Here is a 144,179-nt window from a genome sequence, read left to right as displayed (position 1 = left end):
ACGGACAAACTGTGACTAGCACAGAAGCCCAGCAACACAACACCACTCAGGTTTGTATTGGGGAGGCCGTTCCTCCCAATCACGCCCCTCCAGGTTTCACTGTCACTGCCCCACGTGAGCGTTGAAGTCCCCAAACAGAATTATGAAGTCCCCAGTACGAGCACCTTTCAGCACCCACCTCAAGAGACTCAAAAAAGGGCAGGTACTCTGCACTGTTGTTCAGCCATAAGCATTACTATTGCAACAACATATCATCAGTAGAATTAAACTAACCTGTCTCATGATGGTCTAATTCCAGCTCACGTTCCCTATTATGGCCATAGGAAACTACTAATACCCTTATGAATAGTCAAAATGATTACTGTGAAAAAGATGTACTGAATGAAATCATCAGCTTTTATCTAATCCACCTCTTCTTTACATTTTTATTTCATAACTCACAATCCGGAAATCCGATTTCCCGCTGCCAAATTCCAATTTGCCATTTACAAAACTACAATCTAGAACTTCCAATTACTGCTTCAGAATTGCATATTTTCATTTCATAACTTACAATCTGGAAATTCAAAATACAGCTACCAAATTCCAAATTATCGTTTAATAAATCACAATCTGGAACTTACAATGACTGCTGCAAGATTCCACACTTTTGTTTTAATAACCCAAACTGAAAATTCTAATTATAGCTACCAGACTCCACACTTTCATTTAATAATTTACAATCTAGATCTTACAATGACTGCTACCAGATTCCATATTTTCATTTCAGAACTTACAGTCTGGAAATCACAATTACTGCTACCAAATTCCACATTTTTATTTCATAACTCACAATCTGAAAAAAGCTGGTAATGGATCTTTGTACCTGAGTGAGCATTAATCTATAGCATAACTGTTGCTGCTGTATATAAAGCTGGTAAACAATGCTTGTACCTTAGTGAGCATTAATATATAGATTGCTGCTGCTGTGCATGAGGCTGGTATTGGGTGTTTATATCAGAGTGACCATGGGTCCATAGAGTGATCGGTCCTGCTGTGTACAAGGCTGGTAATAGATGTTTGAATTTCAGTGACCATGGGTGTAAAGGCTGATTGTTCCTGCTGTGTACAAGGCTGGTAATGGATGTTTCTACTTGAGTGCCCAATACTCCAAAGACTGATTGTGGCTGCTGTATATAAGGCTGGTAATGAACTTCTGTATCTGAGTGACCATTATGGCATAGATTGATACTGATGTGTACAGAATTGATAATAGATCCTTGCATTTGACTGATTATTAGTGTACAAAAAGATTATTGCTGTTGTGTACAGGGATGGTAATGAATATTTGTAGTTTATTGAACATTAATCCATAGGTTGATTGTTTCTAGTGAGTTCAAAGCTCGTAATATATGTTTGTGCTTGACTCACTATTAATCCATAGGCTGCTTGTTGCTGCTGTGAAGAAGGCTGGTAATGGATGTATTTATTTGATTATCATCCTGTATGTTAATTGTTGCTGCTGTATACAAAACTGATAATGTACATTTTTACTTGATTAAATACTACATAGTTTGTTGCTACTGAGTACAAGGCTGGTAATGGGTGTTTGTGCATGACTCAACATTAGTCCATAGGCTGCATGTTGCTGCTGTGTACAAGACTGTTATTGGATGTTTTTTTTTGAGTATTACTACATAGATTAATTGTTGCTGCTGTCTACAAGGCTGGTAATTGATGATTGTACTTGACTCACTGTTAGTCCATAGGCTGCTTGTTGCTGCTGACTACAAGGCGGGTAATAGATGTTTTTGTTTGACTCACCATTAATCCATAGGCTGCTTGTTTTAAATGTGTACAAGACTGGTAATGGATGTTTGTAGCTGACTGACTATTACTTGATTACAGCTGCTGTGTATATGAGAGGTAATGAGTGCTTATATCTGAGTGATAATTAATCCATAGAATGTTCGGTACTGCCGTGTACAAGATAGGTAATGAATATTTATGTTTGACTGACTATTACTCCATACATTGATTTTTGCTGTTGTATGAGGTTAAAATTGGATATTTTTATTTGACTGGTACTACATAGTTTCATAGTTGCTGCTGAATACAAGGCTGGTAATGGATGTTTGTACCTGAGTGACCGTGGATCCATAGGTTGCTTGTTGCTGCTTAGTACAAGGCTTGTAATGGATGTTTGTGCTTGACTCAACATTAGTCCATAAGTTGATTATTGCTGCTGAATACAAAGCTGGTAAAAGATGTTTATATCACAAAGAACATGAGCTTGTAGACTAACTGCTGCTGATTTATATAAGACTGGTAATAGATGCTTTTAATTGATTAATACTCCATTGGTTTTGTTGCTGCTGACTATAAAAGTGACAATGGATGTATGTACTTGACTTATTACTTCAACCATTGATTATAGCTTTGGGGTACAAGGCTGGAATTGCATGTTAGTATCTGAGTAACCATTAGTCTAAAGACTGATTGTTGCCGCTGAGTACAACACTGGTAATGGATATTCGTACCTGAGTGACCATGGTTTCATAAACTGCTTATTACTGCTGTGTACAAGGCTGGCATTGGACGTTTTAGCTTGACTGGTTATTATACAATATGTTATTTGTTGATGCTGTCTACAAGGCTGATATCGGATGTTTGTATGTTAGTCACCATAGGCAAAAAGGCTGATTGTTGCTGCTGTCTACAAGGGTGGTAATGAATGTTTGAATCTGAGTGATTATTATATCATAGGTTCAATGTTGCTGATGTGTATAAAAATGATAATGGACATTTGTATATCAGCCAACATGGGTCCATAGGCTCATAGGCTGCTTGTTGCTGCTGTGTACAAGGCTGGTAATGCATGTGTGTGCTTGACTCACCATTAGTCCAAAAACTGATTGCTGCTGCTCTGTACAAGGCTGGAAATGGGTGCTTGACTGAGTGCCAGTCCACAGTTTGATTGTTGCTCTTCTGTACAAGTCTGGTAATGTTTATGCTTGACTGACTGTTACTCCGTAGGTTGGTTGTTGCTGCTGAATACAACGCTGGTAATAGATGTTTCTGCTTGACTCACCATTAGTCAAGAGACATTTCTGGTAGGTTGACTGTTGCTGGTGTGTACAAGGCTGGTAGAAGTTTTTATTTGACTGAGTATAACTCCTTGGGTTGAATGTTGCTGCTGAGTACAAAGCTGGTAATTGATGTTTGTACCTGAGTAACCATAGATGCATAAGCTTCTTGTTGCTGCTGTATTCAAGGCTGGTAATGTATTTTTATGCTTAAATGACTGTTATATCATAGGTTGATTGCTGATGCTGTGTACAAGGCTGGTAATGGATGTTTTGACCTTAGTGACCATTACTCAGCAGGCTGCTTGTTGCTATTAAATACAAGGCTGTAATGGATGTTAGTACCTCAGCCATCAATTATAGCTACTCTAGATGGCATAGCCCTGGCCTCCAGCACTACTGTAAAAAACAGAGTTATTTTTGACCAGGACATGTCCTTTAACTCACACATAAAACAAATTTCTAGAACTGCATTCTTTCACCTGCGCAACATTTCCAAAATTAGGAACATTCTGTCTCAAAATGATGCAGAAAAACTAGTCCATGCGTTTGTTTCCTCAAGGCTAGATTACTATAACTCATTACTATCTGGATGTCCTAATATCTTAATAAAAAGCCTCCAATTAACCCAGAATGCCACAGCCAGAGTCCTGACAGGAACTAGCAAGAGAGATCATATTTCCTCCTATATTGGCTTCTCTTCATTGGCTCCCTGTAAAATATAGAATAGAATTTAAAATTCTTCTTCTCACATACAAATCCCTTCATAATCAAGCTCCTTCATACCTTAAAGACCTCATAGTAACATATTATCCCAATAGACCACTTTGCTCTCAGAGTGCAGGTCTACTTGTGGTTCCCAGAGTTCTCAAAAGCAGAATGGGAGGCAGAGCCTTTAGCTATCAAGCTCCTCTCCTGTGGAACCAGCTCTCAGCCTGGGTTCAGGAGGCAGACACTCTCTGTACTTTTAAGGCTAGACTTAAAACCTTCCTCTTTGACAAAGCATATAGTTAGGGCTGGCTTCAGGCAACCCTGAACCATCCCTTAGTTAGTTATGCTGCTATAGGCCTAGACTGCCCGAGGACCATCGGTGCACTGAGCTCCCCTACCCTACCCTACCCCCCCCTTCTCTCCCACCTCATGTATATTCCACCATTGAATGTTACTAACCTTGTGCTCTCTCTCTCCCCTAGTTTGTGCTCTCTCCCTCCCTCTCTCTCTCTCTCTCTCTGTACCTTCTGCAGGTGTCCCTGGTCCTGGAGCTGTTTATCGCTGATGTGCAGTTACTGGCCCCACCAACTTGCAGTGTCTATTTGTTGTTTATTGTTGCTGTTCTTTTCTCTCTGCTCTATCCACTCACCCCAACCGGTCGAGGCAGATGGCCGCCCAAACTGAGCCCGGTTCTGCTGGAGGTTTTTTTCTTCCGTTAAAGGGAGTTTTTTCCTCTCCACTGTCGCCAAGTGCTTGCTCATAAGGGAATTGTTGGGTTTTTAGTTTTAGTTTTTGTAAAGTGCCTTGAGATGATTTGTATTGTGATTTGGCGCTATACAAATAAAATTGAATTGAAATAAAAATTGAATTGAATCATGGGTCCATAGGCTGATTGTTAATGCTGTATACAAGGCTGGTAATAGATGTTTATATTTAAGTGTCCATGGTTCCATTAGCTGATTGTTGCTGCTGTGTACAAGGCTGGTAATGGATGTTTGTACTTGAGTGAACATTAATGCATACTGATTCTTGCTGCTGAGTACAATGCTGATAATGGATGTTTGTACCTGAGTAACTATAACTTCATAGGCTGCTTGTTGCTGCTGAGTAGAAGGGCTGGTAATTGATGTCAGTACCTCAGTCACCATTAGTCCAAACACTGACTGTTGCCTCATGAATACAAGGCTGGTGAGGAACAGGCTGGTAATAAACAGTTGTATAGTATGACAGCTGTCTGTAAGAAGATAGAACTTCAAGCACTTTTTGACATGTGGATGAGTGACATTTGGTCAATAGGCTGATTATTGCTGCTACATAAAAACCTGGTAATTGATGTTTGTAACTGAGTGACCATTAGTACAAATACTGACTTGGTATTGAATACAAGGCTGGTAAAGAACATTTGCACCTGACTGATAATTACTTGATAAGTCAATTGTTGCTGCTGTGTATGAGGCTGGAAATAAATTTTTCTACTTGACTGTAAATTACTACATTACTTGTTTCTGAATGCTGCCTGCTGGGTAAGCCTGCCTGTGGAGGCCTGCTGCCAGTTGAGCATTGGGCAGTAGACTGGTTGGTTCTGCTGTCCAAAAGGCTATTAATAGATGCTGGTACATGAATGACCATGGTGCTCTAGGATGAAGATTGCTACTGTGCAAGGTTGGCTGTGGATGCTTGGGGCTGGGAGGGCGCAGAGCAGTGGACTGCTGACTGCTGGGTAAGCCTGCCTGTGGAGGCCTGCTGCCGGTTGAGCATTGGGCAGTAGACTGGTTGGTGCTGCTGTCTACAAGACTGATAATGAATGCTTGTACATGAGTGGCCATGGTATTCTGATTATGGATGCTTGTACCTAAGTGACCATAGTGCTATTGTGGTAGAAATTTCTTTAAGTTTGAGAGTTGCTAATTCTCAGAAAACAACCACAAGTGTGATGAATCATCTCAGGGTTAATCACGGGCCCGGAGAGGACGTCCTTGCAGAAGTCCTCTGCCGTTTGGGTTAAAAGACCAGTTTATATACATTTTGGTAAGAAAGGGGTGGACTAATCTTGAACAGACTCCACATGTTTGTTCAGGTACTATCTTCAGTCTTCTTACCATCAAAGAAACAAATTGTTGGCAGTTATTTACAACCTTCTACCCTAAAACACTAAAACAATAAAACAGACAGGACCACATACCATGAAAGGGTCAAGCAAACATTCAACCCCCACATTGGTTTAAGTCAGTGACCATTTGCTCTGTCGTAAAATCCCACATTCCCCCCTTTTGACACAAAGTGTCAACACATTCAAGACAAGACATTAACAAAATGTTACATCATTAGTCAGGGTTTTTCTATATCTAGATCACTGTCAGTGTATGGGTTTCCCGGGGCCCAATCATTTAACTGTATTTCAGCAGTATTTGTCGATTCAGTTGGTAAGCTAACATAAAGTGAAGTGTATTCTCCTCCAAGTACTCCTCCTAACCATTTATACATCAGGGCCCGCATGCAAGTGAGTGCACATGTACAAAAACACAGGAGCATACTAAACATAATAACTACAGGGATTAAAATTTGCACAATTCCAGCACCCCAAGGACCAAACTTATCTGATAACCAATTTCTAAAACTGAAACCCGAAGATTCGGATGGCCCAAAAGCATCCCGAATCCGTTGTAATGTTGCTATAACATTTGTCATATTATCAGAATTGTCAGGAATGAGAGTAATGCAAGCATCTCCTGTCAAATTTAAAGTTAAACACAGGCCTCCAGTTTTGGCTAAAAGATAGTCTAGAGCCATTTCATGTTTTAATAATGTTAGTCTATGAGATTTGTCATTTGCTTGAAGTAAATAAAACCCTTTTATAGTCTCATTGGCAAATGCAGACATTGAATAGGTAATATTGTCAATGTGATCGGCTAAGAATGTTAGAATACGGTCCGTAAAGGTTGTTTTTATGCCACTGAATGTAGGAATACCAACTATTAACATGAACAGCGGGTTGAGATAACACTTCCTCTGCGTCAAACCCCCAAGGTTTCCACTCGGACTGTTCGAACAACTGTCTTTTGCGTCTTATTAAGAGTTCTTTGTTTTCCTGTAAGATGTCATCTTCTGGGAGTCTGGATGACATGTCTTTGGTTCTTCCTTTCGTGGTTTCGTCTGTTCTGAATGCAGTCTGAATTATGGCTGCAGTGGTGATCACTCCAGTGATGACAACTGCTAACAGCACCCACAGTCCGTGCATCTTCTCAGCTCCTCGTCGTCGTCTCATCGGTGGCACCCTGTGGGAAGGGTTTACAGTGGGATGCATGAATCCACGTATCCTTCTCTGCAATCCGGACAGCCGTTGGGGTCGTCAGTAGCACCTGGTATGGTCCTGTCCAACGGGGCTGGTTCCAATGCTTCCTCCTAAGGTCTTTAACCACTATCCAGTCTCCTGGCTGGATGGCATGGGGTTGTCCTACCACAGGCTCAGGAAGGGCAGCTTTTACCTTAGGGAAAATGAGCTTGAGAGTCTGGTTAAGTGCACAACAGTATTGTAACATCTCATCATCCATTCCTGTTAAAGTTAACTTATTCTGGGGAAAAGGCGTATTTGTCATTCGCATGGGTCGTCCAGTGAGTATCTCATAAGGAGAGAGCCCAGTTGTTTTATGTGGGCGGCCTCTCATAAACATTAGCGCTAAAGGTAAGACCTTTACCCATGACAATTGTGTTTCAGCCATTAATTTTGTAAGTTTGGTTTTCAGTGTCTGATTAGCTCTCTCAACTGCACCACCACTAGATGGATGGTATGCACAGTGTGTCTTCAAATTAATCTGAAGACTTACTGACAGACTCTGTATCACATTATTTACAAAATGTGACCCATTATCACTACTTAGTTTGGAAGGGAGTCCCCATCGTGGAATGATTTCTTTCAGTAATGCCTTTGCCACTGAAACAGCAGTAGCATTTCTGCATGGAAAACACTCAATCCATTTTGAAAACATATCCAATATTACTAAGCAATATTTGTAGCCATTGCATGGAGTGAGTTCAATAAAATCCATCATTAAGTGTTCAAATGGGCCTTCTGGTTTTGGATGCGCAGACATAGTTACTTCTAAACTTTTACCTATATTGTTAGTAGCACAAATCACACATTTTTTACAAAAATTTTCAGCAAACACTGAAAATCCTGGTGCATACCAAAATCTATTTACAATATCCACCATCCCCCCTTTTGACGCATGGTCAGGCCCATGAGTCAATTTTGCCAATAAGGGAAATATGGATCTAGGGAGCACCGGGAGCCCAGTAGGGCTAACCCAGATACCCGAGGGAAGTTGTGTGCACCCTTTTCTTTTCCAGACAGTTTGCTCACCCACATCAGCTCCTGTCTGTAATAAGGAGACATCATCAAGGGAAAAAACATTTTCCTGAATAGACAGGGGCATCTGTAGAATTGGGGAGACAGGTGAATTTGCTGCTGCCTTAGCTGCTCCATCCGCAGTTGCATTCCCCTGCGAGATGTGATCAGTAGCACCAGTGTGGGCCTGGCATTTACACACTGCTACTGAAGTAGGGAGCAATAAAGCATTCAGAAGATTAATAATGAGAATTCTGTGAGCAATAGGTTTACCCGTTGAGGTGAGGAAACCTCTGTTCTTCCACAAAGCATGGAAGTTGTGACAAACATTAAATGCATATTGAGAGTCAGTGTAGACTGTGATGCGTTTTCCGGTACCCAAAATGAAAGCTCTGGTTAGGGCAAACAACTCTGCAGCCTGAGCTGATAAGTGAGAGGGCAATCTAGCACTTTCAATTATATCATATTCAGTACAGACTGCATAAGCCACACATGGTGCCCCATTTGATGGGTTCCTCATTGAAGACCCATCAACAAAGAATACAGCTTCAGCATTAACCAAAGGTGTGTCAAATAAATCATCACGTGGATTAGCTGTAGCTTCTACAAGCTCTAAGCATGAATGAGGCTCTCCGTCTTCAGCTGTAGGGAGCAAGGTTGAAGGGTTAAGAACAGTGCAGCGTTTGAGAGTAACATGTGACATTGTTAATAAAATATTCTGCCAGTGCATCTGTCTAGCTGGTGTAAGATGAGCTGTTTTTGCTTGCAGAATGAGAGAGTGGACTGCATGGGGGACATGTACTGTAAGAGGACTCATGGCAACAATATCAGTTGTAGCTAAGACAGCTTCAGTAGTAGCTGCTACTGCTCTCAAACATGGTACCATACCTCTCTCTGTTATAGAAAGATATTTTGAATAATAACCTATGGGTCGTTGTTTGTCACCATGTTGCTGGGTGAGGACAGCAGACATGAAGCCATTTCGTTCAGATACAAATAAATTAAATGGTTTAGTGTGGTCTGGAAGTCCTAGACAGGGTGTGCTTGACAAGGCCTGTTTTAGTTCTGTGAAAGCAGTCTCTGCAGTCAAAGTCCAAGTCAAATCGTCAGTCATGGCCAAATGTTTTCCCCCATGTGTGATGTCATTAAGGGGTTGGGAGATCTCCGCATAGTTACGAATCCATGGACGGCAATAGCCTGCTAATCCTAAAAATGACATCATTTGTTTTTTATTTCGCGGTTTTGGTACATCCAGAATTGCTTGGATGCGTTCAGGACCCAATTTGCGACCCTCCGGAGTTAAAATATGGCCAAGATAGCGCACAGATTGTGAGACAAGTTGTAATTTGTCTTTTGAAACCTTGTGGCCGTTTTCTGCCAGAAAACTTAGTAGAGACACTGTGTCTGTTTGGCATGCTAGCTTTGTTGGGGAACATATTAACAAATCATCAACATACTGAACTAGTGTGCTACCACATGGACTCTCCCTATGTGAGAGGTTTTCAGCCACTGCCACTGTGAACAGAGTAGGACTTGAAGAAAACCCTTGGGGCATGCGAGTCCATGTGTAACGTTTACCATTGAAAGTGAATGCAAACCAGAACTGTGAGTCAGGATGAACAGGAATGCTAAAATATGCATTTGCTAAATCAATAACAGAATACCAACGAGTATCCCCCGGAATTTGAGACACTAGTGTTATTACGTTTGGAACTGTAGGAGCCACTTGGTGAACAGCTGCATTCACGGCTCTGAGGTCCTGAACCGGCCTCCAACTACCATTTGGTTTCTTTACAGGCAAGATTGGGGTGTTGCAGGGTGACTGAGGACATTCCACAATAGCACCTTTATCTATCAGTGACTGAATGACAGGAGCAATGCCTTCAACAGCTTCAGGACTCAGTGTATACTGTTTTTTACAAGGCCTAAAATTAGACTTTGGCTGTACAACAACAGGAGTTGCACCTTTTATTTCCCCAAAATCAAACTTACTTGTAGCCCACAATTTGCTAGGTACTGTTGAAAGTAATGCTTCCTCATCAGCCGTCAGAGGCATAAGGAGTAACGGTTCTTTATGCTGTGAATACAACCTATGAATAGATCGTATAACTGGTACTAGGATATGTAAGGAGCAGGATGTAATGTTCAATGATTTGCAATGTAATCTACCATCACACTCTGGCTGCCAGTCTGTAGCCTCTAGTGCTGTTTTAACCCACGAACTTATATCTTCCCAGGACTGATATGGTTGCTTTGTCAATGCAATGTGTGGGACAAAACCCCTTTCTGTAAACACAGCTAATTGTGACTTAGAGAGGCTTACTACAGCTGCTGCACAGTTGTGTCCAATTAATACTGAGGTTATTTCCAGTGTGTCTTTGTCAGTTGTAGTCCAAGCTTCTTCATATGTGATATCTCTGTTTTCTGCCGAAACATGAGAAATACATTGTAGGATTGCAGGTGCCTGTGTTATCTGTGGCACCATTGAATATAATTCATCTATGTCAGGGAACTGTATGAGATCCCATGAGTAATAACAGGCAGGTTGTGACAAAGAGAAGGGATAGAGACCGGCTGTTGCACAAGTTATGTTAATGCCTGTGGGCTCACATTTAACATCAACCCTTAGTGCACACATGAGGTCTCTGCCCATTAAATTTACAGGACATACATCTGAAAAAAGGAACACATGGTCACCTCTGTAATCACCAAAACATACTGTAAGTGGCTCTGATAGTGGTTCAAGACCAGGAATGCCTGATGCTCCTATTGTCTTAAGGTATTGTGTTGTTTTCTGTGCATTTGGGAGCAATTTAGATTGAATGACAGAAATCTCTGCTCATGAATCTACTAAGAATGTTACATTCACTCCTTGTATCTTAAGAGTTAATCTAGGTGGTGTTTTTGAGTCTGATGTTAGTTGTATGTATTGATGGTATGTAACAACTGGTCTATTAGTGTGTGGTTGTAGAACTGTATGTGTGTCTCCGTGTAGTGCGATGTCCTGACCTGCCTCCCCTGCCTCCTATGCTTGAGGAGCCTGGAACCCTGGTGAATGCACAGCAAGTCCCTGGGGCGGAGCATGTGGCCAGGGTTTCTCTTGCACTTGTGTGTCCTGTGAAGTCCTCCTCCTGTCTGTAGGACAGTTACGGGATATGTGTCCATATCCGTCACAAGTGTAACACCGTACTTCTGTGTTAGGCTGTCCTCTCTGACGCTGATCCTGCAGAAATTTTCGGCCTTTTGGAGTGTAGTGTCGTGGCCTCAGGCCCCTTCTGAGGGTTTGCGTTCCCTGTTGGTAATACATCAACTGAGCAGTTTGGAGAGTCTTTACCTGGTTCATGTGAGCCTCCACTCGGTTCCTTTCTGCGTGTAAGACATGTGTCCATACATTTGGCAAAGTCTCTGTTTCCCAGCCTACACATGATGTCATCACGCAGCTCCTTAAGCCAGGATAAAGACCATTTACTAATGCAGTTTTCAACAGGTGGGTGTATGCCGCATTACCTGGGTCGATTCCTGAATGCGCAGCGAATACCGTTTCCATGCGGGTGCGATAATCAGCTGCTGACTCCCCCTCTTTTGTCTGGTATTGTGAATCTCAGGCCAGCAGACTCTCAAAGGAAACGCAGTTCGTACAGCATCATACAGGGTGTCCATCATGGTGGTGAACTGTTGGGACCCCACTGTTGCCGTGGTTGACCATGTTGTGGGTCTGATGTTTGCCCACCGGAGTTTGAAAAACCTGCGACACACAGCTTCTACTTCCTGTAACGTAGGGTTATACATAGTGAGTAATTGCTGCATTGCTGTTACCCATTTCTCACCGCCAGTTTTTTGGGGGTCCGGTAGTTCATCCGCAACCTCCTTCAGTTCATCTGGCTGCCATGGTCTGTAGACGAGCACTTCTGGATTCCAGTTGGCCTGTGCCTGTGCGTCTTGTGGCATAGGCTGAGGGTTAGGGAACGTCATCATGGGCATCTGGTGTATTTCCCCTTTGTTGGTCTGGCTCCTCAGCCAGTAGTCAAACGTAGCTGCTAGGGGAGACTTTGTTCTGCTCAAAGGATCAGGTGAAATTTGAGTTTTTTTCTCAGTCTGGGTTTTCGCTGGTTGAGGGGTTATGTAAAGAGAAGACAGGTCAGGATAGAGTTGCTCAGATTCACTTTCTTGTCCTTCGTCTGAACTTCCCTGTGACTGGGCACTTGCTGCTGCAGCCACCTGGGCTCTGATAGGCTGTGCTGCTGCTGGACCCCCCACGGGCATAGCGACAGCATATGGAGGAGGCAGGTTACCCTTTCTTACTCTACGTTTCTGTTTTCCCTTTTTAACTTCCTCACCATCAGACTTTGCTAAGTTTACCATCAACCCTGCAGTGGATTTCTTTTCTTTCACCTCTGCCTCCCTTTCCCATTTCTGGAAAGAGTGCCAATTTATTTTCTTCCCTTTTCTTTTCTTTGTCACTTCCGCTTCTCTTTCTTCCAACAATATTCTACACCGCTTCAAACAGTCTGTGCTAAGTGTGCCTTGCAATGGAAACACCCCTTCAGTAATGGCGTGCCATAGTGGAATCTCCTCAACTGCACATTTACCCCATTTCTCTGTCATTATTTTAGCAGGGCCTGTCAGAGGGTCAGGTAGGATTTCTAATTTCCCCGGATTATTCCCCATGTTCCTAGACTCACTGGGACTGGTGCTTACACTTTCATTGGGCTTATAACACACACACAATAAATTCTCATTCACTCTGATCTTCCCATCTCATCGTATGGTCGGATCTTATCAGACAAACACTAACTTTGGGTAACTTTCTTCAGCCAGGTAGTTTGTATGACACTTTCATTCCGAGCAACGTACCCTTGCTGTACACACATTGTGCATACAAGACACTGAAGGAGTCACCACAAAGCTTATAAAATTATCACCACATTCACACGCCCAATTTATTTTATGGGATGATTTCTAAGAATAATAGACAATAATACCCTCACTCCTCAGAAACAATAATAGCTTACTCCTCATTACTTACTTCTCAGTAACAACATTAACAATAACAGCTTACTTTTCATAAACAACAATATCGTTTTCCATTAACAATCATAGCTTACTTCGTCAGTACTGTCTTAATTTTTTCATGTTTGCCACGTACGGGTCGTTTTCCTTAATAAACCATATGGCTTCCCGAAGGAAGACTTACGTTTGTAATCCTCAGCCAGTGGGGTTTTCTCGTTGTTTCTTGTTTTTTTATTCTTTTTTGTTTTTTGTTTTTTAGGATTATTTTTTCATCATCTGGCGTCTGTCCCGCAGACACACTGGTCTCATTACCAGGAGGGATTACAACGATCACGTGATTACCAAACACACACCTAGGGTTTTTCTTTAACGCAGACCAAAAACATACCAAAAAACATACAGAAGAAATGATTCATAACACTGTACTCACTCAGTAAATGAATGGAGCATCCACTGTCCGCCACCCGTTCTGACCTCAGGCGGGATCCAGGTCCTCCGTTTGTCGGAGCGGAATTTTCCCTGTGTTTAACTTTTACCACCGGTGGTTTCCTTCGGTCTAGAACAGGCAACAGTCAGTGGCATGTCCATCCCATCCTCGTCGCCAAATTGTGGTAGAAATTTCTTTAAGTTTGAGAGTTGCTAATTCTCAGAAAACAACCACAAGTGTGATGAATCATCTCAGGGTTAATCACGGGCCCGGAGAGGACGTCCTTGCAGAAGTCCTCTGCCGTTTGGGTTAAAAGACCAGTTTATATACATTTTGGTAAGAAAGGGGTGGACTAATCTTGAACAGACTCCACATGTTTGTTCAGGTACTATCTTCAGTCTTCTTACCATCAAAGAAACAAATTGTTGGCAGTTATTTACAACCTTCTACCCTAAAACACTAAAACAATAAAACAGACAGAACCACATACCATGAAAGGGTCAAGCAAACATTCAACCCCCACATTGGTTTAAGTCAGTGACCATTTGCTCTGTCGTAAAATCCCACATTATAGGATGAATATTGCTACTGTGTAAAGCTGGCTGTTGATCCTTGTGGCTACGTGAGCATGCTTTTCTGTAAAGCTGGCTGTGGATGCTTGGGGCTGGGAGAGCGCAGAGCAGTGGACTGCTGACTGCTGGGTAAGCCTGCCTGTGGAGGCCTGCTGCCGGTTGAGCACTGGGCTGTAGACTGGTTGGTTCTGCTGTCCAAAAGGCTATAAATAGATGATTGTACATGAATGACAATGGTGCTCTAGTATGAAGATTGCTGCTGAGAAAGGTTGGCTGTGGATGCTTGGGGCTGGGTGAGCACGGAGCAATGGACTGCTGACTGCTGGGTAAGCCTGCCTGTGGAGGCCTGCTGCTGGTTGAGCATTGGGTAGTAGACTGGTTGGTGCTGCTGTCTAAAAGGCTGATAATGAATGCTAGTACCTGAATGGCTATTGTGCTCTTGTAATGGATGCTTGTACCTGAGTCACCATTGTGCTCTGAGATGAAGACTGCTACTGTAGAAAGCTGGCTGTGGATGCTTGGGGCTGGGAGAGCGCAGAGCAGTGGACTGCTGGCTGCTGGGTAAGCCTGCCTGTGGAGGCCTGCTGCCGGTTGAACACTGGGCTGCAGACTGTGTGGTGTTGCTGTCTACAAGGCTGAGAATGAATGCTGGTACCTGAGTGGCCATGGTGCTCTAGTAATGGATGCTTGTACCTGACTGGCCGTAGTGCTCTACAATGATTATTACTACTGTGTAAAGCTGGTTGTTGATACTTGTGGCTACGTGAGCATGCTTTTCTGTAAAGCTGGCTGTGGATGCTTGGGGCTGGGAGAGCGCAGAGCAGTGGACTGCTGACTGCTGGGTAAGTCTGCCTGTGGAGGCCTGCTGCCGGTTGAGCATTGGGTAGTAGACTGGTTGGTTCTGCTGTCTACAAGGCTGGTAATGAATGCTTGTACCTGAGTGACCATGGTGTTCTAGGATGAAGATTGCTGCTGTGCAAGGCTGGCTGTGGATGCTTGTGGCTGGGTGAGCACGGAGCAATGGACTGCTGGCGGCTGGGTAAGCCTGCCTGTGGAAGCCTGCTGCCAGTTGAGCATTGGGCTGTAGACTGTTTGGTGCTGCTGTCTACAATGCTGGCAATTAATGCTTGTACCTGAGTGACAACGGTGCTCTAGGATGAAGATCGCTGCTGTGCAAGGTTAGCTGTGGATGCTTGTGGCTGGGTGAGCACGGAGCAATGGACTGCTGGCTGCTGGGTAAGCCTGCCTGTGGAGGCCTGCTGCCGGTTGAGCATTGGGCTGTAGACTGGTTGGCGCTGCTGTCAACAAGGCTGGTAATGAATGCTTGTACCTGAGTGACCATGGTGCTCCAGGATGAAAATTGCTGCTGTGTAAACCTGGCTGTGGATGCTTGGGGCTGGGAGCACGCAGAGCAGTGGACTGCTGCCTGCTGGGTAGCCTGCCTGTGGAGGCCTGCTGCCGGTTGATCATTCGGCTGTAGACTGGTTGGTGCTGCTGTCAACAAGGCTGGTAATGAATGCTTTTACCTGAGTGACCATGGTGCTGTAGGATGAAGATTGCTGCTGTGCAAGGTTGGCTGTAAATGCTTGTGGCTGGGTGAGCACGGAGCAAAGGATTGCTGGCTGCTGGGTAAGCCTGCCTGTGGAGGCCTGATGCCGGTTGAACACTGGGCTGCAGTCTGTTTGGTGCTGCTGTCTACAAGGCTGATAATGAATGCTTGAACCTGAGTGGCCTTGGTGCTCTGGTTATGAATGCTTGTACCTGAGTCGCCATAGTGCTCTAGAATGAATATTGCTACTGTGTAAAGCTGGCTTTTGATTCTTGTGGCTAGGTGAGCATGCTGCTGTGTAAAGCTGGCTGTGGATGCTTGTGGCTAGGTGAGCGTGGATCAGTGGACTGCTGGCTTCTGGGTAAGCCTGCCTGTAGAGGACTTCTGCTGGGTGAGCATGGAGCTCCAGGATGGTTGTGGCTGGAGGTATGGCTGGTTGTTGATGCTGTTTAAGTCTGGCTGTGGGCGCTTGTGCCTGGGTGAGCATGGAGCTCCAGGCTGGTTGTGGCTGCTGTGTAAACTTGACTATGGATTCTTGTGGATGGGTGAGCACAGGGCTGTAGGCTGGTTGTTGCTCTTGTGTAAGCCTGGCTGTGGAGATTTGTGCCTGGGTGAGCATGGAGCACCAGGCTGGTTGTGTCTGTTCTGTACTTTCAAGGCTAGACTTAAAACCTTCTTCTTTAACAAATCATATAGCTATGGCTGGCTTCAGGTAATCCTGAACCATCCCCAGTTATGCTGCTATAGGCCTAGACTGCCCGAGGACCATTAGTCCACCAAGCTCCTTTCCCCTCCTTTTTGTTTCTGAAAAGTGCTTTGAGATTATTTGTATTGTGATTTGGTGCTATACTAATAAAAGCTGGCTGTGGACGCTTGTGTCTGGGTGAGCATGATTGTGGAGACCTGCTGCTGGGTGAACCTGGATCTCTGGGCTGCTGGCTGCTGCGTGAGCCTGGTTGTAGAGGCATGCTCCTGGGTGAACCTGGAGCTCTAGGCTGCTGGGTGAACCTGGTTATGGAAGCCTGCTGCTGGGTGAGCATACAGTGGAGTTAATCAAAATTCACAGAAATCAAAATACTTGCACAATATCTATTAATCCTAATTTTTCATTTGAGGTCACCACACTTAAATGCCAAAGAATGAAATACCAACAGAAATATCACAAAACCAAACTACAGTGGATGTTCTTTCATCCACTTATGTCAAGCAAGTACCTCTAGATCTGTGCTGGACACACATTTTTAAAACAAAAAGCAACTTTAGCAATTCTGTTTATGTTACTCAATGTATTTAAAAAATGCAAATATAATGCAACATGGTGTTTCTTATACAACTCCATTTAAAGAAGATGCACAATTGGATAATTTCCATGTTCCACCACAGTGCATCTAGCTTGGACAACTCATGACGAAGGTCCTACATTCCTGTTTTTGAAAGAGAAGTGGAAATAATTTAAAAAAAACATCACATGGAGAGAAAAAAAACGAGACCAAAAAAACATTAGAATAGTAGTTTTAGATACTTATGCAATACATTTACATCAACCTAGGTCCCATCTATTTGACATTGACATACCTCTGCATCCATTCTGGTCTTGCTCTCGGTCATTTACCACACCTCTACATGTTAATGGCATTCCTCCTTAAATAGCCAGGGGAAAAAAGCATCAAGCAAGAAATACAAATACACTGCTTTAAAAAAGAAAAGCAGTAGAGTTCAAAATAACCTACAGAAATCAAACAAAAAAGCAGATCAGTTAATACACTGAAGTTATACTTTCTATACATTTGCAGTGGAGTTAAAAAGTCATAAAACTCAAAATCCTTGCACTACATCTATTAATCCTAATTTTTCATTTGAGGTCACCACACTAAAATGCCAAGGAATAAAATACACAGAAAGACCACAAAACCAAACTACAGTGGATGTTCTTTCATCCACTTATGTCAATCAGAAATACCTTTGGCTCCCGTGGATCATGTCCTTCGCCAGTACCTTTCTATCTGAGAGACACTTTGCTTAAACTGCACAAGAGATACATTTCCATTAAAATAAAAAAATGAACAGTAAATCAGAATTTTTAATTTCATGGGTCAGTTTATTTAGGTGTGCTGAAACAAAATTTAGGTGTGTTTGAGCACACCCCCTGGCAATATTTGCACAGGTTTTCTGTTTAAATTTGCACTCTTATATACTGTATATTGTATATAATTTATGTATTCTATCTTTTTAAATAACTTCTTATACTGTTTTCTTTTTCTTGTGAAATTTGTGTTTATGTCAAGTGCCTGTAAATTAGTGCTGCAACAGTGGAATTTCCCAGTTTGGGATGAATAAAGTATTTCTATCTACATCTAAAAAGGGTCTAAAATCACCCCTGCTAAGAAACTGTAGTCACTGTGATAATTCAATCCTATATAGCTTTATACCATTCGAATCGTGAGACTTTAAGGTTATATTTGGTATAAGTTTTGTCAGATGTTATTCAAATTATCCAGACAATCTTTGGTGATTTATCTGGAAATACAATTATTGAGTTGAAGCATAATGTTTCATCTCATTTTTTTCTAAAGTTAGTTAGCCTCCACTTGTCATTTTACAATGTGATTGTCAAGGGGCAGCATCCCACAGGTCCCACAACAACACTGGGCTGCCCACACATGAGCCTGTCTGTTAATCAGCTTAATATGCTCAGCAATAGGCTGATCCATGTTAAAAATGGCTATCAGCCAACTGATTAATCAGTCGACATCTGCTTGTGAACATGCTCAAATACATAAAAGTTCATAAAGCTACTGAATGTTATTAGTTTGAGTAAAACAGTAATTCAGTTTGTCTTGTCAGTGTACATCGTATGTACGACTACTTTTTAAAGTACCTGTTCAAGTCACTCAAGGTAAAACATCCTGTGCTCCCCAATAATACCTCCATTTTATTTATACTGCACTTTACATTGATACCAAAATCTCAAAGAGCTACAACTTGATTAAAACCACACATACAGCAAAACAATACAACATTCAAACTAAAATGCTTTTTGAAATAAAAACGTTTTAAGATGCTTTTTGAAAGACTCCATGGTCTGACACATTTCCATCCTTCTGCTTCACTGCTAGTACCCATTCCATTTTCATCATACAACACGTGGTTTGGGACAAAAACTTCAACATAACTGAAGAATATTTATTGGGGGGAAAATATTCTATAGTTTTCCACTTTCTGGTTTGTGCTATAAGCAACATGATGTTGCTGATGTCCAGGCTGCACCTGGTGCTACTACACAGGCTAAAAGCTATTATATTTAAAAAAACAAACAGCTTTTCTACCAGCACTACTCAGCTCGACCAGACTGTTTATATTTGGTTTTCCATTATGGGACAGTACCTGGGAGCAGGTACGTCACCAGACTGCGGGTCACCGATTGGACAGGGAGTGACGTCACTGGACGAGTCCTGAGTCAAACCCGCCATTTTAAAAACTAGCGTTTGTTTTCCATTTAGCGTCGTTAGCAAATTGCTAACGCTACTCCAAAAACACCGCCGCCCTAAAGGAAGCATCGCCCCGCCCCGCTATGACGGTCCAGTACTCAATTGTGATGGAAAATGGTCTAACATGAGTCGAGCTGACAAGGGCTAAAACTGTGTAATAGAAAAGCGGCATTAAATAAATAATAGGACACTAATAATGTGCCAAATGAATTTGGTGACAACACAGGATAAAAGGTGACTCAATAAAGGCTGAACTATAAAAATTCACAAAAGTTAGAAAGCCAAACGAACATTATTACTATTGAATCACAATTAATTTAACAATTATAGCTCCTTGTCTTACCTTACAACAGCTGGAAACAGGCGCCGTCAGTGCTTTGACATGTTGCTTCGGACTTATAGACGCTAACACGGCCACATTAGCCTGTCCCGCTTCAGACACGATACTAATGCTTGTAAAAATGTCCAACAACACGGAAACTTCAACAAACACGACACTAACCTTCTTACAAATGTCCAAACACAGCATCTTCTCGGCAAACAGCAAACTTCTCTTCCGAACGTCAGCGTCTCTGCCCCAGCGTCTCCGTCACTCAAAGTGTCACAGCACTGCGCTGTGATTGGCTGGAACCTGAGGGGGTGGGGCCTCCATCGTTGCTGGGTGTAGTTCACCGTCAGACTCCACGCCTTTCAACAATGTTTTTTTTTTTTTTATTTTCTGAAATAACAAACAACAAAAATATATACGTTGGCTTTCAGGGAAAAATAAAGTTTATCTCATATTTTACTAAAAATTACTGTTCATGCTCATTTGGCCTGTCTACATAGAGCTTCATGTCCTGACTATAGGGAGCTAGCATATGCACATTTATCTGTATATTTTTACAAGATAAATACTCATACATGCTTTGACTCATGCAAGAGTTTACAAAAACAAAACAGTCGACTTTAATTTATGAAAAACCATAGATAAATACATACTCATTTTTACTGGTACAGTTTTTTTGATAACTGCCTTTTTCAGGTGAGTTTGTTCATAATAACAAGGAATATTAAGTTATCCTTTAATGAAGAAACCCCTTCATTTATGTTTGGCTACAAATTGATGTTTGGAAGTAGCTGGTAGTGTCAGGCAGCTCTGTCGTAATGCTAGCAGCTAGCTAACAGTCTGTGTGCAAGTCAGTCCCTGGAACATGACTGCAATAACTGGAAAGGTCAGGGACGTCCGGCCAAAGTCATCACCTCGTGACTACTGTCACTCACTGTTGACTGTCAATAGACACTCACCGCTCCCAATCTATTGCAATTAGTAATGCAAACAAAACATTTCTGAACAAGTTTTTGCTAAAGACTGAGGCTCTAAAAATAAAAATTCTTTGCACCCAGAACAAGGTTGCACATGGTTGCAATGGTGCAACTTTTTTTTTCATTGCGGTGCATAGCACAAAATTAAAGTGCACCAAAAACATTAATACATTATATATGGTATTTCTCATGCACATTGATAGTTCCATAAATTGAAAAAAGCAATAAAATGTGCAGGCCATGGACATTAATCATCTCTGACTCAGTTGCGGCTCCTGACAAATCTCTCAGGTTGCCATGATGGCTAGGGTAACCCATTAAATGAACAGCTAGCAAACTACACCTTGTCACACTGCACTGAACAATTAGTTTTTTCTGATCCCTGCATATATGAATACAACCAGAGTAACCGCTAGATGGAATCAACCCAAAATTTTCTCCATCAGCTACATAGTCTACAGTATTTTGTGGACAGCTACATCCTGAAGTTCATTGTCGATGTATTGAATAATAATTTGGCTCTACAATGAATGAACATACCAATGATCATCAGCAGTGGGTTGCTATTTATTAGTTCACCCTCAGAGACATTTTTGGCTCTAAAAGCAACACACACCTGTCGTTGTCCATGTGGTGTCCGTGCCGGTGCCTCCATCAGGATGAAACAGAATGCAGGGGTAGCAAAACAAAGCGTTAGCTACTTCACAGCCCGTTAGCCATGTTTTCCGCTCATACCAGCTCCGCGAAAAACCCGATTATACAGTTCCCCCCTTTATAGATACTTGTTTTGTGTTTAAATTTGGTCGGGATTGTCCCGATTCTTTAGTTACCAATTTATCCCGATTACTACAACGACTGAATGGTATTTCTTTAAACGATTTGATCGTGTTGCTCTGTAATAAGGTAATGTCAGCTATGTTGACCGTGAATCCCGCTAGCTTGCTGCTCCCGCGAATTGTAACACCGGGTTACGTATGACGAAAGCACGTTAGTGCAAGCCCTTCCGGAATCCATACAGAATACATTGCAGCGTCTAAAGTTTGAAAAACAAATTTATATGACAGTCTATGAGAACTATCTGGGCGATTTTCACCAAGACTGAATGTCAATATTCATAATTTATACCTGTATCAATAGCACTGGGAAGCAATTGAAAAAAACCTCACATGACCTGGAGGCTATTGATCGAAAATCAAAGCCTCAATATTAAATATTAAAAAAAAATCATAAAAACTAAAAAAAGTGACATATTTTAACTACTAGAGCTGTGCCTGGTGGGGACAGACGAGACCTATAAGCTGGGCATAGTTTGGAGTCATCAGGTCACATGACCTGGTGACTATTGATCGAAAAATCAATTTATGTCATAAAACAAACCAAAAAAACAAAACAAATTGACTTCTGTGAGATACTAGTAAAAATGCAAGTCTGAAACATTCATTTGTAAATGGAACAACCTCGCAATCTTTTTTAAGCTCTTCTTTTTGATCTGATTCATTTCATCTCATACTTTTTTTTAATTCATTTTTATTTCAGTATATATTGTTTTATTGCTTGGTTTTCAATTCACACAATGCCTCCTACCAAAAATTCATAAAGAACCACATACCTGAACAATCCCTGGCGCAGTTCCACCTGGCAGACCTATAGTTTCTGACTGTAGTAGCTTCACTTACAATGCCTCCCAGTACATAGACATCTTCTTAGGCCCCCTCTCTTGCAGGCATCCCAGTTACCTGAAGGACATCTATCATTTCCTCAACACCATCCGTCCTATGGAATTACCTCTCAACACATTTCTCTTTACAATAGATATTGACAGTTTATACACCAACATTGAAATCGGACTCCAGACAGTCAGGAATATATTTAATAATAATCCAGATAACCATAGACCGGACACTTAAATCCTACAGTTACTGGAAATTTGCTTGAAACATAACCTGCATATCAGCGAGTGCCAGAGAGACGCTGAAGAAATGTCCGCTGAAGCCCCTCTTCTACCTTCGCTTCCTGGATGACATCATTGGTGTTTGGGGACATGGCGAAAACAGCTTCAACCAATTCATCACAATCCTTAAGAGTCATCATAAACAAATTCAAATTAAACACAAACTAGACCCACATGAAGTCACTTTTCTCAACACCAGTGTTTTTCGACCGCCCACAGGACAAGGAGCATAAAAAATTACTTACCACGGTCTAGTTCAAACAAACAGACATAAATGCTTTGCTCCACAAAACTATCTACCATCCCAAACATACATTCCGTGGTATAGTCAAATATCAAATCATTAGGTTTCACAGAATATCCTCCCATACAAATAAACTTACACAACTCCATCTCCACTCTCTTCCGTAGCCAGAGGGGCTGCTCCAGACGATTTCTCCGGCACATAAAGCGGACCACTCTGGCATCTCTCTCTCCCCCACCAACAACTCACCTGATGGACACTCCAACCGCGCCACCGAGCAGCAGCTGCAGGAAGTAAACAGCACCGTTGATCCCAACCAATGAATCCCCTTGGTGACAACCTTTTCTAAAACTTACCTTCCCCTACAAGTTGCCTTTAAAAACAACTTTCAGACAATACTGTCACATCACATCCCATTCAGACACTATAAGGTCATTTCCGCTTTGAGGAGGACCAAAAACATCAAAGATATGCTGGTCAGAGTCACATTTAACAGACAGGTTCAGTGCACACAACAGGACAGCCACTGGGCATTTAAACGCATGCACTTTATCTCCAATCCACATGGGGGAGCCAGTGCTCCAATTGCAGACATTCACTCTTCAAAGTAAGAACGCGGTCAATGGCATCATCTGCCAATCCTGTCTCTTAATTTAAGTGGACAAGATGGGATATACTTGATTGACAAGGCTTAAAAAGCATTTACATAATATTAGGGAGGGCACACTGACCACACACTTGGTCTAACATTTTCAAATTCATTCAACACAACACTTGATCATCACAGGCTTACAAACCTGTGCCACATGGACAGTGGACCAGCAGAGTAGACAGGAAAGATGGTGGATTACACTTTTTTCATCAGATTCACTTCATCTCATGGATTTGATTTACTTCATCTCATATACTCCATCTGCCTGGCTTCAGAGCTCCCTGTCTGCTGAATTTCAAACTTCCTTCTGACCAATCACAGCCATTATGCAAATGAATGTCATTCTAATGAGAGTCATTGCGACTTTCATTCTCTATACCTAACCCTAGCCCTAACATTAACGCTCACATGATCGGGAAGCTATTGAGAAAGAGCTCACATGACCTGGAGGCTACTGAGCCAAAACGAAAGCAGCAATATTAAACAAAAATATTCATAAAAAAATCAAATAAGTGACATATTTAAAATATTCGAGGTGTGTCTGGTGGGGACAGATGAGGCCTATAAGATGGGCATAGTTTGGAGTCATCAGGTCACATGACCTGGAAGCTACTGAGCAAAAGCTCACATGACCTGGAGGCTATTGAGCCAAAATCAAAGCATCAATATTAAACAAAAATAACTATTTAAAAGTCAAAGATGCCACATATTTCAAATATTCAAGGTGTGTCTGGTGGAGACAGACGAGGCCTATAAGATGGGCATAGTTTGGAGTCATCAGGTCACATGACCGGGAAGCTATGGAGCAAAAGCTCGCATGACCTGGAGGCTATTGAGCCAAAATCAAAGCCTGAATATAAAACAAAACAATTCATAAAAAATCAAATAAGTGACATATTTAAAATATTCAAGGTGTGTCTGGTGGAGACAGATCAGGTCTATAAGATAGGCATTGTTTGGAGTCATCAGGTCACATGACCGGGAAGCTTTTGAGCAAAAGCTCACATGACCTGGAGGCTATTGAGCCAAAATCAAAGCCTGAATATAAAACAAAAAAATTCATAAAAAATCAAATAAGTGACATATTTAAAATATTCAAGGTGTGTCTGGTGGGGACAGACGGGGCCTATAAGATGGGCATAGTTTGGAGTCATCAGGTCACATAACCTGGAAGCTATTGACCTAAAGCTCACATGACCTGGAGGCTATTGAGCCAAAATCAAATCCTCAATATTAAACAAAAATAAATATTTAAAAGTCAAATATGCCACATATTTCAAATATTCAAGGTGTGTCTGGTGGAGACAGATGAGGCCTATAAGATAGGCATAGTTTGGAGTCATCAGGTCACATGACCGGGAAGCTATTGAGCAAAAGCTCACATGACCTGGAGGCTATTGAGCAAAAATCATAGCATCGATATTAAACATAAAAAAATTCATAAAAAATCAAATAAGTGACATATTTAAAATATTCAAGGTGTGTCTGGTGGAGACAGATGAGGCCTATAAGATAGGCATAGTTTGGAGTCATCAGGTCACATGACCGGGAAGCTATGGAGCAAAAGCTCGCATGACCTGGAGGCTATTGAGCCAAAATCAAAGCCTGAATATAAAACAAAACAATTCATAAAAAATCAAATAAGTGACATATTTAAAATATTCAAGGTGTGTCTGGTGGAGACAGATCAGGTCTATAAGATAGGCATTGTTTGGAGTCATCAGGTCACATGACCGGGAAGCTTTTGAGCAAAAGCTCACATGACCTGGAGGCTATTGAGCCAAAATCAAAGCCTCAATATTAAACAAAAAAATTCATAAAAAAATCAAATAAGTGACATATTTAAAATATTCAAGGTGTGTCTGGTGGGGACAGACGAGGCCTATAAGATGGGCATAGTTTGGAGTCATCAGGTCACATGACCGGGAAGCTATTGAGCAAAAGCTCACATGACCTGGAGGCTATTGAGCAAAAATCATAGCATCGATATTAAACATAAAAAAAATTCATAAAAAATCAAATAAGTGACATATTTAAAATATTCAAGGTGTGTCTGGTGGAGACAGACTAGGCCTATAAGATGGGCATAGTTTGGAGTCATCAGGTCACATGACCGGGAAGCTATGGAGCAAAAGCTCGCATGACCTGGAGGCTATTGAGCCAAAATCAAAGCCTGAATATAAAACAAAACAATTCATAAAAAATCAAATAAGTGACATATTTAAAATATTCAAGGTGTGTCTGGTGGAGACAGATCAGGTCTATAAGATAGGCATTGTTTGGAGTCATCAGGTCACATGACCGGGAAGCTTTTGAGCAAAAGCTCACATGACCTGGAGGCTATTGAGCCAAAATCAAAGCCTAAATATAAAACAAAAAAATTCATAAAAAATCAAATAAGTGACATATTTAAAATATTCGAGGTGTGTCTGGTGGGGACAGACGAGGCCTATAAGATGGGCATAGTTTGGAGTCATCAGGTCACATAACCACCTAAAGCTCACATGACCTGGAGGCTATTGAGCCAAAATCAAATCCTCAATATTAAACAAAAATAAATATTTAAAAGTCAAAGATGTCACATATTTCAAATATTCAAGGTGTGTCTGGTGGAGACAGATGAGGCCTATAAGATAGGCATAGTTTGGAGTCAGCAGGTCACATGACCGGGAAGCTATTGAGCAAAAGCTCACATGACCTGGAGGCTTTTGAGCCAAAATCAAAGCCTCAATATTAAACAAAAAAATTCATAAAAAATCAACTAAGTGACATATGTAAAATATTCAAGGTGTGTCTGGTGGACACAGACGAGGCCTATAAGATGGGCATAGTTTGGAGTCATCAGGTCACATGACCAGGAGGCTTTTGAGCAAAAGCTCGCATGACCTGGAGGCTTTTGAGCCAAAATCAAAGCATCAACGTTAAACAAAAAAATTCATAAAAAATCAAATGACATATTTAAAATATTCAAGGTGTGTCTGGTGGAGACAGACGAGGCCTATAAGATGGGCATAGTTTGGAGTCATCAGGTCACATGACCGGGAAGCTATTGAGCAAAAGCTCACATGACCTGAAGGCTTTTGAGCCAAAATCAAAGCCTCAATATTAACAAAAATAAATATATAAAAATCAAATAAGTGACATATGTAAAATATTTGAGGTGTGTCTGGTGGACACAGAGGAGGCCTATAAGATGGGCATAGTTTGGAGTCATCAGGTCACATGACCGGGAAGCTATTGAGCAAAAGCTCACATGACCTGGAGGCTATTGATGCAAAATCAAAGCATCAATATTAAACATAAAAAAATTCATAAAAAATCAGATAAGTGACATATTTAAAATATTAGAGGTGTGTCTGGTGGGGACAGACGAGGCCTATAAGATGGGCATAGTTTGGAGTCATCAGGTCACATGACCAGGAAGCTTTGAGCAAAAGCTCGCATGACCAGGAAGCTATTGAGCAAAAGCTCACATGACCTGGAGGCTATTGAGCCAAAATCAAAGCCTGAATATTAAAACAAAAAAATTCATAAAAAATCAAATAAGTGACATATTTAAAATATTTGAGGTGTGTCTGGTGGGGACAGACGAGGCCTATAAGATGGGCATAGTTTGGAGTCATCACGTCACATAACCTGGAAGCTATTGACCTAAAGCTCACATGACCTGGAGGCTTTTGAGCAAAAGCTCACATTACCTGGAGGCTTTTGAGCCAAAATCAAAGCATCAACGTTAAACAAAAAAATTCATAAAAAATCAAATGACATATTTAAAATATTCAAGGTGTGTCTGGTGGAGACAGACGAGGCCTATAAGATGGGCATAGTTTGGAGTCATCAGGTCACATGACCGGGAAGCTATTGAGCAAAAGCTCACATGACCTGAAGGCTTTTGAGCCAAAATCAAAGCCTCAATATTAACAAAAATAAATATATAAAAATCAAATAAGTGACATATGTAAAATATTTGAGGTGTGTCTGGTGGAGACAGAGGAGGCCTATAAGATGGCCATAGTTTGGAGACATCAGGTCACATGACCAGCAAGCTATTGAGCAAAAGCTCACATGACCTGGAGGCTATTGAGCCAAAATCAAAGCATCAATATTAAAGAAAAAAAATTCATAAAAAATCAAATAAGTGACATACGTAAAATATTCAAGGTGTGTCTGGTGGAGACAGACAAGGCCTATAAGATGGGCATAGTTTGGAGTCATCAGGTCACATGACCAGGAAGCTATTGAGCAAAAGCTCACATGACCTGGAGGCTATTGAGCGAAAATCAAAGCCTGAATATAAAACAAAAAAATTCATAAAAAAATCAAATAAGTGACATATTTAAAATATTCAAGGTGTGTCTTGTGGAGACAGATGAGGTCTATAAGATAGGCATTGTTTGGAGTCATCAGGTCACATGACCTGGAAGCTTTGAGCAAAAGCTAGTGATGGGCAAATGATACCGAGGCTTCGGAGCTTGTGTCACTCTTCCTGAAGCAGAGTGATTCGAAACACTGTGTCGGAGCTTGTACCAAAACACCAGTGTCACGTGACGAAGCTTCGAACGTCATCACTGTTTAGCTTCGCGCTTCATTGCTTCAAAATGTTTTAAAGCTTTTCATTGGCTCATAGTCTTTCAGTGTGTGTCATTGGCTCATGGCGTTTCAATGCATTCTGAGGCAATGACAGCTTGACAGGTTTGACAGATTTGAGTGGTTTGGTGCCATACCAGCGATATAAGATGCATCATTCTGCTTCAGGATTTGGAGAGTGAGAGTCAGAGTATTTTGGCAAGTTTCACGGCGAGTCCCACCAATAAGCGACATTCTAAAGTTTGGGATCATTTTGATCTCAAGAGGTCTGAACTTTTATTGCGGTCATGGGATTGAAACAGTGCCAGTGCTTCATTCTTGCTCTTTAGAGGTTGCTATTGCTTCAGTTGTCCACCAGATGTCACCGTCACTGAAGTCTCGAAGCTTTTAATCTTTTTTGGCACAATTGTCAGGAAAGCCTCAGTGCTTCATGAGGCTTCACTTGCCCATCACTAGCAAAAGCTCACATGACCTGGAGTCTATTGAGCCAAAATCAAAGCCTCAATATTAACAAAAACAAATATTTAAAAATCAAAGAAGTGACATATATAAAATATGAGAGGTGTGTCTGGTGGGGACAGACGAGGCCTAGAAAATGGGCATAGTTTGGAGTCATCAGGTCACATGACCTGGAAGCTATTGAGCAAAAGCTCACATGACCTGGAGGCTATTGAGCCAAAATCAAAGCCTCAATATTAAATATACAAACCTGTGCCACATGGACAGTGGGCCAGCGGAGGAGACAGGAAAGAAGGTGGATCAGGAGACTCAAAACCAGGTTTCCTACAGGACTCAATCGGACCGATTGATGGAGGATCTCTTGCATCCCAAGATCCATGGGCTTAAATAACAACCAAAAATTAATACATAGAGAAGATATGTGGAATAAAATAACCCTTTTCTCCTCATCCCTTCTTTCTCCTTCCTCTTTTAGTGTTCTTTATTTTATTCTCTTTTTATCTGGTTTTAGACCACTTACCACATGGAAAAGCAGAACCCGGTCACCGGAAGCCACAAGCACTTCTTCTTGGATTGACCTTAGGGATAATGGTTTTATATTATTATGTAGCACTTTAACTTTTAATAAATAAATAAATATTCATTCTTATTTATTTTATATTGTATATTTATTTTATACTTGTGAATTGCATGGCTTGCTTTTTTAAAATGTTCTTCCTTACCTTCAGTGGCTTTCTTTTATATGTTGCATTGTTTTTATGCATGCCCCAAGCACTTACTAACCCCCCTTCCCCTTCAATATGTTGACAGGTGCCACAAGTGTGATGGAAAGATGTAAGGAATACTTTGAAGAGTTGATGAATGAGGAAAATGTTAGAGAACAAAGAGTAGAAGAGGTGACTGTCCCCTCTTTCCAGATGACACACCAAGTAACCTCCTGTGGCGACCCCGGAAGGGAGCAGCCGAAAGGAGAACAAGAAATATTTAAACTACTAAAGGTGTGCCTGGTGGGGACAGACGAGACCTATAAGCTGGGCATAGTTTGGAGTCATCAGGTCACATGACCTGGGTTCTATTGAGCGAAAATCAAAGCCTCAATCTTCTTTTCCTTTGGGCTGCTCCCTTCAGGGGTCGCCACAGTGAATCATCTGCCTCCATTTAACCCTATCCTCTGTATCCTTCTCACCCACATCAACTATCCTCGTCCTCCTTCACTACATCCAAGAACCTCCTCTTTGGTCTTCCTCTAGGCCTCCTTCCTGGCAGCTCTAACCTCAGCATCCTTTTACCAATGTATTCACTGTCCCTCCTCTTAACATGTCCAAAACATCTCAATCTGGCTTTCGCTCCAAAACATCCACATCTGTGGTTCTCTTTCTTGGCATGAAACCATACTGCAGCTCACAAATGCTCACTTCTGACCTCAGCCTAGTCTCCACTACTCTTTCCCATAACTTCATTGTGTGACTCATCAGCTTTATTCCTCTGTAGTTTCCACAACTCCGCACGTCTCCCTTGTTCTTAAAGATGGGCACCAGTACACTTCTCCTCCATTCCTCAGGCATCCTCTCACTCCAGTCAAAGTTGTCAGCCCAGTCAAAAACTCTACTGCCACCTCTCCTAAACACTTCCACACCTCCACAGGTATGTCAGGATCAACTGCCTTGCCACTCTTCATCCTCTTCAACGCCTTCCTCACTTCTTCCTTACTGATCTTTGCTACTTCCTGCTCCACAAGTCACCTCTTCTACTCTGTGCTCGCTAACATTTTCCTCATTCATCAACTCTTCAAAGTATTCCTTCCATCTTTCCATCACACTTGTGGCACCTGTCAACACATTTCCATCCCCGTCCTTAATCACAAGAACCTGCTGCACATCATTCCCATCTGTCTCTCTGCCTCGCCAACCTGTGCAAATCCACCTTTCCCTCCTTAGAGTCCAACCTATCATACGAATCCTCATACGCCCTTTGCCACCTACCTTCACCTTACGCTGCATCTCCTTGTACTCCTGTGTTCTCTTCTGTCCTGTGTGCCATTACTTCTTAGCAAACCTTTTCCTCTTAACACACTCCTGAACTTCCTCATTCTACCACCAAAGTCTCCTTATCACCACACCATCAAATGCCAAGAAATAAAATCACAAAAACACAGAAAAAAAAAAAAAAAAACTACAGTGAATGTTGTTCTTCCTCAGAACCCTGACAATACATTAATATTACTTCTTGTCCAAACCCCAACACGAACAACTGCAGGGCAGGTGGACACGTCGTCCAGGCCTCAACACGAACACAGACGCAGAGCAAGGTGGCATGCCGGCCACCCCAATGGCAAATTCAGGACAACTGGATATGGGATCCAGCTCATTATAAATTCTAAAAGTGTGGACATGGGATCCACACGTGTCACATGCACTTCATACTATCTGCCATTAAAAACACTGAGCGGCCAACCCCAACATGTGAAAACTGAATGTGCACCAACACACATGTATGGATGAAGATCATGACATTCACACTATCAAGTCTAGCTGAAGCATCCTGAAGGCAATGCCAAAGTAATGGTCTAACTGGGGAGATCAGATTGGGATGCATTACAGCAGTTTACCATTAAAAAGAAAAAAAACATGAATAAGCTTTTGCAAATATTAAGACAATTTCAATGGCCCGCTAGATGTCAGGATGATGACTGTTTCTACATTGCTATGGCCATTGAAAATCATATACTCATCCATTAACACGTTTGACATGTCTTAAGTTTTGTTGGTTTTATCTTAGCCTGTGTGTGTTTTCCACGCCTTTGCACTAGAACAGAGACACCCTTAACACATTAATTTGCCTTACTGTTGATGTGGTGGAAAGAACCATGAGCTTTGGCCATGCCTTCGCATACAAGGCAGACACACACTTTAAAAACAAAAAGCAACATTAGCAATTCTGATAAAATTACTTAATTTACTAAAAATAAATAAATATGGTGCAGTGTGGTGTTTCCCATACAATTCCATTTGAAGAAGATGCACAATTGGATCATATCCATGTCCCACAGTGCATCTAGTGTGGACACCCCCATGAGGCAGGTCCTGTTTTCCTGTCTTTGAAAGCAACATGGAAACACCCCCTGCAAAAAAAAATTAAAATTAAAAAAAATATATATATATATTCTTACCAAACGTTCGCATCCATAATGAACCTGAAATACCTCTGCATCCATGCTGGACTTGCCCTGGACCCACAACCATTTGAAATACCTTTGGTCCTGTGCTGGACTCGGTCTCGGGTCACATCCTTTGTCTGTTCCATCTTTTCCTGTCTTTGAAAGTGAGGTGGACACAAATCCTGCACTGAAGAACAGAAAAACATGGTGAGAATCCCAAAGAAAAGAGGAAAAAAAAAACAAACAAAAAAACACACAAACTACTAGATTTACATATTCTTGCCAAACCTTTGCATCCATAACGGATTTGCCAGCAGCCCACGTGAATCTGAAATACCTTTGAATCCATGCTCTACTCACCCTTGATCCACAACTAATTGACATACCTCTGCTTTGTTGGTTCACTCAAGCTAGGTCCATATCCATTTGACATACCTCTGCATCCGTACTGGACTCGCCCTCAACCCACAACCATTTGAAATACCTTTGGACCTTTGCTGGACTTGCTCTGGGGTCACATCCTTTGTCAGTTCCATTCTGAACTAGACATAATTAAATTGCACGAGACCGAGCATAGTGACAGTTTCCAATACAATATAAAATTCAACAGTAAATCAGAAATTTTAAATTGATGGGATGCTATGAAAAACATACCTTATATTAGAAGAGGGCTAAAAATATTTACAACTTAGCAAAGACATTTTGAACACAAACCTTGCAATTGTGAAGACCTGAAATTCCTGACTTCTGGGGTTGTGCCCTTATTTTGAAGGACCAGCAGGATCCAACTCCTTCTCACTATGAGTGCCTTGAATCAATTCACTGATTGTTTTCACCTGGTGTCTGTTTTTGTCCCCAGATAAATAGAGCACTCCTGCCACAAGTAAATCGCCAGGTTGTCTGTTGTCCACCCTGAGATCAGCTGATTGGTGCACGGGTCTACGCTTGTTCATTGCCAGCCTCTTTATTTGGAATCCCTTTAAACGAAGGACATCAGGGAAGACCTCGCAGCTAAGTCTTTTTCTGTTTTCCTGTTTTTTGACCTGGACTAGTATTTTGCGCAAGTGGATTTTGCCAAAGAGAAACACAGTGGTGGAGTTCCTTTGTATTTTTTTCCGACCAGGCTCGGTTCCAGCCTTGTTTTTGGTTAAGAACTTTTTGAGATCCCTATCACAGGAATTTTGATTTCCAAGTGCCAGTTTTTGATCTACGAGCTGCCTGATCTTTTGATTCTTTTTCTCTTCTGTTAAAACTGACTGTGAAACAAACCAGATCCTTCGACCTAGGAAAGTCAGCTACCATCAGATGTTGTTCTGTGGGCCAAACCCAGTTCTCCCAGGCCCATCAGCCGATACCGGCGCGTCCATACCGTGTTTTGGCCCGGCTGAAACCACTAACTACAATAAGACTAACCCAGCACATCATCACCATCTACTGGTCACTCCCATTCACTGTTGTTTGTACCAATAAATGACCTCTTTCTTCTAACTCAGTACTTCGTGTGGGTGACACTGTGCTCCTGATTACCTCCCTGGTTCATGACAGCAATAGGTTACACAGTAAATCAAAAACTTAAAAGTGATGGAACACAATATGAAAATCTCCCTGACATTACAAGAACAGAAAAAAGGATCACAAAAAACAAAATACACAAAAACACTACTGGATTTACATATTCTCACCAAACTTGTGCATCCATAACAGATTTGCCAGCAGCCCACTTGAATCTGAAATACCTTTGGATCTGTGCTCAACTCACCCTCAGCCCATATCCATTTGACTTACCTCTGCATCCATTCTGGTCTTGCCCTCTGCCATTTACCACACCTCTACATGTTAATAGGATTCTCCTATAAATTACCAGGAAAAAAGAAGCATCAAGGACAAAATACAAACTGTGCTTTGAAATAGAAAAAAGCAATACACAACACAGAGCTCAAACTAATCTACAGAAATCACAAACATACAAATGAATACACTGAATTATATACTGATACTTTCTATACATTTAATCAAAATCCATAGAACTCAATCTCCTCACACTACATCTATTAATCCTAACTTTTCATGAGGTCACCAAGAAATGAAAAAAAATCAGCACAAAACCAAACTGCAATGAATGTTCTTTCATCCACTTATGTCAAGAAGTACCATTGGATCCGGATTAAAGCATGCTGTTTTCTTCCATTATATTTCTTTTCACTCTTCTAAAGTTAGTCTCCACTTGTCATTTTACAATGTGATTGTCAAGGGGCAGCATCCCACAGGTCCCACAACACTGGGCTGCCCACACAAGCCTGACTGTTAATCAGCTTAATATGCTCGGCCATAAACTGATCCAAATTATGTTAAAAATGGCTATCAGCCAACTGATTAATCAGTTCAAACGTTCAAAGTTCATCAAGTCACTCAAGGTAAAACATCCTGTGCTCCCCAACAATGCCTCCATTTAAATGATGCTGCTTAAACTCAACTATAGTAATACATTTTATTTATACTGCACTTTACATTGATACCAAAATCTCAAAGAGCTACAACCAAACATGCAGTATAACAATACAGCATTCAAACTAAAATGCTTTCTGAAATAAAAAATGTTCTAAGATGCTTCTTAAAAGACTCCACAGTCTGACACATTTCTATCCTTTTTACAACTAGAACATATCCCACTTTCATCATACAACACCTGGTTGAATCTGTGCCTGGTCCAGACAGGCTCCCCTCTGTCCTATTTGAAAATCTTCAAATAGTTCATTCCTGTGTAAGTGGTCTGATAGCTGCTTAGCAACAACTTTTTCCAGGATTTTAGAAATAAATGGCAGGTTGGATATTGGTCTATAATTAGCCAAGACTCCTGGATCAAGACTAGGCTTTTTGAGTAAAGGTTTGATTACTGCAGTCTTAAAGGCCTGTGGTACGTAGCCTGATACTAGAGATAAATTTACCAAGTCTAATAAAGATGAGTTCATTAATGGCGGGTGTCTTTAAGCAGTCTAGTCGGGATGGGGTCTAAGAGACACGTTGATGATTTAGATGAAGCAACTACTGATGTAAATTCAGAGAGATCTATGGGAGAGAAGCAGTCTAAACATAACTGAGGTCCTACAGATGATTCAAGAGCTACTGTAGTAGAAGATTCATTTATTGCAGGTATAGAAAGCATCTGCTGAATTTTATCTCTAATAGTTGTGATTTTATTTGTAAAGAAACTCAAATTCATCACTGCTGAGAGCTAAGGGAACACTGGGCTCAACAGAGCTGTGACTTTTTGTCAGCCTGGCTACAGTGCTGAAAGGAAACCTGGGATTGTTCTTATTTTCCTCTATTAGTGATGAATAGTATGCAGTTCTGGCTTTACGGAGAGCTTTTTTATATGTTAAAAGACTGTTTTTCCAGGCTAGAAAAATTTCCTCTAAGTTTGTGGAACGCCACTTCCTTTCCAGTCTTTGTGATGCCTGCTTTAAGGTACGAATATGTAAATTATACCATGGGGCTAGTCTTCTCTGATTCACTAACTTCTTTTTCAGAGAGGCTACAGAATCAAGCGTTTCACGCAGTGAGGTTACAGCGCTGTCAACAACATGATCAATTTGGTAGGGAGTGGGATTGAAGCAGCTGCCCTCCACTATGTTTATACTTGGCATAGATGTAAATAAAGATGGAATCATTTTCTTAAATTTATTAACAGCGTTGTCGGATAAACATCTGCTGTAGTGGAATTTTCTTCCAATCACTGCATGATCCATCATTTTAAATTCAAAAGTTATTAAAGAATGATCTGACAAAACAGGATTTTGGGGGAAAATTATTCAATTTCGATGCCAGAGGTCAGAACAAGATCAAGGGTGTGATTGAAACAGTGGGTGGGTTTATTAACATTTTGAATGAAACCAATTGAATCTAATATAGAATTAAATGCAATGCTGAGGCTGTTATTTTCAACATCTACATGAATGTTAAAATCTCCCACTATAATGACTTTATCTGAACTAAGCACTAAATCAGACAGGAAGTCAGGGAATTCAGTTAAAAACTCTGAGTAAAGGACAGGTGGACGGTCCACAATGACAAGTAGAACTGGTTTTTGTGTTTTCCAGTTTGGATGCGAGAGACTAAGAGTGAGGCTCTCAAAAGAGGTAAAATTGTTCTGAGAATTGAAGTTTAGTAATAAGTTTGAGTGGAAGATTGCAGCTACTCCTCCACCTCGACCTGTGCTTCGAGAAACATGATAATTGATTCATTCAGACTGACATATTCATCCTGCTGTAACCAGGTTTCAGTAAGATAAAGTAGGTCAGTTTGGTGATCAGTTATCAAATCATTTACTAACAGAGATTTAGATGAAAGAGACCTGATATTATTAATCCACATTTGACAGTTCTGTTTTTCTGTTCAATAAGAGGAGTGGTCTTAATTTTTATTAAGTTTTTATGAATAACTCCTCTCCTGTTAACTTCTGATTTATTTGATTTATATGTTCGAGGGGCAGACACAGTCTCTATGTGGTTTGAGGGGGGCGGCGGCTCTAAGGAAACTGCAGAGGCGTTTTAGACTGAGTCTCTGCATCCCGGTCCCCACCCTGGATTGTCAGGCTTTAGGTCGGCTAATAAACTCGGCCAAATTTCTAGAGATGAGAGCTGCACCATTCAAAGTGGGATGGATGCCGTCTCTCGCTACCAGACCGGGTTTTCCCCAGAAAGTGGCCCAATTGTCTATGAAGCCCACATCGTTTGCTGGACACCACCTAGACAGCTAGCGATGGAACGACGACATGCGGTTAAACATGTCATCGCTGGTCAGATTGGGGAGGGGTCCAGAGAAAACTACGGAGTCCGACATTAATTTAGCAAAGTTACACACGGACTCAACATTAATTTTAGTGACCTTCGATTGGCGTAATCGGGTGTCATTGCTGCCGACGTGAATAACAATTTTTCCATATTTACGATTAGCCTTAGCCAGCAGCTTCAGATTTGACTCGATGTCGCCCGCTCTGGCCCCAGGAAACATTTGACTATGGTCGCTGGTGTCTATAGCGTCACGTTTCTGACTATGGAATCGCCAATTATCAGAGTCGGTTTCTCAGCGGGTGTGTCGCTGAGCGGGGAAAATCTATTAGAAACGTGAACAGGCAGGTGATGAGCCGTGGGCTTCTGCTTAGGGGTACGTTTCCATCGGACTGTCACCCAGGCTAATTCTCCGGAGCTGCTCTTGGACCTCACTCCACCTGAGTTCCGTGGCTCCACACCAGCTAACGGGGCTAGGCTAGCTGGCTTTTGTTCGAAGGTGCGGAGCCGCGCTTCCAAATCAGTGATCCTCGCCTCCAAGGCTAACAGAACCTTACACTTATTACAGGTATCATTATCGCTAAAGGAGGCAGAGGAATAACTAAACATGTGGCACCGAGCAGGAAAGAGAGAGAGAGGGAGAGGCCATGTTAGCTAAGCTAACTAGCTAGCTAAGCTAACCGGTAGGCTAACGAGCGCTATGTCAGGAAATAGCAATAAATACCGGTCAAAATAGAAAGGTACTTGACTAGTACCGGAATGTAGCAGTTAATGAATTGTTTAGAGTTTAGTTGGTTTTTAGGTGTGTTAAACTATAGCTAGTCTGTTGCTAGTCTGTAGACGAACTATACAACACACACACACACTCAGCAGCTCGACTTAGATTCTCACCAGCCAAATGTCCAAACACAGCAGCTTCTCAGCACAAACTTCTCCTCTTCTTCCGTCAGCGACTCTGATGCAGCCGCCCCTTCAAAATAAATGAATAGAAGATTTAATTCATTAATTAAAATGTGTTATTCACTGCCAGACTCCACACCTTTCAACATGTTTTTTTTATTTACTTTCTGAAATAACACTGATATATAAAAACATATACCTTAGTTTCCTTTCAGGGAAGAATAAAGTTTATCTCATCATCTCATATATTTTACTGAAAATTACTGTTGATGCTCATTTGGCCTGTCTACATAGAGCTCCATGTCCTGATTACAGCGAGCAAGAATACACACAATAATCCGTATATTTTTGCAAAATAAATATACATGCTTTGACTCATACAAGAGTTTACAAAAACAAAGGTTATATATCATAGGTCACTAACAGGCGGACCGCGGTCCGGGTGCGATCCCAGAAGCTGCCCCATACGGACCCGGACGTACAGCCAAAACAGAATATTGTGATTTAAAACCTAACGGGGCGCTTCTATTTCCACCGGCGGAACTTTTTTAGACTTTACGGTAGTGGAAACGCACAAACCAATTGCATGCGAGTTGAGCCATCCCACGTGATACCACTCAGCCAATCAAGTCTGTGCATCCCAGGCGGTAAACATTACGACTCTACAGTGTAAACAGCGCTAGAGGCAAGTTACACATGAAAAGACAGTACAAAGAAAAAGAAAGAGAGCGATACATGTAGAAAACAAAGGGAGAGAAACTGTAAAGTGAGACGGAGAGAGAGAACTTAGTTAATGAGTGAACATTATACATATCTACTGCCATACAGATATGTTCAGTTGTATGTTACATGACAATAAATATTGTCAGAAAGTTTTTGAATTGTACTGAATTTATTTGATTTGACAGTCAGGTATTGATTACATGCAGATGTTGATAAAACTACTAGGCTACTTAAATATATATCACACTAACTAGTTAGACATTATGATCTTCCGGACCTTTGCTTCAAGAAATTTTCTCTAACTGGACCTCTTTAAATTTTAGTTGAATACCCCTGTTATATATGGTCCAACTTTAATATATGAAAAACCACAGACCAATACATACTCATATTTACTGGTACACACACATTTTTTGACAACTTCCCAGTGAATCAGACCATAGGGAAATTTGTTCCAGACAAGTTAATCTGTAATAAGCAATATTAAGTTATCCTTTATTGAAGAAACCCCTTCATTTAAGTTTATCTACAAACTTATGCTAAATGCTAGCAGCTAGCTAACAGTCAGTGTGCAAGTCAGTCCCTGGAACATGACCGCATTAAAAACTGGAAAGGTCAGAGACCTCCAGCCAAAGTCATCAGCTCATCACCAGTCACTCGGTGCCGACTGCCTGCAGACACTCAGACCCTCCCACTCTATTGCAATCAGAATTCAATTTCAATTCAATTTAATTTGTTTGCATAGCACCAAATCACAATACAATCATCTCAAGGTACTTTACAAAAACAAAAACCCAACAAATGATGAGCAGCACTTGCCAACAGTGAAGGCGAAAAAACACCTTTTAACAAAAGAAACCTCCAGCAGAACCCGGGCTCAGTTTGGGCGACCACAGCTCCATGACCAGGGACACCTGCAGGAGGTACAGAGGCAGAGAGAGGAAAGAAAGACAGAGAGAGAGAGAGAGAGGACAAAGCTAGTGAAATTCAGTGGTGGCATATACATGTGAGGTAGGAGAGGAGGAGATGGGAGGAGCTCAGTGCATGATGGGAAGTTGTCAGGCAGTCTAGGCCTATAGCAGCATAACTACTATGGGATGGTTCAGGGTCACCTGAGCCCGTCCTAACTATAAACTTTGTCAAAAAGGAAGGTGTTAAGTCTAATCTTAAAAGTACAGACAGGTACAGAGTGTCTGCCTCCTGAACCCAAACTGGGAGCTGGTTCTACAGGAGAGGAGCTTGATAGCTAAAGGCTCTGCCTCCCATTCTGCTTTTGGAAACTCTGGGAACCACAAGTAGACCTGCACTCTGACAGCAAAGTGCTCTATAGGGATAATATGGTACTATATATGGTACGATCCTAGATGTAAGAGTCTGGGACTCAGGATCGTCTCCGCAGATAGTCTGTGTTGAGGTAGTTTTAGTCCATCAGGGATGGGACAAACTGAAAGTAGGGGACCCACAAATATGGGTCAGCGTGGTCCGATAGTCAATATCATAAGGGGCAAATATGGTGACAAAGCGGTGGCATGCCTTTTTATTTTTATTCTTGCTTATGTATTTTTAACCTGTCTTTTATTCCTGTAAAGCACTTTGAATTACTCTGTGTATGAATTGTGCTATATAAATAAACTTGCCTTGCCTTACTATATGGTATGGTATATGGTACTACTTTGAGGTATGAAGGAGCTGGATCATGAAGGGATTTGTATGTGAGGAGAAGAATTTTAAATTCTATTCTGAATTTTACAGGAAAGCCCCACTGTAACACCAATGAAGAGAAGCTCATGTTATCTGCATGACAATAGTAATTAATAGAGTGCTTCCTAATAACATTGGCTAAGGGAATCATGTATAAGGTGAAGAGAATCGGTCCTAGTTCAGAACCTTGTGGAAATCTTTGTGTGTGGAAGGTTCATCATGATCATGAACAAATTTGAATCTGTCTGATAAAGATTGGAACCATTTTAATGCTGTTCCTTTGATTCCAATCACCCTACGACAGTAACAGGCCCACACCAACCCTGTAAGACACTTTGTGGACCATGGATGGCAGGCCAACATATTACAAACACTTTTCATGGACAGTTCAAAGACACAATGGAAGGAATGTGGATCCATAAATTGGACACTGTATCACCATTATGACAAACATGTTCAACTGTAAAATATTTATGGGTTGAGTCTCTATATTAAAATGTATACTGATTTTCATGTAAATGAACACTAACTGCATGGTTACACACATTTATTGGTGGTTAAAGGTTGCAAGTAAAATTGACAAGGCTGCTGATAAAGTTGCTGATGAGGTTGACTGTCACTAAGTGGCAATGGTGACGATGCTGCTTTAATTTAAACAAAGCACATATTTACATAGGTCTCCACTGTACTTTCCACAGACATAAATTATGTTAAGGTATATCAAACAGAAAATTTCACTAAAACATAACCAGCCTCTGAGGCTAGCTTATTACAGACTAGAACAAAGGAACTCACATTTTACACAGGCAATCGTCAGTGGGTTGTGCTGCAGCTCTGGAGAATAAAAAGGGTTCACACCTGAACCTGATCAGGTAGTTACAACCTCTCAGACAACTTCACTCCTCCTCCTCATGTAGGTTTATCTCCAAGCTTGTTATCAAAACAGTTTTCAGAATTGACTCTGTCACTAATCACTGCACCTGTAGTTCACTGAGTGTACAGGTGCAACAAACAAATTTTAAAGCAAGACTATACTGCCTGGACACAAGTACCACTTTCAGGATTCTGACACATTACATGGGCTGGTTTCACATCTTGTTTTTCTATAGAGCTATTGAAATGTTTACTTGTGACAAAAAAAAAATAGAAACTAAATAGTGCTGAAGCTGCTGGAAACAAGTGTATGAAATTCAGCAAATGTGTATTTTACTTCTCTGAAATCTGAGCTTTGTTTAAAAAACATTGAATGGTAACATTTCTTTTCAGTCCAGTGTTAAGTCCTTTTCAGTGTAGTACTATCATGTAGTTACTTTTGCTATAGTTATTGCTGATTTTCAAAAATCTGTCTTCGATTATTATGACAAGATGGACGTGGTGAAGCTGAATCACAAAACAATGATGTCCACTCTCACTGTTATACTGTGCTACAGTGCCATGTAAGAGTAAAATTCTAAATTTTGCTAAACAATCATACCATTGATCAAAATTTGTACACAAACATTACTTTTCCTTTAACAGATTTCTTATGGTTTTTAGTGGGGAAAAAAAAATCTAACCATTTGTTTTATCAAAAAGAGCTTTTTGTCAGGAATGCAAGTTTAAAGGTGTAAAGTCCTTCATAAAGGAGGTGGGAGTCACAGTGATCCCAAGGTAAACAGTAACTATATATAAGACTTGTCTTGGACCTTGTGTTTGAAAAAGTGTTCAATTGTGGCAGCTGAATTAGTCAAGGAAGTCAGATTCCTTTTAGTAGATTCAGCATTTCTTCCTCAGACCCCTTTGATCAAGACAAGGTTCTGCTTCAGCTCAGTCTTCTGGGAACTGGTTTCCATGTTTTGGCCATTAACGGCACGTGGCCGTCGCAGATTCAGAAAGCTGAAACGTGCTTCCAGGCTGAAGCTCTTCTTGGTACTGAGATTCCTGTGGTTGCTGTTGGTGGGAACATTGTCCAAATCCCTCTCTGCACCTTCTGCCTGGTCACCTGCAGCACAACACACAGTAAATAAACATGCAAGGCCTTTTATGGCTTAGTTAGGTTCACATTGATATATAATGTATTAATGTTGAAAAAGTGTGGTTAGCTAATAGAAATAAACAGTTTATATTAATAGTTTGATGTACACACAAAAATGTTCATTTTAAAAAGTAAATATAGGGTTATTTATTTTTTTTATTACTGGCATGAAACATGTGGCTGAGTATTGGTTCTACTTTCTTTTGATTTTATTCGTGTCAGGGTTAGGTTTGACTGCTACCAGGCCACAAGTTTATAGCAGTTATGAGCTTTTCATTGTATGTGCCAAACAGTTTGTACCAGTTTCACATCGAGTTGTGTTATAGGACCACACATTGTGGATAACGTTGTATAACGAAGTCTCTGTTGAAGCAGATGTGCTGCTTTTGCAGATGAGGCTCTCAGGTTGGTGCGACTGAGAAGTAAGCTCCTATGATGGAGCATGTGTAGTTGAGGTTGGTAGCAGGAGATTTTGTCTTACACTGAATAGACCATAGACCAGCACCATGCATGTCACTTCCACAGTTTTTATTTCCTCTAAGAGAGGTATTTCTCTTATTTTGTCCTCCCATGTAGCTCTGTGAGGCTAAATGACAGAAACAATTCTGTGTATAGCACAGTGCAGCTGAATCAACAGCTCCCTGCAACACTAACTACAAACCAAACATGGGTTTCGCTGCACTAGTGCACACAACAAGCTGCTGACAACTTTATACTTTTTGCTGAGCCAGATGTTATTCCTTTAATTACTTGTATGGTTTGACAGTCTAAAATACAAATACATTTGGTTTACAAGAGCAAATTCTCACAGTGAAGTTAAAGCTATAGTTTTTTATCATTTGTGCTTAAAAGTTCTCAAAAAAGACTAATTGCTTATTAAAATTGTTAAATATGGAAACTGGAAATAAAATTTTCCTAGCCCATTTATATACCGCATACAATGAAATGTACCAAAATATTATCAATATGAACAGTATAGCCTACATTTTTTTGTGACTTGCCAGCAGTGCTAATTTTTGTCTAATTGAAACAACCTGAGCCCAAATAACCACCACAGAATAAAGGGATTAACTAATTAAAGACATATCCACATTGTTACACAAATCTTTACCTGCCCATAGCAAAAACAGTGACAGTGGAGCTGACTAAAACTAAATGGAAGTGAACAGCATGCTGCACCATCTACTATCACAAAACCCCCAATTTCAACCTATGATGTGTACAGTAACATTTGACATAAAAAATTGACTATAACTAATGTTAAAACTACAGCAGGAAAGACTAGTATAAATACGCTGTGGGAAATTTGACAAGGGGTATTTAAGGCTCTGCCACAGTTGATCTTTTCTTCTAAATTTTGGCCTCTATGCTTAAACACACAAAAAGGCAATAACCAGTTTTCCATGACCTACCCCTCTCCAGGTCACAGTCAGGTGATGAAGCACCGCTGCATTCGCTCCGGGGCCCGAGCACTGGAGAGATGAGGCCAAAGTCTGACAGTGAGACAGCGCTGGGAAGATCCAAACTACAAGGTCGGGACAGAGGAACTGGGGAGGACGAATTGGAGGAGGACGGAGTGGGTGATGGAGAGGCAGAAGACAATGAGCTGGCAGAGGGACAGTGCAACAGAAGCTCCCGAGGGCTGCAGGGAGATGAACCCAGGCTGCAGATGGAGCGAGTCTCAGAGTCTTCATCACACATTGTGTTTCCACCATCCTCATTATTGAAAAACACAGATGCCACTGCAGAGGAAGGAGAAGAGAATGGAGTGAGAGGAGAGAAAGAAGGTGGACATGGAGAGAGGAAGGATGAGAAAAATGGCTGATAAAGTGGAAAGGTTAAAGAAGTCAAAAAAAGAAAAGTGTGCAGGGAGTAGTACGATAAAATGTCAAATGTGAAAGAAGGTGGATATGGAGAGATTTGTAAAAGATAGAAAATGTAAAGAGGAAGGAAGAGATGGCAAGAAACGTAAATGATAAGGGTAAGGTAAAGGAGGAAAGAATAAAGTAAAGAATTCGAGAGTGCAATGGAAAAAGTGTAATGTGAGACAAATAGCAAGAGGATGGAGGGGAACTACAGATAAAGACGACAAGGCAGATGTGGGGTGGAGAATAGTCTGATAAGTAAATACAATATTAGTTAGCAAAAGGAGGGACAGAGGAAAGGACAGAAATGGGTCAGAGAAAGACATATGGGGAGTAAAAAACAGGATAAAATGATGAGAAAAAAGCAAAACAGAACAAATTGTGAGAATCTAGATATAAATATAGAAATGAAAAGTTTGTCATTTTTGACATCCAACAGCTGCAGCTTTTCTCAACAATTCAATTCAATTTTATTTGTATAGCGCCAAATCACAGTACAAATCATCTCAAGGCACTTTACAAAAACTAAAAACCCAACAATTCCCTTATGAGCAGCACTTGGCGACAGTGGAGAGGAAAAACTGCCTTTAACGGAAGAAAAAACCTCCAGCAGAACCGGGCTCAGTTTGGGCGGCCATCTACCTCGACCTCAACACAGACCAAAATACACAAACGCTCAGTTTCCTTCCTTTAAATATCAAATTGTCTGTTCATGTCTGACGCTCCACTGTACTGCCTGTCCTCAAATCACTATCACTTAAAAAAGGTGCATCCTAAACATTGGTCCCTAAAACAATGTTACATGACTCCAAGTCAAAGCTCTTTCATGACTTCAATAAACATTAAGTGCAAAGATACAAACCAGAACACATTGTGGGTAAATATTTTCTGGATTCAGCAACTATGTCTGTATGTTTTATTCTCAGCTACAGTGGCAAAGTGATGGATGGTTGCAGTTATAACATGGAAAAATGTTCATGGTACTGTCTACAGACAACCTTAAGTAACTCAGACACTGTCTATGGAAAGATGCATTATTACTGAATTTCAAACAATTTCCACTTTGTAATATTGAACTACACACTTTTTGTTTAAGCAATATTTTCTACATTTTCTAACTGGTGTCTCTCTCTCCTATAAACAGAAACTTGTAATAATACAAATACAGTATTGTTCAAAATAATAGCAGTACAATGTGATTAACCAGAATAATCCAGGTTTTTAGTATATTTTTTATTGCTACATGGCAAACAAGTTACCAGTAGGTGCAGTAGATTCTCAGAAAACAAACAAGACCCAGTATTCATGATATGCACGCTCTTAAAGCTGTGCAATTGGGCAATTAGTTGAAAGGGGTGTGTTCAAAAAAATAGTAGTGTGGCATTCAATCAGTGAGGTAATCAATTTGGTGAAAAAACAGGTGTGAATCAGGTGGCCCCTATTTAAGGATGAAGCCAGCACTTGTTGAACATGCATTTGAAAGCCTGAGACTCCCGGGGGCAGGAGGGTTAGGGTTAGGGTTACAAGTAACTTGTAACCTGAAAATTGTAGGTTCGTGTCACAGGTCCGGCAGGAATTGTCGGTGGCACAGAGTGAATAGCCAGTGCCCTGTCCACCCGCAATACCACGACTGAGGTGAGACCCTTGAGCAGGGCACCGGACCCCCCACTGCACCGGGTGTGTTTGCATGTGAGATCACTGCTGTGTGTGTGCACTTGGGTGGGTTAAATGCAGAGCACAAATTCCAAGTATGGGTCACCATACTTGGCCATGTAAAGTCACTTTCACTTTCAAATGGGTCGTTCAAGACATTGTTCAGAAGAACAGCGTACTTTGATTAAAAAGTTGATTGGAGAGGGGAAAACCTATAAAGACGTGCAAAAAATTATAGGCTGTTCAGCTAAATTGACCTCCAATGCCTTAAAATGGAGGGCAAAACCAGAGAGAAGAAAGAAGAAAACGGAAGAACCTACTGGTAACTTGTTTGCCATGTAGCAATAAAAAATATACTAAAAACCTGGATTATTCTGGTTAGTCACATTGTACTGCTATTATTTGAACAATACTGTACCTTTGATTTTCACACATTTAAAAGGGTGTATGCAGATTAACTTGGGATAGGGTTAGTTTTAGGCTTATGGCAAGCGTCAACCATTAATTTATCTTATAAGGACCATCTTTATGGCATATTTGAAGTAAATGGTTCCACATTTTTAAAATAATGTCCTATTTAACTTTTATGTTTCCCAGATATTTACAACTTTGGCCCTTAGCAGACTTTCTCAGAATCACAACTAGGAATTCAGAAAAAGAGACAGGCGCTCACTGCATATTTTCAAATATAGTAACATAAATGTCAGTCCAGACGAGCCTGTCTCCACTACGCAAATGACAAGTAGCGACAAAGCACTCATCCTTTTATTATGACAAAACAAATACCATTAAAATATCTAGGCTTGTGTAAAGAATAAGTTTAATCAATCAGTTTTCCCAAACAAATGGAACATCAACTATATATGTTTTCTTTTCTTACTGAACCATGACTCCATAAAGTCATTCATTGATTATTATTAACACTGACATTTTGAATATCACCAGGTGAGCAGCAGGTTGACAGCAGAGGAAGGTTTGATCCTTACTAACTGGCCTTTCATCTCATCCTGACAATCTGAGTCACCCTGCAGACTGTAAAGGTAGATGGCCAGAAATATTTCAACATTTTCCTTGAGTTTATGTATCAAGCGTTTCACCAAAAAAGGTGACAGCACTATACTCACTGGAGGTTCTGTCCGACTCCATCTTCAAGCTTGAGATATTGTCACCTGATATGCTGTCTCCCTCAGCGCCCACGCCATGACCTCGGGGACCCATGGCCGAGTTCCGTCGTCTCTCGTGGATCTCGTCAGAAATCATCTCCAGGTTCCTGAGGGCTGACTTGTACTCGCCTTTGGCCAGTGACAGCTTGGCATGCCGTTCATCCACAATCTTCTTCAGGTTCTATGGAGAGACAGTAACATGAAAGAGGATTGTGATCAGACGAGGTATCAGACTGTGATCTTACGACCTGCCACAACACACGCTGACTGCGAACAATCTTGACTGAGCTAATGCTTCAGTCATTTAGATGACAGTACATACAATATGATTTTTTTTTTTTTTTAACAAAAACATTTTTAATGATGCATTTTCAGATTACACCTACAATTATGAGGAATACATGTCATCCATGGCGTCTACCAAACCACAACAGCTGGTCTTTTAAGTATCCATGTTTTAACTGTAAGATGTGTTGAACGAAAACATCAGATTTTAAAATAGTCAAGTCAGAACACTGTAAGACTGTCATATACAGTAAGGCTATCTTAACTCACCACAAGGCACATTTTACAAGCAGGACATGACTATTCAGTGACGCAAACTGGTTTAAAACATACTTCATTGCCACAGTTAGTGAAGGGAAGGCAGATTAGATGATGCTCTAAGAGAACCAAGTAAACAATAACAATGGAGAACAGCATGCCCATAAAAACATTTAGAGGTGAACAGTGAGAATGAAGATGGAGGAAACTTACCTCGAGCTGCAGATAGTACTTTGCCTTCATCTCAAAGTAGGGCCTGCAGGAGCGGAGAGGAAGAGTTTAGAGCAGATGGGAAAAACAGTAACCCAAAAAACAGCTGTATGCATCATCACCATGGCAACCAGGAGGACAGGTGAGATAATGAGGTTGATATTGGATAAAGCAAGATCCAGAAGCACATTAAGGATGCACTGAACCAATCACCACTAAATACAAGAGTTAGACCATTAACTTTTTCATCCACTGCTTAAGTGTGATAAGAAATTACTGTTTCAGTCACTATTCCTCCAGGAAAAAGCTACGTGTTGGTTCAATTTCTGCTCAGTCATTTGTAACACACGGTGTATGGCCATCACCAGTCAAAAGTTTGGACACACTTTACCATTGAGTTGAATGAGAAAGTGTGTCCAAACCTTTGACTGGTACGGTACGGTACGGTACGGTACGGTACGGTACGGTACGGTACGGTACGGTACACACGCACGCACAGCAACAATAAACAACAAATAGACACTGCAGATTGGTGGGGCCAGTAACTGCACATCAGCAATATACAGCTCCAGGACCAGGGACACCTGCAGAAGGTACAGAGAGAGAGGGGACAAACTATGGGAGAGAGAGAGAGAGAGCACAAAGTTTTTGCTTTTATGAATATATTTATTTTAAATATATAGAAAATCACAGCATTTCATTGAGTATCCTAAACTCAGTGTCCCTTTTTTGGAAATGGTGCTGCATAAGAATGAAATTAAGAACAGCAAGTCAACATTTACACATCAAATTAGCAAAATATCCTGACTTTCTTTTGAAAATGCATCTTTGGTTTTGTAATATGATGCTTTCAGTAGTACCATGTAATAATACGTGACTGTTTCCGCAAATATTCTAACTTTATTCACAACCCCCCCCCCCCCAGTTACAGTTTCATGTTAAAGCAAAACAAATTTTCTCCAAGAACCACAACATTTCAAAAAACTAGCCAAAATTACACAAGACTACACATGTGCAACTGCAGTTTTATATGTTATCAGCAGTTCACAGGTACCAACATGCACATTGACTCACTACACTACACTTCCATCGCTTCCCCTCTACAACATTAGCACGCTGTAACAACCACTTCCAAGTGATGCAGCTATTAAGTGAGACAGACTCTTACTTGGACTTGTTGATTGTGCGCTTTAGTTTCTTCTCCAGCTGCTTCATGCGAGCAATCACTGATGTGTATTTGGCAGCTGTCTCCTTGTGCACCAGTTCACTTTTCACCTTACTGTGCTCGGCCTCCATCACCTGAAACAGCCAGTAAGGAATCACCATCAGCCCTTCACTGAAGTATATTGCACACACAAACAATTTGAATACAGTACAGCAGCTCTCAGTGTGCTTTCCTGTAAATCAACAATATATGCAGTTAAATAAAAAATAAAAATAAAACATTGAAACAAAAAGAAAAAGTGTAGAGAAGAACTTCAAGATGATTGCTGCACTGACACCACTAGTACACAAGGGGCTGTTTGCTGTGATCTGTTGTCCAGACAAACATGGATTAAGTGTTCAGAGTGATGGCACTAGGAAAGAAACTGTACTAGAAGATTAACAATCAACAGGGTCATCCATTAGTCTCAAGTTAAATATAGGATCAGTGTAATTAAGGTGATTTGCTTTAGAATAACGCTTAGATCAGGATATGACCAATGTATGACAACATTTAGGTGACCGTATTATCAAAAAAATATACACAAATAAATGCTCAGCAGAGAACCAAGACAAAAACATGTTTTTGTATCAGATCACTGCCCCCTCTGTCCTCTCCTCACCCGCTGGGTGGCATGGTTCAGCATCTCTTGCCAGGCAGAATCAAACTGCCAGTTGTCTTCCTCTAACAGCCTCTGCTCAGCCAAGGAGATGGTCTCTTTTGCTGCCTGCAGAACCTCAGTGGATCTCTGGAACTCCTGGGTGGCCTTCTGAGCCTCCAGCTGTGCCTGAAATGCCGACATAGGCAGACAGACCATTATCAAAGCTGTTGTAAACAAATTAGTTATCAAATCACTAATGGTTCCAGCAGTGATGTCCTCCTAGGTACCTTTGTAGTAAAACATTACAGACCACCTGTTTTTTTGTTTGGAATTGATTGTTTGCTAAAATTGCTATGAACAATTTTTGTGATATAATAAACTTCATTTGGCCTTTAACATCTAAACTTTATCCATTATCTACAAGTATGGGGAATTTATTGCTTAAAAATGGGAGTTCACAACAAATAATGTCATGTGAAGTTTATTTTTTTGACAGCAAAAATCTTTTTCCAAAGGTAATCTATTGACTACGGAGTGTAACAAATAGTGAATAAGCTTCATTTCAGTGTGAAACTAGTTTAATTGTACATCTCGACTACGAAAGTCCTTTCGCAAGTTTTTTTAATATTGAACTCCACAACATCATGAAACCACCGTGGGACTGCACAGTTGTACTGGTCAATAGAGCTGATTTTTTCAGAATTCTTCTGTTTTCGTGTTAAAAGTCGTTCCTCATTTTAACGTGTAGAAAACAGCAAAGCTCTTCGTTGCGACAGTGCAGCACTCTGATAAGACTTTCTGGTAATACTTCATGTCACCAAGTGGGTTATGTGTGAATGGATAATCATTTCCACACGTATTTGCTTATGGATCAAAGGAGAGGTTAGACTAATTAGCACATGTAACTGGTACAGCCATGCAGCCAGTCACTTGTCATATTCATCATGTCGAGGCTTATTGAACTATTTGGTATCACAACAATTTAACTGAATAAAACCAACAAGAGACAGAAATACCTGTGTAGGTGTTTCCTAACTTTTTCTTGCCACTGTATGAACACAATACATAGTGTATATGAAAATCACTAGTTGCCAACTGAAATGACTGATTTTGCAAACACACAACCACCTCGATTGAGGCCACTAAAATCACACACTGAAAATAACCTTAGTTAACTCAATCAGAACCAACGTTTCCTTGCCAATCCCTTCAGTTTGGGTTAACTCCCAAATGTCAACACACTCAGTTTCAGGTGTTTTATTTAAATGTTTTTTGTCATATAATTCTGCCTGATCACACTTTACTGTCTTTTGTGCATGGGGTCATAGTCATGCTGAGAAGGGACAGTTTTCCCCAAACTGATGCGAACTAGCATTGTATATTGTGTCATTAGTGAACAGTCCAAACAGCCAAAAAAAAAAAAATTAAACCATGTAGAAACAAGTAATTTTGTCCCTATTGTGTTAAGTTGATGCACGCAATTCTTCAACATCTTTGTTCCTTCAACATCAAATGTATGTTGACTCACAAGTTGTGCTTGGGCTTAGTCTACAGTGGTGTAATTACATAGCAGATCACTTCTTTTAACATTGTGTATTTACTGAATCCCATTTTGACCAAAGATGACAAGAAGCTCTCATTTCGATCTTTCTCTCATTGCTATTTCTGGCTTTTCTTTTAATTTTACTTCCTTCACAGGGTTTGGGTTAGGTCTCCCACTCTGGCTCTCTACTTCAAACTGGTTCAGACAGGCTCCCTGATATGTTGGGCTATTGGCAAATAAGTATGGTGGCTGGATTTGTTAGAGCATTAATTTGACTGGGGGTTGAACAACCTTCAGTTGGGTTAGAGTTAGGGGGTCGGACTAAATCAGGGTTAGGGACCAGATTAGGGTCCCGAAAACATGAAACCTAATCACCAAGACTGCAAAGAAAAATACATCTCTTCTTGCTAAAAGGTAAAACATTCTTCAGAAAGGCACCAAACTTTTCTATAACCTTTCACTCATCTGTGGGAACTACATGAATGTAAATATGATAGTACTTTGGTAAATACTTTTCTCTGTTCATTATATTTATTTTCATGCTGTCAAAGATATTGTATTAATCATGTCATTACAGGGCCTGCACATCCAAAGGCCAAATATTTGCGAGGGCGTCTAACCCGGTATAAACTAGTTAAATTTAAGACTGTTAAGATGTTTCTAATACAACGTTCAGTGACATTTAAGACAAAACCTAAGGAAATACAAACTACCAACAGTGAAAATATTCTTTTCCAAATAAACACTCCAATATCTGTTAAAAACGAATATTAAGGTCAAAGTTTACGAGAATTAAATGTGTTTAATGTGAAAGAAAAACACAAAACGGTAATATTACTAAATCATGATATAATAATCTCAGAAACAGAAATATCAACAGGAATTAAGCGAATAACAGCCTGATAGTATTCTACCATGGAAAACCTATTCAGCAGAAATATATCTGTCACATTAGTCTGACTGAACAAAAAGTTAATTTTGTTCCTTTATTCTCTTGTGTTTTACCACAGCTTTTATTCTGCACAAGACAATAAAAAAAAAAAAATTCTAGTTTTGTCAAAGCTTTGGACAGATTTCCCTTTCCCTCTCCGTGCTCTTTGTAAACAAAGCTCAGCCAATGTGCAAGTGAACGTGTGTTTGGTACAGACACAAACGCACAGCTCATGCTTTAGATGACTCACAACACACTGTGCACGCTTCATGTGAGACGCTACATGCTGCAGACGCTACGCTGACAGCATACATTGTTAAATTAAACACAGAAATACACATCCAATCTTGAGTCTTTCGGTTTTTTTATTAATGTACATTGCATCGTCTAATCTGTTCAGGACAGTCAAAAACCAAAATCATCAGCACATGGAAGGCTGCATTCACAGTCACACTGAAAGTCAAAGCCTCATTCAAGCTGCATTAGTTTCATCACAGCATCTCGTGTAGTGACTCAGAGGTGGGTATGGTGCCTGCGTGTCTGAATGCGTACTAATGATGGACGTAATAATTCTGGTCCCAGTCAAACTGCTAGACTGTGACCACAGGTCATGCTAGAGGAGATACAGCGTCACAGAAAGCTCAAACATCTGTTCACGTCAACGACCACAACCACTGACACTGACACGCAGGAGTGAATAAATTTCACATGGTACTTGTGTGGAGTGAACGTAGGTACTGTATATTTTGGACATACTCATTCCTGCTCTTGATCAATTGTAAACCACCAGTCCTAAGATACGGATAATCCAACAGTCTCTGATGTATAGATCTGATGTTTATATTATACCTGGAGTCAAAGTTCACCTGAATCACTTGTCTCCACCTGTCACTGCTCACTGGACGCTGCCTGCTGCTCATCTGTCACTGCAAATAAATATTTCATATCTGAGTGAGTGAGAAACCAATGGAAGAAGCACAGAGAGCACGACACAGGTTTCCTGAACAAGCAAAGGAAACCATGAGTCAAGTTAGATATGTTTTTACTGTGAGAGCAGTGAAAGTGAAATTATATAAAGAAACGGCAGAAAAGTGGGGAAAAAAGTTGAAAAGGGAGGACAGAGAGGTGCTGAAAGTGTGAGGAAAACAATGCACACAGAAAACAACTTAAAAAGTAAATTCCAAGAATAGGAGGGTAGAAGGGAAATGTAAGAAATTATCCAGGAAGTCACGGTTTGTACTAACAATTCATAAAAAGAACAGAGGGGAAAAAGGGAATAAAAGAAAAAATTAGCAGAAAGTCAGGATGACCACACCCAAACAAAGCCTCCAGTAAAGCACTGTACTCAACAAATCAAGGCTTCCAAAAACATCAATTAATTAAACCTCTGCTAGAGCAGACGAACATAAGCTAAACTTCACACCATGACGTGCTGTGAAACTGATCCAAGGTCAGCATGATGGCAGTGACAAACAGCTCGCTTTGAGTCATTTTTATTTGTAAATGACCATTCACAAAATTCTCACCAACTCATAACCTTTAATATAAATGTTAAACATTAAAGGAGAAAAACACCTACAAACTCCATCTGGCTGATTTTATTTCCAATAGTCATTTTACCATCTGTTAAATAAATAAATCTAGATTCCTGGCTCAAATGTAATAAAGCTCAGGTTTATTACCAAATGCTTTTGAGTTGAAAGTCCAAATTGTTGTTGGACTAAGGTTCACCCATTAAAATAAAAATGATAGAAGTCAAAACCCACTTTAGACCTGACAGGTACCTCTTCTGGCAACAGGGTTAGGGTTAGGTTCATAACCCTTAGCCTGCATTAGAATAATGGGCAAAACTTTCAACAGATCAGTTCATTCAGAATGACGTCGAGCTAAATAACAGGAGGACACAGTATATCTGACAAGGAGCTCATTTAAATTGTTTTCCTCAGTGAAAGTGCTAAGAGCCAACAGATCCTTTATCACCTTTTTCTAAATTAGAGTATATGCAACACCTTCATAATTTTATGGTCTAACTTCTGTGTATTTTTACTGTGCTGTAGATTGTACCAGCAGATCCCCATGACCATAAATAGAAATAAGCAGGTATGGACATTGTGCTGTGTATACTGTAGAGCGTACTGTTTCGTTGTAAAGCCTTAGTGAATGAAATATCCAGATCTGGACATCTGTGCATTTGTACTGTGCATGAAAAGTACTTGGAAGTTGAACCACCAGAATTTCATGGACAGTGACCATGATCTCACACACAAATACACACATCCCAGTTCAGTTTTTGCATGGAAAGCAGCCTCAATAAGAGTATCAACAACTAGTATTGGTATCAACATCGACAAAATACTAAAGACACTCATCTCCAATAGGGACACAGGCAAAACGTCCATAGTGAATTTAGCATTTTAAAAGTATTCATTTACAGTCCAGAGCACTAAACACGGTTACAGCTGAAATCAGGTCATTCTAAACTCAAGTTTAGGAAGTGAAAACATTCAAATCAGGAACACAGGTGTGTTTCTGATTTCTAGCATAACACGTTTTGTTACAAATTATAGGCTTTTTATTGGACTATCTGACTGTCTTAGTGCCTTGATCAATAGTATTCATGCTTTCAAGATCAATGGTTTGATTTTCAATGGGAACCCCAGATACTGAAGGGAAAGCCAAAAATGATTCTGGATGAAATTTTCAACTAAACTTATACAATTTGTAGTTTTGTGACAAAGCTCAGATCTGGATAAAGACCACAGAACAAGCAAAACCTGAAACTATCTTGCAGTTCATACAACAAGTGGACGTCATTGATTCTGGCCACAAATCTGATTAATCTCTCCTTTAACATCGTGAACATTAAACAGAATAAAAATTATGATCAGAGAACATAATTTAAATGTTCTGGGTAAAAAAGAAAAAACTTGAGCAAGGGGAAGTCCAACTGCAGTGTCACTTTACAGAAACTCACCACTGCTTGTATTTCATCACACAACAAATTACCTCTTATGCTTATCGAGATTATTTATGTCTATGTACGTAAACAAATGCCACTCATAGCCCCCACATACAGGGAATAAAACCTAAAATCTAAGACATTGCACCTTAAAACCTTTTAGAGTCTCACTGAATCCCTGAGCTTCCTGATTGAGAACTAACAGGCCTCTTATCGGCATGTGCAGGTGGCAGCTTCCCCCTTTGTTCACACACGCACGCACGCACACACACTATGCTGAGGCCAGAAAAGGGAACTGAAATCCTCCACCCACAACTACCATTTTGAAACTGCTTCCAATTTGTTCTGCATGAAAATATTATTTTCTCCTCTAGAAGCAACAACAAGTTGGACAAATGTTATTAGAAAGACAAGGTGTTGTAAACCTCATAACCTGTCACCTATACAGGAGTACAGGTGGACAGCAGCTCACTGCAGATCTTTCCTTTGCTGATTTCATCCATTGCATCCATTTCCCACCTAACCAACAGGCCTGTCCCTTTTCTGGATGAGGACAGGAGACTTGTCTGCTGAAGGACCTAAGATAGTTTAGATTGAACTGCCTTAAAAACAAAATAAACAACTTGTGACTGAATTAAATTCCACAACAATAAAACCATAAATGACCCCCCGGACCATGTGGCCTTTGTATGGGAGGACATGGTCACAGCTTTGTAAAAACACTAGGACCACAACTTTTCTCAGCAACTGTCATTGTTGACTGACCTGTCTGGCCATCCTGCGTGCCTCCCAGTAAGGCTTGGACTCCTCCACGGCTTTGCCGATCTTATTCACCAGCTCATCTAACTTCACAGTGGCCTCCACCAGAACCGAGCGGAACTTCTGCCTTGCATCCTGATTCAAAGGTGGAAAAAAAAGGAAAGATATCTGTTTTTTATGTTGTGATAAACAAGAAGTAATTCTACAAAAAACAGTCCACCTCGTGTGCTTCTTGGCCTCTGGTTATGAGGGTCCTGCAGCAGTCTGAGGTTGAATATCGTTTCAGGTAGATATCAACAACAAGACAGTTTGGTTTCTTTGATGTCTGGACTTCAGTCGTATCATGCTGCTCTCCTTTCCTCTCTAACTTGGCTTTTAGCCCCTGTCTGTCAAACTGATCCTTCAGCCCTTCATCCAGTCTCTACAGCTCAATCACCCCATGAAAAGCCCGATTCCATCCACTGATCATTTCACACAGAACAACTGATGCATTTACACTGTTCTTTCACAAAACACATGCAACGTCACAGCTGTCAAAAACATTATATGAGCCACATTAGGAGCACCGTGTACATGTCAGTGAGCTATTTATTTGTTAGCATTCAGCGTCATTTCATCATCATCAAGTAATTTTACTTTAATAAGTTTTATGACCAAATACTTGCAATATTCCCATCAGGCTCATGTTTACACCATGTTTAATGCCAATAATCATGACCCTGAGGCTGGAGCTTGTGCTTGGATTTACTGTATGTTAACTACAGCAGCTAATTTCCAAAAATGTAAATATAAACACACTAAATGCCTTCTCTCTTTTAGGTTTAATTTTCAATTTCTCACCTCAAACTTGAAATAACATCTATACATTAAAAACACAAATTTATTTTCAACATTTTACTATTAAGCTTTTATTTAGTCTATAAAAGATCCATCTGAAAAAGCTGTTATTCCAACAAGAACCAACGCCACATTAAACTTAAAGGTATAGAGCTACGTACTCAGCAATAAAAGTGCTGGATTTAGTGGAAGGGTCAGGATGTGTTATAGATGTGTCGTCATCATCGCGTTTGGAGAAAGTTACAAGATGCTTGACAGCAGCAAACCTGCATATTTCACAAAAGTGATTTTGTAAAGCATGAATCACTTTTTGTTCTGTTCCACTGCATTAAAGCACCGTCCTCTCTGCGTCCTCATCAATATGTTGTTAAAGGGTAAATAGTTGAAAAACTTAATCAGCTTTATGTATTTTTGTTTTGTATAAAATCTGCTGTGATGATGTGACTGCTGTCAGGGACCAGGTGGCACCTCTAGACACCTGCACCACTGTGTGGGGGTTGTGTTGAACCAACAGCTTCTGTCACTCAGGATTAACATGATAAATACTATAATTTTGCATTTTAGGTGGAATGTGAATTGTACCAAGTGTGCAAATACTATTTTTTCGTCTCCTCAGACACCTGCGTTTTGCGCACAGGTAAACCTTTGGTACAGATTCTATGCACAGTCATGTGAGGCCCCAGTTCCTTGTTTGTACAAGAGTCCTGACAGCAAAATGGGAACCGTTTACAGCCTGGACACAGAGGAAAGGACCGGTTATAGTTCAGTGTTTAGAAACACACCGGTCTAAAGGGTTAAAGGTGAGGTTGTACCTCAGGCTGGTCTGTTCACATGCGCTGCCTGTGTGATTAGAAATACACCGATAACCTTCAGAGCTGAGTGTTTACCGGACTGACCTCCAGCTCGGTCTCACATCGGTTGATGTCGTCGGTGGACTGGTTGAGTTTCTCCAGCTCGCCCTGAAAACACAGATGAAGCATCAGGGAGGAGAACACAATTATTCCTGCGGTTTTGATTACAACTTTCTGTATTTCTGTTTCTTGTTTCACGGAAATTAGTTCAAATTCCGACTGTCCTCATTTATAAACCGATTTTAATGAACCTTTGTTATGCGCCAAGGGTGTAAATGCACATTTTCTTACATAAGCTGCAGTTTCTTTCTACGTCACAGCCAAACAGCCTAACACTAACCCTAACCCTAAGACGAGTCTTAGTTAACAAGTAACGAGAACATGTGAAGTTTAAATCGCTCATGAACGAGAAACCGTGAGGAAACGCAAACGCTGCGTGTTGTTGCGGCACCTGCTCTTCACCGAAAATGCATCGACGGAATCATCAGCGGTGAAGCTCAATCCAGGTACAGAGATACCTGGATTCTCGGGTCCACTTCTTCGTCTTCATGCTGAGTCTCGTCGTTGGACCAACGCTCCTTATCTACCTGCTCCATGCTGGAGGTGAAGGCGTCACAGCCGAACAAAGACGGTCTGCGCTCGGAGGCACCGCAGACTCGTCCGACTCCCGAGAACAGCTCGGGCCCGCACTCGTTTGTCTAAAACGTGATTATTTCGGGGGAAAGACCATCGTGGGGTGTGTCGTGTGCCGAGCCGGGAAACGTCTTCCCGCACGGAGCCGCAGCTGTAATAACCCGAGTTCCGCGTCAGACCGGGACCGCCTCCTCCCGCAGAGCTGCGGCCTCCGTGAGGGACGAGTGCCGTGTAGCGGCCGGTTCATGTATTGATTGGCAGCTTGCAAATGAGAAGCCAGACTGAACAGTAACAATCATAAATTCATCTGTATCGATGCATCCATTTACAGCCATGTTAGTGCTGTTGGACCAGGTACAGGGCAGAGCCGTGAAATGAAGTTTCAGACACTTATGAATCATTGGTTGAGACACATTAACAGGATGTTTGCACCAATAGGATGAATTTGTCTTGACTGAATTCACTCTGATATAAAATGCTCTAACTGTGATTTCATCCATATCAACAGCACTTTGAGTTGGGTCCTGATCTTTGGACTCAATGTGAGGTCTCTCTCTCACACACACACACACACACACACACACAGGTCTTGTGGGTGTGTGTATGCATCAGTATGTGACACACCAGGTGTGCACCAGTGCCACAGTGATAAATTCACCAACTTGATCATTTCTCAGCCTGATAACTTTGTGTTGTGATGCAAATTCGTGACTTGTCTTTGAAGCTACACATACAGGGCATTTTATTCAGTTAGAAGCCACCCTAACAAACAATATCCAATTATGGACAATAATTTAACTATTGGCTTTATGGTATAAAGCATTTGCAGATTTCCTGGTGTGCATAAAGTATCCGATTTGTTTATGTGCAAGTTGTGATGTCATGATCAAAGTCACATTTGACCTTCACCAACACATCTTTTCTGTGAAAATTAGATTTTTCTGGCTTTAGGAAGCAAAACAAGGTCACAGTCTGGGCAAAGATCCCGTTTTCTTTCAATCACACTGACGACAGTAAAATGAATAAAAATGCAGCCCTGCATCAACAAAAACACCTGATTAGGTTAGTTTGCTTATATTGAAACGACATGCTTTGGGTGAGGAAGTGGATGTGACTTGGGTTAAAACATATTCAGTAAAAATGTACCAGTTAGCATCAACGTGAGGCAAAAAAAAAAAGAAGCATTTGATGCCTTGGCAATGGGAACAGACTGAGAAAAAAAATTTAATATGGGAGATTCCAATAAAGAAATAAAAATTGGAAAGCAATGTTATATTTATTCTGGTATTTGCGTCACAGATCTCCACTCTATTATGCAGTTTTCCAAATATTCCATCTATTCCAGCCCTCAGGTGGACTTGCCAAGACAGCAAGTTCCTGATATCCACTAAAGTCATGGAGGTTTTGTCCTGACAGGTGGATGGCTGACATGAAAAATGTATAATGAGCATAGTTATTTTGTCATGAGCCGTATGAGCCTTTTCTGAGATCTGAAGTTACCATCTGTGAGCGAGGGAGTGGCTGATTAAGTCCTGGGCAGAGCTGTCTTAGCTGCTGAGGTTAACAGACCCTTTCTGCAGCCTCGGTGGACCAACGGTAAAATGGCACAAGCAGCTGTGTGAACAGTTTGATTTATGTTGATGTATGTTCATGAAAAGCAGATTAGATGTTCAGTGAAAGAAACCTTTCAAGGCAATCAATGACAATTGGTGTGATGACCACTGGTCTGGTTTAAACAGCTCATTGCTGTAGCACAGGATTATCTGAGCTGATTTCCAGCAGGTGGCGACACTGGACTGGGACACAGAGGTTGAATATGTTGGTAAACACTTCGAGCTCGTACGTACATCCATCTGCTCCACCTGGGATCCACAGATTGACTAAGCTGCTCACCTCTATTGAACATTAACATTAAACTGTGGGGCACTGATATTCTGACACAGGTCTGAGGAATGAAGTTAGCGACACATTCAGTGCATTAAACATCACTGTGCTCCATGGAATCTGGCCTGTTTTTCATTTCTTGAAGTGTCCACCTGCTGGTCAGTTTGAGCTGGATTTCAGACCATGGAAGTGTTGCCACAGAACTGACAGATCGAGGACCACGAAACCGTCACAAAATGATCCGACTGGTTAGTCCACACTTAGAGAACGTCTGCAGATCTAAGACATTATGTATCTCACAGCTAAATGTCTTTCATGCTGAAAACAGTCATCTCTGTTTGCATTTGTCCTTGCGACTGCAGATTCTCTTAAATTGAAATAATTAAGATTATCCTCCATGTAATCACAAAGCTGGTTTTAACCAAGTGTTTCCTTAATAAATAATTTTCTGTCCAATCTCGAGTGTTGCCAAAACTCCAGCTGTTATACACAGTGATTTCAAAAATCTATGAACGTGAGTTAAGGGTAGATTTCAGCTTTACTGAAACAGTGTGGTTGTTCATAGATGTTAAAAATCTACAGAACTCGTCCTTTAAATTTGTCCAAATACTCACAGCTGTTTCTTAGACTAAAATATTCTCTTTTCAATAAGTCTCATGGAATTTCTTTTGGGTAAAACGCTGAATGTGACACACAGCAACAACAGTTTCCAATCATTACTGCTGCAGATGTTGGCAAAAGTCAAAATGCTGCTTAGTTATGATTCAATCTGCCTTCAAACATCTGTTTAACACTGTGGCACTGAAGTCACTGTGCCCTGAAATGTTACTGGGTTTTAAAGCCAATAATGGACCAGAGGGTGCAGGGTGAGCTCTGATTAAATGACTGTTAACTGGTTGACACGTTGAATCTCAGCAGAAATGTCAAAAACAAGTTTGGGAACATGTTGAATAACTAATGAACTAATCAAAGTAAAAGTACTTTGGCCTTTTATTTTTAATTAAACAGCACAAACAGAAGCTGATATAATTTTAGATAAAAATATTTTGAATGCGTCAGTCTAACATTTATTGTAAGTTCAGAACACATTGATTCAACAGACCATTGGCTGCTGCTGCATCTTTCAATGGGTCGGCCTGTTGACTGAAAACACAACTGAGAAATTATAAAGTTATGTTATTCATAACTTTCATATATCATTGTTCAGAGAGGAAACATTTGACTGAAGAGCTTGGCTTCACTCAGCCGCCACATTCACAACATGAAGCGACGTCACCGAGCTGCCGCCAGACAGGGTTCTCGTGGTTCTGCTCGGCCTCTCCTGAGATTAGTAAACCCTTTATGGTCACCAGATGTTACGCAGTTACAGGGACTTGCTCCCAGTCACAAACCACAGGGTTAGTAAAGGCCAACATTGATGTTGGTGGGGTCCAAGTTAAAAACAGAAAAGAGACAAACTGTTGCAGCAAAGTCGGACGTTAGTTAATTTAAGCTTTAAGATCTCGTATGACTGGAGCGATGAGGCCTAAACCATGCAAGAAAAATTCCCTCCATTTGAAAAACAAGTGTCAAACCTGCGATAACGTTCAGCAAACAGTGCCAGGACTTCCCGTGGAAACTATGATGCCCATTGCAGCAAAACAGACCTTGAAAAGAATTTGCTGCTTTCATGGAGCCTTAACCTGAACTTTGCAGCTCCGAGCTGGTGCTCAGTCCAACCCTGTTCCCTCTCACATCTAGTCCAAGATGTGGCCACAGGACTGCTGTCATCACATCCAGAAAAAATAAACTAATAAATGTATCCAGGACAGACAAGATACTGTGTCCATCCTATTGTGGCTAAAATACCTGCAATTTTTGATTAAAGTACATTTTATTCTGTCCACTTGATGGTTTCATTCCAACAATTTCTATTAATAATATATTTTTCCACAAAAACTGTGTGGTACCATCAAGTCAATGTTCCAGTCCACAATCTGTCCATTTACATCAGTGACGTTACAGTGAGTGAAGACCAGGAAAGGCTGTTGAGCTGAAGCCGTCAGTCACATTATAGAGGCCTTAATCACATACACAGTTTTAGAAACATCCCATGATTTCCAAACAAGTACCTTCCTCCCAGTACTTGCCCCTTCCAGCTCCAACTTCACTGGAGGTGAGAGACCTTGAAGGCTGAGGTGCTGGCAAAGTCCAAGAAGAAGGGTCCTTCCTGTTGGGGCAGGAAGGTGGTGGGGATGACGTTGTAGATGCCTGCTGGGACGTGGTCCAGCTCCATATAGCAGAAACCACATCTGTTAACACGATCAGTCAAAGAGGAGACATTCAGATTGAGAAGAAGCAAACTACCAAGATCTCCTGGTCAAAACTGAAGCAAGTAAACACTTGATCTGTTGTACAGGCTTCAACAGAAATGAAGGGAATGCTCATACGATTCCAGCACAAAGCAAACATACACCAACACATGAAACCAAGATGAGACAGTCCACTGAGGTTTTAACATGCAGCCACATAACCAATACTTCGGCTTGTACATGAACTCTAACATATAAGGTGGAGCCATTAACCTAAAGGTATCATGAACACTGATAAGTGGCAGACCAATGCAATAAGATCAATACTGCTGATTAATGAGAACCGACTTTGTTCCTCATGTGATGATGTTAATTACTGGGTTATTTGAAACTATGAATGCCTTTGATCAGGTTCAAATCTGTGATTATTTCTGACCAATCGAATGATCGTTTCCCTTATTTATTGTACATTACTTTGTACAGTGAGGAAATTAATTCCACATTATTGGTAAATAATCAGAACTTCAATTTGTCAGACTTCTCCAGCTTTAACCCAAGTTTCTGTGCAAATTTCAGAGTTGGATGAGTCCACCAGACCCACTGGCAGCCTGAAGTTTCTGAAGACCTGCCTGTGCGTGTCTGTCCACTGATTGTTAGTCCAAATGTACCTGTAATCTCCACTGCTCCTCTTCTGAAAGCCCCCTGGGCCTAGATCTGCCACCGTCGACACCATCATCATCTCAAAACCAACACTGTACTGCCTGCAGACACACACAAACAGCGTCAACACAGACTGACGATCTCTGGCTCTGGCTGTTTACCTTCTTTCTAAGAAAACCGTCTTCATTAAAAAAACATTAATTAGCAGGTTACTCACATAGGACTAAACTGCAGCACAGAAATTACAAAGATATGCCTGAGGTTGTTTAAGAACTTTGTCTCCATTACATAGTTCATCCACTGACAAGAATATCAGACCAATTCATCAGTTGAGTGAGTCAGACCTGGATCCTCGGAGCTCGATGAGCAGCGGGCCTGACCGCTCCAGGCTGACCTGATAGATTGGGTTGTGTTTGTACGAGTCCTTATAGTTTCCGCAACCTCCAGCGTTGAGGCCCTTCCACTGGCCGTTGATCTAAAGGCAGAAGCAGAGTCACAATCAATCACTTTCCACTTCAATTATCAGGCCAACAGCAACGAATCAGCAATCCTAATTCTTCTACCAAATTTGATTAAAGACAGTAGCTGGTCAACATAAACACACCAGTTACTGCATATTATGCACCAAGAAACTCATTTAAAGATTACAATTGGCTATAGTGACGTCAGAGCAGATTACCATCCCACACAGACGTATTGATGGGGATTACACTGCCCTATAAAACAAATCATATCTGTTCACTTGGTGTACAGATAACTTACCCTTTTGGTGTGAGTGAAGGGATTTGGGATCTTGGAGAAAGTGAATTTGCATCCAGAGTACACCTATAGGAAGAAACACACCCTGTGATTTACCCTGAACATGAGCTGCTGCAACAGAAGAAACTGGTTTTAATCAAAGGAAGCAGATGTCTGGTATAATCTCAGCGGCTCAGAAAGTGAACTGTATCAAGCTGAAGTATGAACCACCAATGTGGGGGCAGAATCTGTTGAACAAAAGAAAACAAGCAAACCACCTAAGGAGCAACAGAAAGACTAAAACTACTTTTCCATTATGAACATATTCATGACAACACACACAATAGAGCTTTCACTTCAGGACTGTTTGGCTTTGGACTCTGGCAAAAACTCAGTGGACAAGAGAGTTGAGTTTTCGAAGAGACGAGCTGGTCTGAGCTTTCATGGACGGCGTGATGAGAGAGAGAATTTGGTTAAGCCGGGCCAGCTGCAGAAAATACATGCATTGTGTATTGATACACTGACATAATACATCCCTTAACCCTAAACCTAACCCAGACCCAAGCCCGATTCCAACCTGAAACCAAAGACCAGGTCTCAGAGATGTCAGGACCAAACAATGGTGGTGGAAACCTCAAACTGTTGCTCACAGACAGACATACAGGTAGTCATTCTTCTGCGTTGGTCTGTCATTCCCGAACGAACAATGTGAAGTATCATGTGAAGTATCACAGGACAAACAGGTCTGTTTTTTTCACAGACACTTCTTGTGTAACGACAAAGGCTGGAGTCACTCACCATGGACAAGTAATCCATAGAATCTCATGTGTCTCCTGGGCCTAGTAGCATCTTTTTAGGGGCATTTTACATATTAGTGCCTGGATGTCATGACATTTTTAGAGATCAACCTGGATAAAACTTAATTTTAATAAAATGCTCAAAGACTCAGAGAGAGACTGGCCAAAAGATTAAAATTCTCTAAGACTGACTCCTAAGCCTGCAGGCCAGACCTTTGCACTGTCCTGGACTCAGAGCTGAATTTCAAAGCTCATGTGGGGTTTGCCACTAAAGTGCGTCATGACGCAGAGTGGACTATTTTAATGGTCAGTGAGAGTCACTAAGAAGGTCTGTTCCCATGAGGTAACATGAAGACTCAAGTCCAAACTGATTCAAAAGTACAAGTTTATGTGTGAAGTCTTCCTCACCCGCAAGGTGTAGTTGATGGTGTTCTGTTTCTCGTACTGGGAGACAACCAGTGTGAAGGTGTGTGTCCCGGCGCTGGTCAGCCTCATCTTGGTCAGGTAGTGAGGACTGTTGATGCGGATCCCATCGATGTACGGAGGGGGGTCCGCTGTGGAGGCAGCCAGGGCAGTTTATTTAGCGAAAAACCAAAGGGCAGCTGACAGTAGAAGTGGACACCAGACACTGTTAACTTATTGATGGTGTGTGACACGTTAACTCACAAAATATGCTTCAAATGTAATGTAATATTATATACACTATAAATATGCAATGGATAATGTATCAGAAAGGGTGGGAGTTGTAAGAGAGGGACAGTTTCTGAAGTCTGAAGAATTTGTTCACAGGTGACATGTGGCAGAAACAAAGGTGTGACCAAGTGCTGCCATTACAGCATCTACAGGACAAATGTCACAGAGAGAAAAAGCATCTGTCAAGCTTCACCTGGATAGTACACCTTCTTCCCTTCGGTCTTGTAAACAACCAGGGTGATAAACTCCCTGTTTTGTGCAAAATCATCCTGGACAAAAAAAAAAAAAAAAAACAGCCATTAGACACAAGTGAGAATTTACAATCTCAGCTTCATGTTTTGAGGTTTGACAATGATCATATGTATAATAAATAGGGCTGGATAATGATTTCTGAATACTCAAATGGTCATTAAATTTTAAAAAATTATATTTCATGTGATTTTTGTCTTTGAAAACAAAGACCCATGGTTTTCTCTGCCAGCACCTGGAAATAGTCAGTATATCACTGCACTACAGCAGCAGATAGAAATAGAAGAAACTAGCAGTGCAAACCAGGTTAGATGGATCACCAGGACCTGTATCTGTACCTTGTCAGTGATGTGTCTGGTCAGCAGCACCCACACCGCAGCCCCACCTGCTGGACACTGGACCTCCAGCCTATACTGGGGATTGTTGGCCAGGCTGTAGACATCCTTCACTGGGCCCTGCTTCCCATCCCAACTACTGCATGGTGCACAAACCAAAACACACGTTACACTGCGACTCTGTGTTTATAACAGGAAGATCACTAGTTACTGGTTTTCCTACTCAAGTTATGTATTAGGCATCCAACAGCAGGTCTCTCATGGAAATTAACAAACACACACCTGTGAATACAGGAGGACTCTTTGAAGAGGGTGGGGTTCCAGCTCAGGTAGATGACGTCATAGTAGTGACAAAGGTCTTCCCATGCAATCCAGAAAACACCTGGAGAGCAACACAGGACAACAATTCTTGTGTAATCTGAACAAACCTTGCCCCAACTAATCCCTCACTGGCATTCCATTAACCGGAAGTGCCAGTTATTTTTAATCATAGAATCATCCTCCCAGCATCAACTGTGTTTTTAAGTTACTACACTTTTTATGTTGCCTGGTCCTCATAATTTGTAATGTACCGTAATTCCACTCTTTTCTGAATATACAGTAAAATTAGACCCCAGGGAAAAGGTCAGCAGCTACAATAATGAGTTCAGTATCAACAGCATACTGTGTCAAAACTTCACAGAGCATGTGTTTCTCTCAGTCCTGCACTGAAGAAAAGAATGGGCATACCATTATCAAACTTCTGTGCAGTCTTAGGGTCAAAGTTTAGGTATTTGAGGAGCTCAGGTGTCCAATTCTTCTCATCGCGCTCGCTGTAGCGTCCCTTCCAACGCAGGTGACTCCATGGATTCTTCAGCTGCAGGAAACGCATTCCCTGCAAGAACAACATACCTGGAAATGTGGCCTCAGTTTCAAACACAGCTGGAGAAACAGCAACATTACATATTTATGGAGGAAGGCATTGGAGACAGGTGGCTTGGATCATTTATCAGAAAAACAATCATATGCATTCTTTATTTGGAAACTGCTGCAGTGCTTCACTGTAATAATTGAAAAAAAATCATGTGTCTGCTGACAGACTTTGGCAGCTCATTTACAAACCTCATTTAACTTTTTTAGCATTTTTTAGAATACTTTCTATGGTGTTCTGATGCCATAATCTTAATTAAGCGGACCTTGTATTCCCGGATGTCAAGAACTGCGTAGGCGTGAGTTGGAACTAAACCCCATTTCTCCCCTTCTTCCTCTGTCATCACACCCGTTGCCGTGGTGATGAGGACGTCGCCCCTGTGAAACCTGGACACAGAAACAGATGCAAGAGGAAAACAAACAGATGGTCAAATGTACAGAGTAAGAAGAGAAAAAAGGTGGAGATGTTTTTATAAAAGTAGGAAAGAGGCGTTTCTGTGTGTTCTTGACCTTTGGAAGAGCATGCGGAAAGTGTCTTCTTTGCTGAATGACTGATTGTCAGAGTGCATAGCGATACGTTCAGGGATCCAACCAGTGAGCGCGTGCAGATCGATATTCTATATTACACACCAAAAACACAAATGATGAGTTCTGGGTTTGTCTACAGCATTACCTATAGGGAGAGGGACATGGCAATATGGCTGCCAATATTACACAACATTAATTTCCAAATTTACTGCAATTTTAAACATTTCTAGACCTGGAAGTGATTAAATGTATTTTATTATAAACTGAATTAAATAAATAAATGACATTATCGTAGCTCTGCATTTTGAGCCACTCTTGTAAATATGAGCTTCAGTCCATTTAACCTGGGAGTTGTTAGATACATCCAGGCTTCATGCAGTAATTTAAAAACAGCTCCATCTCCTGGTTCCTCCACCTTTACTCACAGAGTTCGAGCCAGGGAAGTCGTAGCCTCCCATCACCTTCATGTAGGCCTTCTCTATCAGGGAGACCCAGAGCTCATTCCTGTTGCTGGAGTAGGAGCACAGCAGCTCACCGTTACGATCCACCGGCAGGTAGTCGTCTATAATCACCTACAACAGGGACAGAAACCTGTCGTTGATTTGTCAGATAAGCACGAGTGATGTTGAGAGATCACACAAAGTAACTTCATGTCTAGTTTGTCCATAAATCGAATGTCTGTGAACACAGTGTGTATATTCACTGACAGTCGGTGTGTGTGACCATATTATTCTGCTATACTCTTGGTTAGGGCTGCAACAACTAATCGATAAAATTGATAATTGAAATAGCAACAAGCACATTTATCGATTAGTTACGTATAGTAGCTGAGTCGGCACACAGTGATACGGCAAGCAGCCGTTGCGGCCCTACTCTTTGTGTTTTATCAGTACAGATGAACCGGCTGTGGAGATTTGTCTTTTACCTTCCTGGGAACGCCGTTGATGTGAAGTTTGACCATGTACTTCCCACAGGGATTATACTCTGGTTCCCCTCGTCTGTTCTGAGGGTAGATGATGCTATAGCACAAACACACAGGCTTGTTTTTAAACCTTGTAGGGACTTAAACTGACTCATTAATTTCCTGAAGACATGCCCTAAGCTTGTCTAACCCTAACTCTGACTTAAAATCAAGTTGTCTCTTTAAAATTCTGTGATTTACATGGAGGAGACCTGGACTGTCGCCACATGTGACTGTGCAAACAGGTTTCACTGATCACTGATGGGATATGAAGTGAATCTATTGTTGCTTTTTATTTTATCACGTCGATTATTATATAACACCTGGTTGTACCAAAACAACGTGGTGCCATTTTCTGTGTAAATGTTTAGCTCCTTTAAACCTAAATGCCTATCTTGCCACATTATCTGACATTTACCTCATACATAATGTTTCTTATTTTGGTTCAGATAACCCCTTGAGAGAAATAAAACAGTGTTTGTACAAAAGCTGCCTCAGACACCAAACATGGATCAAACTCTGACAGCAGCATGCAGTACCTGGTGATAAGCTTCTTGTTGTAGCGCCTCTCGTAGGCTGCGCTGATGGCTAGTGATGCCACAAAGGAACAGTCCGACACCACCGTCTGAACAGCAGGAGACAAAAGCATTTTTTATGAGCTGAAATGTACAAACATTCACACTTGAACAACGCAAATAAGGAGTTTGACAATTCAACATATTTAACAACATTTGGATTACGGATACTGTAATTTTCTGCAAACGGTTATTTTAACATGTCGACCATGAAGATCCTGATCTATAATCTTACACCCTCTATGGGCTGAATGTAAAAATGCATATGGGGTAAATGAGGTAAACCTCATTTAAACTTCCACGCAGGAAACCAAAATACAGTAAAGCAAAAAATATGTAGGAACAGTGGAGTCTTATTTAAAAGGCACAGACTAAGCAAATGTTTGTCAAAATTAGATGACAACAATATTCATTTCGACCTGTTTGATGCTGAAACTGGACACAGACATGATCATGGTTGGGTTATTGCAGATCTCATCTGGTCGGACCCAGCGGGAGAAGATAGCTTTCTGTTTGGGTGACAGTGCCAACTTTCCTGTTTTGTCTCTAGGTGGAAGAAACAAACAAAAGACAATAAAGCAAATATTGAAAATGTGGCTGACGTCCCTCCTCTCTTCCTGTTAACTGTGCACCCAAACCAATGTCTAATGCAGCTTTAATGACCAACCACTTTGAATGCAGCAGTTCAAACAATAAGCGCTGGGTTGTTCACAGCTGACAAATTCTCAATTTAACACTTTTTTGAATTTTGACAAAACATTAAAACACAAACACACTTAAAACAAACTGTGCATGCAGTTAAACAGGTTTCGCAACCAACTGATTCACATCCTAACAAGATGGAGATGGAAATTAAACAGATAATCAGTTATAAATACCAAGGAATTAACAGCTTATATTGTTTATTTATTATTTTATTTAATAAATGTTTAGTCAGTAATTTGTTTCTCAGCTGTATCAGTAAACAAAGATGTTTCAGACCAGGGCCTCATTTTCACTGGATTTAACTTGACAAATGAGAAAACCCTTTTCTCCCATTGCTTTGTTCTAAAACAGATGAGTTATTCTAAAACAATGACAGGACAGATGTAGAAACCATTTCCCTTCACCAGTGCAGAAACTTGTCAAAGAAAAAAAAAATTCAAAACATAAAGCTGATCCTTAACTTGCGTGCGGGACAACATATGTTGGCTTTGGCACTGTGCTGCTAAACTTAAAATGACATAAAGCTACAGAAACTCACGAGAAAGGGACGGGAAAGGCAAATCGCTCCTTCAGGTCCACACTCATGAAGGGCACATAGGCGATGCTATTGATTGTAGAAGTACTCCTGAAGATAAAGGACAAGATTTATGAGAAAAAAAAAAAAGGTTCAAACTTTCCTTTGGTTTCAGGCAGATTTATTTTTCTGTGGGGTGTAATGCCACCCACCCACACCACCACATGGTCCCAGTAATGTTTTTCTGGACATCTTTTCCAGAATAGGGTTTTTGTCATTTAAGAAATCAAAGGAGATTTTTCTATGACAATCATAATTTTACTGCAGAACATTAAAGATGAGGGTCTGTGTGAACTCAATGAAAGTAGACCAGACTCAAACAGCTGGCTCACCTCAGCACCTCGATCTCCTCAGATGTGTAGCGCTGACTCTGGGGCTCGCTGGACTGGACCGCCCGGATTGGTTGTGGCCGGTCCTGGAGGGTAAAGTCAGGCCCCAATGGGAAAAACTGGCGGACTGGTCCCCCAGAACTGCCACCAGTGGGCTTGGTTCCAGAGAGTCCTGTCCTGTCCTGAGCCTGGGCTGGAGTTGATTTGGACTGGGATTCTTTAAGACCCTCGGCCCTAAAGAGAACATTGTGGAGCAATTTCTTAAATTTGATCTGGAAAATTTAAAAAGTTTTCTATGAAAAAAATAAATTAAAGTTTCATGAAAGAAAACAGGGGCCATGTATACTGATCTAACCCGTGTATTGCATTAAGAATGAGAGAACTAAAATTTTATCTAAATCTATTATTCATCTATTAGAACTACATCTATTAACCTAAATTAAACAAATAACCACAATAATACATATTGCATGTTCTACTGCTGAAGCAACGTGTCAAACGAGGGTCATAGGAAGACTCTGCTGTATAAGGGTCAAACTCAAAATGCATCACCAGCTTTTCATTACAGTGAGAAACTGCACCAGCGTAAAGTACGAGTTCAAAGCTTGGACACACTTTACTGTTCACTTCAATGAGAAAGTATGTCCAAACTTCTGACTGGTGCTGTATTTTCAGTGAGCACAGATGGAATAAAACACAGGTGGACATTCATAACCACAAGAAGGTAACGGCTCACTTTCAACATTTACCTGTCTAAAGCTTGATGAGCCAGCTGCTTCAGCTTTGTTTGCAGCGCCTGGTCCGATGTTTCATTGGACTGTTGCAAACACAGTAAGAGACAAGTGGAACTAATGTGAGGGAATGTAAAGTAAGAGACGGTTGTTATGACTAAGACAGAACTACCGTCTTGATGCACAGCTCCACAGCCTGAGTATAGAGTTCAATGGCTTCATCGTCATTTCCCTTCTCATCTTCGTTGAAGGCTTGGGTGACAAGGAAGTGGGCACGTTCCAGGTCCACCTGCTGCCGGGACTTCAGTGGGTCGCTCTTCTCTGCCTGGACTGGGACACATAAAAAAAAGCTAAAGTGACACTAGTTTCCTGCGTCGTAGAGTGTTTCACCTGAAAATCCTACATGATGCAAGAGAGTCGCAGCTGGGGGTGGAACAAGACCTGTTTAGGTTAATTTCTGCTCTGCACTGGACAGGATGGCATTTAAGGCAGAACCAAGAGTCTTTCTTTCCTGTCTGAACCAAAATGCCAGTCTGCCATCAAAAGGCAGGAGGTGGAAACTCTGTGTACTTTTAATAAGTAATACCGAACACAGTCGTTCAGACATATCTGATTAAAAAGACGCACAATTACTCCTCTGAATAACACAGAAGCAGCCATTTCATCAATTACACCAAATGGAAACAGGAGCAGCATAAAGTGAACGTGTTTACTGGAACGTCTTCTTAAAGTTATGTTGAAGCTGTGCCTGTTTCTGTTCAGATCATTTTGGACACTGCAGTTGACTGGCACTGTGTTATATTTTGGGTGTGACCATGACTGTTGTAGCACCAACATTCTCACTGTGGTCACACCCAAAATGTGGAAACAGTCACGGGAAAAACCAGTCAGCAACTGAGAAAGTATGTCCTTAGGGCCTCTTCAGGAACCGGGCAGCATAATTTCATCCTTTTTGCTAGTCACCTCTGCATCAACCAACATACGATGATTCAAAACAGAGCAGATTAACAGAAGGGACACCCCCATTAAATTAACTGAAACCAGTGGATCAGTGGAAGGAGAGGGGACACCAGAGATGTGTGATCTGTGATCTCCCAGCAACATAAAGCAGCGGTCAGGTGAGCTTACCAGCACCGTGAAGGGCTTGGACCCGACTCAGGTATTCACTGACTTTGTCCTGGACTCCGTCCAGTTTGGACCCTGCCATGCCAGCATATATGAGGGCCTGGGCCGCCTCCTGCAGCAGAGACAAGACTGAGTTTTGGACATGTTACTGTGCTCAAACAAACAAACTACAATAAAAACATTCACACTCTCGGGTCTTTGTTGTTGTTTAGGAACAAACAAATATCACTCAAAGCGAAAGTGTTTACTGTTAGAGCTGGAAGGTGCGCAGGTGAAACGTGACGTCACGTACCTTATAATAAAACACAGCCTCGGTGTATTTGCCATCGCGGTCAAAGGTCACAGCAGTTTGGGCAAATTTCACAGCATCGAGCTCCAGCGCTGCGCAGTCCATGCTAACAGCTAACTAGCTGCCGCCAATCCAGCTGAACGGCCGTCTGTCATTCGCAACACGGTCCCGTCGTCAACTCCGCCCGCGCATGTTGGCGATTATCTGAACATGAAGAGTCCGCGCTGCTTCCCGCCGCCAACAACAGCTGCTCGACTTTAACTTTACCTTTCGACAGGTGGCTAGTCCAGCTAGCGTGCTTCCGGTTCCGTGTACTGGCGCAGGCGCACTAGAGTCCGCCGCTACGCGCTGTGAGGTGCGTCACGTGATGACCCAGATATTTAAAATCTATAAATAATTTCATAATAAATAAGAAAATCTAAAATGACCTGTCAGGAAGTCATAAGGTTGGGCAGGTCAAGGAAAGAGGAAGTGATTTTAAATAGAATGAAACATAAAAGTTGAACATTGAAACCTCAAAACAGGTAAATGTGAGCAGCATAATAATAAGATTAAGATTTTGTCCCACAAAATGTAAAAAAATACTAAGTGGAATAAAACTATAAAGCTATAAAAACTATAAGAGAACAATATGTGCCTATGTATGTATATGTACTGTATGTCCAGTATATGGACATCTTCTTCTCCTTTCAGCTGCTCCCTTCAGGGGTCTCCACAGCCAATCATCTGCCTCCATTTAACCCTATCCTCTGCATCCTCCTCACCCACACCAACTATCCTCATGTCCTCCTTCACTACATCCAAGAACCTCCTCTTTGGGCTTCCTCTAGGCCTCCTTCCTGGCAGCTTTAACCTCAGCATCCTTTTACCAATGTATTCACTGTCCCTCCTCTGAACATGTCCAAACCATCTCAATCTGGCTTCCCTGGCTTTTTCTCCAAAACATCTAACATGAGCTGTCCCTCTGATGTCTTCATTCCTGATCCTATCGATCCTCGTCACTCCCAGAGAGAACCTCAACATCTTCAGCTCTGCTACCTCCAGCTCTGCCTCCTGTCTTTGTCTCAGTGCCACTGTCTCTAAACCAGACAACATTGCTGGTCTCACCACTGTCTTGTCCACCTTTCCTTTCATTCTTGCTGACACTCTTTTGTCACACATCACACCTGACACTTTCCTCCACCCGTTCTAACCTGCTTGCACACGTCTCTTCACTTCTTTTCCACACTCTCCATTCCTCTGGACTGTTGACCCTAGATCCTTAAAATCCTCCACCTTCTTCACCTCTACTCCCTGTAACCTCACCGTTCTACTTGAGTCCCTCTCATTTACACACATGTACTCTGTTTTACTGCGGCTAACCTTCATTCCTCTCCTTTCCAGAGCAAACCTCCACCTCTCTAGATTTTCCTCCACCTGCTCCCTGCTCTCACTACAGATGACAATGTCATCTGCAAACATCATGGTCCACCAGGTAAAGTGACGACAGATACATATTGCACTGATGGTGATTCACCTTATAATACAGTATTGGACATGATCACAGCAGATGGATGACAATTGCACAGTGTTAGTAGTGATCATTGTAGAGTGTGACAGCAGCAGGAAGTGAATATTTAGGTCAGTCTGTCATTGAACCTGCTGTCCAGGGCAGACAGGGCGTCTTGCAGGGGGTGAGACTCGTGGTCCGGAATAGATTATTTAGCTTAGCCAGGACCCTTCTGTCCCCCACCTCCCTCACTGAGTGCAGAGGACAGCCCAGGACAGAGCTGGACTTCTTGACGACTTTATCCAGCTTCTTCCTCTCCCTCTCCGTGATGCTGTTGCTCCAGCAGAACCACACCATACAGGATGGCTGATGCCATACATGTCATCAATAATAACAATAATACATGTCATTAATAATAACAATAATACATGGGATTAATAATAACAATAATGCATGTCATTAATAATAACAATAATACATGGGATTAATAACAATAATACCATAATTGTCATCATATCCTCAATAATGAACAATAATACATGGGATTAATAATAATAATACATGTCATCAATAACAATAATACATGTCCTTAATAAATCTGAGCAGGAGGAGGAAATGAAAAGGGATAAAATTAATAAGTTCAGTTTTAAATCCATTATAGTAATATTTAATAAATAATATATAAAAATTGAGTAAATAGGACTTTAAGTATCAGAACAGGTTTAAAGCATAGGATTTAATTTCTGATCCTCCGAAGCAGAAGGTGGCAGTAATGCATATTGCTGGTTGCCAACCACTATTAAAATATGGGAAGAAGAAGAAGGAGGAAGAGGAGGAGGAAGCATTACTCAGACATGGCCACACGTTAAAAATAAATGACCGACCAATTTCACATTTTTAGTCAGAAAAAGCCAAAAAGAAGATATTTTCTCTCCACTTTGTAATTTTAGCTTCATGTCTGTTGCTCCTGGATGTGGCCGATGGGTCTGTCGTTGGCGTGCGGCTTTATCACACTTTGAAAAGCTGTGTGACCTTCATGCGCCACCTCTCACAGGGATAAAAGATTCTTATTGATCTTATTGATATGCACAAATGCTTATTATGAAATGCCGAAGCTGCTGTTCACATAACATTGGTGCTGTTGCCTAATCTTGTTCAACCTGCATATAAAACAATATGCCACTCCTCTTCTGTCACATAACACTCCCCATCAGTTATTCTATTATTGTTATTGTCAAGGAACAGGTTATTGCTCTATTTTATATTATTGATATTGATTAGCTGGTTACTCCTTTGGTCTTCAAAGTGTTAAAAAATAGAAAGTGGAGAGCACCAAATGTCTGGTTGATCCTACTACTGAAAAAAGACTAAAACAACTGACAAAATAGTTTCAGATTTATTTTCCTTTAATGATTTAAGTGATCAATTATTGCAGTGCTGGATGGCTCTTTACTGAGATATGCTGCTGTTTACTGTTGTGTAACACATGAAAATAGTCCTAACAACATTTTCCATCTGCAGATTCCAAGATCATGTCAGATCAAGCATATGTGCAGCAGAGACAAATTTAGACCCTTTTTCTTTCACCTCAGCAGATTCTACAGTCGCCCTGTTGTGCAGTATAAAGAGTGTCAGATTCAAGGAACTGACATAGTTGTAAACACACAGGGAGGAAACAACTAAAATCACAGACACAAGTAAACAACACTTCTCCATAGCTTTCTGGTCAACAGCAATACAACAGTGCATATTTAGGTAAGTACTGGGTTGAAATACAGGTGAATGTGGGCAGAGCAGGGCAGGAGAGAGAGCAGAATAAAGGCATGGAGGGTCTGGAACAACAGGGGAGACACTTAAGGCCAAGAACATACAGCAGCTCCTCTGCTGGACAATCAGCAGCAGAAATGGAAAATAAGGAAAAAGGAAACTGAAAAGTCTTGTTGGTCCCTTTCATCAATCTGCTGATACACACATTATAAACAAAGAACAGGTTAAGAATAATAAGTCAAAGTTAATAATAATTAGGGCAGTTACTGTAGTAATGTATTTGAACTTATACATAATATTGGTTTTCCATCATGACCAAAGTGCATTCATGAACAGCTTTGAAAAAAATAATGTTAATAATATTAACCCGAGGGTCCAGTGAGCTCCTGCAGCCTGAGTGCAGGTTAAACAGTTATGGCCTTCTTCCCACAGATCCATCGGAGTTTTTCAGTACAGTTTACTGATTTCCATTTTTGATGCTGTTTATCGTCAGAAACTGCACAGTTACCGTTGGTGGGAGCGTCTACCCAGGAGCTGAGGGAAAAACAGGACCAGGATCAGATCAGAGCTCAGAGATTCATTGATCCACTGTTCAGGAACATGTCTCTCACCTGTTGATCAGGTCACTTCCATTGATCCACTTCCATTGTCCTCCTTCAACTCTCAGACCAATCCAGTATCCTGTGATTCCTTCACTGTTCCAGCTCTTACTAATGATGAACGTCTGATAACAAGAGACACTGAGATTTAAAGACTGTAAACACACTGATCTACAGACTCTGTGTGTCCAGAGCTGCAGAAAACACTTTTTTATTTCATACAGGCTGTAAAACAAATTCACATTTATCTTGTTACCCTGTCTGCTTCATTAACTGCAACGGCCAAATCTGAACCTTTTCCACCGCAGTTTTCTCGAGCTTCCTCCCAGGTTTTCAGATCAGGACGACCAGGGTTATTAATGGCAAAGCAGCTGGACTGGGACTGATACCAGCCCTCCTGACAAGGCCGACACTGTCGTCCTGAAACAACAGAGACCAACTAATAAACATCATGACTGCACTGACATGTTCTAATTAAATCTCTTATTGGGATCTGAACATACCGTTGTTTCCTTTGGGACAGTAGTTATCAATGCTCCACTGAGCTCGAGTCACGTTGAGCTCAGTCCACTTGGTCTCCATGTTTAGTATTTGTTCCGTTAGGTTTTTCTTGTCAGTTTCCAGGTTCTGGTTTTGTTTCTTCAGCTGCAGGTTTTCTGCCGTCAGGTTTTCGACCTTGCTCACTAAGACAGTATGGGCTTGTGTCAGATTTTTGTTGTCCATCCTCAAGTTTTCATTGTCTGAGCTGAGTTTGCTGTTGGTCTGTGTCAGGTTGTCTTTTAACAGCTCCAGCTCTTTGATACCTCTCTCATCACTGAAAGTAGTAACTGCAAAATAAAAATGAGTTTGGGGGATAGTAATATTGTAATTTTCCCCATAATGAAGCTTTTCTCTGCTTATGCTAGTTTCACCATGCTTCGTCATTTATCAGTAAATTGCATGACAAGACTAAAACCACCAACGTGTTAGGCCATCGCTCAAAATGTTTAGACTTCCTCTTCACCAAACCCAGTGGTTCCTCCTAAAGATGAAAATATTTGACGCTGCCTAAAACAGCTGGTTGCTGTAGTTTTGAGTATTCTGGGGAAATTTATCAGCTGCAGATTTGATGCAGTACTGAGACTTTACAGCACCAGAACCCTGACGTGGGATGGAGTTGAAAGCCACAGTGTGTGTTCACTGTCCTGAGAGAATGAGTCACCCACTGCAGGTTAGGGTCGGGGTGTGTTTAATAGGTTTCAGCAACAATCGTGCTTTAATACACAGGTAACACTTATTAGTGTGGTCAAGTTGTTTTTGCTTTTATCAGTTAATTCCCTTTGTGCATGTGTTTCTATGTTTTCACTAGTTCTTTTATCAAACTTTTTCTTCTATGTCGTGGCTTTTGTCTGTTTGTGGAAGCCCTGTACAAATATACATTCAGTCAACTTTACCATTGAAAGAACTTTATTCTGAAATTAGATTTAACTGACGAGAAATAATGTCAGTGTAAAACTAAATTTATATCCATCCATTCGGTTTAAATTGAGCTAAGTAACCACAACACCACAAAACACAATGATTAGGATTATAATCAAATCAATCAATCAATCACACTTAATTTATATAGCACCTTACAACAAACATAGGTAGACCAAAGTGCTTTACAGCACTAAAAACAACTAACTAAATAAAGAATGGCTATAGACTATAAAAAGCTTTAAACAGGGGCAGGTCAGTGATGATATGTAACTCAATGGGCAGAGTTTTCCAGAGTTTGGGGCCCTGGGACCTCTAGCAGAAGTTGGCTAGCAGAACACAGAACTCTGCTGGGTTGGTGAGAGCTTAGAATCTCACATATATATATGAAGGTACCAGGCCATTAATTGCACTAAAAGGAAATTATAGGCAAATCATATTCATATCTGATGCTGTGACCTGGGCGTTATGAAACTAAAAGTTCAAAGTTATATTTTCCAAACAACCTGCCAATATAAGCAAATAAATGTCTGAGCAAATAATGGGTAAAGAAAGAAAGCATACTTACGATAGACAGAGATTCCTATGATGCCCAACAGCAAAATGACACAAATAATCACCAAACAACAAACTAAATGTGGATAGTGGCAACTTCTGTTTTTCTCGTCTGGCAACAATCCTGCTGAAGATAAACACAAATTAGGACTTTAATTATCAAGTCAAATCAGTATCTTCAAAATGTTGTCTTTTTAGAGCAAAAAGCTTACGTCTTACTGCCCCCTCATTGCAGTTCAACAAGAAAATAATGTCACATTAAACAAAGATAGTTTTATCCTTAAATTCTGAGACATGAAAAATACCCATTAAATACTCTGGAATAGTTTTAAGGGTTAATTCTAAATTTTGAGTCTTAAAGCTCCGACTTAGATTACACTGATTAATATTAGCTTCTGCAGCACAGATATGCAACAGGGTCAGTTCCCCTCTGACTCATAGTAATAATGGTAAAAGTACCAGTAGTAGTTGCAGCAGGACTCCCAGTATTAATAAAAATGTTATATTTGTTACATAAAAAAGTTACTGCAGTAATGTCTGACTGTTGTGTGCAATGTTTTTCATCTTACCTTTGGTGTTGGCAGTTTGTTCTGTTGTTTTACTTTGCATCTTCACTTCATCATAAACAATTTCATCTTCCCTTTTAGCTTCAACTTTGAAGAACAACATGACATGGTTAGTAACTGGACAATGTGGAACCTGCAGCAGCTTCATTTCATTATTGTCAAGTAAGTCAAGTAGCTTTTGTTTCAACCATGCACAGTAAACACAATATCATGTTCCTTCAGGAACCATGGTGCTACACAAAGACAACTGAACAACACACACACTACACATTTCTCATAATTAACTAATAGTTAACTAAGAGCCCTAAGCCACAGAAAGTGGACGGGTGCACATCGTACATTAGACGGGGGAAAAACAATGTGCAATATTTTTATAGAAGATGTGAGAAATGCAAACATGACACATTGCATTGCAGCTATAATGCAGGTCAATAATTTATAGATTGCATCTCCACTCCACTCCAGTGAAATGCAAATGATGATTCCAGTTGATTCCAGTTTGCACAGGATTCAATGTAAAAATGTAAAAGTACAATTTGTTCCAAGGACATACTCAGAATAACTTTCTGTTGTCTCTGTTTATTTACAGTGAACATTTTTTGTGATAATCATCATTTAGAAATAATCCAGGCAAAACACTGGGTCATCTCTACCTCACATAATTTTCACCTTCTTCCTGCAGATTTCCAAACTGCATTATCACAAAGTCACACAAATCTGACAAGTCTGCTTTTTTTCTCAAAATTGTATATTATAAATAAAAAAATTGTCTTTAATTTCTGATTACACAACAATGGCACTAAAATCTTTTCATACTTGGATTTAATACCCAGTCAGTAAAAAACAATCCAACTTGACAACACAAAACACAAAAAAAATCAATTTTGCATAAGAAGATCACACAAACATTGATCCTGCGTCTGATCTGTATCAATAGCATGAAAACACTGAAAACTTTTCCTTTGTCGAAGAAACTGCACTCACCTTGATGTTGGGAGTTTTGCTGAGTTTTAAATACAACAGACGCGTAGTTAATGTCGCCTTCTGCCATCAACGCGGTTGGTCTGTGGAGCTCACTGTGACTTAGACCAGGAAGTGTTATTATTATTGAGCCATGGGCATCTCAATACAAGAAGTTGGTGATTGGGTTAATGTTCCTCTCTTCAGTTGAACAAATCACTCAGACATAAAATGAACAACTTCTGCTTTTGGCAGAGAAAGTCATTTAGTTCAATGACAGGCCACATCTGGACTTTAAACCATTTGCTTTATGTGCAATACTATGGAAATGTCACCTTCTAATCAAAGACAGAGGATTGCTAATGTTGAACGTGGACTTTGACTGTGTGCTTTGTATAGTATCAGGAAACTCAATGCTCAGTGTTAATTTTAACCAAATCATCTCAGCCACAGCTCCAAGAGATGCTATTGTTTCCGTGGTGGTTAGTGCCTGCACCCCCCTTCAACATGAACTTTCCTGCTCCTGAGGTCAAATGTAATTTTAGGCCCAGCCCAATTTCTATCTAACGGTCAGTCTAATTTTAAATCCTGTACATTTTGTCCCTTTGGCCAAAGTCATTTGATTATTTCTGTTTTTTAGAGTTTAGAAACTTAAATCAACATGAATAAAAACACAAGGGAATTAAATTCAGGGTGGCACAGTAACCTCACAGCAAGAAGGGTCCTGGTTTGAAACCCATCAGGGGCCTTTCTGTGTGGAGTCTGCATGTTCTCCCTGTGCTTGTGTGGGTTTTCTCCAGGTAGTCTGGTTTCATCCCACAGTCCAAAAACATGTATGTCAGGTTGATGGGTGACTCTAAATTGCCCATAGGAGTGAGTGTGAGTGTGAGAGGTTGTTTGTCTCTATGTGGCCCTGTGATGGACTGGGGACCTGTCCAGGGTGGACCCCTGCCTTTCACCCAGAGAGAGCTGGGATAGGCTCCAGCAGATCCCTGGGACCCTGGTTCCTTCCTCTCTAATAACTGCATTTAGCCACTGGTTACAGATATTAATAAACTACTTCACAAAATAGTTTAAGAGAGGAAGAACATCCTGAACTATTTTATTTTTGCTTTTGTACCTGAAATATGAAGTTCCTCAGTGTGTCCGCTGCAGGTCAGCACTAGCACTAATTCTCGCATATTAAACTATGGTGAACATGTCAGTCTCAGACCAACAGTGAACACTGGGCTGATGAACAGTAGCTGGTCAGGATTAGATCTGTTCACAGATTTTAGGGTGCAGCTAATGAATATTTGTGCAGCTAATATGTTTACTCCTATGCTGCTTATGAATCATATTTATTTCAACATCTTTCAGAGTTATTCTAAATGCCAAATTACAGACGTGTTTGTAGTTCCCCAGAAGTATCTTTAGCAGCACAGCATGCAGAGATAAAAATGCATAACTATTAAAATAATAAGTCACAGTATTTATATGGCTTGTCGCTGTATTGTCTCTCCCTCAGAAGTAGAAGAAAATGTTGTAATAATTAATAATTAACTGAGGCCAAACTGCAGCGGCAGGGGCACTTCAGCTTGGTAAATAGTTGTGGAGGCAGGACGTCCTTTTCAGCCTCCGAGGCTCCAACAGTACAACAGTAATCACATAAAGAAGAAATCATGTCATCTGACATCTTTGGACTCGTATTAACCGTTTCTTCTGATACACGTATATTTCAGAGCAGGACGCTGTACTGGGGTACTGGGTAACGGCTGCTGCATTACTGGGACAGGACCACCAGATGGAGATGGGACAGTCTCGTTTTCCCTGGCAGCTCTAAGAATCCACTCATGCAGTCCAACACCTGTAACACACTTTTATGCTGCTGTTTCTGAGGTTGAATTCATTTCCTTTTTGCAAGTAATGTTTGCTGAGCCCAGTCTGCTTGGGGCTTTTGGTGCTGCAGCAAATCAGAGGTGAAACACTGGACTTTATTTAAAAGAAGTTAAACATGAGGTTTCCCTCCTTTCACTACATAAGTGCCTATTGTTTACAAAAACGCACTTGTCATTGAGTGACAATGGCTTCTTCCTTATGACTGCAGGTCTGGGCACACCTGAAATTTCCTGAATCATAATTCTGAGTGCATTTGTCTAGCCCTAAATTATATGTTTGATTTATGGCTGCTCTTTGTCTCCGTAGGAAATTGGTTGTGTTTTAATGTGATTTGTCCAAATTTTATTTCATTCGTTTTCACTAGCTAATATTACCCCAGTGACACTTTATGTCTGGCCAGACATTCCCTTCAGCAAGAGGAAGTTAAAATCTGTTGATTAACTGTTGAGTTTTCTCAATAACATGGTTAGTTTCACTTTAATTTCCAGGTTAGAAAGTGAGCTCATACAGATGAGATAAACACACCAATTCTCAAGTTTATGCACTTTTCAGTTTGTCCTATAACAGAACTAAATATGTTTTCCTATAAATTGGTGGTTAAGGATCAAAATACAACTTTAACTGTCTTCTTTCTGCTTCCTCTCCAGCTTTCAGGTCAGATCTGCAAAGCAAATGTGGAGAAGCAGCATTTACTGGCTCTACAGGTTTTTCAGTGGCCAGTGGTGAAAGGGTTAATGTTAGAAATGACATCACTGTCTCTGCAGTTTCCCATCTAACCCCCCCCCCATCCCGCTCTCCACCCTTCCTTACCTCCCTTACCTCTCTCTCAGGCCTTCAGGCTCCTCCTTCCTACTGCTCTTGTCCATGTGTCCAGCCCCTTCATTAATCGCACTATGAAAGGGAAGCCTCCTGCTGTTCTGCATCACAAGAGCCTCACACACTCAAAAACTGAGTCTGGCCTGAACAACGAGAGACAGGTTGCTGCCAAGTTAAAATCAGTCACTGAGGCTCCTAAATCTCTGTTCTTTAACGCTGACATGGCGCACCACATTGTGCATCAACCTTTCCACCACAACCACTGGGGCGAAGAGAAGCATCTAATGCTGAACCTGAATCAACGCCTGGAGACCTACCTGAGCCAGGTCCAACTCCTGGAGGAGGAAAATACATTGCTTACAAAGGAGGTTCAAGCTCTGAGACGCAGCAATCACGGAGCTTCAACACGCAGGAAGGGCCTGGAGGAAGAACTCCAGCAAGCACGACTGGAGGTGGATGCAGCCTGGCGGGACAGGGTTCACACAGAGCTAGAAGTTGGCAGGCTCACCGAAGAGCTCCAAGTCATGGACCTGCAGAGACAAAGAGAGGCTCAGGCCCAAGTGAAGGCTGAGACAGTGCTGGAACAAAGCAGGAAGCAGCTTGGAGAGGAACAGAGGGCACAGATCTGGCTCAGAGGGAAGATCAATCAGCTGGAGCAGGAAAAGAGGCTCCTACTTCACACCCATCAGGAGGATGTGGCATGTTTAGAGGCCACATTAGCTCAGTCCAGAACCACAAAACCAACAACACTGGTTCAGAGGGGAAACCAGATTCCAAACCTCCTACAACTGGGGCAGGAGTACTCCCAGAGTTCTACCAGAGCATGGCAGGAGGCAGCACAGGCCTATGAGTTCCAGCTAGCTCAGCTGCAGGAGTCCCTTAACCAGTCCAGGAGCCATTTGATCCAAGTGGGTCAGGAGAAGAGTGAAAGCCACCTAAAGGTCCAAGCCCTGGAGAAGGAGATCTCCTCAGCTCAGGAGCTCAGATGGCATCTGGAGAAGTCTGTGGCCCAACAGAGAGACATACACAGCCATGAAATTCAGCAACTTCAGGTGAGTGCAGGACATTCATGCCCCGATTTAGAGATTTTGCTTGAGCTCAAATCACTGAGCAACTTCTGTCTTTTGTGACAATGGTCCCCAAAAATCATCCACTGTTGCTCCTGACACATGCAATCAGCCACTGTTTGATATCTGAAAAGTGACAATCCACTGAGGAATGTTAACCCCCCAGGCTATATTTAGGAAATTAAACACCATCCATGACATATGACTGATCAAGGCTTAAAATATCAAATTCATAATCACTGGAAGATCCTGTTATTCAAATTAAATTTGTATTTTGAACTTATTGATTTATGATTAATATCCAAGGCCTTAAAAAATCGGATCAGCAGTAGTGCACAATAGTGAGTTGTTCCCTTCATCAGTTTAATTGTGATGGAACAAAAGCATTTGTGTGTGAAAATACCAATAATAAACAAACAAACAAACAATAATATGAACCAACTGTGTGAAATGTGTTTACTTGTGTAACTGTGCTATAACACTGCTTTAGTTTAGAACAGCACAACTCAACCTTATTCTCTCACCAAGCTGAACAATATGAGAAAAATAAGGGTTATTGTGACCAAACACTGTAGTGTGATGACGCGTTCATGCCTTGTTAACCACCAACCACTTCCTTTTTCCTGTTTCACTTCCTGGTTTGCCAGGAGCACCTGCAGGGCCTGGAGGCGGAGAAGGAGGATCTGCACCAGCAGATCAGTCATCTCCTCTGTGAGAACCGAGGCCTCCTGAAGCTGAAGATGTCTCTGGGCCTGGAGGTAGCAACGTACAGGTATACATCAGTGCTTCTAAAATATCTGAATAACGTGGCTTGTCACACACCGCCTGTCAGAAATATTGACCTGTATCATTTCCAAGCTGGACTTTTAGTCAGTCCAAACTGATGACAGGATCTTGAACTTCAATAATTTGACAGACATTTTGTCCATACCATTTTGTTCTTTCTTTTAGGCCAACAATAAAACAGAAAATAATCAGCAGATTGATTTTGGCCCAACTGGTAACTACATTTCAAGCTCAGGATGTGAAATATAATAAGAGAATTTTGAAGTTGCAGTGTCCCTGAATAGGCTGTACTCATATTGTAGGATCAGATTCAGTTCTATGCAAATGGTCCAGAGAGGAAATGTTCATATGAGCAGTAATCAGTACAGAAAAGTCGTCCCTGCTGGTCACATGTATAATGTTAAACTGCTGTGTCACCTCAGATTTAGACAATTGGGTTCAAGAAAAAGCTGCAACAGCGTAGACAAACGTCTCATCAGCAGCCGTATAAAGGTCGTCTCATTGAAACGGCAGCCTCGGTTGTTGTGGACAGTGTAATCACCAGCTGTGGCATCTCCTTACCCCCCCCCCCCCCAACCTCAAAATATTGATCCTTAGCCATCAGTGAGAAACTACTGGTTTATGAGCTGTGGGGGTCTAGAATAACAGTGGAGGAGGAAGGAGCCAGATGGAGGGGGACATAGCTAGAGCACAATACTGTTGTTATAAAATTAATCTGGTAGACATGCAGCTGTTTATAAGAGAGTGTGTGGGACTGAGACTGGTGTGTGATGCGTGAAAGGTATTAGTGAAGCATGGGCTGCTTGTAGTAGCTGCTGTCATTGTTGATGGCAGAGACTTGTGTGCTGCAGATGGCTCCTCAATGACGAGACCTTTCCTTCATTAAAATAACAACAGACCTCAGTCTCTCTCTGACCCACTGCCCTGCGTTCAGCATCACGCTGAAAGTTACCACTTATAGCTCGTCCAAACCCTAAACACGACGATATTCATGTGTTTCTTTCGCTTGTTTGTCTCTACAGAGCTTTGCTGGATGCTGAAAGCCTCAAGGAAGAGAGCTCTTTCTTAAATCAGCCAAACAACATTTCCATCACAGGTAATTAAAGAAAACAACACTCTGCATTCAGTCACTGACTTTACTGCTGCAGTGTTTAGAATCTGAATGTCACATGAATCACCCCGTTATTTCCAGTCGTTATAGTGAAGGTATAGTTTCCCTCAGCAAAAGCCCCTGGGGGTGGGCTGGGGCCATGTTTTACACCCTTTGTAAATAGCTTAGTCTGGCTGGTGGGGGCTGGGATAAATGAGCTGAGCAATCTAAGAGAATCCCCAAAGGTTACTGAGCCATATGGCTTTGCTTTCTGGTAACTTAGACATCAGTGAAAGGAAATGACGATCAATATTTCCCCATTAGTGTAAAACATATGTTTAGTGATGCTTTTTGGAGGCAGGTTGCTCCACAGCAGCTCTGTCATGTTAAGCTCACTAGGGAAGATTTGAAACACCAGTCTGCCCTACTTTGACATACATATGATAGGATACAGCATATTTTGTAGATTTGTCATAATATGGTGGTTTCATTTAAACTTAATGTATTTAATACACATATATGTAAGTCACTGTTCTCACAGTAGCTTAGGTCTTTGTGTATTCATAAATGCTGCATTTTTCCTCCACAGATGGAATTTTCTGTCCTCAGGGCCGTAAAAAGATTTTCCAAACCCAGCTCTCTGCACAGCATAAGGCCGCCTCCCTTTCATCTGTCTGGGCCCTAACAGGACTGTCAGTGATTAGTGCCACACCAGTCTGTTACAGAAAACCTGTAACTTTTGAGGAAATTACAGCGAGAGGGGAAACCCCTTATCCAAAAATACTTCAGGATGGAGCTGCTGAAAATTTAAGTCCACCAGAGGTTGATGACAAACTCACCTGTGTTGAGACTGTATCGCCTCCAAATGAGCAGGAGGCTCATAACAAAACATCAGAGGACCAGGAAGATGAAGGGGACTGGAACGGTGTTGATGCTGAAACTGAAAGACCAGTATTGGAGTCAGCTGTCAGTTATCAGGCTGAGTCTGGCCTGAGCACTGAGCCGCCCTCCTGTGATACTGGTACTCAGTCTACAGCATCCAGCCTTAGACCATACCAAGTCAGAATGACAGAGGATCCCTGGAGTTTATCTGGTAAGGATGTACCTTTGGAAGGGCCTGCTGAAAAAGAAGATATGCAGCCACATGCTCCAGCTGATGCAGGGGTAAAGAAAGAGGTGGGAAATGTGCAAGTGGAGACTTCAGATTCTGAAACTGAGGCAGTACTTAAACCAAAATTAGAGTCCGGGATGAACAGTCCAGCATCTGACTGTGAAACTGAAAAAAGTTTGTTAAAGCAGTGGGCACATTTCAGCCAAGATGAAAACACCTCAGATGCAGTTGAGATGAGACAAGAAATGAGCTGTTCCATGGTAGGAACAAATGAGACAGATGATGAGGATAAGCTGTACCCTGATGGAGAAGAGATGGCTACGTGGAATAGTGTAATAGAAAGGAAGGTTGATCTGGAGATGGATGATGGCACAAAAAAAGATGAAGCAAAAAGACAACATGCTGAACCAGAGGAAGACATGTCACCAAAAGAACCTGAGCAAGAAAAGAGAGAAATTAGGGAGGAGTTTTCCACAGATGTACAAGTCAAAGACATGGCCGCTTCAGTTTGGGACACACAAGCAGATGAAGATGTGCAGCATGCTGCATTAGACCGAGAGCAAGTTCTGTTTCCTGACAAAGAAGACGATGAAGACGAGGACTCTCAAAAGGGTTCGGTGTCATGGAGGACTGAGCTGGAGAGCGACAGCTATGCTCAGGATAACACTTTTCCTGACCCTCGTCCTCTGATTCGATACAAAAGTGACGAGACTGACGTCCACGCTCAGGCACTGCACACGGAAGAGAGCGAGTCCAGCGATGGTGAACAGGAAAAGAAAATCGGCGAGCCGGGCACCGGAACATGGAACGAAGACAAGTCAAAGAGATTTGGAACTATGGAAGATCTGTGTGAAGAAGTTGAAGAGGAAGCACTGGATGAGGATTATGATCTGGGATACACACACACTGAGGACTGGGATGAGGACAGGGACAGTGATTATGCTACGTCAATGAATGATGCCAAAAATGCAGATGAAGGGATCCAGAGACTCAGTGAGAGACAGTTAGATGAAGAAAGTGAAGAATTTACCAAACTCATGGTGCCCACAAATGTACATTATGATGAAGAGTTAGACAGACTTGAGGAACAAGAATTAGAAAAGCTGTGCACAGACAAGTATAGTACTCACTTTGCACAGCAGCAGCTCAGTGAGACTGAGGAAACACCACAGGACTGCAGGGCTGCTGAGAAAATTATACATCAAGAAGAGGCTGCAAACATAAAAACAGATGACACATATTCCTCCTCAGAGCCTGGACTGAGCCATGAACTTACGTCTTCCACTACAATTCCAAATCAGCGTTATGAGAACCCACGTTTCAGTGAGTCATCAGTGGCCAAAGCTCTGACAGACATTGCGGCTGATGAAGAAATACAGCATGAAGACGAAAAAGTTCCAGATAGAGCAAAGGGGAATAAACATGTGTCCATGATAAGACATGTTGACAGAACAGACATGGAGGCAATCAGCAGCTCAGAGGATCCAAACTCCACATCACAGCAAAACCTGGAGGATGTGGGTTCAGATACTGAGGTGAAAGGCGATTTACCTGTAGATGGGTCCAGCAGGTCTCAGGAGAATCAAGTTGAGGGTGTTGCACCCTGGCAGCCAGTCCCAGAAACAGCTGAGGTCCAACAGAACCAAAGTGAGGACTCAGAAATCAGAGACAAGAACGAACAAGATCAAAAATGTGATAATGTCCCTGAATTAGTTGAAAGTCACAACAACAAAGGACCTGACGACACACACAAAAAGGAACCGCTTGAGATCAGCTTTCCTGACATCTTTGCAATGAAAGACTCCACAGAACTATCAAACACAAATGACAAAGATGGCAGCCTCGATGATGTTTCCACTTCCCTTGAGTCTGGGGAATCCTATTTAGAGGCCAGAACCACCTACAAACCAGATGATGGCTGTGATGCACCATATGAACAAAGCAATCACAGTCCAGGGTTTGGTGTCGCTAACAGGTGTAGGATGGACAGTGGCTCAAATAGAGCCCTGGGAGCTGAAGAGGAGCAGCTTCATTCTGAGGTGAAGCAGCCGTGGTCTAAAGATGCTGCTGATGAGTTGGGTCATGCTGGGGAGTCTGAGCTTGAATGTGAATCTTCATCTTTCTTTGAAGATCCAGCATAAAAAGGAGTCACGTGCTGAAGTTAAACCAGTTGTAGTGCATGTTTCAGAGATGTCATTTGAATGTCTACTATCACTGCCTAATCTGATTTGACTGATGGAAATCAGTGGATGCTGCAGTGAAGAAGCTGCTGTGTCACAGTATTTCAACCAGCCACTGTGCGTTATCTCATTCAACATAATCTAAACTTTGAATAAACAAACATATGTTGACTTAGGTTTTTTAAATTGATCTTGGTTTTATTTCCACCTATGATGTCTTTGCTGCAGTACCTTTACAGCCAAAATAAACTGTAGATGATAGAAATGCTCTGGATCTCTTTGCCTGAACATTTATCTTGCTGCCATCATGAGATCTAACGCTGTTAATTTTCATTCTGTTGTTTTCAGACCAGCAAGGACCATATTTGTCTTTTAGAAAGCTGAAGGTCATTGAGAGGCGACTAGTCTCTAACACAACCCCCTGTTAGCTGCACTGATATTTCATGGTGCTGGGGAACTGCTGTTAGCACCCTCTTTTTTTTAGCAAATAAAAATGTTAGCAAGGGCCTTAATCTATGAACACGCACAGTTTATATAAGACTTTTGCACCATTTTATTGCTTCATTTTATTTTAAAACTTTTCTAAATTGTCTGCAAGTATCCTGAGAATAATGCTATAAATTTATATTATTGGAGAAATACAGATTCTTTGATGGGTAAACTTCATTTTTTGCTGCAGAGAATAAAGCTGGTTACGTGAACATGTATATGAAGGTGTCTGCAAGCAAGCATACAATCCAACATGTAAGGACATAAAAAAAAAATCTATTAAAAAATAATTATTTACATGGGTTCAAACAAAGCTGTTCATCAAGGAAAAAACTATTTTCACTGTAACCTGTACCAAATTATAGAGCCCTTTCCAAGAAACTGCCACTTATTACAAAATGAAAAGAAAACAAGTGTGGAGTCACACTGATACCATAGCTAGTGTCAGGAGGAAGTCATGAACATTTTAGTAAACACATCACTGAGACAGACAGAGCATCACCAGGCCTTTCACAAGTTTGTGTTTTGACCTGTGTGCAGAGCTCTTTAGAAACTCAGTGAAAAAAGCAGACACTCCAGTGGACGCACCGGGTGCAATGCATCCTGGGTGTTGTAGGATTATTAACATCAGAGCTTTTAGGAATGAGACGTCCTTTTTCTCCAGTTCTCTCCAGTCACTGGGCACTAAGGATGTTTTGCTATTTGACCAAGTAGCGGAGCCTCTTCCATCGAGTGACAGGAGCCAAAAACATCATTAGAGTCGTCTGTCTAATCTCCCTCTTTCATTAAAACCTCACTGGCACCAAGCACCAACACACCTATTAATGAACTGAACAGCACCATTAACTGTGTATGTACTGTAGTTTGCAGACTTAAACACACTCACAAACTAAACTCACAGTTGGTGCCCCATGCTCCAGCTCCTCAAAAATCACCTGTCCAGCCCCCAAACACCAGTGTTCATGTGTACTGGGCGTAGTGGGTTTAAAGTGCCTGTAACGCAACACCATCTACGCCTCATAGGAAGTCAGCTGCTGGTGTCAAAACAAGAAGAGGTTGCACCGGCGTGTGCAATCTGCTAATGACAGCTGCAGTTTGGTTTAGTAATCCAGGATGAGTGATGCTGTAGAAAAACACTCCAAACCTTCATGACAACAATGTGGTGCAGGGGCTACAGGGTTGGGGGGCTGGTGTGAAGCAGCTCTAGCTGAACAACTGGTGGTTTTAACCACAGACTAACAGGAGTCAGCAGAGATAAAAACAGGGAAAAGTTTCATTTGAGTTTAAAAGATGCTAAAATAAATGCTTTAATTCTGAGTTACTGCTGTTGAGCGATGAATACCACTTCAAAATGTTATCAGTGCAGAGTTACTGTCAGAGTCACAGCTACTTTAAAAAAACGTTGATTCAATAGACCACTTCAAAAAGGAGCATGTTCCTTATAATTTCTGATTCATTTCTATTTTCATGAGCAGGTAGGAAGAAAGAAAGAAGAAAGACCAATGTCGTAAACTGGACTTGAAGCTGTTGTATAACCTAAAACAGCCATCAGCATAAGCCCCATGAACCTTCCGGGAAAAGTCTGAATCAGCTCAGGTTGGTTTAATGTGAAACACCATGTTTTGAAATAAGTGTCGTTAGTGTGTACCTGACAAATTCAGATGTAAATGTGTTGAAGGCAGAGGGGAGGTGAGTTATTTCTCTGTTGGTCGGTGTCTGACCCCACACAATCTAATCAGTGTTAAAATCAAGTTACTGTAGATGTGTGCTGGCAGACAAACCACACGCAAACCCACAGGAAGTCAAAGAGGAAGATGAGTCACAGCGTCTCAACCACTGATCTGTCGTTCTCAGCATCTGTAACTAACTACAGTCAACTGTAGGACCACTCTGCAGTGTAGAGGGAATGCTGTTTTTCCTGACATAACACGTCCAAACTGAACATAATGTGAAGACACATGGTGTGACAGACAGACAGACAATGCCTGGACTGTCCAGCTGGACTGAGCTGTATGTCAGGGTGGTTATAATTAGTGACCTGTCGAGTCAGGAGTGAGCTGACTGACGCTGTGGGTGGACAGCTGTGTGGGCGTTCATAACTTCACTTCTTTGAACGTTTTCTCTCAGCCGTCCAGTCAATCAAACCTGATTAAGAAGCAAATGTCAAACTGCTTGTGGGCTTTGGAAAACACAATATATGCTCAGCACATGAACTTTGTGTGTGGTATGCCAGCTTATTATTTAGCCTTTGCTGCAATTAATGGAGAACAATGTCATTGTCATGGGCCTTATGCTGTCAGCTCCAGTATAACTTTGTCGGAAGAAAGAAGTATTGAGGTCCTTTACACAAGTGAAATTGGACATATTAAAATATTAAAATGAGAAGGTGTCACTTAAATTAGCATTGAGTAAAATCTGCTTATCCAGCAGTGACGGAGTAAAGTAGCGTTAATGCACTCACATGTTTTCTGTTGTTCCTGCTGGTGCAGTGACCTGAAACTCACGTTTCACATTTTAAGACAATGTGAGTTTCTTGGCGGCAAAGTGGCTTCACTTCACCCACAAGGCCCTTCAGTCAGCATCCACCATGCTGAAGGGCCCTTGAACAAAACAGTGAAGCCCTCCAGCTCCAGGGTAAGTCCAGTGAACTTCCTCTCTTCGTAATCACAGATTTGTCTGAGGGCTCATGGTGTGAACCCAGTACTCCTTCTTCGGAGCGACAGCTGTTTCTGTCCCTGACCTCTGACCTCCCCTGTGGGACAAAGATGGATGAGGAGTGGAACAACAATGTGTTTCTCCATTCGAGGATCAATTAAGTTTCACATTTCATTGATCTGCACCTAAAGTGAAATGTCAAGACACATGACCCATGTATGTGCTCAGAATATTTCTGTTTAGTATTAAGCTCTCTGTTAAACTTGTTGCAGCTGTTTTACATGAAACTTTGTTTTCCAAAGTCAAAAACTGTAGATTTATCCCTAAATATTCACCAAATATACAAATTTGCATTTTTTTTTTCCACTTTGCTCTATAACACAATTCTTTGCCTTTCTGCACTACTGCATGAGTAAACTCAAACACATGGTGGAAAAGACCATGAGTTTTCTCTCATCTTTTAATTTGGGCTTCTTGACAAAACCAGGTTACGTTATTTTGTTCAACTGGAAGGTGAACCTTATGAGCCTTAAGATAAAAATAGATTCATACTGTGCTAAAAACAACACAATTTGTTGAAAAAGTAGGTGACACTGCATCACTGCAGCATAACCAGCACTAAATGCTACAGTGACATCTAGGGGTGACAACATGACAATGCTGACGCATTCAACAGCAAAAGAAAAAGTCAAGTTTCTCTGTAAGTCAACTTGTCTATTTAATATATAAAATACGATCAAACATACGCAAAAAGGGAGAAGGGTAAGAGGGGACCAATGGAAACTTTGGTACAATAACAAACACTTCTGTAAAAGCAGTATAGAATTTGTAATAACATATCAGTGCATACTTTGTTTATGAAAATATACACAAATTGTTTATCATTCTCCAAAAAAACAATAAAAATGATCTTTACAACAAAAAAGCAAACTAGCTGAACACAATATATTAGCTGTCATTTATTTTTTCTTGTATTTGTGTGATGTTTGTGTCAACATTTCATTTCCTATACCATGATTCAACCATGCACCGACATCACTGTCTGCACACTGCCCCCCCACCCTTCACGTTACCATGTGTGGACCGAGGTTTGTGCACTAAACTCAAAGTTGCAGCACTGAAGCGACGGGTTCAGCGCCTCCGTCCACAGCCACGTGTACTAATATCACAATGGTTGAGTTTCATGAAATAAAACCGTGCAACATTCGTAACACCCATTTGAAAAGAAAACAAATCCCAAAAAAGAGAAAACAAAAACTATATTTATATAATATTTTATATAATAAATTAAAATCAAATTCCAAATAAAACAAGATGCCTAATCTACACAAAGAAACACAGATTTCAATATTATCATTACAGTTACCATCCGTGAATGCTGTGGTGGTAATAATAATAATAATAATAATAATAATTCTCAGAGAACAAAACAGACAGTCACCAGCACTAATTAACACTGGAGAGTGAGGGAAACATCCTTAGTAAATATATTTTTTTTAATTTTTTTTTTTACAGCGCCCTCTACTGTTGTTTGTTATAAATAAATCTGTGCGCCCCGTTGTACCGGCTGCCATGTTCATTTTGTGACAAACCCGTGATGTGCAGCGACAAACACAGGTCGAGTTTTTGTTCGCAGCTCAGGGCCCAACTGTCCTGACAGTCTAACTGGGGGTCGCACTTGGGAAAAGACACTGGGACCTGTCACAGAAGGATGAATGTGTGAGCGACAGACACAGAAAGAAATGAGAAATCAGAGGTGAGGTGGGGAGAGGATGATGGGACTAGTGTGCGATGGGGCTGGAGGTTGTGTCACTTGTGAAAATGGCCCCAAATATAATTAGTCGTTTCTGTGCTGATGCCCAAACAAAAAAGGAGCGTGCCATTAAAGTGTGAGTGCTGTGCTTTGAGCTCCAGCGTGAGTGGCCTGCACGTGACGAGGGTGAGGCGGCTGCTTGTGGTAAAACATGACAAGTCTGCGTTGGATCTAGGAGGTAGTCATTAAAAGTCTCCTTCTGAAACCTCCGGCTTAGCGACAAACGATACCCACACAAAGATTTTACCAAGCACATGGCTGGAGGCTCAAGGGGCTTTCATGGATCTGCACTTCGGACCACCGTGATATTTAAAATCCAACCACCGTGATATTTAAAATCTACCGACTGAACTCAAAATCACCTCCCTTCACATTTTGTTCACCTTCATTGTCCTTTTAACTGTGTCAAATAAAACTACAGCCAGAAATGAAGAAATGAAGGAGAAATCCTTTAAATATGGACACATGGCCTTTAATAAGGCGACACTCTTGGCTCTATCACATATACAGTCTGACTGATTAGTTATTGGCAGAAAATACTGGCACATTTGTACTGAAGCTGCAAATACAACAGCACTTGGACATGCCAAGCCTTCCTTTAATAATAAATAGTCTATGAAGCTAAAAAAACCCTTCAGAGCGTACTGTAGACCCTGATGGGACCCTGATCCGTTAAGGGAAAGACAGATTCATGGTTTGCAGAATGAGAATGTAAGATGCTGCTGCTGCAAATAAACTGGTGCTACTCAGAAATGAGTAAGACATTTTTCTGTTGCTCTCTTAAAATGATCAATTATCTAATGACACTTTCAATACAATATTTATCCTAATTTTGCTTATTATGATATTTTACAATTAATTAATTGAGCTTCACTTTTATGACCAGTTACACAAATTCATTTCAAACAGGCAGTGAGGGTGCCACACCTGAAAAAGCAGGTACTAACTGGAGGTCTGATTGAGTAATTGATGGAATAATTTAATTCAAACAACTCTCAAACAATTGAAAGCATTAAATAAAAAGTGCATGGTTCTGTCTTTACTTCCTGATTAGAGTTTATCCGTAGAACCCTGGTGTGTATGTACAGGTGTGTTGACGGTGCTCAGGTGTCAGGGGTGTGGGGTTCAGGTAAAGTGCGCTCTATCAGTGACGTCATCTGCTGCTCACCCCAACAAGTCCAAGTCACCAAAACTTCCCTTTCTGCCTCTACAGCACCCTCTCCTGGCCTGTGAGCATATTACACCTTATATATGCTCATAAACTTAAACAGACAAATGAGAATTAACATGTTTGTGTTTCTCTGTTTTGTTGAGGGTTATATACTGTACACGACTCCTGCCGTCTGGTGTAGTCTCCTGCTCTGGATGCAGAGCTGCCCTTGTTATCGCCTGAAACTGTTTATATACTTGTGTGTGACCTATTTTTAACCTTCAAAACACTTAATCCCTGTCACACAAAAGCCACAGAGCTTGGTTATATACACGGTACTGGCCCTCCCCTGGGACCATAGGTCATCTATTGAAAACATGAGTTGCTTCACAAAAATAGTTTCAGCTGCACATTGCATGTGTCTTTAGGATGAAACCGAGGATGAAAATTTGTCCAAGTCACTTTGTTAAAAAAAATAAATAAATAAAAAAAAACTGTTGAGGTACCAAACCCGTGTATACACACACACACACACACACACACACACACACACACACACTCCTTTCCCAGCATCTGTAGCTGAACACGATCAAACTAGGAGAGTCTGCATCATGTGTCGCTGAGCTGCTGCAGCTCATTCCTGAATCAAAGAAACGCAGTCTTTTACCCCAACAGCAAATTACGTTCCTCATTTTGCAGCTAGTCTGCATTGATTTAACAATCGATCAATGAGAACCTGGGGGTCATCAGTCTTTGACACATGCTGGCTTGTGGATGTGGCTGCGGTTGAGCATGAGCGGGAGACGACTCTTTCATGTTACTGTCTTCATATTCTAAACTGAAGTGAATCCAAAGGCCAAACAGTCCGAGCAGAAGGACAAGAGTCCGGGCTTTACGAAGAGGAAAAACTGGTCAAGGCTCATACAAAAGGACGGAGAGGGAAACAGCAGCAGGTAGGCCGAAGACGAGGACTGATCCGGCAACGCCTATTTAATACAACGCTGTGGGGTCCGACCAAAACCAGCTGCTCAGCAGAAGCAGAGAATGAATGAAAAGAATACGACACGTTAAAGTGAACTCGTCTCTCTGGCCTGAATGAAAACTTGTTCACTTTTACCCAAATACGACTGAACATGCTCCAGCTTTGGGATTATTCTGACGAACGATGCTGGCGGCCCGACCCCTTTGGGTTTTTCTGTGTGAGCGAGTTAAAGTACAAACAGCACATAGGTGTGTGTGTGTGCGTGTGTCAGTGCATGTCAGTGTGTGTGTGTGTGTGTGTGTGTCAGTGCATGTCAGTGAATGTCAGTGCATGTCAGTGTATGTCGGTGTGTGTGTGTGTGTGTGTGTGTCAGTGCATGTCAGTGAATGTCAGTGCATGTCTGTGTATGTCAGTGCATGTGTCAGCACATGTCAGTGTGTGCGTCAGTGCGTGTGTCAGTGCGTGTCAGTGCATGTCAGTGTGTGCGTCAGTGTGTGTCAGTGTGTGTGTCAGTGCATGTCAGTGCATGTGTCAGTGCATGTCAGTGCGTGTGTCAGTGCATGCTTGTGTGGTTCCTGTCAGTGTTTCCTCTATGGACAGTGGGTTACTGGGTTGATACTGGGAATAATGTGTGTACGCAGGGGGAGAGACACTGGGGTGTGGGGGCTGGTGGGGGCATGAACAATACTCCAACTGTCCATCCGCCCCCTCAGGGCACCTTTTTATGTGACCCAGGCATCCAGTCTCATTCTTTTGACACTGGTCCCGTCCTGCTCCTGGGGCTCGGCCGAAGAGGGCCTCAGCAGGACCATGCTGGGCTGCTGGGCTCCGGTGCCGGCCTGGTGGTGGAAATCCGGACCCCCGCTTCGACTCTGGACAGCATCATCCCGGTCGCTGCTCTCGTACGAACTGCCGTTGCTGCTGAGGCTGTCGACGGGCGAGCGACCTTGAGCTCCCACTTCCAAACGCAGCGTACCGGGATAGGTGACCGACACCTGCACTTGATCTTGACCCCCGCCGCCTCCCCCGCCCGTAGAGCTCGGGGTCCTGCGGTCACGGTTAGGTGAGATGGGTTCAGACTTGATGTTGACATTGGGGCTGGTGTTGACGGTCAGGGTGGTGCCCTGAGGTATATGTCCCACTGGCCTGCAGAGATGGAGAAGGTCAGAAGGAGAACAAAGGGGAAGAGTTAGTCATTTCCAGGAGTATGTGCTGAACATCACACAGGAATAAACCTTCATTGGTCAACAATTTGCAGGGGAGGAAACAGTTCAGCCAATAATGAAAAAACAAGAAGCCAAATGGATGACAGCCTGGGCTTTGACTGGGAGAAGCCAGCCATTTTCCAAAGAGCCAGGACACCCAGGCAATGCTGGCAATTGTAGACGTCTGCTCACGGAGAAGAAGAATGCAAAACAAACAGGACCGCACCTGATGTCACATGAAAGCACAGTTCATAAGCCATGCAAGCCAAACATCATCTTTACAACATCTTTACATTTGGTCCTCTAAAATTCACCCTGCACAATGACAACTAAACCAGAGCTGGTGAAATAAGGTAACTCCTACCTGTCAGGTGAGAGCTTGCAGCCTCCCTGGTAAGTGCATCTTATGCTGCACCTTCTCTGATGTTTATACCGAACCAGACAGCAACAGATGAACGTGAGCGTCAGTGCAGCTTTGCCAGCATTGCAAACTTTCCCTTGTCAAGGATCTGCCCGCACCTTGTACCGATAACGACTGTGGTGTTTTTAGATTCTTTGGTTCAGATCAGAATCAACTGTTGGACCAATATACTGTATAACAACAGTCTTCAGTGGCAAACTGTATCGCAGCTTGACTGGGAGAGGCTCTAGCCACTGTGTTATCTGGTTCCACCAGGGTTTGAATGGACTTTCTGATTTTTAAGCCATAACCCCCAATTTTCTGCTGCTCAAGAGCTAAAAGATGCGAACACATTTATGCCGTGAGTCGGGTTTTAAACCAAGTGGAGTTTGTCAACACAGGAAACATTTAATTCTCCACAGTCATCACCTGAGGGATCATGTTGTTCTACTAGTTTACCAGGAATTGGTGATTTCAGACATTTGAGTAGACATAAATTTGGTTTGAGGGTCTGTCTGAACACAGAGTACATACATCTGACTGCACAGGCCTGCACTTAGCGAATCCTTCACGTTAAGTCTGTTCTATCTCAGTAAACGCAACATCTGTCACTCATCTCATCATGGCAAGATGCAAACCCACCACACCTAAAACACAAACACCAGCATTTTGAAGATGTCTGAAGAGGTCTGAAGGAGAACATGCTAATCATGATTTCTGAGCATGCACCTTAAGATGCTGGGGACAGAAATCACCTGTCTCTGATCAAGCCCTCCACCCTCAGCCTTCACCTCCTCCTCCGGCGGCTGGAGTCGAACCTGTCACTGACACCGGCCGTTGCGGCTCACTCCTTTCTCCCTCCCTCTCCCCCGGTTTGACACGGTCGATCTGAATTTGAAGTTTCCAATTACCGTGCTTCGCCCCTCGGGTGTGTTCTAATGTGTCATATCATGAGCCATCTGCAGCACTATATCTAATATTCCCTCAATTACTGGCAGACAGAGGAATTTCAGATAGCACTCCTCCCGGCAATCACGGTCTGCAGCTCTCAAAAGTGCTCGCCGTCTGTCTCTGACACACAAACTCACGTACTCTTGCTGCCTGCCTCCCATACACACAAATCCCCTGGTGCTGGCGAGGCTCGGCCGGCACAGGTAGATGGATGGAGGTGAGCGAGTGCAAACGGCTGAGTCAGCGAGCCAGTGACGGTGATGAAGGCGGTAACACAGCGAGCACAGGCAGAAGCAGGCGCTTGCTTAGAGTGTGGTGAGACAGTTTCCCAGAATGCTCTGCTTTTCTGATGACTTCAACTACAGTCCTTTGATTAATCAAATCCCTGGATTGTGCTGTGGGTAAATTATAAGCGTGTTATCAAACTGGATGAATGACATGAAGCTCTGTTTGGAGTTAAGACTATAAATTCTAATTATGTCAGTTCTGCATTTGTATTTGTGGATATTTAAAGGGACACTCCCCCACTGTGATCTGTGCTGGACAATGCTGTCACACCTGTCCTGTTACAACAGGTGCCAGGGCAGGTGTCCTTTTGGACCTTGACCTACTGGGGGCTCAGTCAGGACAGGGCTGCCTCCGCCATATTAATTCTGCCCAGTCTCCCTATTTAATCTGTTTCCTTTGAGTCCTGCAACTTTATGAACTTTATGTGTTGTCAAATCTCATCTAACTCTAATGATGTCAAGAGATTTTTTAAACATTATGTCTGAATCATTTATTGACTGAACCACTTGTTGGCCACTGTCAGTACTTTAAAAAATTACAATAATAACATGGATGAAATGTATTTAAAGATAAACTTATCCACTGCAATCGTCATAAATTATTAATTGATTAATTTGTGCAGTTGATCCCCAAAGGGATATTTATTTGCTTAATGCTGTCACACTCCATCATACAATTCTTGTTAGAATTTGTATTTCAGGTTCATTTTACTTAATATGCCCCTTAGGAATCACTCACGTTGAGTTTCTTTGAGAATCTCATCATTTTAGCAGTTTCTTGCAGGTAAAGTTTTGAAACTGAGTTTCCTTCATGCAGCAGATATTTTGGGAAAGCAGTGTGCTGCAGTGTGTGTCTGTGGTGGAGAGAGTACTGTACCAGCAGAGGCCCTCCTCCCTGCCAAACAGCAAGTTGGACTGAGAGGCCAAGCTGTGGAGGGAGGTGGAAACAGAGACGAGCAAGTTTTAAAAAGTAAAACCAGAGTGAAACATTAGGACAGAGGCCAGTGACGGTCAACCCAGAACACAAAAGACCCAACAGCTGTTTCTGTTGTGCAGACATGACAAAGTGTTAGAGCCTCTGTAGATTTACAGTCAGCTCCAACACGTGAGCATTTTCCTAAAATGTGATCCAGCCAGTGTGAGGTGTCAATAAAAGAACAAACCATAAATTCACAAATGCGTATTTCAACTACTTTTAAATTTATATAAACTGAAATGAAATTAGTATTTTTGACATTTTCATCATACCAGTCTATTCTACAGACACGGTGGTCATTAATTTCTGTCTTCATTTGAGAATTGACAGTAAGTACAACCATCAACTACAGAATCTCACGTTAGTACCATCAGCACATGACCAAGTAGAAATTTTGATATCCAGCTCTGCATGCAAAGCCTCATATTTTGCCTGTGACATCACTCATAAACCAGTTATACACTCGGTACTAAATAAACCTTGAATATTTTCACTACGATTAGTATTGCAGGTAGCGTCAGTCCTCTAATCAGTTGCACAAAAGACGGAAACAGAGGAAGAGGAATGATCAAAAAAAGGGGATTGGAGAAGTAATTTCCTCTTGGAGCCTACGACGAGGCAAAGTGTGGACGACAGTGAAGCCGAGGCTCGCAGCCAAACTGTCCATCACTGCTGATTGGAAGGGTATGTTCGCTCGCTGTGAGGCCACGCTGTGATGAAATCAGAAGCAAACTGCAGCAGTCTGGGCTGCAGAAGTGCCCACGTCTGCCCATGCTGTCCTAGGACGACACGATTTTCCGTTGTGCTGAGAGAACAGTTTGGTGTGCTGGGAAAGCTTCCCACACTTCTGTGGAGCTTGCTTATTTTCAGTGACAGCGATTCTGTCATTCTGATCCCACACACACCACAGGAAACCTGCCCAGCGCTCCTCCTGGTGTCAGACCTTAGGGTGCTGAATCTCTGCCACAACCAGCAACTGGCCTGCATTTACACTCCCACTGATTCAGTAGGTAATCAAGTCACGATTATTGTTCCCAGTGTGCCGTACATGTCTCTGTCTGAACAGTAGAGCTATCTAAATAAGCCATATTAGTGCTGTCAGGAGACAGTCATTGGATGGTTACAGCTAATTATGAACAGAGTGTTTACCTGGTCTGTTTCCTGAAGGACTCCATTCAATCTGGGCAGCCATTTGTTAACATTTACAAGGTGATATGAGGAGTTCTGCTGCCTACGAGCTGGTGTGAAGGCTGAATACATGCTGCCTGTTGAAAGATGCTCAGCCCCCTGGAGTCACAGCTGTTGTATACAACAACAAGAAACCTATTATCGTATTTTCATGGGCAATTTTCCGCTTGTCACACAGAGAAACTGATCGCAGCCTCTCTGCTGACAGGTGCCATTATTCTGTGCCTGTTATCTTTAATTTTTCCTTATTGTGATGCAGATTTTGAACAGCTGCAGTCTCCTAAATTAGCTTAATGCTGAGATACATTTACAGCTGTGGCCCTGAGCAAACAGGATATCAACATTTCAAATGTGAAATTCATATTTAAGATGTATAGCAAAAATACCACTTGACGAGATATCGACTGATGATCAAATTCTAAACTTCATGTAAGAAATAATGCTAAATGTAAATAACTGGCTTGATGGCTAAGCTATAGCTGCCATTCTGTTTAGTCACGCTGCTTCAGGCATTTCAGGCCTTCGTGTGTCTGAGGAGCTGGAGCTCAAGTGTAACAATCAGCTGAGAGTGACAGCCAAGTGGCTGCAAAGTCAAATTTTAATGAAGTAAGGATGTAGCGCCCAGAGACTCCTTTCACTGGAGAATCTAACAAGGAGCTGTCACAGGCACACGTTCAGGAAGCTCCAGGTCTACGCCTTAAGGTGGCACACCAGCAAACTGATAATCTGGGGGGGGGGAGTACTTCTGCATCAAAGAAGAATGAAGCAGAGACAGGAAAGACAGGCATGACAAACTAGAAATATTTTAGACATGCAGTGTATTACTGAAAGACAGCTCCTGCTAACAGAAGGAGAACAGACCCATCCACCTCACCAACACCAATTTAGGGACGCATGGGCCATATTACCAGTTATCAGAACTTATCAGCTTGAAATTCGTATGAATCAGCCTTCAGTACCAGAATCTGAGGTGTCTCCAGTTTAGTGAAGCCCATAAAAGCTGATGGTTTAATACGGTGTGAGATGATACTCAGTCTGCAGTAGCTACTTGCTGTGAGGCTAAACCAAGAGCCCCCACACACGGCTGCTTGGTCATGTGCCCGAGCACCATCCTGCTCCCCATTCTTCCGCTGGTCTGCCCTTGACACGAACTGAGCCAGAACTGGGCGACGTCAACGCAGAAGAGAAGCGCTCTGGCGCAGGACACAGTGTTGGTGTCAGCAGTCACGCTTTGAGTATTGTGCCCAGGTCCAACTGAACACTCACACTGGTCTAACTAAGTGGACTTCAGGGGTCCAAGGTGCCCAGGCACAGTACAGACCTCCTAGTGTGAGAACAGGGCTCATGAAGAGCCTCACGGAGTTTTCTGTTTTGTTTATACAGATTCTGTTCATTTGAGACAACGTGGCGTAACATGCTGGAGTGTAACATTATTATTAGCAAATGAAGTTGAGATATTTGTGTGAACTATTATTAGATTTAGAATCTCAAAACGTAAGAATTGTCTTACACCAATTCACAGCTGACCCTAATAATCAGCAGGTGAATCAGAACTGGACCTTCAGGACACCGAGCAGGGCGGCAGCTGAGCTAACCAAGCAGAGTGAATTTGTTCAAACAGTGACATCACAGCCTCCACACTATTTGATCGATGGCCAAATAGGCCAGCAGAACTTCAAAGGTCAAAGGTCAAGAAAGAACTGAATCAAGGTTAGGATATTGAGAATTAAAAGCAGCTTACACCAAGTTGCTGAGTGACGCCAAGCTCAGCTGCTGCTGCTGCTGCTGCTGCTGTTGCTGGGAGACTGCTGGTTGCTGTTGCTGTTGCCAGGCGGCCATGTTGCCAGGCACCAGCGCCGGTGGTGTGAAGGTCTGCAACGCGGTGAGATCTGCGCTCGTCAGCTGGTACTCTGACATGAAGGGATGGAGCCAGAGGGAGAAAGGAGGGGGATAATTTTACATCATGCAACTTTCTGATGCATCAATATTAATCAGGGCTAATCCATATTAATGGAGACCTTTGAAGTGGAAGCTTGCGCACAATGAACAAAGTGAATATTCATAACGTTTTCTTTCACAACATGCACAAAATAAGTTTAACTTCATGTCGCATCTTCTGTGCCCTTTAACTTCAGCCCTGCTCCTGATAAAAACACACAGATTCAGTCTCTGGCTGAATAAAGGTCCCGTCTCGTCGTCTTACCAGTGTTGTAGGCCGTCTGCATGCCGGAGAACGGCGCCAGAAGACTGGGTGTTGCCACGGAAACCACCGGTGTGGTGAGCGGCTGTGCCACCTGGGAGCCACCTAGCCGCTGAGGATTCTGGAAGACAGAGTTGAACACTGAGGCACTGGAAGATGAACAGGCAACTACAGCTACAGTAGTAGGGCACCCAGACCCCTAAAAACAGGATCTGGGGGCCCTTTGGGGGCCACAGGAAGTGCTGGGGTCTCCACCAAAATAAAGAACCTAACGTAAATTCCTATTTAGTTTAGGGACATATTAAGTCATGCTAAAAGCTTTACATTGTCAGTGGCTGTCTGGTGCTGCTGATAACATCTAATATTTTGGTGTATTTCCATATAAGACAAACTGAAGTCTGTAAATTTGTCCATTGTCCGGCAAAAAACTTAAACACCCATGTAAGATTTACAGCCAGAACCTTTCTTTCCTGGATGTTTGGACCCAGTGTTGTCTCATGAGAAAACCTGGTCCAGTTCCATGAGTCCGTTCTATTTCTCCTTATAAGGGCTGAGTGTAGAAGTTCACAACCATTTTCACCAGCAATAATGATAATGGTTAGCATGTGTCTCCCACTGTACAGCAGAGACATTTAATTACACTGCTACTCCTGAAATAGTTTAAGAAGCTTGTGCTGGTTGAAATGAAAACAAAACAGTATCTGTGATTTAATGGCATCATCTACATTACGAAGCAGCAACTCTGAAGAACTTTAAACGCTCCTTTTTCCTGCCACTTCTCCAAACACAGGCAAATGCAACTGAGCCCTAATCACCTCACTCTTGGAGGCGTTTAATTTTTCTGCGACACTTTAACATCGGTGTACAACATGAGAAGCGACTCGCATCTTGAGGTGGCGTTGGCATGGCAACGCAATCGCCAGGGCCAGGCGCGGGTGAAGCTTCACAGCAGCAAGGTGTTATGAGAAGCATCGCTGACAGAAACTCATGCATCAACAAGGCCGACAGAAGAGAGGTGACTGTGTGTGCAGAAAGCAACGGATACACAACGTAAAGTGCGTGTTTGCTCTGAGCTGTGTGTATTTTTATGCAATGAAATGTACACAAACACATTAGCATGCATGTGTGCGTGAGTGAAGGACTGAAGAGGTCAGTGTGTCGGACTTCATCATGTCCATCTGTGTTCCAGGTTGGAGACTTTGTGATGTTTCCTCACTCTGATCCTCAGACCATCAAGACCAGACATGCACATGCAGAGCAGTGTTCACACACAGCGGAGAGTCGACCGGTTCCCTCAGTGTTTCTACAGGTTCTTGCTGCTCAAATATCATTTTAAGCTTCCTGTCAACTTTCTTTAAAATGTATATATTATCCAGTGTAAAGGGACTCACATGGTGCTGAAGCAGAAGATGATTTAGAAATGAATGTGAAGATTAAAGCTGACACTTAACAAACAGCATTTTTATACAATTTTGCATTTACATGCCAACTGTGCTGAACAACAACAGGCCCAACAAAGGCTCCTGTATGACTGTGAGAAATACATTTATTTTCTTTGCTTTCTTGCAGTTAGTTGGGATTATATTGCTCCTGCAATTTATGGTTTTGTACAGATTCATCAAGTTTCTGACAAGTTAATGAGCTTCTGAGCTACTTGTAGGTTGTTAATCTTGGACAGAGCCAGGCTAGCTGCTCCCTTGTTTCCAGCCATTATGCTACGCTAATATTATAGCAATGTATCCTTGCAGTCAGTAAGAAGCTGCTGGGCAGCTACTGGTGCTAGCTTCACATTTACTATGGTATCAATCTTCTCAACTAGCTCTAAAGAAGAAATCAAATAAGCATCTGAGTTAATTCACATTTTTCCTGCGTTACTGAAAGAGTCTAGAGTAATATCATTATTATGTGCAAAGGTTGCATGTTGTATTGTGTGAGGTTCGGGAATTTAGTAGAGTCCTTCTGGAGTCAAAACAGTCAAATTTCACAAGTCAAATTCCTGAGTCCTAATTTTTGCAACTTGACTCAAGTCTCAGCTCTGATGCAACAAATACAAAAACATCCTCTCTGGGGGAAACTTTGAGCTTCCGACTGTGGGAAACCCTGAATGCTACAGGGCAAAGCTCCCAGGAACCAGTGAAGACAGGTGTTTGTGTGGTGCTCTGATGCTGAGTTCACCATGTGCTCCCATGTTTTAATGGCTCTGTTTCTACTGCTGTCACTGCACTGGTGCCACTGAGTTGTTTGCTGACGACGTCACGCTCATGCTCAGTGAGTCACACAGAGAACTCGACACCACACCCATGAAGCTGAAAGTCAAGACGTCTATTCACCTCACTCACCAACTCCAGCTCTTCCTCCGTCTGCATGGCCAATGGGGGGCGGGGAGTGAAAAACAGATGATCATTATGGTTTTAACAAAAACTCACTGCAGTAAAACATGAAGATTAGAAAGGCTCGTATGTGAAGTCTAGTCTGCAAGTACTATTAACAGATCCTCTAGTTTTCCAGCAGTCGACTCCTCAGCTGTAAAGTTTAAATGCAGCCGAGCTGACTATAAAATCCAGGAGTGAAAATTGCAAAGCAGAACGGAGGGACCATCACATATTACCATTGCCCATAATTACCAGTTAGAGACCAAAACAAGTTTTGCTAAAGCGGAGCATCATGAGTAAAATGGGATGGGGTGTAGCAGAAATACATCACGTGGTATTAGACTGCAACAGAGCAGGTTGATCAAAAATGTCAAATTCATTAATAAAAAGCAGTTTACTGACTGTCATCACAACAACATTGTGACAATCTGACAAACACTAATGTTTTTTGTTCACAAACGTGACCCACCTTTCACCAGTTACAGTGCTGGCACCTTCGTATTATTGACTGGGCTTGAGTCAGACACGCTACCTTTAAATCATTTTACAAAATGATTTTGACTTGAACACTACTCTTTCCCCCTGCTCTGAGTTTTCACGCATCATTTGTCCCTGTGTGGCTGCCGTAGTCATGTTCTCACCAGCTGCATGAGGCTCTTGCTGCTCTGCGAGGTGATGACCCTCAGGTCCGACTTGCGGCCGCTGACCATCTGAGGGCTGACCGGAGGTGGAGACTTAGCCGGGACCACTTTCCCCAGACTGCTGCCATTGGATACAGCGAGGAGGCCTGGGGAGGCCCTGGCACTGACGTATCCGTTGGCTGAGGAGACAGAAGCCTATTAGCCTATTAGTTTCTATGACAAACTCCTTTTTAAATGACTCACAAACAGTTTTATTTGTAATGTTTGTTCCTGTAGTTTATATGTTGTTCAGACAAGAGGAAACAGATCATTAGCTGGGAACTATTTTCAGCGGCTGATGAATCTACATTTGGTGTGTAGTAAATGTGTATGAGGGGAGTCAGAATAAACTCCAGTGTGTGTTCATGCTGATGGAGGAAGAGTGTGTTAATGAAACAAAGCAGCTGTGTGGCCTGCAGGAAGAAGACATCAGGCTTTAGACACACACTCAGGACAAAGTCACTGTTGGTTTGAGCCTTTCATGAGATCCAAATATAGAATATCACCAGACTTATCCCTTAATATCAGACAAATAGTTTTCTTGCAGTGTAAATCATTTTTACTGTCTGTGGCCTTCCAGCAATCCAACAACATTACATCTACATATAGTGTCTTTACTTTTATACTGTTTCCTTTAACATTTCTATCCTTTGTTTAAAGTTAATTATGGACAAGGATGTTTTACAACTGCTTATTGCTTCTTCAGCTAGGCTGGGTGGGGGGGGCTCCAGCAGCCCGTTCCAGGTTACAAGAACAGGCTGATTCAAACGGAGACACAGGCAAAAGTTGACAACAGGGACTTTCCCAGCCTGACACAGAGGCTGTGTTCCCCTGGGACAGTCAGGGTTTGTGATAGCAGATAGCAGTTCTCCATGACGCTGCCGCCAGACGACAGCGGCATGTGACTCTGCTTCATCTCAATCACACGTACTCCAGAAAACACACAGCCCATAAACCGAACCTGACAACAACTGAACACGACCTCTGTTACTGGGAAGGAGGGAAGAGAGGTCTCAGGGCACGGGGCAAAGAGGGAGCCCATCGACAAACAAAGGCAAGAACAGCGAGAGGAAGGTTAATGTTATTATTTAGGCTAAAAATAAAATAAAACACCACTAAAGCAGAAATACCACAGAACAGTAACAAATAAATAAAACAAAAGCTGCTACGGTTTTTAGATAATAGAAAAGAGAAATAAAGGCAGACGAGGAAGGAAAGCAAGGATGAGGCAGGTAAAATGTGGAGTGGTAGGACAGGTAGAAGGAAGAAGAGAATAATAGGAGGAAGGGAAAGGAATTTAATTTGTAAATAGTTAATTGATTTGTCCATTTAAATTTGTAATCAATAGATTAGACAAAGGTAGGATTAAAGCCCTAGAGTGTGTTTGCTTTGTTTTCACACACAAACCAACAGACGCCACCTCGAGTCCGGTGCGACTGAAATGAACACACAGCTCCAAATCGCACAAACAGCCTGGAGTTCAGGAGTGTGTGTGTGTTTACATGCAACCCTGAACACACTAAATCTCATTCACCTCCAGGTATTCACTCTGAAAACAAACACCAACAGGTGCAATTAGTAGGTGATGGAAAAATGGGTTTTTAATTTTAATTTTTTATTTTGAATGAACTGAACCCTAAAGAATTATTCTCAAAAAAGTATAAAATCAGTTAATAACCTCTGATGTTCTGGTCAAATATTTTATATTCACTGAATTTTCTTCAATGAAGAGATTGTACTGTTTGTTTTTTGGCACAAAAACTGAAACGAGACTTTTAAAGTCTGTTTATTTGAATTGTGACTGTGTCACAGCTGCAGCCTGTATTTTGACTGGCGGTCAGTCACTCTGTGTGTTTATGTGTGAGGTTCACACACTGATGATATGAACCCGTGGCTTTATTTTTATATGATGACCATCTGTACGTCCTTTACATGTGGGAGCGCCTTCGGTGTGATGTCTCCTCTTACTTGAGACTGGGTGTGGGAATGTGAGAAATGCTGGGTGACGTCAATGGTGACATTCCCGAAGCCCCGGGTCTCTGGACAACAGCTGAGAACGACAGATCCAAGAGAGGAGGAGTGCAGGGAGAAAGAGGAGAAGAAGGGAGCAGTGGAGTGTGGCAGGTGAAAGGAGAAGGCAGCACCAGACTGAGTGGAAGTGAGACAGCAAACAGTGTGAGGAGAGCAGAGATAAAGTGAGGACAAAGAGGGAAAGAAGAGAGATGATGTGCACAAGGAAAAATGGGTTTTAAAAAAAAAGAAGAGGAAGGATCTGGTCAGATCAGATCACCTGAACCGCATTTTGGGACAACAGGTTTCGTGTTTCGACACACGCGGAGTCAAGACTCTGATCCTGAGTAACAGACGCCTGCTTCACAAAACAAATCAGAACTACAGAAGAGCCCAGCGTGATGCCACATTCAACCTCTCCTGCCTCCAACATATTTTACTACTGCAGATGTAAATCATTAACATCGCTGTTGGAGAACACAGCTCCAGTTCCACACTGGTGAAAAATCCAGTCATTTTCCAGTGTATATGTCACAATGTAAGCAAAGGAATTTCCAGCCACAGTTCAACTCAACAAAATCCCAGTTTAGATCAAATTGTTCTGTAATCCCAGTCAACACATTTCCAAAACAGTTTGTTCCGACTGAGGTGCAAACATCTTACCCACACCTGAGCTTATTCCTGAAAGCCAAGCCCTGATTTTTGTTTGGTGACCCACAATCAAACCTGGTGATGTTTCTGGAAGCGTGAAACAGATGAGTTGTTCAAAACTTCAGATTAATTTTTTTAAAACCTGAGAGAATAAATACAGTATTGTTCAAAATAATAGCATTACAATGTGACTAACCAGAATAATCCAGGTTTTTAGTATATTTTTTATTGCTACATGGCAAACAAGTTACCAGTAGGTGCAGTAGATTCTCAGAAAACAAACAAGACCCAGCATTCATGATATGCACGCTCTTAAGGCTGTGCAATTGGGCAATTAGTTGAAAGAGGTGTGTTCAAAAAAATAGCAATATTTTGAACAATAATGTATGTCAAATATTGCATGTGCTGGGAGTTTACACTGAAATTAGAAATGCATTAAAATGATTCAAATGAAGTGGGACAAAAGCCTGAACAATAGTTTAGTGTTAACCAATGCTGAAAGTAACTACAACATCAGCTAAAGCAAATAAGAATAAAACCAAACAAAGTCTGAGCTGGATGTTTCTCACAAACAAGCCCAGGAACCCTAACAAAATAATCTAATATCTATCTATTAGTACTTGTTACTGTGCTGGTAAGACAATGTTGTGATCCAAAAATTAGTGATTTTACAACCACAGGACAAACAGCAGCTGCACAGTTTCAGTAAAACATTAATCTATACTGAAACTTGGCTTTGCAGAGCTACTCTGATACAGAGCAGGGAAGTTAATGTAAATGTATTGATTTCTTCTGGCACACCTTTCCCTGAGACATTTTAGCTCGTGCATACAGAGAAAAAAAACAAACCTGCCACCAAATCTAAACCACAGGCTGGCTGACACTATCAGCTCTGGCTAATGAGATTTAGGGGGAGAGCTCTGGCCTGTGTCAAAGTCACCTCTGAGGAGAGTCCAGTGCCAAGTCATGGGACGGGTGGGCAGGGGCAGATTATTCCAGAGTGGCGGCGAGGGTGGTGGTGGGGGGGGGCAGCTGACAGAGGCAGGATAAAGGGGGAGGGAGGAGGTGCCGATAAGGCGAAGAAGGGGGGGAGCAGCTGAGGACAGCCACAGGAGCTTTCTGTGACGTCACAGCTCGGTCTTTCACAGCTATGACGCAGTGAGGCGCTGATTCCGTTACGTCCAGCGAAACACGTGCATTGATAAAACCGCAGCACCACTGCCTCTTCCAAAAGCCATCATTCCACCTCTTTGTTCACGCAGGACCTGGGGTGGAGCATGAGATGACAGGTGGTGTTTTTGGCAGGTCTGGAACGAGGTGCAATGGGGGTTTGTAGAACCAGGGAGGTGCTGCTGTCATGGTGGACGCGGCAATAAGCAAAGATGATTGAAGCTGCATATCATCAGACTTTTTATAATCAGGTTTTTTCAGGTCTAGTGTAAATCAGAAAAGCATCAGCACAACAGCCATTTGCGACCTCCATACAAAAAGGGCTCCACTTAAAGATGGGACTGATTACAAGGTTTTGGTTTCCCTAGTCTCAGACTCAGGTGGCACCGTGGGGCAGTGATTAGCATGGTCACCTTACAGCATGGACCTTACATGGGTCCAAACCCCAGTTCAGGGTGTACCCCCCCTCTCACCCCATGTCAGCTGGAACCAGTTCTGGTCACACTGAATGGGAATCAGCGGCACAGATGACGGTTGGTTTCTGACTCCTGCATCTCATCTTTGTTCAGCGACTGGGCTTGTTTCAGGGCAACCCTGTCCTCTGGTTGGAGAAGGGTTAGGGTTAGTTTCAGGGCAACCCTGTCCTCTGGTTGGAGAAGGGTTAGGGTTAGTTTCAGGGCAACCCTGTCTTCTGGTTGGAGAAGGGTTAGGGTTAGTTTCAGGGCAACCCTGTCTTCTGGTTGGAGAAGGGTTAGGGTTAGTTTCAGGGCAACCCTGTCTTCTGGTTGGAGAAGGGTTAGGGTTAGTTTCAGGGCAACCCTGTCTTCTGGTTGGAGAAGGGTTAGGGTTAGTGTCAGGGCAACCCTGTCTTCTGGTTGGAGAAGGGTTAGGGTTAGTTTCAGGGCAACCCTGTCTTCTGGTTGGAGAAGGGTTAGGGTTAGTGTCAGGGCAACCCTGTCTTCTGGTTGGAGAAGGGTTAGGGTTAGTTTCAGGGCAACCCTGTCTTCTGGTTGGAGAAGGGTTAGGGTTAGTTTCAGGGCAACCCTGTCCTCTGGTTAGAGAAGGGTTAGGGTTAGTGTTTCAGGGCAACCCTGTCCTCTGGTTGGAGAAATGCTCATTTCAAAAAGCCTAATTTTCTACATCAGCTTCTTACTGTGAGTACTAGGGGCCCACATGAAATTTTCAGACATTTCTACATCTTTGCTCTTCTCTGTGCTCTTCTGACTGCGGGCTCAGTTTAGAAAAATGTGATATTTCCAGGTGTGGACCAGGATTTAACAAAATCCTGGCCTTTTTTTAAACTTTGGGGGTCGCTCTGATTTCTTACCAAAATTGTCGCAAGTGAGTGAATGAATGAATTGAATCAAGATGAGTTGAACATCTTTATTTGATAAACGATGGCGACGTCACTACAGCGAATGCTGAGCTGAACTTCAGTGGCTGACAGGAAAGAAATGTTGAGTCACTTTTGCCCTGTAGCACTCGAACAGTGATTTTATTCAACTTTAAGATTTTCTTCTGTTACTGTGTAATTTTGATGTGATTTTGTGTCACAGTCTGTTCCAGCTGTGCCAACCTGAAACCCACTCTGGGTCTTTGGACAGACCCTCAGCTGTTGCCAGCCAACAGGTGTTTTTGGGCTCATGGTTAACACGTGACGGAGCCTGTTTCCACACATGAAATATTCTGCCCCTCTGTCTGTAGGTCAGGTCCAGATAACTTTCACTAAACAAGCTCATGTCAACTCCGAAGAGAATGTGAAGCTTGAGAAAGGAAGAGATTTACTCACGGATGGGACTCGGGCATGCTCCATTTGAGTTTCCCAGATCTCCCCCTAACAGAGCACCTGCAAGAAAACACAGTAATCAATAAATGCTCTACTCCCACCACATCAGACGGCTTCTCTGAACATAAGCACTCAAAAAACAACATAACATCAAGAATGTCATTGAAAAAGTGCTACCAACACTCACTTCACTCCACGAAGGACCATAATTTACAGTTACTATTGTTTTGAAATGTAATGCAGATTAATATGTCTTAGTTTGGCTCCTATGGCACAGTTTCAGTTCTTGACTCGAACACTCATTAGGGGTGAACTACCTGGCTGGACTGATGAAAAAAAAAAAGCACAGCACAGAGAAAACACATGAGGTTACGAGGAGAAGGCTTGATATTAGCTGATCATCATCCCAGACTCAGACTTACTGCTGTCCCGACTTTTGCTGCCTGTTAACTCAGCTCAGTTTGTTTAAATGAAAACAAGTTATTGATGAACATCCCTGCAGTCGCCTACCTGCACTAGCCGGTCGCTGTGGTAACCCTGGCGACACGGAGCTCCTCTGCAAGGCTGGTTGCTGTGGCGACAGGAGGCGGGGGTCGGTGAGGGCAGAGGTGACGAAAGATGTGGTGGTGACCAGGGCGCCGCCGGGGTTGTTGCTGAACTGCAGGGCTGCCGCTGCTGCGCTCTGATTGGATACTGGGACGGTGACCGGCATGGAGAAGGTGGGCTGTGGGACTGTAGACTGGCGGAGAGACAGGAGGGGGGTGGGGCTTAGACCGTTACCTCGTCACATACACACACATCTACAGTAACGTGGCAGTTAGTGATCTGCAGCAGAGCATGGCCATGATTATTAAAGCAAACCCTGATTTGATGCTGCTTCTCAAAAAAGGTCTGTCTATACTTCATCACTAAAAACCTTCTTGAGACAGGGACAGAATCTGCCAGTGCCAGGAACAAATCAACCTCCAACAGGAATCTACTTGTTTCATGAGCTTAGTTGGTATTTCAACTAGAAAGACTCAGGCAGGTCACTGCAGCACAGGAAAAAGCTCATGTTGGAAAACCACTGGAACAGCTCGAATCTGCGCTGACAGGTTTCAGCAACAAAAGCTATTTTCACAGTTTAACACCATTTTTGTGACTAGTGTGAAATGAAACTGGACTGAAAAAACTGATATTTCATGCCGTAAATGAAATACTTTATGTTATGACAGATCATTTCCAAAAGCAAATGACAATCATCCAGGCAGTGACAGGTTTCAGTCCATGTCCTTTAGACCTGAGATCAGTTGTCAGTGTCTACAGTTGCAACAAGGAAATCAAAGTATTTGCGACGTGTATTCGAGGTGCTAAAAAACTCAGAAACACTAGAAAAGTAGTAAAAGGATTTTCTTCTGAAAGTGAAAATGTGTTTAGAAAATTAATTCTCCCGACAGGCAAACACACACACACACTCGCTCAGTGTTAGCATGCGAGGTGACTTGGCGAATAAAAAGCCGTGTTACATTTCACATCTCATGCCAGGTTGAAACGCTTGTCGCAGCAGCAGGTTATTGGTGACATTTCATAGTGTGCATGTCACATTCCTGTTAAATCCCACCATTCCCACTGACTCGCTCATCCATGGGAATTGCTGGGAAACACCCTGCAGTGTAGGAAATCACTCCCTGTTCAACACTTGGCAGGAGGTCCTTTAATAAAATCCCACCTTCCAGTGTCGGACCTGAAGCCTCATGTAACACTTGCATTTACTTCACTTCCGACTTTGGTTCTTCATAAACGCTCACCTTGTCTGACATCACCTCAGAAAACAGACGACCCGACAGCCCACTGGTCTGGAAACATCACGGCGCGGACCGTGGGTTGTCCAGCCCTCCGACCCATTTTACCCTGTTCCAGCTCCATCTGGAAGGACTTCTATTTTTAGGATATGGGTCAGAGCTGCACTGTACTGTACTCAAACTGCCTGGGACCCAGTTTAACGCAGAGGCGGACGAGGGCACCTCTCTGCCCTTGATGTCAGCCTTGTTTTGTGACTTGGGGCAAATGAGGACAGAAAGAACAAATAAGTGACAAAATAGGTCTAACCAAAGCTGGAACCTTATGTTAATGGTCTAGAACTTCCTGGGAAATGTGAGAACTGATTCCTATTTTAATAAACAGAAAATTTCCTCCAATTGAGGGTTTCAGGGTCAAACGCTAATTTAGGCTCTTGCTAGAAACTTAATTCTCCACAAACCAATTTCTGCTCTAACACACATTTTAGGTTCCACTAAGTTGGGTTACCTGCCTATATGCAGAACAAATCTGGGAAGCGGTGAGGAAATTATTTGAAAATGAAACTCCTGTAACATGAAACACTACTCTGCCTTTTACGGTAATTTGTTGCACAGTTGATTCAAGCTGAAAAAGAAAGCAAGGTCAAACTAGCAGAAAAGATGAAGTCTGCCCAAAGAACCTGCGACTCTTCCCGCTGTCTCATGTAAAATTCACTAGAGCCAACGTGCGGAGAAGGTGAAGCACTGCACACTGGCCGAGCAGGGGGCGAAGGGGTTGGTGCAACAGGGACGGAGATGTGTAAACGTGGAGCATACAGAACCAGGGGTTCATCCACACATGGTTTTTCTGCAGCCTGACACATTGAAAACTTTAGGGCCTTAGCTGCCATGAGGAGCTTCCGACAGGATGGGTCCAAGGGCTGGAGGACGGTTTCATGGAACACGTGGGAATGAAAAGTGCCAGTTTCTGACCTCAAGACAAACAACTGATCACACCCTTAACGGACCAAACTAACTTTGAACGCATTATTTAACGCACAGTCAGATTATCTTCACCAGTGTGTGGTGAAGCATTGCAGCTCTGCTGAGGCTGGAAACATCAACTGGAAAAACAGTTTCAGGAGCCCGTCTGGAGCTTTTGACCACGCAAAATAGGAATTCATTAGAGCAAACAGATTAGGCCCAGTTGCTGTGGAAATACACTTCAAATTCCCCTTCTCTTCTCTAAAGTTGACTCAAAACATCCATAAAGTCTGAAATGTCATGAGAACAGGGCAAACTGATGAAGATCATGTGGTCTGATCAGAAGCTCCAGCTACTAAAGGGACCATGTCGGCTTTGCCCCAAATTACTTACTAGTTAAACTAAGGCAAGATGTTTGAGCTGACTATTTTTTATTTTAAAAATATTTTGGCATTTTTGTTTCTTTAGTTAACTTTTCTTAAAATGAAATTGCCAGAATTTCTACGTATATTTCTGACGAGGAAACTGGACTTGAGAGCTCAGTAATACCAAAGTTGTAGCTGTTGTCTTCGATGAACATCCACATAATTTGGTGACTTAAACATTTAGTTTTTCTGACTCTGACTCTTTCCCAATATTTGAATAAAGATCAAAAAACAGAAGGAATAACTCTCCACTCACCTTCTTTAGACGTCTGAAAAACTGTTCTATCTGCAACTCCACACTAAATATTAAAAGGGTGCTTACATTTCCATGTGAAATTACTAAATGTCTTTTGACACAGCTCAGGTCACAGCACATGGAAGAGCCAACAGATAATCATGGAAAAAGTGAAGGTTCCTTCTGGTTATTGATCAAATCTGCTGTCCATGATCTGATCAGCTCTATGGAGCATTAATCTGAATTTTACAGAGATAAAGATCGATTCAATTAAATAATCGAAGTTTGTTTTACAGTGTCATCCAAAAATAAAATCATTTTAATAACCCACTAAGATTTTTGGACATGATGATGTTGTGAATTAGAGATTAAGATCTGGATCTTATTTGCTATACGTGGTATTTTCATTTAAATACTTTGGACAAAATACCAGAATCTATTATTAATGATGAAAAACTAATTTTATGTGACCAACTGCACAGAATTGTCTTCAAGCTCGCATTCGCTCTGAGATGTTGCTCAAGAGCACCAGAGAAAATCAATTTTTTATTGACCAAACCAGAGTAAAAAAAGAGCTGCATCTTTCCTCGCCTACCACGACAGATCCGTGAGCTTGTGGCACAGAGAGCCCAGTGTCCTGTCGACCTCCCTCCTCTCCCTCCCTGCCCAGGAGGTATTTTAGTACAAGTGGGATTAGGCTTGTATGTCCTGGCCCCTGGCTGTCATGCGGGGGATTAGGATACCGAGAGGAGGAGCGGTGGGTGGTTCTGTATGCTTCTGTCTGATGGTGGCCTGTCAAAGGTGTGCTGGACAAACCAGGCGGGCCGTGCATGATGGGGCTGGGGATGCGCAGTTACCTTAAAACAGATGAGGGCAGACAGTATCGCTTTGTGCTCAGAGGAAGCTTTGGAGAAACCTTTCAGCTCAGCACCCCCAGTACAGAGGTGCTGACAGGTCAAACCCCAGAGGACAGGAATTCATCCAGCCAACTAAACTGATTTACCACCCAGTCTCAGTGTGGCTGAATATGTCTGCACTGCACCGTAAAGGGGATTCTGCATGCATATTCACTTTACTTCAGTTCTGTATCCCTTTAAAACAACCCCACAACAATCAGAAGGTCGCACTGATCGAATGTTCAGTAACGATCCATTCCCACAGGTTCTGCTGTGTGTCCGAAGCTATGAAAGTCTCAAAGGCTTTTGCTTCATAAGCAGCATGTTACTTTCTGTGGTCACAGACACAAACAATCTAAACCTGCCTCACATGCCTGAATTACAATATTCAAAAGTTACATTTATAACGTCACAGATGACTTACAATATAAAAATAAAACCCACTCTTCTGTTGTAATAGAAGAGTCCCTATATCATTTCAGGAATAACCACTAACTCTACGGTGCCTCAGTGCGACTGTGTCCTGTCCCAGGTGGCCAATCAGAGAGTAGGCAGACAGGAAGACAGGCTGTAAATTGAGTGCCACTCTTTAAAGTGACATTAATGGCATTACAGAGCACCAAGAAACTGGCACAGGAACGGAGCAGTAAAAGCAGAGCGCCAGTCAAGAGGCAGAATCTGGATAATGTCAGGAGCACATCCAGTCGGACTAGCGGGACTGAAGTGGCCTCACTGTAAACCAGGGTTAGTTAGCAGCTGCAGCCTGGTGCCCTCTGTTTGGTCGGCCTTATGAGCAGAACAGACTGAGCCCCGATGTAATTTATTTCTTTAATAATGCTCAGTGTTATAGAACTGGGACTTTCAGCCAGGCCGTGCTCAAAGGCAATTCCCTCTGGTTTTGTGAAGTGTGGGAGTTGGCCCTGCTCTCCCTCTGTCGCGAACATGCAGAGACAACAGACACATATAAAAGCCATGACAGCCCTGAGGATGCTCCTCACTCTGTGACGCCACAGCAATGCCCTGTTTGTTGTTCTTCGGCTTCTTCTTACACAGGGTTCTAATCTTCACATTAATTCATAGCTTCTCCATGTTTTATGTTATTAGTCCTAGAAGCCCTTGTTAAATATCAAATCTGCACGTTTGGCACATACTGTAACATTTCCTAAGGTTATCCAGAAATTGTCTTGAAATAAGATGAATTGAAACCTGATCTTTGAACAAGAATTTGTTGAAGTTGAAATACAACCTCACAGGATGGAGGAGATTAAAAGAGGAGATTAAATCTGTAATGATTTGTCAGTGATATTAATAACTAATTAATCACTCAGATCAAGCGAACACACTCAGCATTAGTGCAAGACTCTCAAACTTTTGCTTTTATTCAGTCCATCTCAATGTAAACTCAAACATTTGGGCTCTGGGAATTTTAAATTTATTTTACGTCTGTGACATTTTATAGGCCAAACTTGCTGATGGATTCTGCGAGCAAACAGCTGATAAATGAATCAGCCCTCGTTTTCATCATTTCCCTCCGTGCTGCTCTATCACACACGTCAGAGGGTGTGGGAGGCAGAGATCTGTTGGGTGGTAAAAGGTGAGGAGGTGAAGCGGGTGTGGATGGTGAAGCAAGTGCTCTGTGAGTAGCCAGGCCGCCACCGGCAGCCGAAACCCCTCCGGATGGGAGGTGAGCAGCGGGGGGAGAGAGGCAGGATTATATGTTTTGGGGGGGGGGTACTCACTGACAGCCTATAGTTCTGCATCATTTTATCAAACTCCTCGTCAATTTTTTTGTATTTCTCCTCAGTGCGGGGGGTGAGGGAGAAGGGCTCCTCAGGGTCTGGGCTCTCACAGTCCCGGTGCTCTTTCTTGTTCAGAGCCTTTGTTCCACAGACACAAGAAGAAGAGGGCAGACAGACAGAGAGAAAGAGGAGAAAGGGTAGGTTAGATTACATAGCAGAAGTGCAACAGTACTCACGCCGTAGCGTTTGAAGAGGCTGTCCAGGTCCTCGGCCTTGCGGTACTTGTCGTCATTTAGCGGGCTTTGGTCGATGGAGTCATCGCCATCGGGCTCAGGGCTGTTGCAGCCGTTAAAGCCTTTCTTTCGTAACGTCTAGGAGTCAGAGAGGGGTAGAGGAGGAGAGGGAGGAGGCACATTTACATTTCATTTTTCATTTTTAGACATTTTCATTTCTCACACTCCAACCACCATCTGAGTCGACTCCTACAGCGGTCACTGTACAAAAATCAGTCAGTAAAAGTCACACAGAACAGGTTTTTATTCCAGGCAGCATAATCATGGAAAACATATTCTCAGACTCTGATAATCCTCGATCGATTTGTGAGGTCGACATTCACGCTGCAGCTCCCCGTGGCACCACAGGGCAAGAAACTATACAGAGCATGTCAGAAAGCACAAAAGCAGCAGCGTGCAGGCGTCACATCGCTAATCAACAGTGCTGGTTGGTGCGAAGCTTTGCACTGAGGAATGTGGTTAAGTGAAGGGAAAAAGTCTGAGTGAGGAGGCAAGTGGCGGTGTTAGCACTTTGAAAGGGCGAGACAAAACAAGGGAGAGCAGGGAAGAGAAAGATGGAAGCTCTTATTTTGAGAGGATTCTGCTAAACAGGATTGGCGTTAAGTAGCTTTGCCTGGTGGGCCTTGACCACACAGCCAAGACGATAGATCCTCAGCAGAATGGGTCTTAAACCGCAGCTGGAGCGCCTTCTGTGGTCCAAAGGCAAGCTTTAGCCCCAAGTGGTGCCTTGAAATCTCTCTGCAATAGGAACTCGAGTATATCAGAGTATATCAAGCTATTCTTACTGGCAACTGAGCCCTGAAAACCTTATTCCTTTAAAAAACAGTCACTGCAATAGACTTCGACAGACTTTCTCCCAACACTTAGCCCCAGTGTCTTGAAAGAAAGAGCTGAGTTGCTGCACATGGTGAATGGAAAAAATTGATTCTGAAAATGAAATCTAGACTATATGACTTATAGTTAAAACTAATAAACCCACTAAGTCCATAAAGGCCTCAAATACAGCCAAAGTGTAGCACAACAGACCTTTACATAGGTTATCAATAAGGAACTCACACAGCCTGTATTTTTTTGAATGAGCACCAGCTGCTGTACCACATGTGGCTGCAGTGTGGTGGCGGTCTGATTTAAATATAAGCTGCTGAGTGAAGATGATTCAACTGCATTAAATTCAGCCTTGGAGGTGGAGCTGGTGGGACCAGGTCATAGAGTCCTCCCTCTGTACCTTCTGCAGGTGTCCCTGGTCCTGGAGCTGGTGTTACTGGTCCCACCAACCTGCAGTGTCTATTTGTTGTTTATTGTTGCTGTTCTTTTCTCTCTGCTCTATCCACTCACCCCAACCGGTCGAGGCAGATGGCCGCCCAAACTGAGCCTGGTTCTGCTGGAGGTTTTTTTCTTCTGTTAAAGGGAGTTTTTCCTCTCCACTGTCGCCAAGTGCTGCTCATAAGGGATTTGTTGGGTTTTTTGTTTTTAGTTTTTGTAAAGTGCCTTGAGATGATTTGTATTGTGATTTGGTGCTATACAAATAAAACTGAAATGATTTGAAATTGAACTTGCGGCTCTGAGGGCTGCCGACTAAACCCAGAGGAGGCAGAAACAGATTCTTTTCATTTCAGATGAATTAGCCTGAAATCCTTAAAACGGGTGAGGGCAAGAGGGTGAGCATGTCATTTGGACGGCAGGGTTCCACTTCTAACAATAGTGATCTTTCATTAAAACTAAAACCACTTTTCTTATGTCAAAGCAGCGATTCATCTTCACGCAGAAACAGGTCATTAGACGTATTTGTTCCAACACGGAGACAGTCGCCTGATTCATCAGCACTTTGCTCTGCAGCTTATTGTCCACAGAACATGCTCAGGTGCCCACAGGTCAAAGAAAACACGCTCGGTGGAGGCAGCTGGTGTGTGCATATGCCTGAGCTCTGATCTAAAAACCCAGGGAACAAACAAACCGCAAGAAAAAACGATAAATACAAATAAAACAACTTCCAACATGACAATGAGGCCGTGTGACACAGGACGTGATCGTCGACACAAGGAGATGGAGGTGGAAACTAAACTGTGACCACACTGAAGCCATGGCGCTTTCACATGCACTAGCCCACAACACACATCTGTACTGCTACACATGTGAGGACTGAACCCCAACCGTCACTGCTAACCTAAACCTTAACCTACCAGAAACCTTTATCTGGTCTTGGATGCTCAATTGCTTAATTTGCTCCATAGTCTGGCTGGTCATTTCCAGCTGCATTGGTAACTTCATACCAGCCAAGAACTTGCCGGGGTTCACGTCAAGGTCAGCAGTTTCTGAAAGTGCTGTTGCTGAAGGCTGCTCATGGCACAGTATCTATGCTGCCTCAATGCTGAAACAGGTTAGTAGGGCCCCTGGGAGCAGCTGTGCAGGTCAGCTATGAAGTAATCTACAAACTATACGCAGGTCCTATAGACACGCTGTGTTTCTGCTTCCTTCCTCACACACACATTTGTTCTAATTTCAGACATCACAGTATCTCTGTAAAGGCGGCAGATATTTTGTGAATGTTACAGTGCAGAAGTCAGTCAGCCATCTGTTCACCTGTCCGCCATCTCTCCCCCTCTCTCTCGCTCTATTGTGTTGCCAGGGCAGGATTCGCCCTGTACAGCACCACGCCGGCCTCTGACTGGCCATGGCCACTGATAAGCCACGCCCCCGTCCTGCCAGTGGGCCTGCTTGCTCGCCCACCCGCTCTGTGTTTCCATCTCTGCATGAAACGCTGCTGCTGCTCCCGCTCACTCAGAAAAGTGCAAAGTCTCACACTCATCCTTCTGTGTTTTCCCTTCTGCTTGTGATGTCTTGGGACATGTCCTCTGCACCTCCTCTTCCATCTTTTCTTTTCCCACCACCCTCCTCTCCTCTCTCTCGGCCTGTTCCCACTGTCCTTTCTGTCCTCTGCCTCTCGTCCCTGCTGTTTATGACTGTTCTCCTCTCTGTTCTTCCCAGGCTGGTTACCAGAGTCAAAAACCGTCAGGTGCTGAAAGTGAGCAATGAATTTCTGGGCGAATGATCTTTAACATTTAATGTTTTCTAACTTTGGCCACCAGAGAGAAACTACTAAACTACTATTAAACTGTCAAATAAATAAATAAGTAAATCACAGACTTACTCAGCCCCATGTTGTTCTCTTCTCACCTCATCTCTCCATCGTCCTCCTTTTCTATAAGGTGTGTGCTTGTGTGAGCAGCTGTGTTTGTGTGTTGCAGTGAGTGTATATGTCTTGGTTTCCTGTGTGTCTGTCTGGGACTAAAAGCAGATATGAGTCCGTCTGCCCCAACTCACTCAGGTAAAACATGCACGACTCACATCACCTTTCTCAGGTGACGTTATGCTCTTTATTCAAACTTTACCTTCTAATTGTAGCTTGTTCAATTTGAATTGAACTGAATGTTGATTATTCAGTATATTTACAAAGAGAGTTTGGAAGTGAGTCCAGTATTTAACAGATTTTAATATGGAGCTTTGAGTCATATGTAAGAAGGGTCAAGATTTCAGTCCAAAAACTATTAAAAACAAGGCAGGGAGCCACCCCGCTGCTCTTCCTCACCACTACCTTTGTTATGTCTTAAGTCAAAAAGGATCAGGAAAGACGAGGGTGACAGTAGGATACAGGGTATCTGCAGGTTTCTAAGAGCTAGATTTAAGACTTTTTAAGACCTTTTTAATATCACGCTGAATGAAATTTAAGACCAATTTTGTAGAAATAAAATAAAACATCCCACAATTCAACCAATTACCATAACACACTGTTTATTGATATAAACTGTTTACACACCATTTGATTTATTGAGTAAAACAAAAATAAAATGCCAGGTGTTTTCCGACAGGTTTCCGCAGCCGCTTTGTCTTATTCACACCGCATGTGGGTCTCCAAAGCTTTCATACCCATTGTTCCGAGTTTTAAATTTTTTTGCACAGCCTGCACCGGACCTCGAACACGTTGCCACTAACTGGACTTAACCACGGCGCAAAATTAGGGTTTTGTAACCAATTGTCATTAAATTTACATTTACCCATGGCAAAAGACTAATGCTGAAACTTTCCCACAGTTCACGCAGCTGCCGGAAAGCATGTGTTAAATAAGCTCCCCTCAAACGCGTATTTTAGTTGGTTCCGCCTATTTCGTAGGGAATAGGATTTCAAATTGATTTCAAGATGAAACTAAAATCTTCTTTATGGGGTCTTTTAGATTTCATTTTAAGACCTTTGAAACGCGAATTTAAGACATTTTAATGGTAATTAAGGCCTTAGTTTTATAATATGGAATTTAAGACTTTTTAATGGTAATTAAGGCCTTAGTTTTATAATATGGAATTTAAGACTTTTTAAGGCTTTTTAAGGATCCGCGGACACTCTGGGATAGTAGAGGCCCCAAGGTGCTGTCAACACTGTCTAGAGCAGAAGCACTTCCAAAAGTCAGAATTTCAGTTTTCTTGTCATTAAAGGCAGGAAAATTTCTGGACATCCATTCTGGTCATACAGATGTTGAGGGTACCGAGGCAGCTGATAGAGTATGTCCTTTAAATGCCATGCATACATTAGGCCCGACCCAGGAGGATCGAGGCGGTGCCTGAAGTGCTCTCCCTGAGTCTCTTAAAGGAAAAAGGGCATCCCCCTTCTCATCGGCTATTCAGCGCCGCTCACTCGTGCCCCATGTCTCTCCTCCCCCCCCTGCCCTGACTGGGATCTGCAGTCTAGCGGATTAACACGTTCTGGCAAGCGAAGCGAGCTGCCCCCCCACAGACACAAACAGCCAGAGAGGCTGTTTGCACATGTATCGCCTCTCAGCCCTGCCCTGAGTGGAGCAGTGTGCTGAGTCCATACACAACACATGCATGGTAACATCCACTGCAGCATGATGTGTGTGTGTATGTGTGTGCACGAATGAGTACGTTTGTGCCTGTGTGAGTATTTGAGCACTTTATAATTTATACTCAAAAGCACTTGCTTGGAGAGAAGTACTGCAAAAAATGTGTTATCTCTCTGTGCACGTTCTGTGTCGCACCCTGAGCAGATAATCTTTACAAACTGTTGTACGCTTCAACCGTGTACTGTCACATCAGACACTGTTTATAGTGTCCATTACAGAATGAAAAGACTCTCTCACATACAGTGCTAAACGGTGAGGACGTGATTACATGAACGCATGAATTCCAAAATGTCCCAGAGACATAACAGCTCATAAGTGGAAAATTAACTTGGTGGTAGCTGTTTATCAGCATCTCACAGTAAAAGGAGCACGGAGGTATTATGGCCCTTAAATTTCTAAAAGGTGTTTATGTCTTAACAGGTGCAGATCATTTATATCTGCTAAAGTCATGGAAGCTTTTATTTTTCTTATTGCCAACAAACCCCAAGAAAACCCAACCCTGAACACCTTGTAACAGGTCCTGTCCTGTCAGTGAGACCCTGCAGTTTGTTTTTAATACAGGAAATATTTAGGACTCGGAGACAAACTAAGCTTCATCTGCATGGAATGTGTTGACAGTAAGACACAAAATAATAAATAAAATTGGACTTTTGTGCTTTAGATGGACTTCTGAGGTACTTTTTGAAGGATTTTCCACCTTTTCTCCAACACAATTCACACCTAAATATTACACCTGTTACTGTGCTGCCTGTTCAATATTGTTCTTTAAGCATTTTTGTGACACTGTTTACAGTGTGTTATTGCTGTTTCTGCTCAGATGTAGGGTTTGAGGGCATTTTCCAGCCCTAGAGGTTCAAACGCCACTGCTGATGCAATATAAGGATTAATGGAAAACTGGCGGCACAGACGACACTAAGATCCACTAACAAGGAGGTGCAGCATCTCTCACAGATGGGACAACCGAGGACCAACGCTGGAGGAAGTTGGTAAAAAAGGAAGGAAGGTCTCATGTAGGACACACACACACGCCAACCCACCTCTGAGAGGCTCTCCAGGTCTGAATATTGTATGAGGCTTGGTTTGGTGAGACCCTAATGGGCCAATAAGAGCGTGCAAGCAGAGAAAAGGGTGGTCTGATGCAGAAAGACACAGAGACACAAACACAAACGGTGCCAGTGGAGCTTGAGCTGATTTGGCCCAGAGCTGCACAACACACACACTTGCATGCACCTACGAGCCACGTGCAGCTGGAGATACGGCCCTCAGAAAGATTTCACTGCTGACAGTCTGAGACGGGCAAAAAGTGCAGGACAGGAGGAGGGAAAACAGAGTGAATCAGGACATTAGGAGGAAGGAAACAGACGGAAAAGGGTGAAAGGAGAGACGGGCACAGATTCGGCTGTAAACTCGACCCATTCGCCAACTCAGCTCACTCAAATCCAGTACAAAACCAGTATTGGATGCAATGGAAAGGACTGGGTTCTGTTTTGGCCCCAGTGACCTCTCGGTGCTAGGCCACATGTTGAAGAGTCCTTGAGCGTGACACCGGACCCCACGCTGCCCCCAGTGGCCCTTCCATCAGTGTGTGAGTGATTGCGTGTATGAATCACTGAATTGGAAATACGGTAAAAGCACTTTCAACGTACTTAGGTTCATTTTCATATTAGATTCATTTTCAATGACAGTAAAAATGCAGTGGTGTCTCCATGTTTACAGCTGATGAGTCCTGAGCTCCTGCAGCAAAAGTGAAAAACATTAGTGAGATGCAGCTTGAAGTCAAAGCGCCATTTGAGCTGCACTGCAGTGTACATGGCTCATTGAATCATAGCTCGCTATCTCGTGTTCAATTCATGAGAGGCCCATTATGAAGAACAGGGTCAGCAAGACGTGAATGTGCTCCATGCCTGACCAGCTCCAGCAAAGCTTTTCCCACAGGAAACAAAGATGTTAGGAAAAAAAAAAAATTCCTACCACAAAAACAGAAGGAAGCGACTTCCCCCTCACGACCTCTTCTCAGTCAATATGCAAACGGACAAACATTATGTTGCTGCTGCTCAACAGACTCTTCACATTTCTGACGACCACTTGGTGCAGAGGTGGTTTTCAGTTGGCTCCAGGCATCGTTCTTTGGCTTTGTGCTGAGGCCTCTGGGAGATTCCAGGGCAATGGTAAGGTGGTAACAGCACTAAGCAGAACTGGACTCAGCAACTCCAAACTGTACCGGACTGGACTAAAGCACATGACTAGAGGAAACTTCACGGGATTGAAATGGATTACAATATACTGGACTACACTACCTTGGTGTTTAAAAAGTCTGGGTAGGAAACAAGAAGACTGCAGTCAGGTCAAAATTACAGCACACAGGTCAAAGCATCCTGGACCACAGATCATCCACAGGTAAACAGACTGGACTGCAACGAGAAGGACTGGCTGTGGTAGACCAGACTGGACTTAATTAGGCCTAAATAAGTCTGGGAGGAACAAGTTTGGATTAGTTCTGATTCATCCTTAATGAGCCCATGTACTGGAAGGATGCACCATCAGATCAGAAGAAATACATTTCAACATTTTATGTAGCATATTGTCTCAATGACAGCATTGATCTGGATCATTAGCAGGGTGGCACAGAACCGCAGGCAAATCTGGATCATGTCGAAGTCACATTAAATTCAGTGTTTTGGAATAAAGACCGTTCCAGCCATCACTGCACACTTTACCTCGATGATGTCGGCGTTGGTCCGGCTCTCATGGGGCTCGTTGTACTCCGTGTACTTGAGCAGGACCTTGTCCATGTCAGTGCTGGCGTACTGGAACAGCTTGTTGGAGTGGTTGAAGATGATTAGGGCGATCTCGCAGTCGCACAGGACACTCAGCTCGTACGCCTTTTTCATCAGGCCGAACTTTCGCTTGGTGAATGTCACCTGGTGGAAGGAGATGGAGGGAGCAGGAGGGAGGAGGTGAAAAAGAAACAAAACAGAGGCTGGAGTTAATGGAGCTATACGGAAACACAGATAAAGGCTTAATACAAAAAAAACAAGAAAACAGCAAGAAATTGCCAAGATTTTCATTACTTAAAAAAAAAAGTCAGATTTTCAACACTTAACTGCAAATTTAACAAATGAACAAGTTGCAGACTGATAAGCTCAAATAACAGACGCGAACCCTTTTAATACAAAACATGTGCTGCTTGTATTTAACCCATACAAAACCCAAACAGTAAAAAATGACGTGGTGTGGTTTTCTGGTTATTTATGAGCCCGACTTCAGGAGCAGGAACTTCTTGAGGTACCGTCATCAACCTGACAGTGAATCACTGTGACTGAATCAGTTCATTAATTTGTGCTTTTTGCTTTTTTGAAACCCTCAATCACTATTTTACGTCATGCGTCAAGGCTGATGGTTTGCAGAGAAGGGACAACAACAAGACTAATATGAAAAGTGCTGATTGTTAGAAACAGACTTCTAGACAGGGCGTCAAACCTGCTCTCAGTTGGTCTCTTGCCTCCACAAACTCCTTCTCTGTCCCATCACATGCACGGGTCTTATGTCTTCTTCTGCCACACGTTATTTTGCTTTCCTTCACACACAAATGCAGCGTTGTATGAGCCCCCTCATTTGGGAACAAGCAGAACTGAACTGGGAGTGTTGCTGTCGCTGGTATAGCTGGTATTGACAAACTGAGGAGGATCAGCTTTTCTTGGATTAAACACAGGTCAGCACGAACACACACAGGTCAAGAGAAGGATGGACAACCTCCCGATGCTGTGACAATATCTGGCATCAGATATGTACTCAAAGTAAAAGCAGAGGCTTTTAGCCTTCAGGTCAGGCCCATAAGTGACACCATCACTATCGCCACGATATAAAATCCTAAACATCTGTGGTGATACCACAGACAGGGGACAGGGCCTGAAGAACAGCATTCAGCTCTCCTACAACCTTTCTGGCTCTGAGTGAAATATCTCAACAACCTCATTCACTACTAAGTATGTAACACGTCACTTCCCTTGACCCACCGCTAACTGGTCTTTTCAGAGACCTGGTGGATCTTAAGATCTGCAGCAGGTAAAGTCAGAATCACTAAGAATATTTTAGGCAGGTTTGCATCGTTCAGACTGAAATGTGTTGAAAACCATTGATGTGACATTCAGGTTCTCCTCAGGTTGAACTGTGTTGAACTGCCTGTGTTTTCTTACAGAACTACCCTGAGTTAGACTGTTCTGGTTCTGAGTGAAACATCTCGACAACTTGGGAGTAAAATTTTCAGCAGATATTGAAAGATAAATTCTGCTGATTTCAGGTTACCCTATTCTTTATATAATGACCAAATACCTGCAAAACTTTCAACACTCCCATCAGCCTCAGCTGTACATAGTGATAATTAGAACCTGCTAATAGGCTGAACAAAGATGGTGAACACATCATACCTGCCAACACCAGCACATTAGGCATCATGCCGACATCAGCGCTTAGCCAAAGCGATGCTGCGCCTCTGTGCAGCCTCACGGAGCTGCTGGTGTAACTGCAGCCTGTTCGTCTTGTTAATATTGAAAACAAAATTTTATAATTCCAGTTCCCCTCCATAGAGAAGCAGTGGCAGCTGTTTCCATCACCAAGCTCAGATAAAATCAAACAGCACACAGACATACTTAAAGACTCAATGACCTAGCAGCTCAAGAGCCAGATGTTTTTCTCAGGAAGTGGAGGAGACCAAAGCTGAGCTGACCTGACAGTAAAAGCTGGACGTTTTGAACTTTTCTCAGGGGGATGCAGAGAAGCAAATCTTTCAAACAGCTCCCACATACATAGTTTGTCAGAAATATAATGAGAAAGTCTCTCTGTGGTGTTACAGCTGAGCTTCCCTTGACACAGGCTTCTCCAAAGAGTAGATGAGTAAATGTCCCACCGTCTCCGAAACTGAAAATCGTTTTCAAGAAGGAAAACACAGGTATAAAATATCTACGTCAGTGATGAGCTTGACTAAATGTACATGCAGTTTCCAAGCCAAGTGACAGTAAAAATTAGTCTCATTTTCTTGGCATCAGCAGATTTCTCTTAAAGTGAGTTTAGCGGCTGAGCCTTTACAGTGTTTTCTTGTGGTAACTACTGTGCAGCAGCAGTACCGTCTGTAAATCAATGCATTACTGAAATATTCGGACTAGAGGTTCAGCTGCTCTCGCACTCTGCATGTTTTTGGCTGAATGTAAGTGAACTGAACTGAGAAAGGAAAGAGGCGAAAACAAGACAAGGATGAAAGCAAGAGAAGCAGCCACGTGAGATCGTCACTGTTTTCTCCCACGATCGCTTCATCTCTCTCATCTTTTGTTTCAGCACCCGACATGTTTCTGCCTCTCATTCCTCCGTCATCTCTCATTTTCTCGCCCTCATTTTCTCTTCCTCTCGTCTCTCTCGCTTTTTTCCACATCCTCCTCCCCCACCGCCCTGCTGCTCCCTCCTATCGCACTCGCTCACTCATTGCTTCCTGCTGCCACAAATCAAATTATATCGGGGTCGTATCCATGGGCAACCGACTCCCCCCACCTCCCCTCCGCCCCCCGTTTCCCACCTCATCACACAGTGCTGCCATCATCTTACCTCCCCTGCTCTGTCTCCCCCCCGACTTTATCTCTGCCTATCTGCATATCTCCCTCCTCTGTCTCAGAATGAGCAGATAAATTATGTGGCAATGTTGTAAAGGGAGGAAATTACAGCTGTGCAGTATGATGAGAGTGGTTGGTGATGAAGAGACAAGTCACTGCAAACAACAACCGCTCTACTAACAAATTATAATGTCCAGTGCCAAAAAACAAATGGCTCCAAACAAACCAACAAAACCTGTTTTTCCTTGGTCAGCAGGAAGATGAGTTTGGGTCTCAGTTTGACACGAAGGATAAACAAGCTGCAGGTAATTGCCATTAAGAAGAGAACTGCCAGGTAACCAATGGCAACTGAAGAACAAGACAGTGAAGAGAGAAGGAAAGGGGGCGAGCAGCTTTATTTGTGTGTCTGTGTGTGTCTTGGCCAGGCTGCATGGCAGATGGATGAGGAAACCACCACTGACAACCACAGCCTCCTCTCGCTCTTCGCTGTAGCCAAAACCTGCTTCTATTTGCTGGTTAACGTCCAGTCTGAACAGCAACAACAAGGCAGCGACCTTCTCTCTGCTGCTTTCAGGATGCCAAAACTTCCAGCTCGATATTCTAGTCTAACATTTTCTGTGCCACAGCTAGTTTCATCCACTGATTGTTTAGGCCCAATACAGAGGGCAGAGTTTCAAATTTAAAGAATTCTTCCCATTTTACATTCTGAGCTTTCTTTGAGCATTATAGGTGTGCACAATAGCGCCACCAAGCAGAGGCCATAGCTACCCTGTTAAACCTCTGGCCACCCCAACCTCAACTTACCCTGTACAGCTGCTGGATTCTGGCATTTGAGTCTACCAAAGTCAACAATGACCATCCCAAGATCTTTGGAAGGTGTCAAGGTACAAGACATAAAAACTGCAAAGACCTACTTCAGTATGAATCATCGCTAACTAAATATACTTTCTAGAAAGCAGAATCTGCAGCATGTTCAGATTCTGGGTCATTTCAGATGAATTCAGGACCTATCTCACCACAGCCAGCAGGCTCAGACTAGGAAAGCTTTGGACGCTGAGGCTCCTATATATCAAACCGTTTCTGAGAGTCATGTTTTTTGCCCAATATGAATAAAATAAATCTACTAAATTCACCAATATTACAGGGTTATGTTCCATAAGCCAATGATCCATCACTTGTTATTCACACTATAATTTTCCTATCAGGTCTTTTGGGGCTCAGGTGGCTTCGTTTCCAGCAGCACCCAGACCACTTGTGTAGTTCACCCAATGAACCACCTGTAAATGTTTCATCAAACCCTTAGATGGATGCCCCCTGACGTCTGCAGCCCGAGAAACAGTTTGAAGCTCCAGTCTCAGCTGATTTTTGTATTTTGGACGTATACTGTCTTACACAACCGCTGTTCATCTTTTGAACCGAAGCGTTCCAACTGTCAGTAGCATCGTATAAAACACAACGAACAGGAATTTCACTCTCCAAACCCCAGAATCCCAAAACAGTTGCACACATGACGTGGATGTGCTGTTATGTGGCATGAAAATGATTTGAGTTCTATGGTTCTTTGATTTCTGAAAGGAAAACTGTCCCTCTCACCACTTCCTGCCACAAAGGGTCAATGGAAAGTCAACCCTTTAAAGTGATAATCCATAAACCATCACATCACAGTTGCTTCTTATGTGTCGGTCTCCAATCAAATGTAGTTTCTGAGCCACTGTCATGCTTCCAGGCGGGGCCCACACTCTTGAGCGCTGTTTATTTATTTTGCGGAGCTTATGGCTGCATCTCTGAATCAACATGTAGGAGGGTGATGGGCTCTATGTACTCCAAAACTGATCTGATTTCCTTTCAGAAGCTGCACCCTCATTAGTTGAAGCAGCACAAATTGAGCATGCAAAAATCGCTTTTTTGTTCAGCAGCTTAATGCTCTGCTCCTCTTCAGACACAGCAAACTTGTTGTGGATGCTGCTGGAAGAGGAACTGAATCTTATTCCAGTGTGTGAAGTACTGTAATAAGCAGAGAACAGTAAATGCTGAGTGCATTTTAGGTTCATCAAATGTTGTTTTGCCACAGCAATTAAAAAACCATTTGCTGGTTGTTAATCGATAATTGCTGCCAATGACTAATCTTTGATTGTGACACTTTGACCACGTATTAGCACAGAGCGCCGACTGACAGACTGTTTGGATCCTGGTGGAAGGCTGTCTGAACAGAAACAGCGGCAGTCCCTCTCCTCCACGTCCAGCTGTGTAGGGACGAAGCCATCACACCTCGCACATTTATGGAGATACAACAACCAACGGCTGAAAACTCAGCATGATTTTCCAAACTTTATGGCCACCTTGCTCTCACACTGCTCATGTTTTGTTCGGCCAGGCACCTTGCTTCCCTCCGTCTGCCTCTCCATCTTGTTTTCTTGTCTCTGTTTTTGAAGGTGGGCACGTCAAATCCATTACTCAGTCTGTTCAATGGAGCAAAGCCCATTTACCAGGTGACTCATTTTAGATGGATCATTTACGCTTTCATTCTCTGACACTGTCACTGATGTGACCAGAGGGACTTAAGCTGTTTTCAGGGAGAATATCATACTGTCCTCTTCTTTTCCACCGGAGGCAGTAGAGAGGTGAGGGTCTCAAAAACCCCATGGCGGCTCTGTGGAGTCACGTGAGCCCCATAAAACATGATGCCATCATACGGTTCAGATTACACAGGACACGTAAGTCAGTGATGGATGAGCAGCATATTTGGCTACACAGAGTTTAAGCCAGTGAAACATTATGCAATTAATTGCATGCATTGCATTATCCAATGATGAGCCCCGTCATTAAACTTCAGAGTTTTGTCTCAGGAACGTGAAATGTCCTAAGCTGCATTTGTTGTTGTGTTATTTTGTATTAAGGGTTTACGGCAAAGCTGATGTGCATCTTCTCAAAGGTTTAATTGCACGTCAGGGTTAGAGCAATGCAGCACGGAGACCAGAACTGATTGGTCAGCTTGTGTTTCTGATGCCAGTGGAGGCTGATAAAACTCGACCAACATTAACCAAGTTCAGCAAAGTGATGATGACACTAATGAGGCAGGGTGAACTTTTCCATCATCACTCGATATCGTTAAGCGAATATGGTGATAAAAGCCCCGTACGTCCGCAGCACACACCACACATCAGCCCGTGTTGTGTTGCTTTTAAACAGACGAAACCTGAGTCAATTACACAGAGACTTCAATGACGGTGATGAGAAACGTCTATCTTCATCTGGAAAATGTGTGTAAACATCATCAGTCACTTTTGTTCCTATGAACTGTTGTTCCTTTCAACCAGAAAGAAAGTGTATTTGAACTAGAACAACTGATGGTTTTAGCTTAATTTGCTTCAAATGTTTAACTTTCCTAAAATAATAATAAAATAATTGATTATTAGGAACCCCTGTCAGATTGAGTCAGTTTATTAGGAACCCCTGTCAGATTGAGTCGGTTCATTAGGAACCCCTGTGTCAGACCCAATCAGATTATTAGGAACCCCTGTGTCAGATTGAGTCAGTTTATTAGGAACCCCTGTGTCAGGCCCTGTCGGTTCATTAGGAACCTCTGTGTCAGACCCAGTCAGTTTATTAGGAACCCCTGTGTCAGCTCAGTTCACTTGGAACCTCGGCCAAGCAGGTACTAAAAAGGACCTACCAGGTACTTTCCCCTAATGGAAAACCCAGTCGAATAGGGCCGATTAGTGCCAATGGAAAAGCCCCATGAGTTTCATTACTCTCTGAAACACCCTGAGCTCTCATGTTCTGCCAATTGTGGTTTACCTTTTTATTTACTTGAATCCTACATGCCACTTTTGCCCTGGGGTGCTCCAATCCCTGATGAAGCTGCTAAGTGAAGTGAGGTAGAGCAGAAAGTTATTAATCATTCAGACTAACCTGTCTGTTCCGTTCATCCGTGATTCTTTGAATCTGAATTTTTTTCCTCCCCATGTTACTGCTGTTGGTGTGGCAAGGTAAGAGGTCACGGACAGTTGCTGATGTATTTCCTCTTCCTGTCAAAGTGTCCGATGTCTGTCAGCTTGCCCTGTTTGCGCACGCTGCCCCTGTTTGAACCCGTTGAGCAACAGGCTGTCGGCCCGTACTTTAATAAAGAAAAAAGAGGGATCAGGAGAGGAAGAGCGGAGGTCGGCGTGTGGTGCCCTCTTCAGATCATGGTCCTGTTTCTGAGGGCAGGTCATCCACATTCAGGCTGGACAGGGATCCTCTGCCCTCTGCTTCACCTCAGCTGCACAGCTCCTGGAAAACAAGAGGCAACCATCAGCCAGGGAGAATCTGAGAGAAACATGGAAAATACTGTGACCCACTTGGACTATTACAAACATCGTCTTTGCCTTGACCCTTCACATATGACGAGAATAAACAATGCAGCAGTGTGTCGGAGGCGCACATCAGGGTGAAATGAAGAGGGGGTGGGGGTGTTTGCGACGCTACATGCAGAGCTGGAGGCCCTCGGGGGCCCATGAGGAGGAAGGCCGTACTGTGTCAGCTTCATTAGAGGCATCACAGCCACATCACTGATCTGCTGGTCGCCCGTGGCGACCGGCTGCCTGACACGCTGAATGCGATTCCCCAATCGAAGCCACAGTCTTTAGATTTCACTCACCATCCTGTTCCCTGAATATTTCACTACTGTCTGTGTCTAACTGTGACTCAGAGCTGTACCCTGAGCGCTGACCGTGGCACAGTTCACACTACATGGACTGAAGTGACTACACAAAACAAACAAACACTGGGACGGCGCTTTCAGATGCCCAACGTCTGCAGATTCCCAGCAAAGCCACTCAGCACTGAAAGACAGACCACCTAAACACTGGCCTCGTTCCCAGCAACACAAAAAGATAAAGAGTGGAAAAATGTGCATCTACCTCACATGGCCTGACCAAAATCTGTTTCACATTTCTAACAGGCACAGCAGAGGAAACACAGTGTTTCTGCAAATTCATGAATGGATGGGAAGGCGGCAGCAGCCACGAATGGCAAAAGAGCACAGACTGTTTAAGGCAGTGTAACTACTATTTGTGGCTCAGCTTTAAAAATAGCACTCTATAGATACACAAACAGACTGGGTGTACACACAGCACCGTGCACACACATACAAGACAACAGTGGGAGCCAAGTGGCAGCATTACAGAGCAGTAGCATCTGGAAATCCACGCGTGCACCACTGCAGCTCTCCAGCATTGTTTGCCTTCCCTCTACCTGGGAGAGGAGCAGAACAAGAACTCCATTTACGGCCGTTTTCAAGAAACAAAGGCGAAAGTCTGTCATGACTGACTTTCCCTTTGTGCTGCTGTGTGCACTGCACTAGTTTAGGGTGGATGCAATTGGCTTGGCTTTGCTCCTTATAAATTATGTGCCGAGGGAGGAGAGTGGGAGGGGGAGCTGAGAAAGAGCACGAGTGTTGTAATTGTTTTGTATAAAGGATTGATGAAGCACCGGAAGCCGCCTGGTTGTTACACACAAAGTCTAAGCAGCAGGAACTGAACGTGCTTCTGATATTTGGATCCGGCCCGTACACCACAATCGTTTTCTAAAAATCCATCTTATATTCTCTCCTTCATCTTCATCTCATTCCTACTGACAAGTGCAGATTTAATAAAGGAGATTAGTAACACGTGCCGGGATCAGCTCATTATTAGCAAAGAGTAGTAGTCTTAATACGATGCACATTCATCCAACGTCAGATAACACCAGATAAAAACATGCTGGGAACACATTTTAAACAAATAAAAACGAGGTACGTGTTCATGCTAGGCCCCGAACAAGATGGACTTGTCTTTGGCTGATCGGCCATGAAAAGGCTGCTTCATCTGCACAGGGTGGTCAATTCCCGACCTTTTACCCTTCATGCTGCTTCCCATGTCTGATGTCAGGCAGAATCTCTGCTCTCGCATGGGAAGGGGAGGGCCTGCAGTGTGTCTGCTGCCTCTCTGAGCAGGCTGCCGGTTCTGGACAATGAAAAGAAACGGTGATAATTAGAACCCACAATGGGCCCAGATTAGAACCCTTGGGACGCCTAACAATGTAAAGACAGATTCATTCACAAGGGGCCACTGACAAGCTCCTCTTTGGCACTGTATCCCAGTTAGACCCTGAGAATCTGGACAATGGAATTCAGAGCTTTTGAAGGAGACGTAGAGCTGCATACACTACAGTTCTGCTGTACTGATGGTAGGATATTATATGTCAAGACCTGATGGAAAAACTAATCAATCCAGTAGATAAATTAAACAAATCCATTTTGTTTTCCTCTGATGTCATATGCGAAGGGATAGCCACAGTGTGTTAACTGAGCATTAGAAAAGCTAAACAAATGTGTCCTCTAAGCTTTAGAGGGGCCACATCAGGTCATAGCCTCACGACGGCCTGCCACAAAGATTAGTCCATAAAAGAACAGTCACAAAATGTTGCACCATTATCCCTGACATCTGTTGCTGTGGCTGTTAAGCATTTCAAAGCTGCAGCTTCTATTCCAGCCATGTGGGTGGAAAGCCATGAGCTGCAGGGGCAATGTTATGATTTACATTCATGAGGAGAAAGTTGAGGGATGTGCTTTTCCTGACCACAACATGCTCAGTTGCTGCTGGAAGTTTCACAGTCCAAACGCAGGCAAGTTTCCCTTGGTCAGTCAGGGGTTAAATGACCTGCCAAAGGGCACATCACCCAGTTCCCACCCAAAGTTTGTGAACTGGTGACCTTCCTACTGACAACCTGCCTCGCTCTCCTCTGGGCTGCCGCTGCCCTCAATATTACTGATGCGCTATTGCCACAGGTCGAATGTGTCAGGACCTGCAGGGATGGAGTGCAGGACTGGGACTAGTCACCACACACACAACAAACCACAGGCACATGATTTGAGTCTACTCATCATTTTATTGGCTGGAAACGTGATGCAATCACATGATGCGGCTTTGTCTGTGCACTGTGGCCTGATTGACAGTAAAATGTGTTATAATTAGAGAAAAATAAGACCTGAAATAATAAGACTACAGGGCTGTTGGAGCACAATGAGGCAATAAGGTTGTTGTTTTCTCCTCCCACAGTCCAAACACATGCAGGTCAGGATTAGGGTCTGAACCCAGGTGGACCCGGGGCCAGTGTGTGTCTGTCTCTGTGATTGGCTGCAGATCTGTCCAGGGGGGACCCGTCTCTCACCCACTGCATGCTGGGATTGGCTCCAGTTTACAATAATACATGAACGTACAGACAATGTGACTCAATCACTTTTATGAAGCTAAAAAATGATGATTCTCAGGAGTTATAAGCATCTTTTTCCATAATATCTAATCAAAAATCAATATTAATAAAACTGTAATAAAAACTTGGGAACGTTTCAGGTCTCTGAAGTAAAATGAGGCAAACTACTAAGCCAGCAAGCATTTCTTAAGCAGGCTACTGAAAACACATATAGCTTCAACCTAAGTCTTCTGAAGCTTCTTTGTGTAGCCTGGTTCATGTCAGCAGACATTCCAGTGTTTTATTGTATTTTCTAATGCTGGTTAAAGTTATCTGCTCCTTAGACTTACACAGCACAAACAGAATGACAAGAGCAGTTTCCAGAGCAAATGCTGCAAAGCTGAACAACACTGTGCCCATGGAGCTGCACAACAACACTTACAATCTACTCACACACATGCTCTCTGGTGATCTGGCCAAATATGTGACCTTTTATTCTTACTGTATTTTTAAATGTTTATTAATTATTATTTATTAATAATTACGCCCAGTCTGTTTGTGTATTAGTTATTATTAATTATTTTTAATATTTGCTGGGATTACAGGTGTAAATCTGCTGTTGAACTACCCGGGCACATTCACGCTAATGTTACTGACATACTGTGCACTGTCCCACATAAATAAACAAATAAAACATTGAGTTAGCAGAACGTATTACTCCCATATCAGAGGAGTCACCTGGTTTCAGGTAGAGGTCAACCTGCCTGCATGCAGCCGCTAGAGTCACGACCTGTGCAGCCGTTCGTCAAAAGGACTGATCTGTCCCTTTGATCCAAGTCTGGGTGGATCGATATTTCGGTAAAACTCATTCATCACTCAGACTTCACTCAAACTGGTCTGACACAATGGACGATGCCCAACATGACAAATGATACGAGCAGATGCTCCTACAACTGGTGAACACATGATATCGAAGCAGCAGGTGTCAGCCGGTAATCGACGACCATCCACAGCTTCATCGACAAGAAATAAGTCAAACCATTGTTTAAATAATAAATAATCTGAATTATTAATTTCGAAACACAAGGCGCTGATTCTCAGACAAGACTGTATTTGTCTGAACAGGACCAGAAACACAATCATCAACTTCTGCTTTGACTTCCGCCATATTTTCCCTGCCTCGAGAGTCATCCAACATCATAAGTGCAACACTCAAGCTGCAAATATCTGCACATAGGACTACTGTCATCAGGAAGGCATTAATGCCAAGGTTCATACGTGGCTCGCCAGTATCAAGATACACTGCAAGTGTTTTACGAAGGGGGGGCGAAAGGCCTCTCACTGGGGCGTGGAAAGAGCTGCTGTTGTGTTCAAGGCTGGAGGGTTGGGGGTTTGGCGTTTAACTGGGCCAATGAAGTCCCTCATCTGACCCAGCCCAGCCTTGGGGTTGTTCTGCCAGCACCAGCTGTGTGATATTTACAGCCTGTTGCTTCATGTTCCTGGGCAACGGTTGGACACAGCTCCTGCCACACTCGGGCTTCAGGCAGCCAGCACGCAGCTTTGCTATATCAACAAAAGCATAGAGCTGAGTTTGTGGTAGAAGCATCAACAGGTGGAGTAAAAGGAGGAACTGGGACAAATGGTGTAGGAGGGGAAGCTGCTGCCCTTCATCTGAAGTCAGGCTTGTGCCTGTGCATCTACGCTGCCAGCACTGCCAGGGGACATAACGGCCCCTTGACGTGCTCCTCTTAAACAATCACAGGTGGGACTGGAGAGGTGTGGAAGAGAGGCCAGGCTGGAGGACAGGATGGGGGGGGGGGGGATCACAAACACACAAACAACACACCCACACAGTCAGTGCAGGGCAAGAAACACCCCAGTAATACCCACCGTGCACCCACACAACGATGCACTGTGTCTCGTAGCTCAGAAAGCTCAGGGCTCAGTGCTTTGACTGTGTTGTTGCTGTCACTGCATCGCTGGTGGGGACTATGTGGTTTGACCTGTCAGGTTACATCCCTGCCAAAGGTAAGTGCACCCAGAACCACACCCATCCCTCCAAGGTGAAATCATGGAGCCGGTGAAACAATGCGAGGGGCAGACCTCACAGTTAGGACAGGATTTTTATCTTTGCTAGTTCGTTTTCATCGAGTGTTAAAAAAATTATGACTGTTAAAGGTCGTAAAGAGATCAGATCTGAGCTGGGGCTCCCTGATCAGGCAATCCCATTCTCTTGGTCACTGAGTCAACAAAGAAAAATGAAAATATCCGAGTTACTTAATAAATGAACCACTAATAAATGACCTTCAGTCAATGTTTAATATAATGATAACAATCAGCAAAGTTACTGGTGATTCATCCTCTATTGATCAATTTATATTTGAACAGATTTAAGTGTCTTCAACCTGCACAACTTATAGAAATTCAATTAACTTAGAGTCCATGAACACCAGAGCTGTGGCTCGGATTAGTCTTTAATGGACCCTGAAGGCTGCTGGTACTTGTGTTTTGACAGTACATCGGTAAAGAGCTGCAGCCACTATTGGACTCAACTATTGATTATTAATAAAATGATAATCTGTCAAATGAGCTTTAACTTGTTTTATTATTACTGACAATCACTGAAGCTTTTTTTAAAATAAAAAAAGTCCAAACATTAACAGGCTGCAGCTTCTCTGGGAGAATTAATGCAACTGAAAATCTTTGCTTGTTCATCTTTGGGCTGTGACTGGAATTTTTTTATGTTCTGATTTTTTATAGGTCAAACAATTAGTTCACCAGAAAGTAACCAACCATTTACTTAATAACTAATCAATAAGCTGTCAGCATTATTCATTGACTCTTCTGTGACTGACACTGTCTGATCAGTGAAAATTACAGTTCCATAATTTGACACTTATTCTCTTTTTAGTCACCATGTTTGGATTTGGACTTTCTGGCAGGTATCCTCCAGCACACTGTCGTAAATCTGTAACAACAAAAGGTCCATGACGGAGAAAAATGCCCTCGAGACAAAACGCTGATGACGTCACGGGAAACGTACGCTAGAGTCGGCAAACATACAGAAGCTTGTTGTGACTGGTCGGACACGTTCCCATCAATGAGACCTCATGCCAGGTCCAGACAGGCAAGATGTTGATTATCACAAATGCTGTCATGAATGCAGGTGAGTGGGAGGAGGAACAATGCTGCTTCAGACACAATAATACCTGCCTTTTTTTGCCATCATTAACTATGAAGTGGGGGCACCTCAAGTTGTGCAGGCTGAAGACACTGAAAACTAATAACACTCAATAGAGAGTCTGGCACATGCTGCTGCAATCCTTTCAACAGATTAACCCTCCCTGAAGAAAACAGGGCTTTGGTCATGAAGGTTTATTCGTGTGGTCTTTCAGAAGCACGAGCTCCCTCTTTCGATCCAGCCACAGGAGATCAAGCCAGGATGGCTTTGTTGTCAAGAAACCCTTCAAAACATGAGTCCAGCAGCTGCTTGGAGACTCATCCCCTATTTCCAATGAGGCAGGAGACAAAGCAAAGCAAACAAGCTGCACAAATGGCCTGTGGAACATTATAACCAAACTAACTTCCCTCAAAAGTCATGTTCAGCCATTGTAAATTAAACTTCTGGCATGCAGCCAATTGCATATTCTATGTGCATCATTGAACATCTGTGGGAACATCTCTCACATATTAGCAGTTTGAGTGCATGGACCTATACAGGTTTGCTATGGAAGCTACAGCATAAAAAGAGACCAGGTTTATGGAGGTCTGCTACCTCCTGAGCTCTAAAGACTGTTGAACATGGATTAATAACCTCCTGGTATTTATCTTATGTTTGACTGATCGGCTATTGATAAGTCAGGATATGAGCAGAGTTAACAGTAAGGTCAAAGCAATCCATTAAATGCTTAAAGGACCGTATTTGTGTGTACTTTAAGTTCACAACATGATGTCAAGGGCAGGAGGACCATGAAAGTCACTCGACAAATTAATGCCATGTAAGCCTTCAACTGAAGAAAGAAAAAACAGGTGTGATGAGCTGCACAACAACTATCAGCCATAAATCTTCAAACAGCCCCCTCACTCTTAAATCCTCTATCGACAGATTTCAGGTCTGGGCAAGGTGTTAGCTCAGCGCCTCACGATGGAGAACAGGCCACACACCAAGTCACGGCACACTCCTCAAAGTTCAATTCAATTCAGTTTTGTTTGTGTAGTGCCAAATCACAATGAGATCATCTCCAGGCCCTTATCGCAGAACCCAGCAAAGTCCTTTGAGGCGCCAGGAGTGACCCCATCGACGGCTTCCTGGACTGAGAGGGCTCTGAATCTGTGTCAGCTTAAATCGAGCATGGGCATGCAGAGAAACAGTAGTTTTAGCCAGAGGAGAAGCAATGTGAACACTTGGCAGCATGCAGGCCATTTGCTCTAGAAGGAGTAAGAGGAGCAGCAATCCAACCAACTACATCAGGGGAAAAACACAGAATCCCATCAGTCGCTCCTACCGTCAAACACTGTTCTGTACGGAAAAAGTCCAGATTCTAGGCTGAGGCCAGAGAATTTAAAAAAAGAGGTCCAAGTATGAGCTAGTCCAAGTCACAGACCACAGGGGGACACAGTCCTGAGCAGAAAGAGCAGCACATGTCGCTCTACAGTCGACTTCTGAAGTGACAGCTGCTGCTGAAACGCCTCACTCCGGACACCCCACATTAGCCTCCTTACTGGACACCACTACCGACTCCCCACTGCTGCTGCTGCTGCTTGTCATGCCCCCACCCCGATCACTCCCAGCACATGTAGCGCCCTCTGCCCACCAGCAAACCCCTCCCAGGTCACCCTTTGCCCTAATATGCCTTCAGCAACTGCCACCAATCCATCAGTGTCTGTGTTGGAAACCGACACGCCTGTGCAGACGCCTGAATCTGCCTTTATTAGCTTTTATATGAAATATTTCTGTTTACTCAAGCGTGGCGCTGAAAGCCACTGAAACAACCTAAGGCGAGATTAACTGAAAACTATTTCAATAATCAAGTGTATCTGAAGATCTTATTGTGAGCTCTGAGAAACTTAAACTCTTTAAAGTTCAGACAAAACAACTATTTAGAAAAAGTCAGCAGAATAATTGGTCTAAACCCGTCTTCACTGACTCACCGTAGTGAGTGCATTTGGCAATATTCAACAAAAACAAACGTCACACTGGTAAATGTGTGTGTGTGAACATGTGTGAGTACATCCTCCACTTGGACCATGAGCAACAGGCAATGGGACGGTAATGTCTTCATTCCCCCGACCCCCCCATCCGTCAGTCCAACACGCCAGTAACGTTTTGGGCGCGCCACACTGGACCCTATGAGCCCTGTGCTGTCACGGTTCGCAGCGCCACATCACACCTCCCCGTCAGTGCTGATGAAGACGCTGCTGATCCAACACAACGTCCAAAGCTGTGGAAATCAAACCCCCACAGAGCGCAGCATGGAGAGATGCAGTTAGAGCAGTGCAGACTGTAAAAGGACAGATCCGCCGTCTCCGACTGTTTGCAACACTTCCCAAGGAATGAATCTCGGCCCGCGCCCTTTCCTGACCTTGAAATCTCGGAGGGGCCGCAGAGGGTGTGGGAAACAGGAGGCCAGGAGTCTGCTAAACAGTTGTGTCACTGAGTTTCCACAACACAGCAAATGTATGTATGGGCGGAGGCATGTCTGTGCCCAGGGCCCGGCGGCTTAGTCAAGGGGCTGAAATTCCAAGGGCCAATCTGTCTCCAGGGAGTAACTTATATGGGCAGATCAGTGAGGGGAGGGCGGAAAAAATTATCTCCCTTCGTCTATCAGGAGTGGGAAATCTGGCCATGGATGGGAAAAATATACAACAGCAATCCCAATGTCAGGGCAGCGAGGACACAAAAACCTCCACAGTAAACACTCAGCGATGGTCTTATCGTGCAGGTTCCCGCTGCCTGAGGCGGCCGAGCTGAACACACGGCGATGGCTCGGAGCCTAAAATAGGATCAGCCTCCGCTCTGCCCAAGACAAACCAAGTGCCGGCAAAGACTGTGGTGCTGGCTATCTATTCTTGCTCCTTTAAACAGAAGCTGCTACTTCGCCCTCAGGCAAGTGTATTTATGTTGTCAGAAAACAGAGGCATGTAAGCTACAGCTCCCACTATGATAAACACCCAGCCATGAAGTGCAGCTGCAAATACGCAGAAACAGATTTGTTTTTTTCAGTTGTGTGTAAGGCTGCTCCACCTGAGTGAGGAGGCTTTGCTGAAGACGAGCCCATTTGGAGCTCTGCACCAAATCACTAGCAGGTCTGTGAATACTCGCGCTTTGCTTTCAAGGGTTTGACAGTGAAAATGTGAATCTGGTTCCCTCCCAACAATAATAGATTTTAAAAAAATGACAAAGCTTTTCTGTGGCGTGACACCAGCATCAGCTTTTCTCTCATGTGTGACCTACATGTAAGATGAGCACATAAAAGAGCACAGGTTTAGGTCTTCATGGGTCCAAACTGGAAACCTGCAGCACGTTTTAGAGTCTGATGAAGACAAAACTCCCAGAAACCAGCATCTTTACAGTTCAGTCCATACACACACTTAGACATGCTGGAACAGACTAAGGTCCAAGACCGTTATTTCAAATTCTCCTATTCACAGTGATCACCAAACTTTTCCTGGCAATCATCCCTGCTCATGTCCAAAAATGAGTCAGGATCAACAAATCAGTAGCGCACAGACACGCAGGCCTTGTTGTGCCACAATAATCAGATTTTGTATGTTTTAATGAGAACAAAACTCATTTTCTGTTGAGTGACTAATTAATAATCAACAAATGATCAAAAGCTGAGTGATATGCCGATCCATAACACTGAATTAAACTAACAAAGACATGATCCAGCTTAAAGAGAGCAGGAGCCTGACGTTCCCAATCTCTGTCACAGCTAAAGGTTAAAGGTCAAGATCATCCAGACGAGCCCTAACAGACGCAGCTGCCACCACAGAGGCTGCAGCCTCTCACAAGCCACTGTCTGCAGCTTTCCACCACACAGGGACTGTTACAGAGGGTTCTTGGCTGGATCCATGTCTCAAAACACTTAAGCTCTTCTATCGCTCTTTTACTTTAGGACGAAAGGTTGTTAAATCAATTAACTCCCATTAATTTCTCTACTGCACAATAAAGACAACAAATCTCTTTAGACTAAATATGTGGCTCCCAGTGTGCAGTGAACTATTTAATGTGTTAAGTGTTGTAGTAAGCTTTTTCTGTATCCCTGTTATCCACACTGATGTTCTATGCTTGTTGCTATATTATATTTTAATCTATTAAGTAAATTAAAGCCATAAATCACTCAACACCTGTGACTCCCACGCCAGCATGGCTGTTTCGCTTACGCCCTGAAAAACACACGCAGGCTTCTGCTATCAAAGGTTCATCAACATTAATTTATAAAGTTGGTTGTGTTCTTCCTTACATGGTCATTCTACAGAAACAAGAGCAGTTTATTACCTCGGCTCTCTGAGCTCTGCAGCTCCAACCACATGTGATCCAGCTGTTGACGTTGATGAAGTCCTGCAAATGGCTGCAGAGCATCAGCTGAGTGAACAAGGCGTGAAAAGAAGTGATGCACAAACAGACAGCAGATATTTATGTGTCTTATACCATATGAAACCACAGTGACAGCTTGTTGGTTTTGGTTCTGTCGAACACACTGAGCACACCCAGCTCACCAAAGGTATGGATGAATCTGTGCCAATATCAACCAATACATTGGCCATCAGGTCATTGATCATGACTGCTTTTCCCGCCGGGTGGAGAAATGGTCGACCATTTCTGTCTCAAACTATGTCTGATGTGTTTTTATAACCCCAGTGGTTCCCAACATTAAGAAACAAGTATATTTTCCATTAACCAAGTCGTCAAATCATTGATCAGTAACTAATTTTAAAATTCTAAATTGAATATTTTGGGTTGTGGAACATTGGTCAGACAAAACAACATGTTAGTAGTTAGAATGGGCACATCTCACTTTTGCTTCACACGATTAATTGAAGATAATCAATACACTAATCAATAATGAAAACAATCAAGCTTAGGTGTAAAATAACATGCTGAAGCAAATATATACAAAGCAATGTACAATATACAAAACAGCTGAAAATACGACAAATGCATCAAAGGCTCAGGAGTCTCCAGCCGAACCACAGGCCTCATAACTAGTTGGCCAGAGTGGAGCCACGAGTCAAATGTTCCTCACCGAGATCTGCACATGTCGCTGCCAAAATGTCCAGCTGTCTGTGCTCGTTTCCAGAAACAAGAAACCTTTTTGGTTTCCACTGGACCAGATACTGAAGCTGAACACAAAGGCCTTGTTTATTTAGTCTTTGAACAGACATTTCCGGGTTAAAATCATGAATTTGGCCTTTTCATAGTACATAGTAGTACATACAAACATTCAGAAATTGGGCTTTTTATTGAATAACAACTGCTCAGCTTGGGTAGAATAACATTTTCAAAGTTAGAGACTCACACCGTAAGATAAGTTCACATTGGATGAGCTTTATTACTCCCTAAAGGGAAATTTAATTTAATTCAATTTTTATTTGTATAGCGCCAAATCACAATAAAATCATCTCAAGGCACTTTACAAAAAACAAAAACAAACCCAACAAATCCCTTATGAGAAGCAAAACGCATCAAACTTCCTGTTGAAATTTTGCAGGTTCCATGTTTTTCTCTGCGAGTCTGTTGATTTGGACTTCTCAGGACCGCACTGAGCCGCGAGGGACGTGTTGTGCATAAACAAACCCCCCCCCCCCCCAGAAACAGCTGATGTCTTAACAGGCTCACAGCAGCTGACAGGCTACAGGTGGGGAAGAAGGGGCTCTTCATAATCCCCCCAAGCTCATAATTCTCCTCAACAACCCGCCCACCACACACACAATCACACACACACACACCTGTTGTGAGTCCTGAGGAATTGCCACTGTGAAAAGCCTTCCTTCATATGACCCACCCAGTCACACTCCCCACCATGAACCCGGGACTTTGTGACCCAACGTGCTGGAGAGTGTGTCC

The 144,179-nt window shown here is 42.5% G+C and overlaps 5 protein-coding genes across 12 annotated transcripts; 1 reads left to right on the top strand and 4 right to left on the bottom strand.

The window, feature by feature from the left end:
- Positions 1 to 40,163: 40,163 nt before the first annotated feature.
- On the bottom strand, positions 40,164 to 57,740 carry sh3bp5b (SH3-domain binding protein 5b (BTK-associated)). 5 transcript variants are annotated; one of them, XM_026316710.2, is made up of 9 exons: positions 57,285 to 57,686; positions 56,812 to 56,874; positions 55,085 to 55,213; positions 48,908 to 49,072; positions 48,250 to 48,380; positions 47,085 to 47,127; positions 46,335 to 46,509; positions 43,060 to 43,389; positions 40,164 to 41,614 (listed from the first exon to the last, which is right to left on the bottom strand). In XM_026316710.2, exons 1-9 carry the CDS (start codon positions 57,360 to 57,362, stop codon positions 41,403 to 41,405), a joined length of 1,326 nt encoding a protein of 441 aa, XP_026172495.1. In that variant the 5' UTR covers positions 57,363 to 57,686; the 3' UTR covers positions 40,164 to 41,402. The 5 variants fall into 5 exon arrangements, with proteins under 5 accessions (XP_026172495.1, XP_026172494.1, XP_026172497.1 ...); XM_026316709.2 differs by having other exon boundaries at positions 46,290 to 46,509; positions 57,285 to 57,681; XM_026316712.2 differs by lacking the exon at positions 55,085 to 55,213 and having other exon boundaries at positions 46,290 to 46,509; positions 57,285 to 57,675.
- A 2,515-nt stretch (positions 57,741 to 60,255) lies between these two features.
- capn7 (calpain 7) lies at positions 60,256 to 72,098 on the bottom strand. Its single transcript, XM_026316708.1, has 21 exons — positions 71,776 to 72,098; positions 71,487 to 71,595; positions 70,531 to 70,688; positions 70,377 to 70,444; positions 69,631 to 69,861; positions 69,263 to 69,349; positions 68,439 to 68,565; positions 67,984 to 68,069; positions 67,409 to 67,502; positions 66,909 to 67,055; positions 66,466 to 66,572; positions 66,222 to 66,342; positions 65,776 to 65,920; positions 65,329 to 65,428; positions 65,050 to 65,185; positions 64,656 to 64,731; positions 64,178 to 64,323; positions 62,997 to 63,059; positions 62,579 to 62,709; positions 62,243 to 62,335; positions 60,256 to 61,574 (listed from the first exon to the last, which is right to left on the bottom strand). The coding sequence occupies exons 1-21, from the start codon at positions 71,875 to 71,877 to the stop codon at positions 61,430 to 61,432; spliced, it is 2,472 nt and encodes an 823-aa protein (XP_026172493.1). The 5' UTR covers positions 71,878 to 72,098; the 3' UTR covers positions 60,256 to 61,429.
- Positions 72,099 to 74,638: 2,540 nt separating this feature from the next.
- Positions 74,639 to 79,519, bottom strand: LOC113136812 (C-type lectin domain family 17, member A-like). Of its 4 annotated transcripts, none has more exons than XM_026317884.1 (7): positions 79,191 to 79,519; positions 78,210 to 78,293; positions 77,654 to 77,764; positions 76,131 to 76,310; positions 75,884 to 76,047; positions 75,640 to 75,752; positions 74,639 to 75,562 (listed from the first exon to the last, which is right to left on the bottom strand). In XM_026317884.1, the coding sequence occupies exons 1-7, from the start codon at positions 79,255 to 79,257 to the stop codon at positions 75,433 to 75,435; spliced, it is 849 nt and encodes a 282-aa protein (XP_026173669.1). In that variant the 5' UTR covers positions 79,258 to 79,519; the 3' UTR covers positions 74,639 to 75,432. The 4 variants fall into 4 exon arrangements, with proteins under 4 accessions (XP_026173669.1, XP_026173668.1, XP_026173667.1 ...); XM_026317883.1 differs by having other exon boundaries at positions 77,654 to 77,767; positions 79,191 to 79,517; XM_026317882.1 differs by having other exon boundaries at positions 76,131 to 76,454; positions 79,191 to 79,513.
- Positions 79,520 to 81,869: 2,350 nt separating this feature from the next.
- Positions 81,870 to 88,080, top strand: nes (nestin). The gene is made up of 4 exons (XM_026316539.1): positions 81,870 to 82,912; positions 83,575 to 83,699; positions 84,736 to 84,809; positions 85,393 to 88,080. The coding sequence occupies exons 1-4, from the start codon at positions 81,938 to 81,940 to the stop codon at positions 88,053 to 88,055; spliced, it is 3,837 nt and encodes a 1,278-aa protein (XP_026172324.1). The 5' UTR covers positions 81,870 to 81,937; the 3' UTR covers positions 88,056 to 88,080.
- A 3,857-nt stretch (positions 88,081 to 91,937) lies between these two features.
- Positions 91,938 to 139,840, bottom strand: mef2d (myocyte enhancer factor 2d). Its single transcript, XM_026316715.1, is given in 13 exon segments — positions 91,938 to 96,329; positions 98,904 to 98,954; positions 101,932 to 102,100; positions 102,394 to 102,511; positions 104,721 to 104,750; positions 105,404 to 105,582; positions 111,063 to 111,119; positions 111,570 to 111,798; positions 117,096 to 117,265; positions 117,268 to 117,466; positions 125,015 to 125,218; positions 131,810 to 132,169; positions 139,615 to 139,840. Coding segments are annotated over 12 exon segments (1,884 nt in total). The 5' UTR covers positions 131,864 to 132,169; positions 139,615 to 139,840; the 3' UTR covers positions 91,938 to 95,905.
- Positions 139,841 to 144,179: the final 4,339 nt, after the last annotated feature.

The sequence above is a fragment of the Mastacembelus armatus genome, chromosome 16, assembly GCF_900324485.2.
Source record: "Mastacembelus armatus chromosome 16, fMasArm1.2, whole genome shotgun sequence".
NCBI classification, from domain to species: domain Eukaryota; kingdom Metazoa; phylum Chordata; class Actinopteri; order Synbranchiformes; family Mastacembelidae; genus Mastacembelus; species Mastacembelus armatus.
Note: the sequence above shows the minus strand (reverse complement) of the source record. Positions and strands in the feature narration are given on the sequence as shown.

Bases quoted from the DNA above. Each gene is read 5' to 3' on its own strand.
- nes (XM_026316539.1), top strand. From the start codon at position 81,938: ATGAAAGGGAAGCCTCCTGCTGTTCTGCATCACAAGAGCCTCACACAC. The intron at 82,913-83,574 runs GTGAGTGCAGGA...CTGGTTTGCCAG, and splicing joins ATGAAATTCAGCAACTTCAG to GAGCACCTGCAGGGCCTGGA. The intron at 83,700-84,735 runs GTATACATCAGT...TTGTCTCTACAG, and splicing joins CTGGAGGTAGCAACGTACAG to AGCTTTGCTGGATGCTGAAA.
- sh3bp5b (XM_026316709.2), bottom strand. From the start codon at position 57,362: ATGGAGCAGGTAGATAAGGAGCGTTGGTCCAACGACGAGACTCAGCAT. The intron at 56,875-57,284 runs GTATCTCTGTAC...CTGTGTTTTCAG, and splicing joins AAGTGGACCCGAGAATCCAG to GGCGAGCTGGAGAAACTCAA. The intron at 41,615-43,059 runs GTAGGTCATGGA...GTTGTGCTGCAG, and splicing joins TGACTGTGACCTGGAGAGGG to GTGACCAGGCAGAAGGTGCA.
- LOC113136812 (XM_026317881.1), bottom strand. From the start codon at position 79,257: ATGGCAGAAGGCGACATTAACTACGCGTCTGTTGTATTTAAAACTCAG. The intron at 77,768-78,209 runs GTAAGATGAAAA...GTTTATCTTCAG, and splicing joins ACAAACTGCCAACACCAAAG to CAGGATTGTTGCCAGACGAG. The intron at 76,455-77,653 runs GTAAGTATGCTT...TTTATTTTGCAG, and splicing joins CATAGGAATCTCTGTCTATC to TTACTACTTTCAGTGATGAG.
- capn7 (XM_026316708.1), bottom strand. From the start codon at position 71,877: ATGGACTGCGCAGCGCTGGAGCTCGATGCTGTGAAATTTGCCCAAACT. The intron at 68,070-68,438 runs GTCGAAATGAAT...CCTGCTGTTCAG, and splicing joins CCAGTTTCAGCATCAAACAG to ACGGTGGTGTCGGACTGTTC. The intron at 61,575-62,242 runs GTACATTTGGAC...TCGTGTTAACAG, and splicing joins AGGAGCAGTGGAGATTACAG to ATGTGGTTTCTGCTATATGG.